Raw genomic sequence first — 139,047 nt, 5'->3', positions numbered from 1 at the left:
AATAATTGCAAAAGTTTTGGAAGAATGTTCCAATAAACAAATTGCAAGGCTAAAAGGGACCAGGGACGTCTTGTTTGACCAACCCCCGACTTAAATCAGATTGGGGAATAATTGATGCTCATTCTAACATTAAATAGGACCACGAAAGACATTAGACTCGGTATTTTGTTATCACAAGCGTCAACTCATGGTACTTCCGCCAACAAGGTTTTCCAAATGGCTTGTGATAACAAAATACCGAGTCTAATGCCTTGTAAATAACCATCAGACTCTTAAGGGCACAAATGGAATGTTAAAAACGTCCAAACAGTGCCAGATCACTATAATGGCTATTTACTTGAAATTTACAAAAGGTTGGCTATTTAGCAAATCTCCAAATTTTTATTGCTTAGTTACTCGGTTGATTGTATAAAATAGTCGAATCGATTTTCAAGAAAATATTTTCACAGCTGATAATGCAATGTGGACTGGTATAATGTTTTCAACCAGTAAAGAGAGTAGTGCTCCGTACCTTTATGGCTACCTTCAGCCCTTTCTTGGCCGTGTCAACGGGTTTATGGTTATTTTCGATTGAAGCAATACGACCAATATCAACGCATTCATTATTTGTGAGGATACATAATGGAGTTCCAACCTACATAGAAAGGGATTCAAGCTTTAGAACTATACAATAAGTTAATAATGAGACAATTTTCCAATCTCATATCAACAATCTTACGACATAATCACACTTTATTTTTCTAAAAGAAAAAAAAAAAGATATTCCGCCTGCTACTCTTTTATTACCCTTTGCTGATCTCTACGTAAAATCATAGATCTCTTCTATTGAGGCATATGAAACTTTATCCCATGAAACACCATATGCACCAACCAAACCAAGAATCACAACAAACCGTAAAGAATGGCATACCTTAGCAATGCCCTCTAGCACATCAACTCCAAGGACAATCGGATCCTTCTTATTGAACACGCAGTTCGGTAAGATCTCGAGTATACAAGGGAATATTGCTTCGTCAGCCGATTCCTTCTTCTTCTCCTCCTTGATGTTGTCGATGTAAGCCTTGAATTGGTCAAACAGATGGTAGATAATATCCGCCATAAAAATGGTGACCCCCAATTCCTCTGCAAGTTCGCGGGCGTCTGGGGTGACTTTGACATCAAATGCCAAAATTGTGGCGTACTCTTTTTTCTTTTCAAGCATAACGCTGGCCTTCATGACATCCTTCTTGTGAACGGGTCCGATACTAATACCGCTAACAGGAATGTTTACTTCTGGGGTCTTCAAGAACTCAAGCAATGCCTCCAAGGAACCTAGAGTAGAGGATTGTACGCAAACTCCTTCACCGCTCCTGTCAATCCTGCTCATAACCGACTTCATATCTTCCATCGTTGTTTCCTTGATCTCTTCCACGTCATCGTTGGGCCCCACCACGTACAGCCCAGTGCCAGCAATAGCATGTTCAAGGCCCTACATGATACAAGATTATTTACCACACATTCCTTTTTCTGAAGAAACTATATTTCTTGTAGTAAAGTGTTTAGCCATAGATAACCCACCTGTGCTGTGATCTTAATACCCTGTGCAGCCTTGATTTGCTTGTGATGGAGATATGTTCCCTGAGCATTAACAAAAAGTATTTCATGAAACTTGGTCGGTGTCATGAAAATGCTTGGAATAATTGATCGAAATTCGATACAGCATGAAAACGTGTACATCATTATAGCAGATAACTTATATATTGAAGAAAAAAAATTATTACCTTGACCCGGAGCTCTTTCATTGGATGGGGAGTTAATAAGGCTCGAATGGTTGTAACAATTGGTCCCTTCACAGTACGACAAATCAGTCATGCTTACTTGAATTTTCTTGATTTTTCAAATAACGATTATAGCTTGAAATAAAGGAAATCAATGACTAATGAAACGCCAACATCAAGATTATGATATGGAGAATGGTTTAAAGAGGATTACCTGCATACCGCAGACAACTATCTGCTCCCCTTCATGAAGCACACCATTCACCAACACGACATCAATGGTGGTCCCGTGCCCTTCCACAACCTTGACTTCCAAGACAGTGCACTGGACAAGGGAAAAACCACTGTGTGTGTTAGATACTTTTATACTTAAGTAACTCGAGGTCTGAGTAAACTACATAATATAGAAAAAGAAAGCAAACCTGCACTTCGTTACTAAAAGTTAGTTTCTCCACCATAGTTCTTTGTGTCCAATTAACTAACAGAAGTAACAAATCTGGAAGACCTTCACCGCTGTATAAGCCGTTATCACAAAATATTAGAGACTGAACCAGTGCAGGAAAGAAGGAAAACAACTAGTGACGAGATTCGTACGTAATGGCACTTGTGGGTACAATGTTGTATGTCCCTCCGAGATCATTATTTTTATAGTACAGCTCGGTGTTTATTCCTTGCTCCATGAACTGGGTGATGATCTAACACAACGAACGGAGTTTAGAGTTGAAAGAAGCCAATGAAATAGGTATATACAAAATAAAATAAGGTGGAGAGCGTGTTACTTGTTTTAGCCTCATATTGAATTCATTTATCACGTCCTTAGTCTGTTGCTTCAACGTATTCCTAATTGGAGCGTTGCGTTGGGTTTTCCATCCATAAAGTCTGTCTACCTAATAGTTGAAATCAAGAGAGCATAATCAGAATGAGACACCGAAAAATGAGAAGAAAAGAGCTATATGTACCTACCTTATTCAATGCTACAATGAATTCTGTATTCCTCATCTTAAGAAGATTGAGAGACTCTATTGTCTGGGGCTCCAAGCCATGCATGATGTCAACAACCAAAACTGCAATATCACATAAGCCTGAACCTCGAGATCTCAAGTTGGTGAAGGACTCGTGGCCTGGGGTATCAATGATCAACAATCCAGGGACCTTCAAGATAGCATTAGCCTTGAGCTCCTTTGTTCTCTCGCGTATATTATCAGCAGGGAAATATGTAGCCCCGATCTGCTGAGTAATACCTCCTGCCTCACCCTCCTGAACATTAGTCCCACGGATACAATCCAATAGCTTGGTTTTACCAGTGTCGACATGGCCCATAATACAGCAAATGGGTGAACGCAGGTTTGCTTCACCCTTGGGTGTATCGTCTACGTCTTTTTCCTTGTTTTTACCAGTTACTTCGACCGCAACTTGCTTCTTCTCCTGCGTTTTATTTGGTTTCTTAGAATCTTCAGGCGGGGCGGTGGAAGCTGCGAAATTGAATAAACGGCAAGCATCGTGAAACGATTTTTCAGATAAACATCCAAACGTCTAAATTGAATTGTATTAAGTGCAGAGGTCAATAGTGTCAGTACATCAGTATTTTGATTAACAGATTTGGCTAGGTATGTCTCACTAACTCTATGAAAGATAAATCAAGTAAAGGTTCTTTGTTGACTATTATACAGTAAACAGCTGTGTAAAAACAGGTTAGGTTGAATTGAAAATATTATTGCGATTCTCAATCATTAACACTGATTAGACATACCAATTTTTTTGTCTGCATTTCCAGTAGATGATACAGACTTCTTCAATTCTTTTTTGGCCACATGCTCAGTTTCCGACTCAACCTCTTCATCCGCAAAGGCATTGACAGATATATTGACATCGTCCCAGCTCTTTGCATCCCATTCGTCCTCACTCTCGTCCTCAACTTCTTCTTGGACAGACTCGGCGACTTCAGATTTCTCCTCCACTTCCAATCCTTCCGCCTCTTCAACCTTCTCCGAATCCGCAGAATCAACCTCGTCTGGTTGGCTTTCCTTTTCCTCTAAGGTCTCAACAAGCTTAGATGAATGAGGAGTGAATTTGGACTTCTTTTTCTGGTACAAGGGTCTTTTGGTCGGTGCAGCCGTGTCCCCGGGCAAACCCCCGGCGCTAGAAAGAATTTGGTTCCTCATAGCCTCGAGCCTACGGGCTTCTTCTTTTTGCTTGGCAGTCAAAAGCTTCCCTTCCTGCCTCTTCTTCTGAAGCTTCTCTTTTTCCCTCTCCTTTTTCCTCCGCCGAGCCTCCTCCGCTAACCTATCAAGCTCCTCTTGCTTCCGCCGAGCCTCTTCTTCCCTCTTTTGTTTCTCCTCTTCTTCCCTCTTCGCCCTCTCTTCCGCCTCTTTACGCCTCGCGAGCGCTTCTTGCATCTCCCTCACATGCTTCGGAAGCTTCTTATTATTACCCTTTCCTTCCATTTTCGCTTCGCTTGGTTTCTCCTCTTTTACTTCGGCAGCGGCCGCCGCTTTCTTCTCCTTCTCCTTCTCTTTCTTCTTTTTCTTTTTCTTCGCGGCAGCTGATTCTTCTTCGCCTTCTTTTTCGACCGCCACGGTCGCTGTTTCCGGTTGAGCTTGAACTTTCTCTTCTTGCACAGGCTCGGCAATGGGCTTCGACGCTGCCGGAAGCTCGCCAAGCTCTGCGAGAATCATGTCCAAGTCATCCTCTTCTTGGGCCGTCCTTCCACTCTTCTTCTTCTTCTTTTTCTTCTCTTTAGAATCGCCAGCTCCGACAGTCGTTTGTTGAGGTTGAACGGAATCTGTAGCCTCAACCTCAACCTCCTCATTCAACTCGGCGAACGAAACATGGCCTTTCTTCTTGCTCGGTTTCTTTTTCCCAGAAAACGAGATGGCTTCATCGTCCACAACAGCATCATTGTCATCAATCCCCTCGCCAGCCAACGAGTTACCGCCATTCTTCTTGGAGCCCTTTGATGACTTCTTCTTCCCCGTGAAAGTAATCGCCGCGAAATCATCGCTCTCGTCTTTCTTTTCATCAACCTGCTCATCGTCATCGCCTAGGGCATCAAAACCGCCGACGGCTAATGAACTACCACCTTTCTTCCCACCCTTAGACGACTTCTTCTTCCCCATGAACTCGATAACCGGAGCTTCATCCTCGTCCTCATCAACGATTTCTCCGCCATCATCATCCTCATCGCCGAGCAATTCAAAAGCTGACGCGCTGAATGAGCTATTCCCACCACCCTTCTTTGCCTTACCCTTCTTCTTTCCGGCGAAAACAACTTCCGATGAGCCCTCGTCTTCGTTGTCCCCCACTTTTTCAACATCCTCTTCCTTTGACTGAGAGGCCTTGGTGCTTCCCTTCTTCCCCTTCTTCTTCCCAGTGATTACAACCTTCTCTTCCTGAGCCACAGACTCCTCCGAGGCCTCGGTCGCAATCGAATACTCGTCGTCGTCGATGACCAAACCCTTCTTCTTGGACTTGGTGGAAGCGGCAACCGGTGGGCCATCCTCGTCCCCTCCATGACCATTACTCGCCTTCTTTCGTCCCATTGTTAATTTCCACGAATTACTCTGTTCAGGCCTAATTCCAAATCGAAAACAGGGAGAAAAAAAAAATTTATTAGAGTTTTACACTTTACACGATACAACAATTAATACAGAGTACCCATTACAGTGTACAGCAAATACAATTATCGACCTATAAGTTCAGATAATAAAAAAGGAGTTTCCGTATCAACAATGTATCGAATCTCTCTTGCTGCTTGACATATGATTGATTATCATCCAAGGAAAGAAGGCTGTTGCTTCGAATCATAGAAAAAAAACGCAACGTACCATCGGTCATTCCAACAGAGACAATATCTTAGCCAATCAATCCTCAGCTTCGTATCAAGTCGGAGTTGAATTGGATTACTTGCAAAATGTTGGCGTTTGATTTGATTTGATTTGATATTCATGAAATATCTTGGTGTGTTTAACTAGTAGATTGATTATAGGTAAATTAATATGACTCACCCGAACTCGGATGATGATGATGATCCTACGCCGCTGAAACCGGAAAAGAATCGCAAATCGACACTGAAGAGATCGCCTCTGTCGAAAAAGAGGAGGAGATTCCAGAGGAGACGCGATTCCGAGGGAGAAGATGAGCGAAGCTGTCCGACTCTTTTTCACGTACGAGAGTTCGTGTTAGGGCTTTATGTATTTGCAAGCAATTTTTTGGTCCCTTTTGTTTTTCTTTGAAAGCAAATTTATTTTGGGTCTTTCACTAAGGCAATTATTTCATGGTTTTATTGGTTTTGCACTATTATAATAGATAAATTTTATTTATTTAAGACGGAAACAAAAACATAGTTTATCAACAAACAAATTCACTCAATTTTCTAAATCAAAATTAAGTAATTTCAGAAGAATGCAGCCAATTCAAGGATACTTTCTTTCTGCGATAAGCTTCAGCAAATTCCTTCTTTCCTGGTTCAGAAATAATTTGTAGAAAAAAAAAGTAAAAACCGTTAACAGACTTGATTTGAATACATAACAAAAAATAGTAAACGAAATTTACCCCCTAAATTACCACAATTTATCATATTTTTCCGAATAAATACCGCATAAAAATCGAAAATACCTCAAATATCGCAAATTTACCCCCTAAAATATAAGTTAAATTGTATATTTACAGCAAATTTCGCAAATATACCACAAATACTGTAAAATTTAGCTCATAGTTATGGTAAATGGTTTAGTTCATCACCAAAGTTATGGATTTTTTTTTTTAAGAATTTAAGTTCATATATCATCAATATATTAGTATAGCTACGACCGTCATGTTTAGAGGAGACTTTAATTACGACATATGCTCAGATAATGACTTGGTATAAGTATTGTCTACTGTGGAACAATTACATTTCAACCAACCTCATACATTTCGAGTAGTGATTTGAATGTAGACATTGTATTTGGATATGGTGTACTGTGAACTCTATTTGGTATGGCTTGACGTGAACTCCATTTAGTATGGCTTGTTGTTAACTATATTTGATATGTTTGTGATGTAAACTCTATTATGTATGTGTATGTGTATGTGAAGTTGTGAACTCTATATTGTCATTAAGTATAGATTGAACATTTTATAATATGTATGTTTGTGGAAATCTATTTGTTTTCAAAATTAATTTTTAAATTCTTCGAGGAAAATCTCATTTGTTAGCGGTTTACCTCAATGGTAACGGTTTATCAATCGGTAACGATAACTTGTAAATTTCGACACTTATCACGGTATACCTCGAAAGATAAGGGGTAAACCAATAAAGCTAAAGCCGCGGTACGGTAACGGTAAGCAGTAAATTAATCCTAGGTTGTAATGCCAATTTTTTGGTCTTTTTTTTTCAACTTTCCTATTTCTCTTTTTTTTGTCTTTCATCATATATTACTCTCAGTTTAAGGCAACTATTTCCTAATTTTTCCATTATTATACTACCTAGCTAATCTTTTGGTCTCTCTTTTTCCTATAAAAATCAAGAATTAAAATGTTGTCTATGTTTTCGCGTTGCAACTCTAATTTAATTGTAAATTACAGTATTTCGCACACATTTAGGAATTTTACAAGTATATAAATATATATATATATATATATTACTAAAAATATATATATATATATATATATATATATATATTAATCAAATTCAATTTTCTCCAGTTTTACATTTTTTGTATTATTTTTACGATCGTTGTGTTATTTATGCAGCACAATATCAATTTTGTGTGAGCCGATACTGCAAACATTTAATTTATTTATATTTTTTTAAAGCTCAATCATATTATAGATTAAAACTATTTTAAATGTTGATGAAAAAAAATAATGATCAATTATCGAATTAGAAAAGACTAAGCATAAAATATACAATACTTTTTAAGGGAAAAATTAAATAAATAAATAAAACTTACATCAGCAACAATTTTTTTTTTGTTTATTATTTATTTATTTTAATTTGATTCCCACCGTTTTTTTCATTTATAAAGAATCACATATATCTGATATGACAAGAAAAGAGAAATTACAAATATAAATATATATGAGAGGAGTTGATCAATAAAATTGTTGCTTTAAAAGTCTTCAGAAAGTCATATCTTCATATACTTATTTATTAAATACATATATAGCTAACATTAAAAATAAAAATTAAAATAAAAAAAAAAAAAAAAAAAAACTAATTAATAACAATGTCTTAAAATTCAAGGGGCTATAGCCCCACCCTCACTACTAACTGGCTTTGTAACCTTCTAGGACGGATCCATGAAGGACTTGAGCTTTCCCTCGTATATAAAAATCAGAAAAAGAAATATATATATATATATATATATATATATATATTATTTTACCCAATATTTTCGTATTTGCTCCATCTAAAAAAAGACAAACTCATATTAGCCCTCCCCTAACTAAGGTCTACAATCAAATCTTTGATACATCTAGTGACGAGAAAAAAACAAAAGGATAAAATGATGAGAACCAGCAAGATTTGTATCCAATTCCAGCGAAAGCCTAATTATTTGATACACTAACAAAACCCTTCTCTGTCACACCAAATTAATAAAAAAAAACAAATAAAAGAAATTAGAAAAGAACTACTTCAACAAGTATACCAGTTCCAATTCTAGGCTTTCAAAATTAATAAAACATAGATGCAATTCCAATTCCAACCCAAAAAAAAAAAAGAACGACTGACGAGAATAAGACAGAAAAACACACCATAAGCTTCTTGAACCTAGTTTTCGGGACGGGGAGGATCGTCTTTGCTGGCGGGGAGGGGCTGGATTCTGACGTAGGGGTGGCGGGTGAGAGTGTGGCCTTTGAGGGCGGCCACGTATCGGTCGTTGGTGTCCTCTTTGCGCTGGAGCTCACCCAAGTACTCGGCGAGGCGCTCGCGGTTGACTTGGCCCATCCTGAGGGAATCGGGCCGGGCCTTGCGGCGCAGTTGGGCCTCGAGCTCCTCCGTTCGCGAGCTCGTGGCCTGCATCACGCAGTAGCCCACCACCCCCGGGACGACTCCGCAGATCGTCGCGAAAGCCACGAAGAATCTCTTCGACTCTCTGCTTCTTCTCACTATGTACCTCCACGTTTGGCTCTTCTCCCACAATATCGACATTCCCTGATTTCTTCTTCTTCTTCTTCTTCTTCTTTTCCAAAGCACACGCAAACGGGTCTTTTAGTTTAATAGCCAGCCAATTGAAATTGCTGGATTTGCAAAATAGCTAATGTTTGTCTTAAAGTTAGTGAAATCGCATGTTTGATTTCAATAATTTTTTGAAAGTGATAAATTGCTTATATAAATCGTCAAAAAAATCTAATCATAGTGTTTTTTTTTTTTGGCTGAAAACTTGAAATTTTGACTATTTTGCTAAAGAGTTAGTTTCGAATGGTTATTTTGTATAATTTTTCATATTATATTAACAAAAGAGAAAAAAAAGGCTCACTTGGAAATCAGCAAGATCAGGGGCTTCTTCGCCTTGCTCGGAGTGCACTACAAAACCTGAAAAAATAAAACAAGACAATAATATATCATTTCAAATGGTCTCAGCTGAATTTCAACAAACATCTAGTATGCAGCTTTACATTTCTAATCAAAAGCCTAATTTAAGTACTACTCGTCACCGTGACATGCATTTGCATCAAAATGGCCTGAAATTCACGGTAATTCAAGGCATGCTTTAATCTGTTTCAGAAGATGAGGATCAATGGCAAGCATTCCCTCGACTGTGAGGTTTAGATGAAGGTTTGTGAGTCTATGAACACACAAAAAAAAAATACTAAACTTCGGGGGTCTGTGGCCGCAGAGAGAGAGAGAGAAGCTGAATTGAAACATATACTCAGAAGCAATGAGAGCATTAAAAAAATTATCGACCTATGATTTAAACGAGTGTTCGAATCAACAATGTATCGAATCGGTGGCACGCGAATTTCTGTTACTATTCTTTGTATCGTAGAAAATTAGCAACATATAATCGGTCATTCCAACAGAGAGAATATCCCATAGTCAATCAAAACTCAGCTTCATATAAACTCCGAGTTGAAAGATCATAACCCAAATTGTTTTATAGATTCGATTACGTAAACCAGAAAGCAAAATCACGAAATTAAAAAGTCGAAAATCTGAAATATAAATGATCGGAAGAAGATGGGCGACAGGGAATCGGACCTCGGGGCAGAGGAGAGCTCCGAAGTAGACGAATGAAACGCTCGAAATCAATCTGATGAAGCTCTCGGACTCTGTTCACGAACGAGAGCTGTGTTAGGGCTTTATTTTTTTTAATTTTTTTTTGTAAGTGGACGGTAAAATTTGCAAGCAATTTTTTGGTCTCGTTTGTTTTTCTTCGAAAGCAAATTTATTTTGGGTCTTTCATTATATATTACTCTCATTTTAAGGTAATTATTTCATGGTTTTATTTGTTTTGCACTATTATAGTGCGTATATAGAATGTCCTTTCAAAAATACTAAGATAGAATGTGTATTATAAATGACAAAGTACCGTTAAAAATACATACTATTTGATAGTGAAAAATCCACTAATCAATTTATTTAAATCTCTAAAGAAAAAGAAATTAGCATGTCCATAATTATATAATAACTATAGACAATTTTTTTTAGTATATGAGACAAATTATACCCAAATTCGATAAAAGAGAAGAGTTATTTTCTAAAATAAAGAGTGTCGTCTTTCCATTTGACTCCACAATATAAATAGATAATTTTTCCTCTCAAGTTCATATGATAAAATGAGAGGTACAGCAATAAATAATCTATGTCCCTTTTCTTTTTTTCCTGTAACAGAAGTCCCACTTAAAAGACAAACACATGAACAGAGTGGATGTAATAGAGGTGTAGATCACACTATATGATTCTTATTTTTAGAAGAATACAAATTTATTCAATAAATTAACTTTTATATTAGCTATCTCCGAGCTTTTGTTTTCATATTAACACCCTAACTATGCTCTCTAGCTCCGTCCCTGCAATCATATGAAATTTGATCAAATGAAAACCAGCAAGATTTGTATCCTATCCCAATGAAAACCTTATTATTTGCCACACTCAAAGAAATTAAAAAACTATAAAATTGATTATTAAGACTTACTTTATTGAAGATTGACCAAAAAAGACTACCGAATAAGATTATTGAAAGGAAAATAAGAGCTTCTCACAATAAATATATATATATCAATATATGTGTTCATTAGTTACGTTAGCCTCTAATTTAATTCCTTTTACAGCTTTTCAAATACAAACTCAAACTCAACACATTTTAACATTACAACATAAAGATTGATATTACAGTTTGAGATAGAGAATGTGACATATCATCACCATCATGGTTCTCTTCTCATTTTGATGTTAAGAGGAACTTCTTTGTAAGACTGAATCTTCCCAGCAGCTCTGCGCAACGGTCTCCCAATAGAAGAACGTCCTCGAACTCCCATTTCTTCTTCTTCTTCTTCCTCTTTAAAATTACTAGTCTCTTTATAATTGTTTCTGTTTTTGTCATCCGGTGCAAACTTAGTATCTTCAATCTCAAAATAGTTGTCCGATTGTTCCCTCTTAAACCGCGCCGATTGCCTCTTCAAACACCGCCTGAATAGAAAAGCACGAAATCAATTATCTATGTATGTTCTAAGTAACTATAAGATGGTTCTGTTTGACTGACAAACCTTTTGTTCTCAACTCGCTCTTTGTCTTCGGCCTTTTGGCTTCTTGTCGTGGAAGCTCCCATGGCTGTGAAATGCACAAGAAGCTCTCAAGGATCAAATGCCGACAAACACAACAATGGAGTTTTTACGTTAAAAAAAAAATGAGAGTGGTGTTGTTGAAGTTACATCGACTTCTAATGATGCGCCTTTTGTTTTGACTCTGTGGTCTCTCGGCCTCTCTGGTCTCGTCTCCTTCCTTAAAATCACCAACCAAAAACATGTTGATCGGCTCAGCGACTACATCTAAAATCTAGTGCCTTAATCGGGAAACATTAGTGACACAAAAAGAAGAGATTATTAGTTTTTTCTGAACCTGAGGGACAGTCTTTTCGCAATTTCTGGTTGTTTTTCCCTGCAAAATGGGAATCAAGCCAAGTGAGAACAAATGTGTTTGATTGTTTAATTTTTTGTTTTTGTTCTTGAAATCAAGGTGCTACAAGGTCAGCATGACTCTATGCATTTGATGAAACCTTTTTTTTTTTTTTGGAAGAGAAAGAGAGTAAAGAAAAGACTAAAAACCTTGTTCCCAAAACTATTGGCTTTGAGTAATGCCTCTTTGCACACAAGCTCATGCTGAAGTGCTTTCACCTGGAAAATAATAAATATATATATATATATATATATATATATATATATATAAATATCAAATAGGCATATTATTAAACTTTAGTGCTAAAAGAGATTGTTTATATACATATATAATTCTTGTTTACCCTTTCTCTTCCGTAGTTAACTTCTGCTATCATTTGGCTGTTTGATTGAGCGAGATTCCAATTCTGAAGTTGGAGTTTCTGAAGATTGACTCGGAGTTTCTGCAACTCGGCTCCCGTGAGTTCAATTATATGACTGCCGATTCGAATTAAGACGGAAACAAAAGCATAGTTTATCAACAAACAAATTCACTCAATTTTCTAAATCAAATTAAGTAATTTCTAAAGAATGCAGCCAATTCAAGGATACTTTCTTTCCGCGATAAGCTTCAGCAAATTCCTTCTTTCCTGGTTCAGAAATAATTTGTAGAAAAAAAAAGACTTGATCTGAATTCTGAATACATAATAAAAAATAGTAAACAAAATTTTTTATTGTACCTTGATGAGTTGGTCAACATAGTCCTTATCTATATCGGACATCTCCGGCGGCTTTTCTTCAGCGGCGGTTTTCACGTTCTGTAAGTTGGTGATATCCGAAAGCTTCTTCAGAACCATGTTGCCAAACGACGCTCTTCTAGCCATTCTTTCACTTTTGATGGTCGATTAGGTTTTGGAGAAGAATCAGGAATTGGATTTCCGAGTACTAATTGTGCTATTGTGTGAGGCTAAAAGTGAAACTCCCAAGTTTCGAGTTTTGAAGAACGAAAACGAAAAAGGGGTTTCTGAGTTTTCGTTGTTGTAGAAAAAGATTCTGAAGAAAGAATCTGACAAATTCAAACGTAAAACGAAAGATTGAGTCTTTTTTTTTCCCGGGTAGATGGTTTGTATCTCAGAATCAAGATAAGAGGAATCTCTAATAAATTGGAAACCGGAAATGCGAGGAATAAAGCTTTATTTTTTTTGTTTCTCGTTACTTTGATTGCTGAGAAAGTGAAGCGATTTGGGCAAAAGAAAGCGAGCGAAAGAGAACGCAGGTTCGGAAAGACTCCGGACTTGAAAACGGCTCTCCGAAGCGGAGTACGAACCTAATTTTGAACTTCTGTGCGACTCCGAACCTCTTTCCTCGCTTTCGACACAAATATTAAAATTATACTAAATAATAGAAGAAGAAAAATGAAAAATAACGCTGTGATCCCAAACAGACATGTTTTGTAACTTACTTTAACTATTAGTCATTTATCTCTGTATTTTTAATCAATTAAAATCATATATTGATTTATTAAGGAAGAAAATTTCTTCCCTTTGAGATCCATTATAAATAAAAGATCGACTATTTTGTAAATCTTATATTTTGATTTCGGTATATAAATCTTTCCATAAACATGCATAAGAATTTAAATATTATATAAACGTTTTTTCTTACTACCATTACTAATAAATCTTACTATTACTAATAATAATAATAATATGTTGCAACTAATCAATTTTCTACCTCTTTTTAAGAATTTAGCCTAAGTATTAGGTGAATAGCTAGTCCCATATTTTCGCATGTACAATTAATTTGATTTAATATGTGTCATTTAATTTAATTTACAACTATTAACCTTCAATTATTATACGAATTTACAAGAAATAATTTCGAATATCTTTTTAAAAATAACGTTGTATCATTTTTACTATGTTTCCCTCTTTTTGGAGAATTTTGAATTCAAAATAATGGCTTGTTTTGAGTGGTTAGTTATTTAATAATCGGCAATGAATTGTTTAAAATTTAAAATTTTGTAACTAGTTAGGTCACCTACAATTCATGGTTTGAGATTTACCCTACGTTTGGAGAGTTTTAGAAAAATAGTCAATTATATTTAAAATTTCATATTTGTCCTTAAATAAATATAACGTTTTTTTCTAGATTAATCACTTTCTCTCTCTTGTTTTTTAATTCGTCACTTTCTCTCTCCTACTTTTTTTCAAGCATTTTTTTTTGCATCAAAACTTAAAAAATGCATATCTATCTCACACGAACTCGAAAATTGAGTAATTCCAAATCCTACAGATTCGTGGCGCCGAGATCTTCAAAAACTCATTGTGTTTGATGAAAAATATGTTTAATGCATCATGTTTACGTTTCCATTTATTTCCAGATGATTTTCGAAAATTTTCAGTTATTTTCTAACGTGATTTTTCTACATATATGACATTAAACATGATTTTCATCAAACCCAATGGATTTATTTTTGAAGATCTCGGCATCACGAATCCGTAGGATTTGGAATCACTCAATTTCGAGTTCATATGAGATAGATATGATTTTTTGAAGTTTTTATGAAGAAAAAAAGTGTAGGAAAAAAAAAATAGGAGAGATGGAGTAACGAGTTTGTTAATAGATAAAGGCAAATCAGATTTTTTTTTTTTTTTTTTGCTTATCAGTCCGTTTGACTATATTCCTATTTGACGAAAATAAACAAAAACAAAAAAATGAGGTTTGTTTTTTGACATATTTCTAGAACGCCCTAAAATTTAAGAGTTTAGTTTTGTTTCATGTGTTATTTGTGTGTTGAATGACTTTGATATTTTGACTTCCTTTCAAATTTTGAATCAGTTGTAGTCTTAATTTTTGCCTCGTTAACCGCATTTTTTATTGCCATTTATTATTATTTTTTCAAAATGTCGTGTGGGTAATAAATAATAATCATACAAACGGTGGCTAGTCTGCAATTTCAAGTTTGGGAATGCCCATATATCTACACTGTCACACGTCATTATTTCCAAAAATATTACAGCAGTCTCTTAACTTATTATAAACTCTTTATTTCAGGTAAAAAAAACATAATATATAAACAGAAACCGTATATATTTAAATAAAGTTAAAATGGAAATTTCAACTTACCTGAATCAAAGCCATGTCAGCGTAATAGTTAGATATCTAAAAAAATTGAAATGTATGTCACATTGAAATTCTTAGGTATAAACAAGCTTAGTTAGTTACAAATTTCTAACTTTTTTTCCACATTTGGAAAAACTTTATAATTACTATTAATCATTTTACATATATTATATTGTAAATTTGATAATTAAAAAATTAGAAAGGGAATGGAAATTAGCAGTTTGGACCAATTTCCATCAAAATGAAAGTTAATGGAAAAATGCCAAAAACGAAAGGTTAGAGACCAAATTATGACAAAACCGAAAAGTTCAAAGACCATTACACTCGATCACCCAAATTTTAGATTAATTTTAACTTATCTCTCTCATATTATCAACCCTTTTAGCTTAGAGAAATAAATTGAAGCCAAAACAAAATGTGTGTTTAATAAACTGATTTTTTGTAAAAAAAGAGTTGGACATCTACCAAAATCACAACAATATCCAAGTTAAAGAGTAAGTTCTTTTAAATTATACATCATTTAATAAATAGATATATTTACCATCTATCAGTTATAGTAATACCCATCCTATATGCACTATCCTCTTCTACTAAGGAATTGTATAAGACTATAAATTCATAAATAAAGGAAAAATACGCTCCTGTTATTATGGTAAAGAATGGAAAACAATAAGCCAATTTTTTTCATTTTTAAATAAATAAATAATATTGTATTTACTTTGATAATCAAGGAAAAACAAAATCTCAAAGAAAGATTAAGTAATTGTAAGTTGTAACAAAGAGCAGGCAGATTAACAAAGCAACCTTAGCTACTGCAACACTAATATATACCGGGATTATAATTATGTCTCGTTTTTCCCATGTTTATACTTACCAAGTCTGCCAATTTAATTTTCAACTGATGGTAAATAAATTATGCCAATAACTGACTGAGACGTAGTAACATCTCCGAGGTTCCATTCCAAATCAGAATGACTAACCACAGAGGTGAACCTCACATAAATTTATACGCACTCGAAACGTAAGCATCATCGAAATAAGACCTTGTTATATTCTTTTAGCCCCTTGTTGAAGAAAGGAAGCCCTGTCACGGATCTGAAACAAAACATACAAGAAAAATGCTTTCGAATGAAAAAGACATTCGCGCTGATATTTGTTAAATAGAATTATTCATACCTTTGGTGCAAAAGACCTCAAGTCCGTGCTACTGATCATACAATTACACTGCCGTAGATATAGACCCCACATCTCTTTCAGTACCGGCTTCTCTTCTATGAGTTCATCAGACAAAAGCCAATTCTCAGTCAAAACCAAGTAGATGTACGCCTTGAAAAGATCGCAACTCCTTTCTTTCAAATTAATTGCCAAAAGCAATCTTAAGATCTCGTCGTTGACAGCCTGCGTATAATGGCTCTGTTCGTTAATAATTTTGTTAGATACTCGTCGTTTTATTTTTCAAACGATTCTCCTAAATGGCTCGTAAGCACTATTCTCGATATGATAACACTATCGTACGCACGGACCTCTCAAATGTCTGATATCAACATTGTATTTCGTTTCGTTTATATATCAATTGATCCAAAAATATCCTTTCGCATCAGACAAGTAAAGTTCAGGGTTCAGTAGCCTTCTCTGTCTAGCTAGAGAAAAGTCACAGGTTAAGAGGGATAACAAATATTTGAGAAAACCCAAAGACCTACCGATGCTATATAAAATAGACCGAAAGAAAAAGCAATAATAAAGCTACAGTGAAACAAAAGAGCGAATCTTCATGCATCAGAAAGAAAATACCTTGCAATCAAAGAGAGCAAAAAGAATTTCATAGGCAACTAGACTTCTAAGGTGCTTGCTCCGATCGTCTACTCCGGCAATGCACTCCACTATCCTTATGCAGTTCAAGTCTTTAGGCACGCTGCACAAAAATAATCAGCAACCAAATATAAGACATCTCGACACTAAAACACAGGCAATACAACCCAAACCTTGACATATACAATAGCGCCCCGTGTTTTCTGTTTGCCCCGAATTCCACCAACTATTAATACCGCAAGCAATTAAAAAAAGAAAAAAGCGGACTTTCAAAAATTACGAAAGAAAAGACTTTTGTATACGAATGTGGAATATTATTTGGAATATATAAACCATGGTTTCGCATCGCCTGTCCATAAAGTAACTAGCAGCAAATTCAATGCTGAGAAAGTGTAAGTATTAACCTGCGTGCAAGATATTTAGCGATTTTCTTACAGCTGGATAGCCATTCCTCGTCCGTCAAGTAGTCAATAAGTGTTTGCAGACATTCATACAAAAGTGCAGACAGGCCTTGAAGCTGTCGGTCTAAGAAGAGAGAAATAATGACTTCAATTATTTCTTCAGCGTCCGAGGTTGAAAACATAGGCCACCTATCCCTGTAGAGAATTCCTTCAAGAATATTAACCATAATCCAATTTTCTTTTCATTAGCATCTACACGAGGCAAGCGTGGAATTCTGATACTAAGACGTCCAATATAGATACAGAAACTGAACAGTTAAGAGTATAGCCCGCAGATATATGTTTTGGATAAGCTTTACCTCACTTGACCACAAATTGTTGCAAATCTGACCCAAGATCTAATGTTTTGAGCCGGTCCCCTGCAGCTGGAGTCTACAATAAAATCAAAAGAAATAGTGGAATGATATGAAGAGGAATTAAAATGACCAAACCAATCCAGTTCTGAATTATAGAACTAAAGACTGAAAATATGAAGTAGGCTATGTGCAAATGCAACACCCACTAACAAACCACAGTTTACGGAACACAGTCACCTACGGGGAGTTAAAACTCAGTGCAGCTACTAAATAATCAGATAGACTAAAAACTACCTCGATGATGATAAATGTTGTTTCTCCTCTTAGATTTTATGATAAGACTCTAGGTCTAGGATCAAGTCTTCTCATGGGTTATTTTAGGCATTCAATTGTTCTTAGCTTACTTTGGGGGTTTATTTTCCTTAGTCTGTAGCTATAAAAGGAAAGAAGGAGGGATTAGAAAGGCATTCAGTCAATTAGTCTTGTTTGGGATAACACCTTTTTTTCCGATTTTTATCAATACAATCCATTTTCCTTCTATTTCTTCTCTGTTGTTCCTTTGGATAGAACTAGGATCTATCATTTTACCTCATAGATGTTGGCATTTTCAATCATGCAACCTAAAAGTTTTTCATGAACAAGGACTAGAATAAATCATGGTAAGACTAGTTTCATGTCACCCAGATACACTGTTTAATATTTTTTTTCTTAAAAATTACCCACACATGTAACAAATTAAACAGGCCTGCTAAGTTTTTTTTTTTTTTTTTTTAATCGATAAATGACAGAAGGAAAAAAAAACGTCAAGGGAACTTACTGGCACTAGAAACTCCTGTATCAGACAAGGAGACGAATCCATAGACTTCGAGAGCTTTTCTTATATCGGAATAGCTAGGAAGCCAATCTATTTTCAGTGACTGTCAAATGCCGAGCAATGCCATTATGATTAACTTAGGCAGACAGATAGACTAAATTCATATTTCCCTCAAAAGCATGTAAAACAAAGAGATGAATTTACCTCTTTTGCAGTTGACAGAATCGCACACCAGAATTTACATGCAGATGCTCTTAGCTCCTCTTTTGGTGAATAAAACACTACAAAAGAAAAAATGAGAAGTACGCGTATTTAGAAACATAATGGGAAATTAAGAACACCACATAACATTAACACAACTCACTCAAATGAGACGCCCTTTTGGTTATCGACTCTTCAACGTAACCTCGTGCGAGAACCAATTTTGTAAGCCATCCACTAACCAGTAGTCCTTCAGTGAAAGTCTCTCCTGGAAACAACGGATTTAGAAACAGAAAGTTACTCGCAAATGAATGGGTTCGATGAATAATCAATAGAATCGATAATTAATAAAAAGACAGCGCACCATTCTCTATAGAAAGCTTGATAAGAGAGCTGGCCTCATTATTCATAAAGGACTTCAAAAGATCGCAACTCTCTAGCGGAGGAGTGGCTATAGAAGGTGAAGATTGCTGCGAAATCGTAAATCACACACCAATTAGAGAACTAGAATTGTACCCAATTATATATATCATTGTTAGGTGTGAGTGTAACATAGCAATGTATATCTATAAAGCTAGCGTATTTTCATTTTAAACCTGGTCTCCGAAAAGCTGTACGCCCCAAAAGGAATTCTCTTCGTCGCCACCCATTTCTGTCATCTGCGCAGAACAGTTAATATTACGAATCATAAAACAACGAGACAAGACAGCTGAAGAAAGCCAAATTGGATAATTTCTACACCTGGATTTGGCACTGGTCAACAAGCATGGACAAAGAAGCTTCTTTGGTATCAAGTTCATCGGAACTGAGCTTTTTTGGTGCTTTCTTCGCGCGTCTGGACTCGCTCTCTATACACTTGCTTCGCTCTTGGTAAAAATCGGCCAAAAGATCATCCAAACCAATAACCTTCTTCCTAATCCTCAACAAATCCAAGAAAAAAAAAAGTGAATGAAATCTATTTTCAAACACAAGATGATAACCAAAAATCAGGAACAACGAAATACTACTTAAAAAAAGCCCCTGATAGCGTAAATAGTAAATTGAAGGAGAAACCCTAGAAATGGTGAAAAAGACGAATTGAAAGATAAACCTTTTTTTGGGGACGATAGGCACGCTGGTGATGGGATCGTCGAACTCGAAATCAAGAGAATCGTCGACGCCCGCCATCTTTCACTCTCTTCTTCTCGTTCTCGTGAGCGCCAAACTTTGAAAAGACTAAGAGCATTGGTGTCAAAAGACTTGCTAATAAATAATATAAAGGGTCCCTGAATATTCAATTTAAATTTATAAATTTGTAAAATAGAAAAGGTTTATCTTTTTTAATTTAATGAGGGGAATTAGCGGCATAAATCATCAAACTCTTTTTTCGCACTCAGTTTGTTACTCAAACTTTTTTTTTACGGGAATAATCACTAAACTGCATTTCTAGTACCGACGTTAGTCATTTTAACAATTCAACGGCTCAAATTACACACGGCGTAATACAAACGTTAAAAACAATTAAAGTAAAATATAAACATAATAGAAAAAAAAACTAATTAAATTTCACGACCTAAATCCCAAATAATCTGAAAGCCCCAAAATCAAAATCTTTGAAATCGAAGAGAATTTGTTACTTGAGATGGACGAAGAAGATCAACACGAGATTCGCGATGAACGCGAGATACACAATGAACACGAGATACACGATCAAGAGCCTGATCGCGAAGGAGATTTCGAACTCGTGGAAGAGGAATACCGCGGCGAAGATGAGCAAGAAGAGGCGGTTCATCCACAAAATACGACCCATAATCAGACATGGTGGGCAGGTGTGAACGAGGTCTGCAACGAAGTCAATCGTGGAACCTCCTTCCAGGATTCAAAATTGTCCACGAAGCGCACTCGCGAACAGGAATGCCACAGTAGCAAAGCTCTGCCATGACTGCAAGATCGCGACTTGAAGTTAAGCAGACGAGAGAAAGAATAAGCAGTTTGGATTTATAAATGAATTCAATAAATAGAATAAATAAGTTGGTACTCGAATTTATGTTAGATTGAGACACATGGATTTCCGTCCAAATGTATCGTTAAAATGAGTAACGTCGGTACTAGAAATGCAGTTTAGTGATTATTCACGTAAAAAAAAAGTTTGAGTACCAAACTGAGTCCAGAGAAAGAGTTTGATGATTTATGCCGCCAATTCCCCATTTAATGAAATAGTCAAAATGTGCACTAATTTAGTTTTAAATTTTTTTTAACCCAAAAGTAATTTTTTTTAAAGTAATAAATTATTTATAATAATCGTAAAAAAAATTGATCTCGGCTTTCAAAAAAAATTTGATTATTTTGCTGAAAAGTATAAACTTTAATTATTTTACTAATCAATAAGTTTTAAATACATATTTTGTAGAATTTTTCCTAAGATAAAATTGAAACAACTAACTTCATCATTTTTTTTGGGCCACGCCGCCCAATTTCCAAAAAAGAAAAACAATTCAATTAAATAATCCGATTAATTAATCCTCACCAAAATAACCGATTAAAGAAAATTATTTGGGCCTGACCCAAATGGTATTGCGAGTTTGATCCACGTCTGCGGTGTACATTGACAAAGTCGAAGTCAGGAAGATATCGCCTGAAGATTCGAGAGGTTGACGAGTTCCAAAGACATTTCAAATAAGGAAGCGACGTGGCGATCGACGAGATGAAAAAGAAGGAAGCCAACTGCACGTGTCCCCGAGGATCTCGTATTTTGCCCGAGTATAAATCTCTTCGACCTAAGGAGATTTCGGCACTTTTTTCCCTTTTTGAATCTCGAAGTACATTGCTCTTTGTTCTCATGAGTTCGTTGATTTACTTCGCTATTTGTCGAACTATTTCTCGTTTGTTTTTGCTTCCAATCAATAAATAACAGTTCGTTCGTTGTGCCTTCCCCTTCTAACGTGTTTATTTAATATTTGGCTTGTTTCTAGTACGACGTTTTTCCGGGATCCCTTTTTATAAATCAAAACAAACTTTTATTTTATTTTTTGTTTTATTCATAATTGTTGAGGCGCGGAAATGACATCAACATTAATTATAATTTTACACATGTAAAAAAAACATAAACTATAGATAACAAAAATTCAAAAAACACAAACAATTTATTATTTATGCTTACTCCTTAATATACTTTCTTAACACACGATCTATCAATATGTTTGCACTTAACTGTGTAATATTTTATGTCTATCATATTATTTACACTTGACTTTGTAATGTATAATGTTTAGCAATTTATTTTTTAGGGTTTTAATTTGTACATATATCAAGTAATTTAATGACTATTTTTTTTATAGATGTTCATACCAAATAAGAATAACATAAAATAATTTTGTGATGAATTAATATAATTACATAATAAATATTAAAATATAATAAGTGTTGGAATTGTTTTGTAATTAATTAAATTATTTAAATATTATTAAAATCTACCTCTAAAATAGAGTGAAAATGTGGAATGAATAGTAAAATTTCTTATTTGAAGTTTTTTTTATTCATGCATTATTTCATAATAAAAAATGAGAAATAGAGTTGTATGCATATCGAACTTCATTTTATAACATCGGGTGAGTGGTAGATGGAGAACTTGTATAAAACATGACATAGTGCATCGCTGAATAAGAATAGGATATTATTAAAAAATATTGTGAAAATATTGTGTTGTAACGTATATGTCAAGGAAGGTGGTGAGTGTTTCCGTTGACTCTATATTCTTCATTATGACGAGACAGAGACTGATAAGGAAGACAAGTTCAGTTGGAGCGTCACGCGTGCGTGCGTATTGGAATGTACACTCACTCATATCATATATATATTTTTTTATTAATACTAAATAATACTACGAGTATATCAAAATCAAATTTAAGTTTTTATTGTATTTTTCAAAATTATCTATATAGTTGACAGAAATCTATCTTTTTATATTCCCAAGCGTAAAAATCAATAATCATAATAAAAGTTTTTACACTAACTTATTTACAGATACATTACAAAAATCCGTGACAATCTATTTTGCTATTATACACCCTGACCTGATGAATCATGATTTTCAGAATCCGTGACGATTTATTTTATTACGTTCACATTCATAAAACACAAAAACCTTCTCTATCCAGCACATCAATGGAGTTCGTAGATCGCAAAAAAAACATAAGAATAAGATGTACACTTGTCACTAAAACAACAAACACAAAGTACCCCCTATCATCACATTATTATTAAACGAGGAAGTAATAAAATAAAAAACCTAAAAAAAGTATATCAGCAATTAATAAATTATTAATCACTATCATGATCTTAATTCATCGTCAGCGTCATCGTCATTTCGGCGCGGCGGAGACAGCAGAGCCGTTTTGTTCTTCAACGCACTCTCTCTCCTCCCTGAACTTCTGGTAAATATCTCCTTTGTAAAACTCCCAGGTCCTCGCCACCAGAACCAGCGAAACCACCGCGCCGAAGAAAGTCGCGGCGGCGAGGACCGTGAACGAGAGCCGGTAACACTGTTTCCCGAGGCAAACGAGCTCCTTCACGGCGCTTCTCTCCAGTCCCCTCGCCGCCAGCTGCTTCAGAGCCTCCCTGTCGTACAACATTCCGGCGACCTTCACGTTCAGGATGTACGACCCCAGCGGACTCGCCAGCTGTCCGCAGTTGAAGAGCGTGGAGTAGTATTTGAGCCCGAAGAGCTCCGAGATTATGGCGAAGAGGAGAGGAAGCTGGGCTCCGAACGAGAATCCGACGATCACCGACGCCACGTAGACCGATCCGGCGAACGGGAAGGCGATCAAGAGGTGTCCGACGCAGGCGAGAAGGAGGACCAGAGTCATCATCAGCGGCCGAGGGACTTTGTATCCCATCAGGAGGCTCTCGGAGACGAAGCCGGAGAACACTCTGCCGAAGTAGTTCCATATGCTCACCAGAGAGACGAAGGACTTCACGGTCTTCGTCGGATAGCCGAGCGACTCTCCGATCTGGCCGAGATTGTCCACGGCGGCGAGGCTGGATCCGAGTCCGCAGAGCGTCGCGAGGAAGAGGATGAGCATGTCCACGCTGAGAAGAGCCTGGAGGATCGTGTAGTCCTCTCCTCTCGCCGGCGGACTAAACGCCGTCAGAAAACACGATCTCTCCTTCGCCTTTTTCTCGTCTAGGGTTAGGGTTAGGGCCGGGGATTCAATTTGGGGCTTTTGGATCGCCGGCGCGGCGGGGACGGGGAACGGAACTTTCCAGAGGAGGAGCTCTTCGCGGATGGAGATCAAGAGAGGGACGAAGATCAGGACGCAGACGGCGGTGGCGGTGGCGGCGTAAGCGGAGTGAGAGAACGAGATCTTCTTCTGAAGAATAGTGACGACCATCAAGAACACGGCCAAGGCGATCGAGACGTACAAGAAATGGTAGAAGACTCGAAGCTCGTCGCGAGCTCTCCGGCGAGAATCCGGCTTCATTTCCCGAATGGTGTAGACGAAGACGACGGAGAGCGCGGCCGGAAGCCAGGCGATGAGGAGGATCAGAGATTTGGAATCGTCGCCGTAGATGGCGAGGTACATCTGAGTCATCACAGCGCCGCTGAGTCCGACGAAGCCTTTCAAGAGTCCAAGAACCACGCCGCGGATCTCCGGGAAGTTCTTGACGCAGGTCACCAGAGCGCCGGTGTTGGCGAAGTTCTGAGAGTTCGCTCCGATGCAGATGTAGGCGCACATGTGCCACACGGCGGGGCGGGCGATTCTTCCGGTGACGGCGAGCCAGATCATGAAGTAGCCGGCGAAGTTCATTCCGGCGCCGACGAGGAGGACGAACCAGGTCGGTGTGACCTCCGCGATCAGGCCGGAGAAGACTCCGACGTTGGCGCCGAGGTCCTTGAAGAAGCCGATCAGGTTTAGGGTTTTCTGGTCGTATCCTAGCGTCGACTTTATGTCTTTTGAGTAGACGCTGAAGAGGTACGTCGCTCCGGCGCCGAACATTATCAGGAACGACGCGAAGACGCTGAACCACCGTCCCTTCACCACGTACTCCGTCTTCCCCAAACACTCCGAAGCCATTGCCGGAGTTACAGAGAGAGAAAGAGAGAGAGTGAGAGGATAAGAAGAAGAAGAAGAAGAATTTGAGAATTCGAATTCTGAAACGCTCCTCTGTAAATATGTGTATTATTATAATTCTTGTAAGTTGATCTTTGTCTCTTAATAGACTGTGAACGTAATCATTATATAACTAATAATCAAAGGTTTTTGCTGTGAGCGCTAAATTTGAATATTTCTGGTTGATTAATTTATGGGTTTTTTTTTTTTTTTAAGGATAAAATATTATTCCGGGATAGCGAAGAAAGTTGTTTTGTCTTGTTGCCTTTTTTATGGTCGGTTTTGTTGTTGTCATTATCCGTTCGACGAAAAGGTCAACATACAATATTATAGATATAGTAAGCTCATTACTGCTATAATTTGATCACTTTTTGTTTTTATTAGCATTTATATATTCCGGTGGGACCTTGGGAGCGACGATAACGTATTATTATTATTATTATTTATTTAGTTAAGTATTTCTTGGCTTTAATTTAGGAGTCTTCGTTTGTTTCTCCTAAATTTTTCTTAAAAATATCCACTTGTATTTATTTACTTCAAATTTTTTTTTCCTGTTGCATCAGAAATATATGTACTTCTTTTCTGGCGCTCACCTTTTTCAAATAAATAAATAATCAAAATCAAGCTGTTATAGACGACTATATCCTTTTTCAGGGATGATATGTACTATATTTGTGTGAGGATAAATTGTGAGTTGTATAACTTTTGATTTGAGAGTCGCTTTCCAAAAATAAAATAAAAAACTTTTGGTTTGAGAGTAACGCTGTTTAGTTAAAGATTCCCCGTTACAATGAGGCTGTTTTTCTTTCCGTTAAAGAAGGGTTAAAAGACACGTGTGAATTTCGATTACCTTCTTTTTTTTTTCCTTTTTTTTTTATGGAGTGTGAATTTCGATTATCCAAATGAACTTGTTGTCTAGTATTAAAATGCTGTTATATTGGAGCAAAAAAAAAAAAAAAAAAAAAAAACCTCTTCTATCTTCAAGCGATAAAAACCTCTCCTATCATCAAAATTCTATGTGGAAATTAGCAATGCTATGCCATTTCAATTCTGAAAATATCTCATTTAACAGATTTTTTCTTATTGTTAAAGTTTTAACAAAAAATTGGCTACGTAAGCCACCTAAACTATAGGAATTGTAAATTAGCCAACCTTTGGTAAATACTTTGTAAATAGCCGACTTGCATACGTGACAGCCTATTAACTACATTTTTTTATATGTTTGGCTGGATTAAATAAGTATTTTATTAATCTATTAATAAGTTAACTTGACTATTTACAAGAAATTAACGAAAGGTGGGCTATATCTCAATTCATTATAACCGTGTGACTATATAAATTAATAACCCAAGTTTTAATTGACTCAGTGTGTAGTTTAAAGTGTCATTAAACTTTTCCATACTTGCTTACAGCTTCATTAAAAATTACAAAAAATATATTTACAATTTTGAAAATTATTTATTTATATGATCATTAAAAATTTGAGACCGTCTCCCAAAAAAAATATTGAATTTTCCCCGAGTAAATTGAAAAGAAAAATGCATTTCATATTGCTTGGAAGTGGCAATTAGGCGCCTCATCAATTTCCGACATCAAATCGGCTGAGACGTCATTTCAAGCGCCGCCGAGATCGGTTTGGCCTTCCGTCGTCTCATAGGTGTCTTCAAATAACTTTTTTCTCTGCTTAATTCCTAATTTAATTGAATTTGAAGGATTCGTATTCTCCCTAACTTTTTCCATGGCATAGAGTTTGAGCAAGACCAACATATTGTTGAACTAATTACCATGTACGACCTTGATCACACGTATGCTCATTTTTGTATTCAATCATAATTTTTTCTACGAGAAGGAGGTCTAGATTCACACAATTTTTCTCCTTGCTTTGTTTTTAAGGTTAATTTGTTCGAATGTTGGGAAAAAAACAAAAAAAAAAGAGGCTTGTATAGCAAGTCTAGCACTTTCCATGTGCATATTAAAATAGAGTTTTGAATTGCTGGAGAAAAACAAAATTATGAACAGTTAATCTGCCTTTTGCATGCTAGAAATAAGTATCCTTAAATCTTACCATAACTTGCGTTTTTGCATATTCAAATTCTATTTTAACTTTGTATAGGAAATAAGTTTATTATTAGACTGGACGTTTTAGTTGTTGAAAATAAAAATCCATGAATTATGAGTTTGTGAATTTAACATAGCTATTTAGTGCTTGGTGTTTTTTTTTTTTTTTTTTAGTTCTATTTTTTCATTGCTGAGTTCATATTGGAATATATTATTTCGTGCTATGTAATGCGAAACTTGATTATTTTTTCTTGTATTCTGCTTTTGAGTTTGTCAACATATTGAATCTTAAAAACCACAAATCTATTGACGGCGTGATTTAGTTCTGCAGCTGAAATGCAAAATGTTGCAGAGACTGGTTAAAGCGTTTGTGGACGATAATAATTACGGAGCTTAAACCAACATCCGATCGGCTGCGACGTCAATCTGCTGACATCCGATCGGTTGCGACGTCATCTCCGGTGGCCTCGAGATTGCTTTCGCATTCCGTCTTCTCCTAAATCATATTCATTCTAAATTAAGTAATTTAGTTCTTTGCCTAATTCATAATTTGATTGAGATGAAGGTTTTGGATTCTCCCTAATTTTTTATGTAGCGTAGGGTTTGAGCAAGACCATCATATTAACACTCGCAAAGCTATGTTATTATGTATATACAAATTTTCGTTATGCTATACAAATTTTAATTTAATCAACCAAATGAATATATAAAATTAATAAATTATGTTGTTACAAGAAGAAGAATCTTTGATAAACCTTTTTATCCACTTTAGCAGGGATAGAATTACAAACATATAGGATGAGGTATCTAGTCACTGGGGTGAGCTTCAATGAGTTAAAAACATACGAGCTCAATTATCATGGGTCTATATGAGTTTTCTTAGGAAGCAAACCTTCCATGTTGATACATCAAGTACCTTTTAAGGTTTTGTATACCTTCCATTTACGTAGCATCATTATTATGTGCTTTAATTCCTAATTTTTCTAATTTTTCTAATAGAGTATTTGTTATCATTATGCAACCGGTACAAATAACCGATTTACATTTGGTTTCACTGTTTTTTGATGATTACAAGAGGGTGTATTTATATACCTCAACTGAGTTTGTAAATAGAAGTTCATGGGTAGCTGAGTGCTCTTTGAACATCCAAGTGATGACAAGGATCAACGGTGAAATGTGATTGGTAGGCATCTACATACCCAGCATGTTTCAATCTTTTCTCACTCAAAGATATAATATACATTTTCAAAGGTTAGGTACTGATTGATTGATGGCGGGAAGCAAATTTTTTTTTTTATTTGGGATATATATTCAAATAGAATGTGAAATATGTCTGATTAAGAGTATTTAGGAATCCCATATTGAAAGTGAATGAGAACTAACAAGTGCTTATAAAGGTCATGAGTTACTCCTCTTATTACCAATTGGCTTTAAAATTGAATCTCATGATACTTTCACAAGAGTCTGAGCATCTCCACGAACAATTATTTGAATCTGGTTACATGTGATTGTCTTTAGTTCTGATTTTTGTTTTATAACAATATATTTAATTAGCAGCTCGTTTTCTACAAGCGTAAATATGGTTAAACTATATATTTGGACTCTCACTATACTCTCTATATCTCGTTATTTGGTATGCTACTACTTCTTTTTTTTTTTCCTTTTTTTTTGTACCTTGTAAATCAATAAACTATTACGTTTTCACTCGATGTTTAGTCACTATATTCCACAAAATTATTTAAAGAAAAGAAAATAAATATACAACTTATTCAATATTTTCATAATATGCAACCATAAAATTAGATGTCAAAACAATCCAATATTTTTATTATTTTTTATATATATATATATATATATATATATATATATATATATATAAATACACAAAAATAAAAACCATATTTTACAACATACAAAGTAAAAACAATTTTAAATAAACCAACATGCGGAAAGAAACATAAAAAATAAATGAAATACATGCATTATGCGTGCCCGTGGCACGGCTCCAAAACTAGTAAGAATTAAGAAGACAAACAAAGCTCTTAGATAATAAATTTTTGTGTAAAATAAAACAGCACCTAAAAATATGTGATGGTCCGATAAATGACTTCCTTTTTGAGCTCGCACGATAGCGAAACAAGCTGACATGGTGACAAAATAATATACATTCGAACAAAATTTTCTGTTGTCGTCGATTGGCAGTCGGTGTGTATATATGTAATCTTCATTAAGGCGCTTTAATATTTTCCTTTCCTTTTCCGGGCAACTTTCCACATGTCCAAAGTGGCCAAGTAAGCCCAAACCAGTCCATGCAAGGCATGATTAAATAGCCCATGGTAATATTTTGGCCCCCATCTTTAAATGATGGCCCATGAAGAAGCCCATCATGAACCCATGCACTAAAAAGAAAAAGAAATAGCTATTTTTTCATTAATATACATGAGAATAACTCTAAATTAATTCTATTACAAAATAGTGTTTTTTCAATAATATTTTAAAAAATTATGTAAACATCAATAAAAAAAATTTACATTATTTTTTATTAAGAAAATTTAGACGAGTGCTTTCTGCGATAAGTTTTAAAAAAAGAGTTATAAGAGGTAATTTCCACCACTTCAAATTTCCATTAGCCATCTCAAAATTTCTTGTCAAAATTGATTTTTTTTTTTTTTTTTAACTTATCACATAATATATAGCTAAATGGCCACATTAATTATAACCAATTTGGATTTGGCCACCATTTGGTTAATTTTGTGTAAATGGTCAATCTAATTTATTTACACGCTTAAAAATACCATATAACCCCTTATCTGTTCCCGCCCAAAACGTAAATGAAAAAAAAACAATTAATTCGGGATATTGATAATAACTGTCCCCTGTAATCGAGGAACATAATAAACTCGGTCATTAATATGACATTCGCACAATCTTTCTCTGCGAATGTTTCTGTCTCTGCGAATGAACATCATAAACCACTTACGATGTCGTCTTCTTGGTCGGGGACGAAGCCACCGCCATGATCGAGCGGGTCGGTCATGGCCTTCGGGTCTGGGCGGTCCATTTTGGCGGCGAAGCTGCGTTGCCAGGCGAGCGTCGAGCAGAGCAGGGAAGCTCTGAAGCTGGCTCAGATCCGGAACCTGGACGAGCGTGGGATCGAGCGCGGCGGGGAAGATCATGGTGGCCGCCGAGCGCGGCGGGGACCGCCCCGACGCGCCGTTCCCGCTCCAGGTGGCGCACGGGCTGGCCTCCTACTCCGCGCTGCTGGAGTCGCTGGACGCCGTCAACGCCGGCCCCGACGCCGCCCAGAAGATCGAGCGCTGCCTCGTCCAGCCGGCCATCGAGCGCCTCGTCCTCGGCGCCGCCTCCCGCCGCCCCCTCGCGCCCTGGCGCAGCCTCGTCTCCGCAGCCGGCTTCGCTCCGGCAAGCTTCAGCAACTTCGCCGAGTCGCAGGCAGAGTGTTTGGTGCAGCGCAGCCCGGCCAGGGGGTTCCACGTGGAAAAGAGGCACTCCTCGCTCATTTTACAAAAACCGCTCTACAAAACGCTTGAAATCTGGAAGCAATAACTGCTTTCAAAAAGTGTTTAACCTAACAGTTCTTTCCATTTGCGTACAATTCAAATTTCGAATTAAACTGTCTCATTTTACAATTGACAGCGCAATTAATGAGGGCATTTCAGTACAAATATTCGGTATAATTTATGCCACGTCGGCTGATTGGCCATTAACCAAAAATTAACTAAATGTTTGCTAAAACACAATAAGCAGCGTTTAAGAGGCTTATATGGCCAATTTTTTTAAAGTTTCTATCACGAAAATAATTAATTTTTTTTTAATTATAAAAAATTATATTTCTTGATGTTTTACATAATTCTTTTTCTCAATTTTTTTTTGCAACATATAACTTTATTTACTCCATTTTCTCTCCAAGATATAAAAAAAATCTAGACAATTTCTCTCTCTTGATTCTTCTCCCACAAGAACACTTGAGATCAAAAGACAAAGAGAAAAGAACTTTACAAGAAAAAGAGAAATAATTTTTTCTCAACTCATCTCATACCTCTCACACAGTATCACACAAAAAATATAAAACCTTCAACATCTCTCACCTAAAAACACAAAAAAATAAATAATATACTTTCATTCTCTCTAAAATGAGAGAATAAATATTCACTCTCTCAAGCACCTTCTCTCACAAATATAGGCTACTAACCAAATTATATTCTCTCTACAAATGTCCAAGAGCTTGAGAAATTGATTATCATGTTATTCACTTAATAAAAAAAATATCCCACCACACGCTTCACATTTTCTTATTTTCTTAGGAAACCACGACGACGAACTCACTCCCAATATGGAGTCGAGAGAAGAGCGAATTCATTTCCGGTGTGAAGCTGAGCATGATTTTAATATTTATTGAAAATAACAGCCAAGAGTTATTCTTGATTTAAAAGCACACGGGACAAGTCGATCTTTTAATTATTTATAGTTTCCACTTGCATGGCCAACTTGACTTATATTACCAACTAAAATTTATGATTTACGTTAAGCCTTCTAAATTCACTGTACATCCAATTAATATATTTCCTCCAATCGATCAGCAAGTGTAGTGTGTTACATATGTTTGTGTTAGTATAATATTTTCTTTTATCGGTTTGTTTGTTCGAGGCTTCTGTATGATCTTCTGCTATACTTATCGTCTTCTTCTTCTTTGAATTCTTGGTTGTCTTGTCTTTGTTTATTTAGGGTATTATACCCTTTTGTTTGGTTACATATTTAAGTGTTTTATTGATAATATTTTTTTCAAATTGGCAAATTTAGGATGCTGAAATCCCACCATACGAAGCAATTTAATTACAGTACAATATTAATTTGATAAACGTAAATTAAACATCTCAATCTCTGTATCTACAGTTTTTTAATAAATAGTTTTTTAATTTTTAAGGATAGCTGTTCCTTCCACTTGGACACATAGGCATGTGCAGTCTCTATATACGCATTTATGTAAATGTCTACTTGTTTCATTGAATTTTGAATTTGGCACACATGCATGAAAAAATTGGTCAACATTTTGATCCAAACTTATTTATTAAAAGATATGACCATTACAGAAGGAAAAAAAAGGCTATTTAGCAAATTTTATTTAATTATTACTCAATTAATTGAAATAATAATTACAATAATTACTATAATGCATGTTTCTGTGTGCAAGGAATTGATGACTAAGAAATGTTATGTGAAGAAATGAAATGAAATAATCATATGGTGTTTTGGGGAAATTTCAACTCACACTGTTCCATGCCTTGACCTGCACCTGAAAATATAGCAAGAAGAAGAAGGCTTGCACAAATTTTCAACTAAAATTATAACAGGGAATTCGGTTTAATAAAAAAATAATAAAAAAAAAACAGGGAATTTAGTCCTGCCTCCCAAGAACTGTATCCATTTTTTTTTTTTTTGGGCATCTAAATCCAACAGTTTAGTATATGCTTTGCAATGCAATCAATGTGATAATTCAGCTCACAATTATTATTTTTTTCTCAGGACCAGTGGCCCCAATAATGTCTCAAAGAAATATTAATATCAGTGATGTTAATAAACTATCTGTATGTCAAAAATCAATGGAAAATTTGTAAAAATAGCCCCTTGAAACTATTATATTAGTAAAACAGTCAAACTTTAAAAAATTTCAGAATAATAGTCACATTTATGTATTTATTTTTTTACACAATAAATAAATTTTTTGACGATTTATGTAATCAATTATTCACTTTCAAAACATTTAATCACATGGTCAACAAAATTATTGAAACTTGGTATTTGCATATCTTGACCACTTCGCAAATTTTAAATAAATTTTTACTATTTTGATAATCCATTATCTCAATCGATTATGCTAAATAACTCAAAATAAAATGACTTTGATGTTATTTATGTTCTTCTTAAAATGCATATGTAGTCTTTGTCACACAAGGCAAGAATACATATATAAATATGGACGCACTAAGAGTTTGAATGGAATAAATGCTTTGATGGCAAATGAATCTTAATAGAGATTGTTTAACATGAAAATTGTTTATCTCTTTTGGCAATAAGATATGTTTTGATTCAAACCTGAGTATAAGTGTTAGTTTGGTATGTGTAGTTATAGCGTAGGTGTTTTAATAGTTGAAAGGGACATTACTAAATTAGGGCCATAACTAGGTGGTCCAACCTTAATTTATTTCGTTGGAAAAGTAAACCAATGGGGCAACATGCTTTTCTAGATATTTCATTTCTTTCAATTGTTGTTGGGTAAAATTTGAAAGTCTTAGGGGCCGTTTGGTTATGTTTTCTGTTCCTGTTTTCTGTTTTCTGATTCTAAATTCTAGAAAACAGTTTTAGAAAAACTGTTTGGTTATGAATTTAGAAAACAGATTTAGAATCATGTTTCTGTTTTCTTTGAAATTTGTTTAGAAAACAGAAAACAATGAAAAGTTGTTTTCTATTTTATCTCTATACAATTGAATGGAAAACATAACCAAACAATATTTAAAATATTCTGAAACGTAATTCTAAATCTGTTTTTTAAATTTAAAAATTAGAATAAAAAAACAGAATTTAAAAACAGAAAACGAGTTTAGAAAACTAAACCAAACGGCCCCTTAACACGTCACCAAAATAAACAATTAATCGATATTTGGTAGCGTAAACAACTTTGATCCAGGGTCTAATCACACTTTGTGAAATGCCTCTAATTCGTCTCGGGGTCGATCAAGCTCTAGACCATCCGGCCTCGATAGTATCACATTAATTTCGTGTTAGGTTGAGCCATTTTAAGCCGTTCGGATATTCTCATCTCATTCATCACATGTATATATAAGATTTTAATGAGGTAAATTGAGATCAAGTTGATTCTCCGCACGAAAACGCTTAATCTCGCATCCTATTGTGATTCATTTAAACTTGTTTTATTTACACCTTGATTGAATGAGAGCACTTGTTTGAACTTAGGACAACATATTGTATTATCATCACTTCATGGTGTATATTCAAAGATTATATTCTTATACTTCGTCTCATATATAATATAACATTGAAATTTTCCTCAAAAAGGTAAACTCAATGAAAAATCGGGTAACCATCAAACGGTAAATACTTCAAACGGTAAATAAATGTCTCTTACACTAACTTGAATTATATTAGTCTAATTTGTGTGAAGTAAATACTCTAAATTACTCATCCCTTTTTTATTACTTTTTTTTTTAATTCGCTATCTATATAAATATTATATTTGATTGGTAGTGTACGTTTCTTTTCTTTGAAGGCAAGCTACGGAATAATGAACAACCCAATAACTAAATTTCAACCATGCAATGTAGCTCGCAATAACTATATGCAACCACCTTCACTCCTACTTTAATTGCTACTACATTTAAACAATTAAATTAACGAAAACAAGAATGACATTTTCATCTGAATTATGGTATACATCAATATCACGGTCAAACTTTCATATCATTTTTATATTTGGTAATAAACTCACAATTATACTATAAAATAAAATAAAAAATACAATAAAATATCATAAAGGCAATCCAATTAAAGCTAGCTAGAGTTACAGACTAAACAAAACTATAATTAGACAATTCTTTGTGATACAATAGTCTATATCTAATTAATTCATGGACTGAGGCGTATTAGAGCGAGTATACTTTATTACTTGTATTTCAAAATTTTGCATTCCCAATATAACATAATAATTTTCTGCAGATATTATAATTCAACTGGCATACGAAAATGCAGTTAATAGAAATCCTACAAATTTTTGAAAGGTGACTAAGCAAAAACTTGGTAGCAATCATTTGTGGCGCTTTTTGTCTTGAAATATAACAAGTCGTAGGGTTTGCTAAAAACCAAAACATTACCACAAGATCGACCCATAATGCCCAATCGAGTCGTATATATCAGCGCAGACAAATGATGGGTCACATTCACATTCGAAAAAGAATAATAATAATAAAAAAATCCTCTTTCACGATCTTATGTCCTTTGGGAATTGGGAAATTGGCCATAGCGTGGGACACTACTAACATGGGTTTCATATTTAACAACCTTTTGGTCGTCAACATTTTTCTGTATATAGTTATGGGAATGATTATTGTTCTCAATACACAGCAAGGACCGAAGAAGCCCACCTAATTCTACAGGTTTTCCTTTCTCTCTCTACAGAACCTTTCTCTCTAAAAAAAAAAACCCTAGTTTTTTCTCCGCCGCCCCCCTCGGGATTCGGACGCTGGTCTCTCGACTCCGACCCGGGGGGGAAGGCGAGGTCGCGATTCTTCGCGAGTTTGGTTTCTCCGGTGACGTGCCTCTTCGGATCTGTGCGACTTCCAAGCCGAGCTTGGTTTGCTCTTCTCCTCCGGATCTGTGCGACTTCCAAGCCGAGTCTGGTTTCTCCGCTTCGTCGGCCGGCTGCTCCCGTCTCCATTCCTTGCCCAGGTCCGAGATGACTTGGATCTTGGAAGGGTTCGTGTCCGGCGGGAAGGTAAGCTCTGGTTTGCCTTCCGGAGATGCCGTCCTGTCCGGCGCCGGCCCCGTCGTCCCGGTGTTTCAGATCCTTCTTGGCGAGGATGCCTCCGTTGCGGATCTTGAGAGGTGGCCTCGGTGGCTTCGGTGGGTCTGTGGTTCGCAGGTGGCCTCGGTGGCTTCGGTGGGTCTGGTCTCGGATCCTTCGGTGGGTCTGTGGTTCGCAGGTGGCTTCGGTGGCTTCGGTGGGTCAGGTCTCGGTGGCTTCGGTGGGTCAGGTGGCTCCGGTGGGTCTGGTCTCGGATCTGAGAACAGTTTGGCGGCTTCGGTGGCTTCCTCTGTTTTTCTCTCCGACGGGAGTGACACGGAAGAGTATGCGGTGCGACTCCGAGCTAAGGATGGGAGGGTCGTGGCTGAAGAGTTTTTCGGGCGCAGAAGTGGTCGGATCTGCCGCTTTGGTTGTGTTGTGGTTTTTGTTTTGTGTTTTTACTTAGTTATGCTTTATGTTTTTATGCTAGTTAGCTCAGGTTGCGCTGTGTTTGACTTGGTTTATCTTGGACACGGATTAGCCGTTGTCCACTATCCCGTTGTGGATTTCCTGTTAGGTTTTGTTCTATACAGGTTGAAGATGCATCTTCTTCGTGGTCATCAAACCGAGGTTGAGTGGATCTTTCCATCTACCAATTTTGGTTTTGTTGAAAGAGCCCTTTGTGTGCTCAATTACTGTGCTCGTCGCTCTTCCACTTGTCGGAAGCATGCACAAAACGTGCGATTACCGGAACTTAGTGTTAGTTTCACTTCGACTTAGGTTTGAGGTGTTCCATGTACTAAGGTGTTTTTCTCCTGTATTGTTGGGTTTTTTACCCATTTTTAATGGAAAATCCGTCACTTTCAAAAAAAAAAAAAAAAAAAAAAGAGGGTAATTTGAAAAAAAAAAAAAGTTTCAAAGAGACTAATTTGTAAATTTCATGATAAATATAATTTTTTTTAAATGAGCTAAAAATACAAAAAAATAAAATAAATAAATAAATTCAGGGAGGTTTACTGTAGCTTCTGTTGGAATAAAGTTAATAAATTTTATTTATTAAGTGGTTGGCTGATTTGTGGCAACAATTCCACTCATCGGAATTGGATATTTGTTTGCCAAATTCGGACCTAAGGTGAATGAGAAGTGACGAGCTGCGAGGTCGAGCTGGATGAAGTGTCTAAGTCATTTCAGCTCGACTGGACGAACTCCACTGGCGAGCTCGACTGGGTAGCTCGACTGGCGAGCTCATCTGAGTAGCTCGACTGGGTAGGTCGACTGGACGAAGTCATTCCAGTTCGACCAGACTAGGCGAGGTCGAGGTGGACGAACTGACGAAGTCATTCAGCTCGACTAGGCGAGGTCGAGCTGAACGAACTGACGAAGGCATTCCAGCTCGACAGGCGAGGCCAACGTACTAGAAGTGACGAAGTCATTCCAGCTCGACTGGACGAGCTCGACCAGACGAAGTGGTGACGAAGTCATTCCAGCTCGATTGGACGAGCTCGACAAGTCGAGGTGATGAGCTCGACTGGACGAACTCGACCAGACGAGGTGAAAAACTGTACGTTTGAGAAGTAAAGCCAACGGTTTGTGGGCTTTAACTCAAGGGTTTCTGAGCTTTAAATGCGCATTATGGCTGTGTAATAATGCCATTAAGGCTGGGAAAAACGTTGGACTGTTCGCATGATTGAATTCACAACATTGTGTTAAATGGTTGTTATAACCTGTTTTAAATGCATTTATGGCTGAACGTTGTGAACTTCAAACCGACATTGCCTAGCATTGGCCTATAAAAAGAGACTTCATCTCTCATTCACAAAGACACAAAGATTTCGCATTCCTTTTTCCCCACTGTTCCCGAGCTCCCTCTCTCCCAGAAAATTTTTCCTTTTTTCTGTTTGTCGTGGTGGTAGTTCGCACAGGTTCTAGTTCGCCGAGAGAGTCAAGTGGATTGGTGCTAAACTTGTCTCTGCAAGTCGTTGTATCTTGGGAGGCTTTCGCTCACGTGTTCCAGCATCCGTGGGAGGGCAATAAAAAGCTTCAAGGAGACCGTCAAACGGGCCTCCGACTTTTTTTTTTTCCAGTTTTTGTGTTTTCCCGGTTCAAAGGTTTAGCCGGTTTTACTGTAATTATTTTACGTGTTTTTCCTTGCATGCAACTTGTTTTTATTTTACGTCAATATTATTTGTAATATTGCTAACAGCTTCGTCTATGTATATAGCTATGTATTAATTTTCATCCATGCTACTTATTTTATGGACATGAATATATTTGTAGGTCGATATAAGCTTCGAGAACAATAGAGTTATACTTTTAATTTTTCATTACAATATTTTTTCACCAAGAGCTACATATAAATACTTTTCTGTCACCTAGATAATTCATCATCTAATCTAAGACCCAGTAAGTGTCCATTATAATTTAGAAGTAAAGTATTTTCTTGATTTCATTGGTTAGATAGTTGACTTATAAACATGTAACTTGCCAAGTCTAATGTAATAATATTGTCTTTATTTTTCTCGTAACTGGACTAATATAATCAATGTTTTTGAGGTAATCGTTGAGTACGCAGATTTATTTTATTTTTCTAATATTTCATTATAATCGATTGGCTACGTGTCCTAGGTTAACTCTTAAATTTATGATTGTCCACAATTTTGGCGATTATCCAATAGTGTTTCACGTGAGCTCAAACTGTTTCTTTGAGGTAACCGTCGAGCATGTAGGTTTATTTTCCTGATATTGTATATGATAATTGATGGACTACATTTTGATATTTTATGTGCTCAACATATTGCGTCTTTATCGTACAGCTTGATATCGTTCCTTTCTTTATTTCGAGTTCTCGAGTCTTAACCATTTTGAACCTTTTGTGGCTATCTTATCGAAATAACATGCACATTAATATTCCCTAAAAAAAAAAAAAACATGCACATTAATATTAGAATTTAATATTTCTTTTTTAATAAAAAAAAACTTATTGAAAGGCCAAAAAAGCCGATTAACAGTGCTTACATTAATATACGTTGACCTATTTATTCTCAATATTACTGTTAGCACCAAGTTTTTCCTCCTTTTGTAATAATGTTAGCAGTACAAGTTAGGTTTTTTGCAACTATACAAAGACAATAAATGAGCAAGAATTAATTCGGGGTTAAATGAATAGGCTTTGACGCCACCAGGAGGAGGAAAAGTTTAAATAGGTATTATTTCTCTTATTAATATAGCTCCGTCAATGCAATATTTTTTTTTATCCATGCAAAGAATCTTGCAAAAAAAAAAGAAGAAGAAGAAGTGAATATAATAATACAGGAATAATAATGACACGTAGATATGTGACCCACCAAAAAATGATGTCTAAAATGCAAGTCTCATTATACCCATGATCTTGATCAAGCTACAATAAATGACTAATAGGCGAAAGGAAATCTCAATAGGCAACCTGATTGGCATTGGAGATCATTAGCGTAATATAATATGATGTTTGAATACATTTACAGAATATTTAACGTTAATTAAAAAAAATTATTAGATTTACTTTCTAGGGAGCTGAGCTTCACATTCAATTAAAAGTTATCCACTTTGCAGTTATAAGTTTATAACTTAAAAAATACAGCAAGTTTAAATGCTTGGGTTGCTCTTGAAAGCTGCGAAAATCCTTTTTTAAAGAATAATAAATAACGTGAGTATTGAGTAGTGTAGGGCTGTTTATAGGGAGGCCATGTTGTACTTGTACCGGACATAAATTAACGGCCATAGATATTAGAATTTAGATCCAAGGCAAAAATTTTAACACTAGATTATTACCACTTAATAAATAATAAAAAAAAACCAAAAAAACTTTCTAATATAATAACTCCAATGTTATCCTTCTCCACGGTCATGCAATGTTCACGTGGTTCATCAATGATTTCGAAGATTTTTCAGACAACAAAGGCTATGCACCACAAACTTTATATAAATCTCCTCATAAAGACTGCCTGGTACTACTCTTTCCGTTTTCTCTAGACACTAAAAACCAAATTCTAGATAAATGAACCAACTTTATGTTGGATTTTTGTTCCCTAAATGCCAAGATTTGCACGTTTTGAGAAATATGTGTATAGAGAAGCGTTGAATGCTCTTTAATCTTTTTTTTTTTTCATTCCATTACATTGGAATTAAATAGTGAAAATATAAATATAGAATTTCACTATTAACGCTTTTCTCTCTCTCTCTCTCGAAAGCCCATAAGCAGGGAAGACAAAAACCCTAGCCGCCGCTGCTCTTCTCCCTCCTGGGATCTGGGCGCCCGGTGTGGCTCCGGCCCGGGGGGGAGGCATCGCTGGAGGAGACGACGCTGGTGGTCTTTCTCCTTCCCGTTTTCATTTTTTAGCCCTATTTTTTCCAAAAAAAACCATCCGAAATTCTTTCCACTCGTCGGCTTCTCTTCTCGGTACCGGTCCCGGCTACGGCGGAGAGCGACCTCGGTAGAAATTTTATCCCGGCGCCGTCCTCCTCCCACGGAGTTGGTGGGAGCTCAGTTCTCTCTCCTCGGTTTCGGCGGCTTTGCCTCGGCGTGGTTCGTCATCCTCGGAGTCGGGATTTATTCGGCGAAGATCGGGCCCTCGTGGGTGAGTTTTTTACCCGGCATCTTCCCCCCAAAGTCGGCGGCAGTGAGGCTGGTTTCTTGGGCGTGGTTGGAGCGCTGGGTGAGGATGAGTTCTCAGTTTTTGGGTGTTTGTTTTATGTTTATTTCAGTTATTTTTTCTGTTGTTTTTTCGGGTATTGTAGTGAACCTGTCTTTTAATTGTTGTGGTTTGGTTTTTTTGACTTGTTTTGGAGCCGGATTAGCCGTAGTCTCCGTTCCCGCAGTGGATTTCCTGTTAGGTTTTGATCTATGCAGGTTGAAGAGCCATCTTTTTCGTGGTCATCGGACCGAGGTTGGTTGGATTTTTCCACCGCCAATCTTTGGATTTTTGAACGAGCCTCTTGTGTGCTCTATTAGTGCTTGTAATTCTTCCCGTTGTCGGAAGTATGCACGTATCGTACTTTTACCGGATCTTAGTGTTAGATTCACTTCGACTTAGGTCTTGGTGTTCCATGTACTAAAGTGTTATTCTCCTGTATTGATGAGTTTTTTACCCAATATTAATGGAAAATCCGTTTATTCAAAAACAAAAAAGAATTTCACTATTAACAAACTGTATAATAATACGAGTATATTATAATATTAAAATAATTTCATTAATACTAGAACATATCCCAAAACTATTATAATTTCCATTATTTTATTACAAATATAATTATCACATTCTTAAAAATATTTTATATGATTCTAATTAGAATTTGTGGTATAAAAATTAATTTCAATATGATAAACAATAATAACACAAAATAAATAAATATGATCAATCTCCATTGAAAATAAGATTTAAGATAAATTATACGACGTAACAATATATAAATAAAACCCTAAAAGATTATATTGTCCATTATAATACAATACAAATATATTTAAACGAAAATACTATGATATGAATAATATTCAAGTATGTCGGATCCCGGTTTTATAATTTATACACATAATGTTTAAATGTTTTTGTATATATAATGTGAATGATACGGTTTACTTAAGCAAATCGAGTTCTATGCGATAAACGTATAATATTTGCGATTCGTCCACAAGTGATTGTATCTTTGCATAAATGATATGTCAGTATTAGTATAATGCTTATACAAAACGTACGATATGGTTCTCATGTCATCTTTTTATTGAGTATAACATTATACTTTTTTTAGTATTATTAAATATAAAATAATTCCATTACATATAAAGCAGTGCTGACTAGGTTAGCCCCAATATTAGAAAGCAAACACAGGAATATGAGATTCCTCTTTTCCATAATGTTTTCTAATAATTCATAAACTCCACCAAGCATTCTCAATACTGAAACCACACGTAAAAGCTTATAACATGTAATTGAATGCAAAATTATATTTGCGTATGAATAACGCAACCAACCTTATTTATATATATACAAAGTTGTATATGCAATGTATATCGATAAAGAGATAACTAATAAGTAAAATCAATCAATACCATGCTGATAATGCTTTTGTGGCTGTCGACGCAAATTGCCAAATCAAATCGCAATCAATGCATTTCGGATTAGAAGCTTGAATAATCATCTAATGACATATTGTTATGATTTAGAAGGCGCTTGAAATATTCCAATATTATATAATTAGTCAGTGCCTACTATTTCTAGGCCTTGTATTTTTAGATAATTTTAAAAGAGGTCCTTGAACTTTTTATATTATTTCTTCATAAAACAAAAACATATTCAAATTTCTTTTTCCAGCACTTGCCTGCTGCGAAACATAACCTAATTTTCTTTAAAAATTGGCAAAAGAAAAGAAAAAAAAAATTCTTTTATATATGTTCTTGAATCCTAAAACAATATTAGTGAGGCAAGCTGAAACCTTGTTAATGTATAAAGATTACAGATAAATTGGTTAATAGTGGCAACCTATAATGGTTAATACTTAAACCGTATGTAATTTCCATTTGACCAAAAAAATGATATATTGGAAACCGCCTTAGCCAAACTTCTACATGTAGATATCGATGTTTCTCTCCCACGTTTTTTGAATTGCATCGGCATTGAAACTGTCATTTGAATTTTCACATGGTTTGTCACGACGGGTTTGATAATTTCAATAAAAATTTTATTTAAAAAAAGCAAATGTGGTTCTACGTATTCGCTTTTCACGGGCTTTGGAGAAGATTTTCTATCCACTTTGTGTAATTAGATGCACAAGATGGAAGTCCATACTTCAGTGAGACGAAATTTTTTTGTATCGAGTTTGTGTCTAATTTATCATATGTATCTAAGCTTTTTTTTCCCCCCTATCTTTAGTAAGATGGTTATATAATTATGGGTAGACCACTTTGAATCTTCCATAATTTTTTTACTTATTTTTATTTTTTTCATATGCAATTAATTTATTTGATTGATGGATATTTTACTATTGATAGAGTCGATCTGTATTCTTCACCGATACATTATTATATATATGCAGATTTTATTTCTAAAAAAAAATTAGTGGAAGAATGTCGCGAGTCTTTCGATATCATTAAGTTACGTGTTTCTCTCTTGTATCTTCCATAATAAAATATCTATGAGAGTTGTTTCATTTATTAAAAGATTACGCAATTGGAAACAATGGAAGAAAAGACATCTGGATTTGTATATGAATATAAAAACAATCAAAAGTATATAGGAAAAACATATAACTATGATTCAAACTTGCAATGAAAGTGTAAAATAAGGAAAATAAATAGTTAAATTTTAAATATAATGATAAAATCAGTACAATCAAAATAAAAAAATTGCTAAACATATTAATAAATGTTATTTAATAATGGTTTATAAGCGTTGATTTCTCTTGAGTGAATTGGATAGTTTTTATTAAATAACAAGTTGCAAATAATCAAGTTTAATAGGTCGAAGTCTTAACAAAATAAGACCCTAAACTTCAATATAATGACAAATAGGCTTCACCAATTGATATGACTCTTTCGTTAATCATTTGAATTCTTGTGAAGTAAATATGTGGAAACTAGTCTTTGCTGCTCGTAATTAAGATATTTAAAATCATATATATTTTTTATTTTTTTTTTATTTTTTTTTATCTTACTATATATAACTCCTTAAGCCTTTAAATACTTTACACGCAGTCTTAACGTGGACCAACTCAAACTCATGAGTCATGACTTCAATAATTGTTTTTCAGAGGAGTATTTGATTAGTGCAATAACCATCGATCCCCCCTTTTTTTTAAAGGGTTTTAAATTTTAGATTGTCAAAGTAATATAATGTAAAAAAAATTGAAATACATGAATTAAACTCCGATCATTCAGAAAAGGGCAAAAAAAAAAAAAAAAAAAAATTCCCCACAGTTTTTTCTACTTCAATTCACCCATACGACTTTATTCAACATTATTGACTTGCTTTAAAGGACCTTTATGAAACGTCCAATTCTTACACTGATTTTTTTTTTTCCTTTTATAAAATCGTCATGTGTTATGGGTTCTGCCCTTCCACTTTTCAGTGCATAATAGCTTTATCATAACTTTCTATGATAAAATCTTTTGAAATAGCCCATGAATTCTGATATTTTTCAAATTAGTCACGTACCTTTAAGTGTCTCGAATTATATGCTCAATAAGATATGATTAGTTTTTTTTTTTTTTTTTTTCGCTCGGAAATAAAATATGATTATTTACAATCCCCTGTATGATATAACAAACAAAAAGACGTAGATATATAAACCTGGAAAATTGAGTTAACTAGTATCGGTATTTTTCGGGTTAACTATAATTAATATTGTAGACTATTTGATAATTTTGTCTCCTTGTATGATTATACATTTATAATATGGTTTATATATATAAACATATTCTAATAGGATAAATAAATATTACTTAACTAAAAACAAGTAATATACGAGATAAAAAAATCAAGAAACAGTCTTTATACAACTTTCGTCTAAAATCTCAATATACCTTGGCCCAGCCCTGAGATATACAGGACTGATTTTCAAAATAATCAAATTTGAGAAGCCAAATGCAAAACTTTAAACTAACTTTTATCCCACACTTTGTTTCCCTTCATAACCAAGGAAAAATAAAATGTACACCAATCTTTAATTATTCAATCCTCAATAAATACTAGCACTGAAAAAGTAAAAAAGATGTCAACCGTTGATTTTAAGAGATCTACGATCAATATCATCTTACATCTATATATTATATCCTGCTGTCTTTCACAGTTCCACTATTACAACTTACAAGTACAAACGAAGATAAAGACGTTTGCCCTTAAAATAGATTTTTAAACTACCAACTTATCAGATAAAATAATCTTAAAGCACACAGCTTTACTTTAATTCACTACACTCATTTACACCCAAATCTCCTAAAGGGTAATTATGTTAGTTTAATATTTTCGGAATTATTCCTCTAAATAAAAGTAGAAACACTTCCCGAAGTATTTCATCTCTCACTAAAACCCTTCGTTTTTCCCTTCCCTTTTTAACCAAGAAACTCTGAATGAACCGAAATCATGTGACCACAAAAACTAATCATTCGTTGAACCCAAAAAACAATAAATAAAAAATTGAAATAAAAAATGTTTGGGCCAACCTGCCAATCTTTGATGTTTATCAATATATCATCAACCCCTCTTACCATTTCTGGTTTTATGTTATTGTTCCATTCTATTCTATCTATTCACATTCACACAACGCTACACAAATATTTGGTGCAAAAAAACGAAACCCCAACAAACCCTTTTCACAATCCCATTTCTCACATATTTCTCTGTGTTCCTTGGTTCCCACTTCTCTTCCCTCACCAAAAACCGAAAGCCCTTCTCTAACCACTCTCTCTCTCTCTCCGAGCCTCTCTCTTCTTGTATCATTGTCGGATAAGATTCAAATGAGAGATACAGAAATAGCTAATAATAATAATAATAATGGAGGCGATAAAGAGAGCACAGCCCTCAAAGAGCAGAAGAGGTTTCTATATCAAAATGAAGTTCCTTCACAGCAAAAGCCATGGAAGTAATAAGAGCTTTTTCTTCAAGTACTACAAATGGCTTCTCTGGCTCTCTCTCACCCTCTATTTCTTCAGCCCCTATTTCATCACAACCCACTCCAAAACAGACAAGAATAGTAATAATGATAATATTAATAATTATAAGCCATTTACCTCTCACCCAAAACCCTCCATTGTTATACCCTCGAGAGCACTCATCGACGTCTCTTCTCAACCCCATCACCACCACCAACAAGGTTAGACAGAGTCGACTCTTTTTTTGTTTGACTTTGACCGGTTCAAATTCGATCAACAATCTTTTTTTTTTCTTCTGGGTTTTAGTTTCAGACTCGCTGAAGAACTTGAAGATATACATCTACGACTTACCGCCAAAGTTCAACGCCGATTGGCTCGCCAACGAACGGTGTTCGAATCACCTCTTCGCTTCCGAGGTCGCGATCCACAGAGCTCTGTTGACCAGCGATGTACGGACGTTTGACCCGTACGAAGCGGACTTCTTCTTCGTCCCCGTCTACGTCTCGTGCAACTTCAGCAAGGTCAACGGCTTTCCGGCGATCGGACACGCTCGGTCGCTGCTCTCCTCCGCCGTGGAAATCGTCTCCGACAAATTCCCGTTCTGGAATCGATCCCTCGGCGCCGACCACGTCTTCGTCGCATCCCACGATTTCGGGGCTTGCTTTCACACCATGGTAACGATTAACGAACAACGAGAAAAAGCATAAAGTTTGAAACTTTATCATTATTTATTTGATTGTGGCTCGGTTTCTGTTGCGTAGGAAAACGTGGCGGTCAAAGACGGAATAGTTGGGTTATTGAGGAGGTCAATAGTTTTGCAGACTTTTGGGGTTAAAGGGAAACACCCGTGCCAAGACGTTGAGCATGTAGTGATACCGCCGTATATTTCGCCGGAGAGCGTAGAGAAGACGCTTCAGGCGGCTCCGGCGAACGGCCGGCGAGATATTTTCGCTTTCTTTCGGGGTAAAATGGAAGTCCACCCCAAGAACGTCAGTGGCCAATTCTACAGCAAGTATGTTAATATTATTATTAGTTTTTTAATCAAAATTTTTACAATCGTGACATTTTGGTCCTTCATCGTGTGGAGCACTTTGGTCTAAAATATTGAATTTGTAGTTATAAGATAATTTTTTTATTTTTTTTTTAATGGAGAGAGGATAATTTTTCGGAAGGAAAAAAACATATTATAAATTCAATGTATTATAAACAACTTAAAATATATACTTACGAATTAATACCTCTTGCTCATGTAGTAATTTTGACTTTAAGAGTAATAAAATTTAAATCATTTATAATTTTAGATGATTAGTTTTGTTTCACTGAAATTTTAATTGATATTCTTTCCGGAAAAATAAAAATGCCACAAAAAAATAAGTTAGGACCAAAATTGAAAATATCGTAAACGTTCAGCACTATCTATGCTAAAACGTCTTATAAAATTTATTCTCTAGATTTCTGCTGAAAACAGCACTAAAGTATTTATTATTTTCGTTTTTGGTCCTCAGGAAAGTACGGACGGCGATTTTAAAAAGGTTCGGAAACGACAACAGGTTCTATCTCCGGCGTCACAGGTTCGCCGGTTATCAATCGGAGATCGTACGGTCGGTATTCTGTCTATGTCCTCTCGGGTGGGCCCCATGGAGCCCCAGGTTGGTTGAGTCCGTCGCACTCGGCTGCGTTCCGGTGATCATCGCCGACGACATTAAGCTTCCATTCTCGGCGGCGATACGATGGCCGGAGATTTCCATCACGGTCGCGGAGAGGGACGTTTCACGGCTAGGATCTGTACTAGAACACGTGGCAGCGACGAATCTGACGAGGATACAACGAAACCTCGCTGACCCGGCGGTCAGGCGGGCCCTACTATTCCATTCCCGGGTCCACCGAGGTGACGCCACGTGGCAGGTCTTGTCATCGCTGGCTGAAAAGCTGGACCGGTCTTTTCTGCGATCAAGGGATGAGATCCAATGACTCGTCGCCACGTGGACTTTCAGTGCTGCGGTGGATGACAGCTGGGGTTCTTGAAAGAATTTAATTGTGGGACCATCTGAGCAGTCATTTAGTGAGGGGGTTTGTGTGTGGACACGCGAGCCCAGTGCTGAGCTGGCAGTCTGCGGTTGGCTGGATATGCGGTGGTCCTATGCAACGTAATCATCATCATTTTTTTTAATATAAAATATATATAGACAAATGTATACAGAAGTATGTCTCTCAGTGTGTGCATGTACATGTGGTAGAACAGTTTTGGCCTTTTTGGTTGTGGTGGTATTTGCACAGCTGGCTCGAATAAAAAAAATAGGAATTTATAGCCTGGAATTTGCGTTAAATGTACTGTACGTGTACATATTCATATTCTTCTTATTATTGTATCGAGATTCAATCTCTGTAAAAAAAAAAGAAAAGAAAAAGGAACAACTTGGAGTAAATTTCATATATGAGAATAATTAAAGTTCAAGTATTATGGTAATGTTATATAGTGTGTGAGCGTAGAAGACGAGGGAAAAAAAAAAGCCAAGTTGGAAAGTTTTTAGAAGTGGGGTATTAAATTGAGTTGTTTAGGAGTCTGGGAAAGAGTGAATAAAAGAAAAATAGGAAAGCTACAGAGAGAGAGAGAGAGAGAGCGTGAGGGGACAAGAGAGGCATTAATACACGTTGGATTGCCAGCAGCGCTGTGTCTGTGTCAGTCACTCGGAGACTTTTTTTTTTTTTTTTTTTTTTTTTTATTCTTTTATTACTCGGAGTCGGAGACTAGTTTTATTTTTTATTTTGACCGAGGGCAATGTAAAAATAAGTAATAACATAAAACACTTGCATTTGCGTACAAAGAAATGAATAAGTTGGGCCCCACAAAGGAAAAAACGAGAGGCGAAGAAGAAGAGAAGAGAGGAAGAAGAGATAGATAGGTGATAATGTAATCCAAATTCCAAATCCAATCCTCTTATTTGATGATTTCATTTTCCTTTGGGCGATGACGACAATGACGATGTTGCCCCTCTGCTCCGTCACTCCCACTCCCGCCGCTTCTTCTTCTTCTCCGATGATCACCGCCGTGCGTCCCGTCTCACTCTCGGCGTCGCCGCCGTTGACCAACAAAATCCAGTTCAACCCTCCCTCACTCCCCGACTTCAAGTCAAGCGTTGACCACTTCCTTTCCTCCCTCACCGCTTCTTTCGATCAATCACTAATTCAAGCCCAAAACGCTGTCAAGACCTCCGCGGATACGATCAGCTCGCTCGTCGATCGGACCGGCGAATCGGCCGGAAACGCAGTCAAGGACACGGCCGGCGAAGCGGCTCTGTTCGGCGTCGGAGTCTTGAAGCGTACGATCGTGGGAGCCGAGGAATTAATCGTAAACGGAGCTTCTTTGGCTCTCCATTCTCTGGAAACCGCCAAGCAGTCTCTTCCGCCGGAGATCAGAGACGCTCTGGATTCGGCTCTAGGCCCCACCGGAATCGCCCTCCGCAAGGTATGCTTTTTTTTTGGCCGTGTCTCCGCGTCCTTTAAATGCAATAGTCAAACTTAGGGTTTTACAAAATAAACCGAAATTCGGATCAAATAGATAACTGCACCGATCAAAAGGACCAAATACCTGAAAATCGGTGCCGCGTACTTTGGATTTCGATAAACAATCCAATCCAGTTTAAAAGATTAGACCGGATATCGATATTTTATTTTGGTAAAATCGGATATCTGATATTTAACCACGATTGTATCACACATTTTTACTCGGATTTTGATCATGATATAATTTTAGAACTAGGTATGGATTTAAAAACTAGATTCAAAGATTGGTTTCTTTAAACCCGATTTAAACCAAATTTTGAAAAGCATGTATGAAAACTACATATTGGATTAGTGGATAGCTGAATTTCGGTTTTGGATTAAGTTGGACCGCTTATTGAACCAAATATTTAAAACCGAAAATTCAGGTTCGGATATGAAAAATGCCCAAAACCGTGTCGAACCGATCTAATTTCAGCCCTAATCAAAACCAAACGTGGTCAATGGAAGCAGGTTTATGGCGGAATTCAGGGGCTAGAGGCCACTCTGGGCTTAGACCCCAATGACCCAATCATTTCTTTCCTTCTTCTTCTTGCCACCTCTGCTTCTTTATGGTACGACTCTCCTTTTTTTTCCCCTCTATAAACAATTTCTTTACTTGTACTCACATTTGTTCTCAGATTTTGTACAGGGTCTTCTACTGGGTTTCGACGTACAGCGGCTACGCCGGGGATCTATCTCCCGAATTGACTCTCGACATCTTGTCTGGGAAGGACAATACTCTGCTCGTTGATATCCGCCCCGAGGTAACCTCGTGAAACTTATCATCAATTACTTGCACTACACGCAATGCACAGAATTTGCAATACTCGAATGAACACGCACGCACACACAAAACAAGACCTACGTTTAGTGGCTTCACTTATCGGCAGCGACTCAAGATCAACGGTCATTCAAAGTATAAAGCAGCTTTCGATCATTCTCACACTCTCTCAAAGTTCTTGATCTTATAACCCAATTCAAGAAATTTCCTCAATCTTTTCACTCGTGTTTTACCCTTGATCGCTCTCTAACCCTCTTAATCTCACACACTCGAGCTACACGACACGACTTTATAAACTAGTCATATTGTCGTTTACATTTTTCATAAAAACAGTTTAAACATAAAAGCTGTTATACCCGTTAGACTAACTTCCTGTGCAAGTAACTATGTGGAAATGAGTTTAATGTCAATGTGTACACAACCTTATTCAAGCGTCTTAATACAAAATGGTCTCCCATTTTTAATCGCAAATGATTTCTTTTGTGTGGAGGTTTTGAGAGAGAAAGACGGCGTACCCGATCTTCGAAGAGCGGCTCGGTATCGCTATACAAGCGTGACCGTGCCGGAAGTTAACAATGGATCTCAGTTCAAGAATGTACGAGAGCTTGAGGATGCTATGACCGCTGCTCTTATTCGTAACTTGAAGATCGCCCAGGTTGACCTTATCAATCATTGACGCCTTTTTTACTTCTTGTTTCTTTTCTTTTGCATTCATTCATTATGATTATGATAGTCATGCCACTATGATGTTGGAATTGTAGGACAGATCCAAGGTCATAGTCCTTGATGCCGATGGGAGTCGCTCCAAACGAATCGCACGCTCCTTAAAGAAACTTGGAGTCAAGGCAAGTTTTTTGCTTTTCCTAACATGAGTTGAGTTATTGCTCAAACAACAAAATGATTTTGTCCTATAAGAACTAAGTTTGCTTAGAATGCAAGAATTATTTTCTATCACAAACGGACATTTCCGAGCCAGTTTCTAGCTCATAGGCGATTCCCAAATTCTGATTTCGGGAGTATGTATAATAATAATAATAATAATAGCAGGAGCCGTACTTGGTTCAAGGTGGATTTCGGTCTTGGGCCAAAGAAGGTCTTCGTATAAAGGAACTTAAAGCAGAGACAGCCTTTTCAATCCTCAACGAGGTTAAGCTTATGCTATAATTCTTTACTGTTTTTTTTTATTTATTTATTGGCAATTCACTTGATGATGTGCTCATTGAAGAAACTTGTATACTTCAGGAAGCTGAAGCTATCCTCGAGGATATTAAGCCTTCTCCGTTACAAATTGTTGGCCTTGGTGCGGTAAGTAAGATTCGTGTCGTCAAGTCAAGCCCTTGTGATATGTTCCAAGATTAATATCTTGCTAATAAAATCGACAATATCGTTTGCAGGGTTTGATTGCGGCATCCTATGCATTTCTGGGTATGTATACATATTCTCAATACTAGATTTTTTTTTTAACTCACTGATCATGGTATATATAAATATAACCGTATCAATCAGAATGGGAAACAACGCTCCAATACATTGGCGTCATCGGGTTGGGTCAGGTAAACTTGTTTTTCTTTTATTTCCCTTTTGCATCAACTCGTTTCCTTGGGCATCTTATTTGTTATATTTACTTGTAATTTGGAATGTGTCCAGACCGTTTTTCGGCGCGTGGCTTCGTACGAAGGTGCCGAGGATTTCAAGAGAGACGTTGGGTGAGTAAAATCTTAATTGTCGTTGGATTCCTTGTAGTCCAAGTAATGAAGGTGTGTGTGTGTGTGTGTGGGCAGTTTGTTGTTGACTCCGGCGAGAGTTGGAAGCTCGGCGTTGGGATGGGCGGCCGGGAAGTTGGAGACGAACCGCGTCGGACTCCCGACATCTCCGTCGTCCACCGATGTTCAGAACCGAGTTCTTCAAGCCGCCGCAAAGCACGAATCTCAGCCGTCCGATGCCGCCGCCCCAACCAATGCTGACCTTTCCGAGGCCTAGAAGGAACCAACAAACACCCCTCTCTCTCACCCCTCCTTTTGTACATTTGTCATTGTATCTCTCTCTATGGTTTTGTGCATAAAGATCCAGCTTGGTCATTCAAGTTTGATTTTTTTTGTGTTTTGTTTGAATAATGAGTAAAAAAAAAAGTGAAATATGATCAAATAAGATTAAAAAAAAAATGTATTTAGCGATTGTGCATCATAAAAATGTGTACATGAAATCCTTTGTGGAAAAACCTATATAACATCATTGAGAAGCCCTTTAGAGCAACTATGGAGAATGCTCATGTTTAGCTGGAGCCTAGGTGGATGGCATTTTGAGTTGTTTTTGCATTGTGAGGACTTTAGAGTGCTATAAAGATAACTTAAAAAAAAAATGCTTGCATTAGCTATGACATAAAAATAATATTTAATAAAATATATTATTTTTTGATGATGTGTTATAAATAAACATAGTATTGAAATCTATACATTTGCGGTTGTCCTAGACAACACAATCATCGTAATTTTTTGTATGAAATCTATACAGAAGATGTCTCTGCATGTACATTTGGTAGAACAGTTTTGGCCTTTTGGTTGCGGTGGTATTTGCACAGCTGGCTCGAATAAAAAAAAAATAGGAATGAATCGTCTGGAATTTGTGTTAAATGTACCGTTCATATTTATATTCTTATTCTTATTATTATTGTATACAGATTCAATTTGTGTAAAGGACCAAATTGGATTGAATTTCAAATATGAGTATAATTAAAGCTCAAGTATTATGGTAATGTTATAGAGTAGAGGAGAAAAAAAAAGGCCAAGTTGGAATGTGTTCAGAAATTAGAAGTGGTATTATTAAATTGAGTTGTTTAAGAAAGAGTTAATTAAAGGAAAAGGAAAGCTAGAGAGAGAGGGGACAAGGGAGGCATTAATACACGCTGGTTCGCCAGCTGTGTCAGTAGACTTTGTTCGAGAATATATTACAGAAATTATTGTTGTTTGGGTGGTGGTGGGGCTTTGACACGGCTATTATATTATATTCAGTTCAAATAAAATGCTTCACTATTAGTTTATTTGATTTGTCAAATAATGCTGTTTCATGGAAGCCATGAAGGAACATAATACTATGGGGTTTATGCATGCAGCCTAAACAAATGTTGAAGAATTTACGTACCATTGTGATTTCTCGAAACTTATTTAATAAATAGTAGTATTAATAATAATAAAATGGTTAATTATGACATTTCCAACGGTAAACAGCCGTTTATTTAAATTTTAATAATTTTTTACTTTGATAAACGATTTCAGTTAAATTTTTAACATGAATGTGTGCGTGTTAATAATAGGAAAACGTCATAAGAATTGGCGGAGATCCGTGTACATCAACTAGAGTAAGCCGAATGCAACGAAGATCTAGGCCGGATTATTTATATAGCATGATAATTTAGATACAAGAAGAGAAAACAAATAAAATATAGTGGGCATAAGGTGAAATTGGTGACATGATGTAGAGATTACGAGAATTATATATGCAAAGTGTGAGAGATTGTGGGAGCTTTCTGTCGCTCCCTAGTCTTTTTTATATGGATTAATTATATTTTTTCTCCAACTCGTATAATGACATGTCTTTCAATTTCGAAAATAGCATCTGTGTCCTTGTAATTCTGTATTGATTATATTGTGCCCCTTCTATTAACTTTTCTTAACGTCTGTCCAACGATAAAAACAAAATAAAAAATTATTAAACTAAAAAATAATAAAATAAAATAAAATCCATTTACTTCTTTTTTTTTTTTTTATAGACATGACATTTATTTTTTAAGTTGTAAACAATCATTTTTTATGTCTACACTTTTTTTAAATTTTATTTACTGTTTTGAACTTTATTTACCTTTTATTTACTGTTTACAATTTTATTTGTAATAAAAATAATTGTTTACCTTTTGAAAAAAGATGCTATTTTTGAACAGATATAAAAAATCTATTATTTTAGAAATATTGCACCCTAAAACGGTTATTTGCGTAATCTTCACTAAACAATCCTCTAAACGATTCCTAAGAGAGACGAGGCCCAAATGCGAAACTTTTTTTTTTTTTTTTTTAATATAAATGCGAAACTGTAGTCTGGGTAGTTGGTCCTTTTTTTTCCCCTCAAATATTGAGACTACAGAGAATCAGCTACAAAGCTTGCTCGCATAGCATTTGTATCACTTTTGCATTCTCAACTTTGATTACTTGTTGTTTAAGTAATTGTTAAGCGGGTTTGTTTTTAAGTGTTTCATTTGTCTTTATTGTTTTACGTTTTTACCCTCACTTACTTTGTTTAAGTGAGGATAGTTTGGTCTTTCGATAATGACCGGTACTTTATATTCTTATGTTGCTTACATTTCAAATTAATTCGATTAGTTCTTCAGTTTTTCAAAATCTTCATCTTCTTCTTTTCGTTCTCTCTGAAATTGAGAGGTGAAACAAAATGGAAAATCATACGCTTTTCCCATGATTGAAGGGATCAGTCACTAAATTCATTGTAATCGTACACAGAAGACTGGTGTGTGTGTGTGTGTTTCTTTTTTTCTTTTTTAAATATTCCATTGTAATAATATAGTATATAGTCTATATAGTCGAGCTGTTGAAGTGAAAAGAATATATTCTGAGCAAAAAACAGAAGTGAAAGAATATATTTTTTCAAAAACAGTTTATGAGACGAAAAGTATAATGGATATTATTCTAACTCATGCAATAGATGTATGTGTGAATGTGCTCGCTTTCCCTGCAATAGAAAAGTATAAACAAAACAGTCGTTTAAAACTAGTTGATTAAGATAATGAATGTCGTTTCTCAAATGATTCATGATAATGCACTTTTGGTTCCATTTTCATCACGCTTCATCACCATTGTTTTTCTTTTTTTGGGACGGCGTTCGAATTTTGGAATCAAAAGAAGAATAGGACCGTAAGTTGGCCATCGGAGTCGGATTTCCTTATTTGTTATTGCTTTAATTATTCTCATGTCTCTCATTATGTGGCCTTTTCAAGCCTCGCTTCATTACCGATTCCTGATTTTTTTTTCAGTTTGATGGAGATTCACATTTTGGTCGGTTCGGAGGAGCTTGAAGTCGTGCAACAACTTCAGGTAATTCGAATTCCCATGCATTATGCTCAATCGCAATCGATGGAATCGAAATAAAATCGCTGCTAGAAGAAAACTTAAGAAGTTTGATTTTGGTTTGAATACCAGAATTTGATGATGCGGCTGTGGGATCCAAAAAAATATATTTGATGATGCGGCAATGAAATCGAAGTAAAATTGCTGCTGTATAGACTGAAGTTTTGATTTCAGCTAATTTGAATTGACTGTTGTTTGAGAGCGTTGAAGTTGCATTTACACAGTTTTATGACCAATCTGGTTCCGTAGGAAACATCGGTAAGTAGTTTTTTTGGCCGTGAGGCGTGTTCGTAAATACTTTTTTGAATTGGTTAAAGTGTGAACTTTTGCTGCTGTGAGGCTAGAGGTCATCGTGAAGAAGCTTATGTACTACCAGCAAGAAGTTTCTCTGTTAGTGCCGATTCCTGAGAGGGGAAAGATGATCCAGTTACGACATTGTTGAATCTCGATGGACTAATCTTTCTCTTGTTGCTTTGAGAGCGTCGATTGGGATAATAGCAAGGCTATCACATTTCTAATTGAATCATATGGAACAGATTTCAATTCTGACTTTTGATTAGTTTTTTTTTCTTTCTTTTTGTCAGGAATATATTATCTTAGTACTCATGTGATGAAGTGATTTTGATAGACATCGTAGCGAAGAAGATACATAGTATTCGCATATTGTTCTTATTGATTCGGCTTGAGGGTATAAAGTCTCGGAAGCGATGGTTTCCGAGGAAGACCTTATTTTCTGCGTTTACAAGAGCTATTGTTACACATTTATAATGCTAGATTGTTACAAGAGCTACATTATTTTAATTTTTTACTTGTTATTATTACCCGTGTGTTCATTGTTTCAGTTAGCAGATCTTCTCGCTATTGCTGTTTGATCCTTATCAGGTAGCGAGATTCCTTGTGTCAAATGTTATTTTAAGGCATGACTAACATGCTTGGCTTTTCCTGTATATTCAATTAACTTATCTTATGCTTGGCTTTGTTAGTACTTAGTAGAATAAAAACTTGCATAAAATTAAGCAAGCTCTTCTTTTTGCAAATCACTTTTTTAATGAGAACACAGCACCATCAGAAGCTGCTAGATTACAAGAAGAAACATATATAGAAACTATCATGCACGTAAATAAAGAAGAAAAAGAAGAAGAACACCTGCTTTTGTGTCTTATGATCTGCGAGCATTTCTTGATTTCTTGGGCTTTCTCGATCCGGTCCTGTATTGCAGCTCTTCAAGGATTGCTTCAGAGATCCAGTTCAGTTTCCCGTCGGAGTACAGCAACATGTATCCGATGGAGATCCCAATTACAAACCCGCTTCCGAAGCCCATCATCGCAATAATCTTCCAATTGATCGATCCATTTGTGATGCTTGAATCCTCATCATCATCATCTTTGTCAGCCTCCGGAGGAGATGGCTGATCAGTGTCTTCGCCGCAAGTTTTTGTCAGTGGAAATCCACATAAATCTTGATTGCCGGCGAAGGACTCATTCTCAAATGTATTGAACTGCTTTCCTTGAGGTATGGGTCCCCCGAGGCGGTTGTGTGAAAGCTTTAAGAATTCTAGAGATGTTATATCGGCCAACTCGAGAGGAATCTTCCCAACAAGATTATTAAAAGAGAGGTCTAACCATTCGAGGTTACTCAAATTTCCCAATGATGAAGGTAAATTTCCTGTAAACATGTTATGAGACAAGTTGAGACCCTTTAGTGCTTTAAGCTTCCCTAGCGGCTCCGGAATCTTTCCCGTGAAATTGTTCATCGATAAATCAATGACTGTGAAGATGGTTAGGATTTGTACCAACTCATAATCGTGGCCTTTCATAGTCAATGTTACAAAAGGGAAATAATGGTCGTCACCTGTGTCAGTCTCCATGGCCTTGAAGTTGTTGAAGTATTTTATCGGAAGAGCGCCAGTGAACTTATTACGTGACAAATCTATGATTCTCAACGAGAGGAATTGATATCCAGGCCTGGGATTCTCAATCGAGCCATAAAACGTGTTAGTCCTTAGGACCAAGACCAGTAACTTCGGAAGAGATGCTAGCCAGTGAGGGAATGTGCCATTCAATACGTTGTTTCCGAGATCTAAAACTTCAAGATTGGTGCAGTTCATCAACGATCTTGGTAACTCTCCTTCAAGATTATTCCCGTGTAGACTGAGATATTGAAGTCGATTTCCTGTTGCCGATATTGAAGGGATGGTACCGTGGAGTTCGTTCCATCGTAGATCTATACTAACGAGAGACTCGCTCAAGCCTGCCATGCAATGAGGAATATTTCCAGTCAGGTTGTTGTCAGAGATATCAAGGAGTGACAGGGATGTCATGCTGCAAATGGAATTCGGGATCACTCCTGAAAACTTGTTGTCTGTCAAAATCAACGCTTTTAAACTCCTGGCCTTTCCGATCTCCGCTGAAATTGGCCCCTCGAAACTGTTCCGTGAGAGATCGAGCAATGTGAGTTTAGGCAAACTCCAGATCTTCTCCGGAACAAACCCCGGCAGCAAGTTGTTGCTCAACCGCAGCCTCACCAGAGACTTGCACTCACCGGAGAGCTTATTCTGGAGCACGAGGAGGTCGGTCAGCTTGCCGCTTTCACATATTCTTGAAGGGATTTTCCCCGTGATATAATTCTCCGACAAGTCGATTAGTTCCAGTGCGTTCCACGAGAAGATACTCTGGGGAATCTCTCCAGTGAGCTTGTTCATATAAAGAGACAACGTTCTCAGGCTTCTTAGCTCGCCGATCTCTGCCGGAATCTCTCCGGTGAGCTCATTCTCAAACAACTGGAGGGACTCAAGCCTACTTAGTGTCCTCAGCTCAGAGAGATTCCCAGAGAGGAAGTTCATTGACGCGTCGAAGTTCACAAGCCTCGTTAAGTTTCCCAAACCCTTTGGTAACTTGCCTGTCAAGGAATTGTTGTAAAGCTCGAGCTCCCAGAGATTCCTTAACCTTGCTAGGCTCGTTGGGACTTCTCCGGTGAGATAGTTGTCTGTGAGTTCAAGGTTCACGAGCCGCGATAAGTTTCCGATTTCCTGTGGTAATCCTCCGGCAAGGCTACAGTTGCTCAGATAGAGAAAATAGAGCTTGTTGAGCTTGAGAATCTCCTGAGGAAACGGGCTTTGCTCGAAAGGGTTGTCTCCTAGGCTCAAGAACTCCAAGCCTGTGATATTTTCCAGAGATTTCCAAGGAAAATGACCTGAGAAACTACTGGCGTTTAAGCTCAATAGCTTTAGGTCGCTCAGAGGACTCAAGTCCGGAACTTTTCCAGAGAAAGAATTGAAGCCTAAATCCAAAGACTGCAACGCTGTACAGTTTCTGAGATCGTCGGTGATTATTCCATGCAAGAAATTATAGCCAAGAGAGAGCTTCTTCAATGACTTTAGAGAGCATATGGCATCGAACGGAAGAGAGCCGGAATTAAGCTGTCGACTTGAGAGGTCAATTTCGGAGACGAATCCCTCGGAGTCACAAAAAATCCCGGTGAAGTTGCAAACTGAAGAACCACCGTTCTCATCGATTTTCCATGAAGAGAAGACTGGGTTTTTGTGGTTTGAGTGTGTTAGAAAGGCCTTGAGCTTTATGAGAGCTTGGAGCTCGCTGTTGTAGTGTTGGGGTTCAGACTGTGAGCCTGAGATGTGACAGAGAAGAGACAAAACGACAAAGACGATCATTGTAGTTTTGGCAAGAGTTTGGAGGGGAGTTTTAACAACCGACACAGCCGGATGAGACGGCTTTAAAGGTTGTGTTTTGGGCTCACGAAAGGTGTGGAAAAGTGAGTGATCCAGTTTACCTTTGGTTTCATAAAATTAGTATTTGGAAGCTCTGCAATGGCGTACTATGTTTTCTTTCTTGCTTGCTTGGTGTCAGATTTCAAGTAGACTCATAAATATCGTTTTGACTGTGAAGTCTTCCAACAATTAATCACCAAGTCTTTTAATCGTTTATTTTTGTCTTGTAATATCTCTTCTTCTTTATTTATCAAATAATTTAGAAAATTCCAATTTTAATTCGCATCCATACCCCAATATATCTAAATTCCAATTTAGAAAATAGTATTTGGCCATTCTTTCTCAATTACGTCTTTCATGGTGTGAACTAATTCAAAATTTTCCACTAGAGATGTGGTCTGTATGAATTGTCACTTCGCTATATATTTGTCCCCATAAGCTTGCCGTGATCAAAACGGGTTTCAACTCATTTCTAAAGGATTAACGAACACGATTGCATCTAAGTTTATTACTTTTCAATGAGCTATGTCTAATTTTCTCATGTATTAATGCTAATCTCCTCTGTGACTTGTTTGATTATTTCTCATTTCTATAAACTCCAAGTAGCACTTACCGAAGAAGAAGTTTGGCGCTCAACACTTCACTAGCGTATGATGTCCTCTTTTTTTTTTTTTCCTTCTTTTTTTTTTTTTTTACCTTAAACCTTTCTGGCACTAAATTGCTTATAAAGTTACCTTATCTCTGACAAGAAATATATTTTCAAAGGTCATGATTTTGTTCATTCTTCCATAATAAATTACTACTATGTTGTGCCGAACACCTTTTAGTCATTATATTTGTCTTCGTCTGCACTATTCACGAGTTTTCACACTCTTTCAAGAGACAAATAGAAGATTTGAACTTTTGCAATAATGAGTTTCAATGATTAACTACAAAATGACATATTTTGATTGATATTAAAGTTAGATTCTTACAATTTCGGTTTTCAACGTGGTTGGATATGAAAAAATAAAAACCTCTTGTTTTTGGAAACTACGTCGTTTTTGTTTGAACTGTTGTTTATTGTAGATGTCGTTTTTCTAATAAACTATGTCGTTTATTTTAGTCTTGTAATATTTCTTCTTCCTTTTTTATCAAGTAATTTAGAAAAAAGTTCAATATTAATTTCGGAACCACATATTTTAAGGATGTAATTTTCCCGCAAGTTTATTTTATTTAAGCATACCTTTAATCATGAATTTTTCTAATACGTGCTTGGCCATTCTTTGTCAAATACGTCTCTCATGGTGTATAGAGTGTTGTTTTAAAATTTTCCATTAGAGATGTAGTCTCTTTATGAACAATAGCTAGTCAATTTTGTCACTTTGCTATGCATGTTTCCCTATAAGCTTGCCGTGATAAAAACCGGTTTCAGGTATATTTCTAAACGATCAACGAACATGATTGTCTGATTTTCTCATGTAGTCTCTTGCCAAACTCCTTTGCGACTTCTCTAATTATTTGACACTTTTAGAAACTCCAAGGAGAACTTGCCCAAGAATCTTACTAACGGTTTCTTATAAATCTCTTAAAATTTTTACCTTATCTCTAACAACCAATTATAAGGATTACAATGTTCTGATTCTCAGTGGCCATAACGTGTAGGACTAGGATCATATCGTGAAATATATTTTCAAAGTTCATGATTTTGTTCATTCTTCCATACTAATACTACTATGTTTCCTAAAAAAAATAAATTGAAATAAATGAATATTATGTTTTTTCTCAGTCATTATACTTGTCTTCGTCTGCAATATTAGCGAGTTTCCACACTCTTTAAAAAGACGAATAAAGGATTTGAGTGACTACAAGAGTTTTGATTACAACTACTAATTATAAATACAAGACAGATATATTTTTATTAATTTATATTTATATCGATTTTACCAAACATTAAATCAGCTTTTGCGTCATTCTAAAAGTAGTTCATCAAATACCTATTTGCTTTTGTTAAAGTGACAACTTTTTCATACATCCAAATTTAAAAGCACATCTAACCTTTGCCGGTTTTCTAATATACAGTAGTGTTTTTCAACATACGCGATTTCAGCCCGAGTGAGAAATAGAAAAAAAAAAACTCTCTTTTGGGAATGGCTCGTGACTTGTTTCGTCTTTTTTTCTTCCTTTTCTTGGCTCACACCATTACACATAGGGTTTACGCAGGCCCGGCGTAACCTATTTAGAGGCCTAAAGCAAAATTTTGAAGTTAGGCCTATATATACATATATATATATATATATATATATATATATATGTGTGTGTGTGTGTGTGTGTGTGTGTGTGTGTGTGTGTGTGTATAGATGATGTGAATGTGGAGGCGGTGATGATATAGTGCATCTTAAGAAAACGGAAGAAAAAAAGCTAATAAAATAAGACAAAAAAGCACTATTCTTTTTAGTTCAAATAGAAAAGGGCTGTTATATCCATGGTTTATCTTTTTTATGTCTTCCTAGATATAGAAAAATCTACTCTGATTTTGGGCCGTTTATTGAGATATATGTATTGATGTATTTCATGCATCTTAATGGGCCTTTTAAACGACTTATTTTCTTTGATAGATTTTTAACAATTTTAGTTAGATTCAACAAAAATATTAATAAATTTTAATTGGGTTAAGTAAACGTATCAGAATTGTGGGCCTTCTCTGCTCATGGGTCTAAAGTAGTTGCTTTAGAACCCTCATGGTTTAGCCAGACCTGAGTTTACGAGGAAAAAGGATTTAGGACGAGGAGCGAGATCTTTGATGGGCTCTCCACGACAAACCGGGATTGCCAGGTAACAAAAATGCAATCTGTTTATGGACTTCTAAACTGTACTTACTGCAAATCCTGGGTCTTAACTAACTGCAAATATTTATGGATTATCACTTGTGACATGCTTAGATAGGTAAGTACTTGAAAGACCTTGAAGTCCACACAATTATACAAAGCTTACAGTCTGACACATTTTCAGCTTCTTCGGAGAAATTTCCAAATTTTATGTATAAATGTATCCGCGAATGAGATATGTCATCAATCTCTTAAGACTTGATTTTCTTTATTCTTTTAAAATAAAATCAGAATACCCTCATTTTCACAATCCAATGAAGATATAAGCTTTGCTGTGTATTAATAATCAATTAAAAATACAACTTATACAAAGAAAAATTTATTACTATGATACGTTGAGTTTCTTCTATGAGAAGAAACACTCAAAAAATTGGAGTATGCCACTAAATGTGACGAACACACGGTATTCTTTAGTAAAAGGCGAAAGAATAGTTCGCTTTGTGCTCATCACGTGGCTGCTTGAGTAGTAAAGTGGATAAGTTGTGTATTTATATATATTTAGTGCTCTATCACGCCTTGTGCCATTTCTATGTGGGATTGTTTCTCTAAAGCATTGCCTTCCCAATTCCAAATAACCTTTTTTTTTTCGGTTAGCATTAAAGCTTTGCAAGTTGCAACTAAAGTATCACAACTTCTTGTTAGAAGTTCTGTCTTCTATGAGTTCTAGATTTAATGAGTACATGATCGAGGTGAGAGAGTTCGCTATCTGAGTATATATGTAACTTGACAAGAAAAAGAGCACAAATTATAGTCTCTGAGTTTGATCAGATTACTTATAGAGAAAAGTATATACATTTATAAAATATATTATATATTGATTAAATTATTCTCATGTATATTAGTATTCTAATGTGTATATACATTTATAAAATATATTATATATTGATTAAATTACTCTCATGAGTATTAGAATGTTCTAGTTCTCAGTGGCTATAACGCGTAGGAACTAGGATCATATCGTGCACGTTGATTCCAGAAGATATTCTCATGATTTTGTTACTTTACTAGTATATTTTCTCTAAGATATAATAAATAACTATTAACTACTCTGTTTTTTCCAACACCCTTTAGTCATTATATTTGTCTTCGTCTACAATATTAGCGACTTTCCACTCTTTCAAGAGACAAATAAAAGATTTGACTGACTGAAGTATTCGATTATATGTATTTTATATAAGGGTATTTTAGTTTCCATCGTTACCTCTTACCTGCATGATGACATATTATTATTGACACGTAAGTTTAAATTCTTACAGTTTCAGTTTACAAGGTGGTAGGACTCGGATGATGGATTTTTTTTTTTTGGGTGTCTTTGGAAAATATGTCGTTTTTCTAATTTACAGTAGTGTTTTACTGTATGAACTCAAATTAGTTGGGCAATACTTTATCATGTATGAATTTCAGTTGCGATGCATTTGAGATTCAAATCGACCGTGACGTTAACGTTTATCAAACAGAACTATTGTTCATTGAGATATATATCCAATTTATATTTTGCAATAGATGAACTTATCTATATAGAATCCCCAAAAGTATAACTTTGTACTCTTAAAAAGGTAGGGACTCGTCGGTCAATTGGCTGTCGTTTTCCAAGTTTAATTTATTTTCTCACGTAAGTGTACATTGGAGGTTGAATATTGTTGAACCGAGGGAGAGAGAGAGAGAGAGAGAGAGAGAGAGAGAGAGGATCTATATGTGAATTGTATTGACGATCTGAATGTGTGAATACATTCAAATTGAGCTTTATAGTCTTTGCCGTACAACATACGCAAATGCGCTCAGTATACTAAAACGACAGTGCATAGTAAATGACTGATAAACGACAGACATAAAGGAACGACAGTAATAAAGCTTCAAACGACTACAAGATGCTTAGTCGTAACAAATATAAATGTCACGTCTCCAATTATTCTTGAATATATAGTAACAAATTTTTGTAATAAAATCTAACCTGTGAAAGTGAAACTAGATGTTATAATCTCCTCACTATTTTAAGTTTGACTTCAATAACAACATAAGTGATTCTCTATAATTTTTAATTTTTTTTATTTTATTTATGTTGTTATTGGTGTTGGGTTGTGGTTTTTGTTCGCGATAATAGGGAAAAAATTATCTATCTTCAAATGCAATTAAATGAATACCACGAATATAAGGAATTTGTATTTGATTGTGTTTTAAAGTCTTACATATTAAAAAATTTCGTGTCAAAAGTAAAATTAGCAAAATCCGACCTGCCGGATTCGAACCAGCGACCTAAGGATTTCTGTTGCAACAATTACAGTCCTCCGCTCTACCAACTGATCTAAGGTCGGTCATTGATTACGTGTCATTTAACAGGATTGATACTCAGATTAAATTAATAAAACAAATAGGTTTAGCCTAAGATTTACTCTTAAACCAAAACCGCTTACCTGAATGGTATATCATAGTAAGACTAAGAGTTTTATTAACCTCAGAATATACATCTTTGTTTTATGAAAACGCTCTTGTTTACTATTTTTTATTTATTTATAACTGTATTGTATAATTGAACCTTAGGAATATTTAGGAATATATATTTAAAGTCCAACATTTTTAAAAGTTGATATTTATTTGAATAATATTTTATAAATGAAACGGTAAATGATATTTTTTTTTCTAAAGTGTATATATTTATTTGAATTTTTTTTATAAATGAAACGGTAAATAAATAAAATTAAATAGAACTCAAAACACCAATCAATTTTCTTTTTTAGAAATCTATAAGCATAAATTGATTGTTTTTAACTTGAAAAAAAAATATTTTCACAATAAAAATAGTTTTAAAAAAAGCACTGTGATGATATGTCATTTTCACTATTTTTAATATTGACTGGTTTTTTTTAAGGGACTAATAACTTGACTGATTCAGTGATTCTTATGCTCTATATATGGTCGTTCTTCACATAGTTACGGTTTGCACCAATAATATTTTAGCTTTCTCTAAATACATTATTATAAAATCTTAACAAATTAAATTCAAGATCAGAGAAATCAAAAGCTGCGTTGAACTATAATACGTTTAATTGCTTTTCTGCCGTTCTGTTTTCTTCATTTGCTTGTGCAATTATTTATTTTTTTATTATATATATATAATTCATAAAAATGGCATATATATAAATATATAACCCATATATATATATATATATATATATATGTACGTGACAAATGGTACCCAGAATATGTTCTCTAGCAGCAAAGTCTTGTGAACTAGTATAGGAGCTACACAAGATGATGAATTCTCATGTTCTACATAAACACTGCTGTCCAAAATTAATACTTCACCTTCACGTCTGTAAGTAAGCAATACATATCCAAAAAAACACTTTCTTGATTGATAGCCCAAAGAACAATCCAAACTCATTGCGCAAATATTCTACTATATTCTACAATGATCCGTCTTCTTTTTTTTATAACTTTTTTTGCACCAAGCCCAAAAGCACTAACTGAACATCAGAGAGAGTAAACATAAAATTATTTATTTTATTCCAGTTCTTTCTTTCTTTTGGTATACATATTACATGCATGTCACACATCATAAGATAAACACTATTTTTTTCCTTTTTATAAAAAAACAAACAACAAATACATAAACATAACAATCTAATAAAGCCAAAGTCTATCACTTTAGCGAATCATATAAAAAAAGGTCTCGGACGCTCAACTAACATTAAGTGGAACCCATCTCAAGACCCACATCAATCATCAAATCCAATTGTTCCACACTCGGAACATTAATAAAATATAACATTTTTTTTTCTTTTAAGTAAATTAAAATTTTAAATAAAACTTTAGACAAACATAATTTAGCAATTATTTGTTTTGTTTTCTACTTTTCTTCCCTTTTTTTGAAAAAATCTTTTTAACACTCGGGTGTTTGTGTGTGGTCTCTCCTTGGGTCATGGCAATAGTCATAGACCAAGTAGTTCCTTTGAACCCAATCCATCGCCGAAGTCTGCTGCCGAGTCAACCCCGTGGGGCCCACAGGCGACGCGGAGGGTGGACGGCATGAGGCGGGCCCGCCAACTATGCACCCTTTTAATTTGAAATTGTTGTATTTTCCGATAAAAGGTTGGTATTTGTAATCCGCTTTGTATTTTCCGTTTTCCGTGGCCCACGAAGACGCGTCCCATATGGACCCATAGACCCACATCGGCCTCACCGGAAACGTTGCCTCGGTCTTCCGCGCATACCTTCTAATCGGAATGTCGTCCACAAAAAATCTGCACAAAAAAATATATATTAAAATAACATGACACTTTAAAATAAAATTATACTATTAGGTGGGACGTGACAGCCTTGGAAATTAACTGAAAAAAAATCTATTCAAAAAATTTATGTGCTATTTTTTCTTACACGTATTATTTTTAGTTGATTATATATAAGTTTATCGCACATGAAAAATAATACAATAAATTATTATTCCCCCTGAAGATATTCAACCATATAAGTGTACGATATACGAGGTGAATATTTAAAAAAATATTAATTAGAAAACAGTCATAATCTAGGTCGTTATTAATTAATGGCTGTAAAAATAGGTATAATGTGGGGACCGATAAAGATTGACAATACGACATGTATGTATTAGAAAGAGTGAAGATAGGTAATAATACTGTCTTAGGATTCCGTATTATAATTATTAACCTAACCCTTTGACCGTATGTGCACGTAGACGCAACAAAGCAAAGCATGCAAGTTATGTACATCTATATTTTATGAATAAATTATAGGATTAATTAGGAAGAGTGTGAGTGTGTATGAGTACATGATTTCTGTGGGGTTCCAGAGAATGGCATAGTCATGGAAGGCCTTTGTGGGATCGAACCACAAGTGAATCTTCTTCTCTCTTCCGATGATGTTTCCGTCTCCGCTTCCTCTCATGTAAACGTTCGTCTGCAACGTGTACGGCTTGTCCGGCGTAGTCCCCAAGAACTCTATGTCGATCTCGTCGTGGTCCCCGGGAAAGTCTTGGTTGTTCGAAAGCTGTACATACATATATATGTCGTTTCATCTATAAATATATACACATATATACATGTCGTTTACTATGTAATATGGTGTGTATGTATGTATACTTACGTAGAAGGAAGTGATGACACCGGCGGTGTAGCCCGGGTGGAGTTTCACTGACGTGGCAAAGTAGCCTGACTTGTACGGACGTAGTGACTTGAATCCGCTTCCTGTGTAGTAGTTCACACATATAGAGATTTTTAAATGAGTTTAGTATATATTATATGTATAGAAGAAGAAGAAAATAGACCTGAGTTTTTATCTAGCCAAATGGTCAATTGGCCTTGGTTGAGGCTTTGGTGCTTAGGACCCCAGAGGTTCTTGTAGCCCTGGTCAAACCCGATTGAGTTGACCTGAGAGCTCGGCTTGAACCCGGGCGAGGGAGGGTTTTGAGCCATCATGGTTGTTGGAAGAAGGAATAGGAAGAAGAGTGGGACTAAATGAGCCATTAAGAGAAGAGAGGTTTTTGAGTGCATTGTTTGAGGTAAAAAAAAAAACAAAAAAAAAACTCTGTTTTTAATTTAATGCAGGGGAAGAGAAGAAGAAGAAGAAGAAGAAGAAGAAGAAGAGGGGATTGAATTGAAGAGAAATGGGTGATATGGGTTGGGTATAAATAGGGAAACACACTTGGTCCCACTTTCACAATGGGAGGTGATAAGTTGGTTGATAGAGAAAGCCATATACATTTAGAAAGAGGGGAGTTATACAAGGAGACAAAATATTTATTCATCACGGATAAATGTGGAGCTACATACATTTTTTTTTTCTCTTTGGGATATCATATTCATATGCTTGTGTCTCCATGAGGATTAAAAAAAAGGGTTGTTAGTTGTTACTTGTTAGTTATGAGTATTGTGCATAGCATAGCATAGTGTGATGATGATGCCAAAAGCCAAGATCAATGTGGGACGTCCATGACATAAAAAAAAAGGGACCCATCTATTTATTGGTTATATAAAAAAAGTAATATGGATGAATTGATTTTGATGAGTTTGTTTATCGTCAATTTATTTACTCAAATAACGGCGAAGTATGTGTGTAGTGTCAAATTAATATTTTTGGTGTTCATATGTGCATTTTGAGGTATGAAAATCGGTTATCTGATTGCCTTTTGTGGAAGATGAGTGCAATGAATAAGTGCTAACGTGAGGGAATCGTTAATTAACATTCTTGGAACAATGAAGTGGAAAGACCACCATGTGCTATTTGTTAAACTTCTTTTATTTGCGCATATGATTGTGAGGGGAAAAAAAAAACCCTCTAAAAAATTGTGCGTTCTAAGTTAATATGGGAAAAAGTCCAGCCTTACCGAAATTCCGGTTTGAATTCGATCGGAAGGTTTCGATACGAGCAGTACCAAAACTTTGGTTAAATTGGAATGAAATATTTTGTTCAAATTATTTTTTTATATTGTTCATGAGTAGAAAAATTAAAGTTAAAATATGCTCTAATCTTAAAGAAAAAAAATATCAAAATTATCTGTTTTGCGAAAATATTGGAACATAATAGAATTGGTTCTGCAGTATTCCGGTTGCCTGTCTAAAATTATGTTTCTTTCACTACCATATGCATATTCCAGTTAAAGTGCTTATCTCTTTAATTACATAACACTACGGAAATATTGATGCCGATATGTATGCATGTGGTTGAAATTACGGAAACATTATATTCATAGATACATTTATGGATGTTTTTATAGATATTTGAAATATCAGTACCAACGAGTAAACTTGCTAAATTAGTAAATGCTTCTATTTTCTTTTTAAAATACTAATAAAAGTAAAAGGAATATTATCAAATTTATTGCAATAACATTAATGGTAAATGATATTAATGTCAACATAGAGTGGCATGATGGACAAACTTTATGAGGTTTTTTGTTTTAGAATTCTCAACAATCATATCACGGTATCATTAGAGAATATGTTTTAGGTTAGCAATTACAATTGTAATTACCGAAATCGAAATGCCCGTCCTAATAGGTGATATAGGCTATAGTTATTGAGAAAAAGGAAAAACACAATAGGGATAAAATTAAAAGCACTGGAGTTTAATATTTATAGTCTTTGTTCCTAATTCACACCTCTTAAAATGGAAACAAATAAATGAAGAAAAAGTATTTGTACTTGCTCGTAGAACGGTTTCCACTCGATATTCACAACGACAAACATCGATTTTGGACATGACGGTATCAAAATTCCATAAATCATACTTTTTTTTGTAGGTAATACTAACAAGCACATTAGTTTAGTCGTATGATTTCATTTCTGTAACCGTGACGAGTATTTCAATCTATGATTTATAAGCTAATGATATTACCGAGTAACATTAATATTTTAGACATTCCTTAAATTTTATTATTGACTAATTAATATATATGTACGTCGAACTTGTTCAATTAAAGTTATTTCAGCCAAACAAAGTACAAACACATTTAGCCAAATATATTTAGTCACCGTCTAAATCAATCTTTATCTGGATGGATTGGTTTTGATTCTCAAGCTTAATTTAATTAATTATAAGCAATATAGTCTTGAACCGAAGCCGACCTTTTTCTTCTAATATTAATTAATGTTTGAATATTTTAAGTCCTTTGGACTGTCGTCAAATGGCAAGTTGTCTTAAATACCTTACTTCCTGGTCAAATAGTTAGCCTGGTTTTGCTATGGACACGTGGCTTATAAAATGAGTACACATTTACTTATCGACACTAGATAATCGACACAATCGTTTCTGTTTCATTTATAGTTGGTCATATATTGGGGCAGAAAGTTTGAAAAACCGGATCATATATAAACGTTGAATATGAATATTAATTTCATTTAAAAAAAAAAAAAAAAAAACTGTGAAACAATTCATTGGTACATACTTGTCTTAAATTCACACAAAAAGAGGAGGGTAAGTGAAATGAATACGATTAGCTCAACAACAAATATATTCTATTCGTAATTTATATATTAAAAATAGCTCCACGTGGAGGTCACAAAAATATTAACTCTCGATTAAACTCGCGTAGTCGTGTATGTTATTAATTACCGTACCCGATCTCGTGGTGTATGAGTTTTGGACTTGGAATATCATTGAAATTTGAAATCAATGATGAAAATTGATATTTATTTATTATGTGATTATTACATTGATTTTTCCTCATCCAAAAAACATTGCAGTTGAACCCAAAACTGAAAAAACACGGCAAGTCCGGCCTAAGAAACAATGCGAAACGTTCGGAGACTTGATCAAAGGGCATGAAGTGACCCGTTTCCATCTCAAAAATGGGGTTTCGCCCGAACCCTTCGTTCTCATCTCAAAAAGCTAGTTTGCTCGAACCCTTCGTTTCAATCCCAAAAAGGGGATCTCGCCCAAACTCTTCGTTTCCTTCCCAAAAAAGGGGCCTCGCCCGAACCCTTCATTTCCATCTCAAAAAGGGGGCCTCGCCCGAACCCCTCGTTTCCATTTCAAAAAGGGGCCTCGCCCGAACCCTTCGTTTTCATCTAAAAAAGGGGGCTTCGTCCGAATCCTTCGTTTCCATCTAAAAAAGGAGACCTCGCCCGAACCCTTTGTTTCCATCTCAAAAAAGGGGCCTCACCCGAACCCTTCGTTTCTACCTCGAATAGTGGAGCTCGCATGAACCCTTTCTCCTACAAAAAAAAAGTGGGGCTCGTCCGAAGCCCTTTACTCCTATCTCAACAAGCGACTCGCTTGAAGCAACCCCGTCTCCAAGCAAGGCAAGACCGACCTTAACCCTCGACCCGGAAGGGAAACCCGGGAAAATGACCAAACCTACCCCAACTCTCCCCACCTCACTATAAATACCTGAGACAAACACTTGTCAATGGTTGGCTTTTTCTCTCTCTAACTAGATTATACCAAATTCTCTGCTCATCTATTTCTCTATCTAAAAACACATGTGAGATCGAAATCAAGAACAAAGAAAAATCAAAGTCAGTTCACACACACAATTTCACACAAAAAATAGGAACAATCTACTTCCATTCTCTCTAGAGTGGGAGAAGAAAAACTCACTCTCTCTCAAAACCCAATGCTCCAAACCAAATTATATTCTCTCTATAAGAGTGTCCAAGAACTTAAGAAATCGATTATCATGTTCTTCACTTGATAAGAGGAATATTCCATCATTAATCTCATAGATTCGAATACACGTGACCAAATCCGTTCAAGTCACGTGTCCGTAAGTGTTAATCCAAAAAATGGCTTAAGAGTAATATAATTTTGTGTTGTCTTTATACGAAAAATTATAAAAATGTGTAAGCAGTTAGTGTGTGCAACTAACTTAGCCTACTATTATTACCAGTTATAGAAGCTACAGGTCTAAGTTTGACAAAACTCGACGAGTGACAATATTAATACTAATAACAGGAAAATAATTAACAATGCCTGTTTGTTACGTTGTCAATTTTACATATAATTAAATTAAGAACTCTAACATCTGCATGAATTACCGGCGCTATTTTCTCTATCCTTTAATTTGTATTATTTAACTATTTATTTTCATACTCCACAAACTACCCAAAAACCGGGTAGATAGCTTTCCCAAGATTTTATACTGAGTGATGAATTATAAGACTCAAAATCTTAGTTAAATAATTAAATAAGCAAAATAAAAATATAATAATCATGTGGGCGTAAATTTATAATAAAATCATAATCGTGATGGTGTATGGCTAACTTTAATTATTGGGAAATTCTATATATATCAACACGACTATTTATTGATATATATTTTTTTAGATTCGCTCTCCGGCCAGAGATGACAAATTTCAGAAGAAACCACATATCATACGCTTCGAACCCCAGTTGTGTTAATTAAATAAAACGTCGTTTTGCAAGATCTACCTGACATTTTATTTTATGTGACTTTTAAAAAAGATTAACTGAAGATTTTTTACACAAAAGATTAATTTTTCTTATTTAAAAATAAGCTTTTACAGTCTCTTGGATAAATTGTTTAAAATTTTGAAAAAAGTTAATCGAAATTATCTTTTTTACGAGAATATATATACATATCCATAATATCCATAATATGAACTTCCATGAGCCAGAATATGACGGTGCATTATTTAAATTCAATGGTCATTCATATAATTATATCTTTCTAAAAAAATGTATATAAGTAAATTATCATTAAAAAATTAATCAGTTGATCTCTCATTCGATTCCACCGCTGATTTTCACAATTTTTATAGCTAAAAATACTCGCTCCAATAGTTGTTGCAACCGGTTAGATTAAGGCCAACATAAAAGGGTTAAGGATATATACAATTTACGGCCTTCTTGGCAACCTCATAAATTACTCGTTGGTTTGCATATATTTCAAGTATATATGATTTTTAAGTCGATCATCAATTATCATAACTCAATTTTTTTAAATGGTATGAGTAGTACCTTCGAATCAACATTTACAACTGAGACACAAAGTAAGATACACATAGAAGCAAACCGCTCATTTAGCTCTTAAAGTTGCATGTCAATAATTCCGAGAGTTTTATAATGTGATCTTTTTGGATGTATAAAAGCACCATCCATCACCGGGACAACTATAGTACTATACCATGCTCTCCACAAAAAGGTGGAGACTTGAAGAAAAATAAGTGCCACCCATCATCTATATCAACTCCTTACAAAGTCACAACATCAAATTAGCCACAACAAAAATTACGGCTTAATCGTCGTTACTATTTCATATAACCGTGACTATAGTTTCAAAAAATCACGATTGTATTATAACTCGCCGTTAAAGTGTGATTGCATAATCGTGGAAAGTATCGGCAACATTATGTCCTGCATTATGGCGGACAAATTTATTCGCGACTAACTTGATTAAAATTTTTAAAAAAGTTAATCGAAATTTTGACAAAAGTCGCATCCAAATGCCCTATTTGTGTTAGTTTTCACAAGTATTTTTTATGATGGGTACGAGTAGGGACGAAGCCATGAATTCAAGCTAAGGGGGGCTAATATGCGGAAAAAAAAAAAGTTGAGGAAAGGCTAATTTGTAAATATTTGAGGTAAATTAAAAAAAATAAATAAAAAACTGTGAAAAAATGCAATTTTTTTAGGGGGACTATAATATCCCTTGAGCATTATGTGACTTCGTGCCTGGGTACGAGTACCGGTAATTACACTCATTCAAATCCGTACCTGTTTGACATTCCTAAACAAGCTTTGATCGTTGCTTGTGGAAGGACAATGGAGGAGTTTGGGCTTAATGCCAATCTTATTATCCACTTGTTTTGGACAAAGAGTGGGTTAATAATGTGTGCCAGAACGTGGACGAGTTGGAGAGGTGCGCTTCTTCTCATAGGGTTTTAGGCGGTTAAGGATATGAGTTTTTTTTTTTTTTTTTTTAAAGAAAAGGATATGAGTTTTAATTTCAGTGTTTTCTTTTTGTTTGATGTTATTTATGTTGTGGAGTTTGATATTTGGTTTTATCGCCACTGGAAGTCTACAAGATATGTTATCGTTCGATTCGATTATACTCTTACGCGCCTTATTAGTTGAGGTATTACGTTGCTGTATTGGAAGAGATTTTGTGTCTGCATTATTCGTAGATATTATACCTGTGGTATAATTATAACAAATGAGATGTTATTCATCTCGTGACTACAAACGGCTAATGCTAAAAAAAGATCCTTAGTTTCGTTCGCTTAGATTATTATAAATATAATATAAAAAATTAGCAAAATGCCTGTTATGTTCTCCCAAAATGTCAATTCCAACGCCCATATGTCTTCTCAAGACATCAGCTCTCTACATTTATTTCTAAAGGACACATTATAATTTTCAAAGACATACTATCCACAAAATTATTAAATTAGGCCGATTTTTAAGACTACCTAGCTAATGAATATACTAAATAAATAATAATCGTTCTTACTAGGATGCATGGAAATTTCTTATATATATAAATATACACCCGCCCTAGTAACCAAGCGCTTTAAAGTCAATTTTCAGTAATAGCTGATTAAGTGCAAGTAAGAATATATAACATACAATTATATATATATATATATATATATATATATATATATATATATATATATATATATATATATATATACATGGACGAAACCAAGAATCTGGATTAGGGGAGGTAATTTGCAAGAAAAAATTCAGGGGAGCTGGTTTGTAAATTTTGAGGATAAAAATAAATAAAAAAGTGGCAAAAATTGAAAAAAAAATTGAAGGGGGTTACAACCCACTCTAGAGTGAGTGTACCTGGCTTTCGTGCCTATATATATATATATATATATATATATATATATATTACACATACTATGAATAAGACTCCAGACGTTAATTACTAAGTATTTCATTTTCATATCACCGCGCGAATTAACATATTTTTACAAACTATAAATTCTAATTGGCCCGTCATGATGTATACATGCATTAGTCTTCTTTTTTTTCTATAGGAGTTGAGTAGATATATATATATATATATATATATATATATATATATATATATATATATAAAATAGTAGTCTCCAAAACGCCATACTTTTCAATATATTATATGCAGGCCGATAATTCAGACTTATTATAAATATTCAAAATCTAGAGCATAATAATAATAATAACTATTATTATATATAATGTGTGTGCTTAGACAAAAAGGAACGAATATAAGCCACTAAGCCACCCAGTGTGAGTGTGTGACTAAAAACAAAAGTGATCACTAAAAATAAAAGCCAACCCAGTTTTATGGCCTACGTGGTTAAATGCATGGGTCATCATCTAACTCCTGACTGCCGACAAAATTAATATAACTATATAATCTTGACGCTGTACGTATATATGTACGTACCAAATGAATTTACTACTTGTTGTTCCACGAACATTTAATTACTAACCATTGATGTTTAAAAGTCCAGCGCTTTTACTTTGATTTGACACATATATCACGAATCTTAGTATTAGGTGCTTTTAGGTTAGGTCTTAATAATCTTATTACGGACCCCCAAAAAAGCTAGCTTTTTCATCATTTGATGTCTCACTGATTTACTTCTTACTACCTTAAGTGTATTTTTATATATAAATCGTGTTAATTAACTTTTTCAAAGGGGAAATTAGTACGAAATATGAATACTACTTGATCTGTGAATCATGTCTATTTACGTAATTGAAATATAATGATATATATTGGTATGTGTATTATAAGTATTTACCATATTTTTTAAGTCACGCTAGCTAAGATAGAATAAAAATGTAGAGCAGTCATGATACTCATGACATGGCCGCAATCGTCATCCAAAATTTCCATACGTAATAAATTCATTTAATGGTAAATTACGTGTTAAATTTTAATTGTGGGGACAGGAATGAAGACATAAAATAGAGATAGACGATCCAGATTATTTACGTATATGTATAATTCTCAATTATTGTTAGATCTGCTGTCACGTGTTTTTCCATCCAACTTAACGGATTAAGTATTTATGGTACAACTAAAACGTAACATTAGATATTTTTACCGTAAAAAAAAATTAAATATATAATTATGATTTTTGAAATATTAAGTACTTATATACAACTAAAACGTAACATTAGATATTTTTACCGTAAAAAAAATTAAATATATAATTATGATTTTTAAAAATACTAAGTATTTTTACCGCTATTAAATCAACTATATAATATATCTATACTTAATATATATGATTCTCATCAACTTTATTAGTTATGATATATATATATATATATATATATATATATATATATATATATATATCAATAAAATATTAGTGCAACGACAAGGGAGATAAAGACTAACCGGACAAAACTATTTTATGTAACATTAATTAATATGGATAAGAAGAAAAGAGAGCTAGCAAACTAACCTAATTGATAAATGATTACGCTAAACACTAAAATAACCTAGATATATATTGATGGATATATATAATATTTAACTTTGTTTTAAAATACCTACTAATTGACATTGTGAATATTATAAAATATTGGAAATCAGGTACTCTATTATTTGTAGTAATATTAGAAAAAAGACAAATGCTATTAATACTATCAGAAAAGGCCAAATTGTTGAAATATCAAAATCACATAAAATATTATATATACAAAGTGCACAAGACCTGGAACAAGTTTTGAAGGTCCTAGATTAATCATGAACCTATAGAACCCATTAGATGTGTAATATTCAATTCCGTATTACTATTTAGTACTGTTGTTATTCTATATGAAAAGAAAAACCATTTATTACTGTTGAACCCCTTTTGAATATATTCAGTGATCGATAATATATATCACATGATATTAACGTAGTCTTATCAATTTAAAAAAAAAAAAAAAAAAAAAAAAAAAAAAAAAACTGTGGTTATTATTGCCTCTTGATTTTCGAGTACTTTTCTTAATGCAATTCCAATCCTTATCATCAGATATAAATATATAATATAGCTTAAGTGAATATTGTACAGGAATCTATCAGTTGTTGATTTTACATCTAAAAAATTGCTGATCACAGTAGTATTTTTGGATCTATGTATGTATGTGTATATATATATATATATATATATATATATATATATATATATATATATATGCCGTTTTGACATACTAATCACAGCAGTCGTTTTCATCATGTTCATAAACACACTTGTTTATATTAAAAAGAGATCTTAATTGTTAAACGATCATCTTTCAAAAATGATCTACTAACGTACGCTGTTGTCACTTTTTTTGTTTCTTCTCTACTAGTCAATTAGATAATAAAACTTATGTGGGTATTATACATGATACATATATAGAATATATGACCGCCATGTTCAAATGTCTATTTTATACGTGAAAATAATCAAAGACAAATTTTCAACAAGTTGAAAAACTATCGCTCCAAATAATCTAAATATAAACTATAGATGGGTAGTGTGGTGACACTAAATTTGAAGTCAAAAGAGAGAGGGAAAAAAAATCTACCGACAGTTGATACGCTTAATATACCGTCTTTGCAATATCCACATAATTTATAAGTAGTTCGTAGCATAAGTGACAAATAAACGATACACGTCTATTTAGGTATGCGTATATAAGATATGGTTTCTCGATTAGTTTATTTGAATGTTCATTTAAGGCGATATTGGTTTGAACTTTGAGGCAAAATCATTAAGGACTTAGTTGCTGATGAATATGCTTATATATAATTTTAATAAATATATGAAATCGGCATTATCTATATCTATATATATATATTAATAAATATCCCTATTCATGATTAGTTTGATGATTTTGTTGGTTTACAAAATGATACAAAATTTTCAATTTGGAGAATGATTATTTTTTGACAACCCCATTGATTGACAAACTGGACTAAAGTTTTATTAAAATAAATCAAAGTCTATTTTGTATTTCATAAAACCCCACCCCGATTTTCAAAATAAGAACTTTAGCCTCAATTTTCTCCCCTTATCTCTTCGGGCTCCATTAATTGGGAGTCATTTCTTTCGTTGTTGCTTTTGTACACCACGTTCGCAAGGCCGGCTTATGACATTATCAGACCAAAAATAAAATTTTTGAGATTAGATCTTTATTTTATCTATTTGTGAAATCGGATAAAAATAATTTCATTCTAGACCTCTTAATTCAAAGTGTCGTTTTAATTTTAACCCGACACTAATAATTTTTTTTTAAAAAACACTATCTCAAACATATATTGAGTCAATACTTCCTTGTCACTCTTGTTTTGAATTATTAATTTTGAATTTATACAAACAAAGTATTATACTTCCAACTTTCTGTCCACCACACTTTAGGAAAAAATATCCAATTAATAATAAACATTTTTAGACTATAAAAAATTGGCTTAAGTGGATCACCTTTGGAATATCTATAGAGAAATTTCATAAAGTGGAAAAATTGTGAAATATCAAAGTTAGACTTTTTAGTTGCAAAATATTCATAATTGGGCTTTTGATCCAAAATCGGACAATAATGCCCATCAAATCAATTAAACCTAATTTTTCCCTCTTTCACTCTCCTCCCCATTTCCACTCTCTTACCTCTCCCTCTCACTTTGTCTCCATCACTCCCTCTCAAGATTCCGACAAGATATGACGGAATATGAGCCTTCTCCTTCGAGTTTCGAGAATTACGACAAGTTTCGCATGGATTTGACCTCGACCACTAGAAATACCCCAAAAAATATGAATTTTATCGTAAAATATCATATATTATTGTTAATTATCGTAAATTATCATAAGTCATCGAAAATTATCTTAATTCAATATGAATTTCATCGTAAAAAATGGTTAAATTTTATCTTAATCTAACATATTTTATCGCAAACTACGTAAAATTTTAGATTTTAGAGAAATATGTCACTAAATCGATTTAAGATGATTAAATAAGTGAAATTACCCATTATTCAGTGAACTTCACTAATGGAGAGAGGTTTTGAGGGCTCTTTGAGAGTTAGAGAGAGAGAGAGTAGAGGAAACGAGAAAAATTAGAGACATGATGAGAGAAAGAAAGTTAAATGGGTTGAAAGGGTATTTTTGTCCATTTTTTTTTGTCAAAAGTCAAGTTTTAAATATTTTGCAACTAAGAGGTCTAGCTTTGATATTTCACCACTTATGAAGTCCACTTTATAAAATTTCTTCAAGAGCCCAACTTCGAAAGGTTTTTTTTTTTTTTTTTTTAAAGGATGTAAAATGTTGTTTTTCTTCGTTTTCTTTTATTCATCTTATAAATGAATATATATATATATATATATATATATATATATATATATATATGTGTTTCTCCTTCCATTCCTTTCCATGATTGAAGAAAAAAATCTAAAAAATGTGGGTCCATTACAGATTTCACATATCCAATATGGTACTACAAATACAACGAATCGCCATATATAGTTTACATTTTCTACTCTAAAAGAATTGTATCACTTTTTTTAATATCAATCTTTCGAAAGCTTTTTATAAGTGTGTGAGTAGTCATAAAAGGGAAAGAGTTACACATATAACTTAAACATTATACGGATTAGGACATTGAAATGTTAGATTAACGATCTAACTAATGTTTTAAATATATTTATAATTTGATCACATTTGATGATGTGACTTCATTAATCAGATAGTATTTTACATAATTATTCTTAATTATTTTCATACTTTAATTTTGGTAAATAGTTAATTTACTAAAATAAACGAAAATATTAATTAGTTCCTTAAAATTAAATTTCAAATTGACTAAATAAATATGGCGTCCTTTAATATATTAACTTAAAACTATAGCCTAATAAATAAGAAAATAACATGAATTAAGACACGATGCATGTAATATACTTTGAGAAAGCTCGGATTTGAATATTTTGAGAGAGGTAGATATGAATTTAGTTATATTTAAATATTTAGATTCCAATTTTAATTGATGGTATCTATTAAGCTATTTAAAAAAAAAATTAAATAAAATAAAATACAAAATCACCCAAATACAAATCTCAGATAAATTAAAAAGGCAACATCAATGTGACAAAGTTGATTGTTCTGCAATCATTCAAGAATTAAAGAAGTTTTAAGAGCAAAAGAAGTGATGAAATTCAAAATAAAAAATTGAAACTTAAAGAAGAATAAAAAAAAATTCAAATTGGGTTAAGAAAATGAAAAATGATATAGAAAGTTTTAGAAGCAATAACATAATGTTGGGTTCAAACATGTGAAAAATTGAAGTTAAGTAAATCAAAGTAGAATTTGGTCTAATAGTACTCTTTTAATGGTTAATTTATTTATAAGTTACAAACATTGTATATTTTAATTTTTAAGGACTAATTAATTTGAAATGGATAACTCATTCAAATTTTCTTTAAAACTCAAATTTTAAATGGTTAGATTGCTACAATATCTTCTTTTTTTTTTTAAACGTGGAGTTTTTAAATGTAAGGATTAGACTTCCCTGATCACACTGGTCTATAATGTTTGTTTTAGGAAATTGGACACATATATTATTTTATACATAATTGATTTTTGGCACGATTAACGACTCAAAACGATCCACTCACGTGTTGACACGTGGCAACGAATTGCCACGTGTCAACACGTGAGTGGATCGTTTTGAGTCGTTAATCGTGCCGAATAGCTTTACTCTATTTTATATCATCACAAAAAAATATTTGTTTACACTTTTATAGGTTGGGTGGTTGTGAAATAGCCAAAATAGTCTAAATTTGTATTTCCCCTCTCTTATCTCAATATTACCCTCTCTCTCGTTTTGATTTAGACAAAAACCTATTCACCGAAAATCACATTCGCAGCTCCTTCTTTCACCTTTATCATTTTTCATTCTCTTCTTCTCTCCTATTCTGCAATGAACCACATTCCCCCAACTTGGAAAGATGTGAAATGCTTTTTTTTTTTTTTTTTTTTTTTTTTTTGTGATAAGGATGTAAAATGTTGTTTTTATTCATATTTCTTTTATTCATTTTATACATGAAAAAATATGTTTCTCTTTCCATTATTGAAGAAAAAAATCTAAAAAATGTGGGTCCATTACAGATTTCACATATCCAATATAGTACTACAAACAAATACAACGAATCACAATATACAGTTTAAATTTTCTACACTAAAAGAATTGTATCACTTTTTTTAATATCAATCTTGCAAAAACGAGCTTCTTCTTTTTTTTTTCTTTTTTCTTTTTCTTTTTTTAACTGTGAGTAGTCATAGAAACGGGAAGAGTTAGACATATGACTTAAAAGATTTTACAGATTAAGTCACTTGAAATGTTAGTGTTACAATCTAATCAATATTTTAAAATATTTAAAATTTAGTCTCATTTGATGATGTGGCTTTATTAATCAGATAATATTTTACATAATTATTTTTAATTATTTTTATACGTTAATTTTGATAAATAGCTAATTTACTAAAATAAACGAAACATTGACTAGTTTATTAAAATTAAGTTTGAAATTGATTAAATAGCTACGGTGCCCTTTAATGTATTAACTTAAAACTCTAGCCTAATAATTAAAAAATAACATAAACTAAGACTTGATGCATATAATATACTTTGAGAGATCTCGGATGTGAACACGTTGAGAGAGCTAGATATAAATTCAGTTATATTTAAATATTTGGATCCTAATTTTAATTGATGATATCTATTAAGCTGTTTCAAACAATCTTAAAAAAAAAAAAAAAAAAAAACCGCCCAAATACAAATCTCAGATAAATTAAAAAGAGAACGTCAATGTGAAAAGGTTGATTAAATTACAAACAGTCAAGCATTAAAGAAGTTTTAAGAGCAAAAAATCAAATTGGTTTAAGAAAATGAAAAGTGATATCGAAAGTTTTGGAAGCAATAACATAAAGTTGGGTTCAAACATGTGAAAGATTTAAGTTAAGGAAAACAAATTAGAATTTGGTCTAATACTTCTCTTTTAATGGTTTATTTATTTATAAGCTACAAACATTGTATATTTTAAGGACTAATTAATTTGAATGGATAATTCATTCCAATTTTCTTAAAAACTCAAATTTTAAATGATTAGATTGCTATGATGACTCTCTTTTTTTTTCTTTTTCTTTTTTTCAATGTAAGGATTAGACTTCCCTGAGTGATCACACTGGTATATAATGTTTGTTTTAGGAAATTGGACACGGATATTATTATCTTAAAAATTTATATCATCACAAAAAAATATTTGTTTACACTTTTATAAGTTGGGTGATTGTGAAATAGCCAAAATAGTCTAAATTTGTATTTCCCCTCTCGTATCTCAACATTACCCTCTCTCCTTTTTCATTCTCATTCGAAATTCAACTATATATATATATATATATATATATATATATATATATATATATATCTCTCTTTTCATTATTGATTCTTACTCTCCTTTTCTCTCTCTCATTTTGATTCAGAAAAAACCCTTTATCGTTTTCGTTATCTTCATTTATCCAACCTTGGTTTTGTTAGAAAAATATTCAACATACTAATGCTGGTGTCTAATCATCTGGGGTTTATAGATTGGACCACATATAAGCTTAATGATAATAAATTTCACAAATACTTTTTTCCCCTCACATATTAAGCATAATGACTTCTAATAATTTCCACAACTACAAGTTTTTTAAATTGACTCTATGAATAACCCTAATATAAAAACACAAATGTAAACAGGAAAAAAAATTCGTATTCCATGTGATATAAAACTTATGTCTATATGTGATATAAAACGTATGTCTATATGTGGAATAAGTTTTGAAAACTAAGTATGCCTGGTAGTTGGTGCACTTAGGGACTAGAGTCACCTGATCAGTGGACTAAACCGTGGGCTACAATGTGGGCTTTTGATTCTTATATTGGCTAGTAGATTGGGCCTTAAAGATCAAACCAATGATTTTATTTTTTATTTTTTTTCCCAAGTTGACTAGTGCGTTATTTCCTACGAATTTACGAAGTATTGTTCTTCCTAAAACGTTTGATTCCACAATTTGCAGAGCCGATCTCCGCTTTCCCGAACGAAGAAATCGAAGCGAAAACAATGGAGAAAGTGATGGGAATCCTGAAGCCGAAGGCAAATCCGCAGCAACAACTTCGAGATTGGCAGCGAAAGCTTCGCCAAGAATGTCGCAACATCGAACGCCAAATTCGAGGCAATTCATACCCGAATTGTTTCAGTTCTTTCTTTTGGTTCAAATTTGGGTCGATTTTTAATTTTTTCGAATTTTATCGATGCTGTATTGAAATGGGTTTTGTTTGCAGACATAGAAAGAGAAGAGAAGAATGTGCAAAAGGCTATCAAAGAAGCTGCCAAAAGAAACGACATGGTCTCTGCCAAGGTACTCGCTTTTTTTTTTTTTTTCCATTTAATTATTTTCTAATAAAAATCTATTTTTGGACCAATTATCTGCTAGAAATCTAGTCAAAACGAATTGTTGGGTTATATTGATTCTGCTGTTTACAAGGAAAATGTACATTGGAATAGGTTTATATAAAGGTGTAAATAAATATAGCTCGCACATAACAGTTAATCTAAAAAAATTTTCGATTCAGGCGCTTGCTAGAGAGCTCGTGAGCTCGAAGAAAACGGTGAACCGTCTTCACGAGAACCGGGCTCAGATGAACTCTATATCTATGCATCTCGGGGAAAGTGTCGGTACGGATATTTTTTTTTTCTTTCTTGACACACTCGAGCGAGCTTTCCTCGTGTAAGTATTTCTAGTGACGGAATTTTTTTTGGGCACAGCTATATCGCGGACGGTGGGGCATTTGTCGAAGAGCGCAGAGGTAATGAAGCTCGTCAATAATCTCATGAGAGCCCCCGAAGTGGCTGCCACAATGCAGGCCTTTAGCAAGGAAATGACCAAGGTATGCTCTGAACTCGATACAGATAGACACGTCAAAGCGAATTATGAATTGTGTTGATGTGTCGTTCTCTGATAGGCCGGGGTGATTGAGGAGATGGTGAGCGATGCGGTGGATTCGGCCCTCGACTCGGAGGAAATGGAGGACGAGATTGACGAAGAAGTTGACAAGGTTTTGACCGCCATCGCCGGCGAGACTTCGGCTCAGCTACCCGATGCCGTCAGGAGAGAGAAGCTCAAACAGCCCGCCGTTTCATCCTCGGCTGCTCGTCAGGTACGATCCCCGTTTTTTTTTTTTAGTGTAAGAACTATTTTGCGATTTGCATTTAAGTCCCTGAGCTGATTTCTCGAGCAAAATGATTGTCAAAACTATTGAATTTTCATTTTTATAACATCTTTATAATCTTAAAAAAAAAAAAGTATCATTAAAACAAAATAGTACTCTAAAATCTAAAATCGTATAATTTTTATTTAGTGTCGGAGTATGGTTTAGTTAGTTAGTTTGTTTTTTTTTTTTTTTTTTATAAAATTAACTAGTTACTCAAGTTTGTAAATATGTATTAAGTTGTTGAAGTGTTGAATTTCGTTATTTTTTTTTCAGCGACTAAAATGCTACAAAGTCAATAGTTTGAGGATCATTTTGCTCTTAAAATATTAGTTTATGAACAAAAGTTGCGGTTTATTTGTTAATCTTTTATTTTTTTGTACTTTTTAAAATGGTAATTTCCACAGGAAGAAGAGCCGATCGCTGAAGGCGCGGACGATGAAGATGAGATGGAGGAGATCAGAGCTCGGCTTGCTAAGGTTAGATCGTAAACCGGGTTTAGTCAAAGAGGTCAGCTTTTCGTCAAGCCACTGCGTTACGTCAATGTTTTACTAGCATATATACATATAATCTCTCTTGACCATTTTGAGATTGTGCCAAATGAGAGAATCGGGAGAAGAAGATTTGGCTATGTCTGTATATTAAAAGTTGTGTGATTTCAGCAGCTTTTACATTGTCAAAAGTGCTAAATATGACTCGCTGGCTATTTGTATCATATAATTTTAACTATTTTAAACGCTGTAACTTGTTATGCCTGTCATTTAGTTTGAATGAAAATAAGCATCCTGATTTGAATCAAGAAATTTGAAAAAATATTATCAATAATACCCCTGAAGACTTACGTGAATGAGAAAATTATGACTCGAATTGGATGTGTGATTGCTGATATTTTATCAAAATTTTCTATTACAAACGTTACGTTAGACGTCAGAAGATGATATTTTTGCCTTTTAAGACCTCAGAAAGTCGAGTTATTTTCTGCTAAAGGGCTATGAAAAGTAAAATTTCCTTTTGAGTCACAAGTGACAAAATATTATGCTCGACTCACTCGGCTGAGTTTCTTAAAATTCTTTCTTCAGCATTATGATAAAACAGTTGAAGTGATTGTGCAGTATTTGCGTTGCCAAGAACAGAATAAATGTACACACATTTTTCTCGTACGCCAAAGTGCCTTTTATACGTACACACATTATGAAGCTGTTTCGAGTTCAACTAACCCAAGTGAAACAAGAAACGTAAGCTCTTTTTTCTGTGTCGACTTTGAGCCAAAAGTGGATTAATCTAAATCTGATATTGGCATCGTAACTGACTGTGAAGTGTAATATTAGTATTACTACATTTACATGTCGATTCTGCTTATTATAGGAATCAGAAACACTCTTGTAACCGATGCTGAAACAGAGAGTCATTAATTTAAGGATAAACTTTTGTTATTGCTTTTTTGTTATTGTTTCCGATGACGTGGCGTCTACCGAAATGATGCAGTAAAATTACAAAATAATAATAATACAAAATAATCAAATTGAAACTGAGTGATTAACAATATAGTCAATAGTTTAAGTTATAAGCAAAATAACAAAGGTTTACATATTTCATTTTACAAAATAATCAAAGCTTGATACTTTATAAAAAAAAATTGACACTATAAATTTTTAACACTATAGACTAAAATTTATTAGGGGGAGTTAAAACTTCATTCAATTTATTGGATATTTTGCGGACACAATTTTTTTTCTCAAGTCAATAATAAAATATAAAGCTATTTCTTATTTACGTTTGATTCTAATTGGTTCTGGGTTGATCTCGTTTGTTTTAAGGTTACATAAGAATAAAAATAATATTTATGGGTTTAAGGTTTTAAAGGAATTGTTGTCCTACAAGCAAGAAAGCAATCAAATTATTTTTGTGAATTAAAATACGCATTAATACGTCTGCATTCTTTTACTCGACTCAATCTTATTATTTACAATATTAGAGAAATTGCTGAAACCCAAAACAAGAAAAAAGTTTCCTTATTTTTCATAAAGACAAAAAATAGCAACAAGCAAGAAAATGTGATTAGGCAAATGAACCACTATTGGTATGGTATCAAATAAAATACTTGATATTGGAATTGAAAGCTAAAGTGAAACAAGAAACGTAAGCTCTCTCTTTTTTTTTTTTTTTTTTTTTTTTTTTTTAATTTATTATCCTATGCACTCGCTTTATATGTCGACTTTAGGGCAAATGTGGATTAATCTAAATGGGGTATTGGAATCGTAACAGTGTGATATTACTACTTTTACCTTCTTGTAAATAAGAATCAGAAACACTCGTGTGACCAATGCTGAAGCTGACGCAGAGTTATTAATTAATGCCAACTTATGGAGAAATTTTTCTATATAGTCTTTATAGTGTCAACAATATAGTCAAATTATTAGTAAAATAACAAAGGTTTACATTTTCTTTTACAAGATATCTGAAGTTTGCAACGTTTTATAATAAAAAAAATTACAGTCGAAATTTTAAGTACTATATACCAGAGTATCATCTAGTTAAAATTTGATATTGGCTATTTTGCTGACACAATTTTTTTTCCCAGTCAATCATAAAATATAAAACTGTTTTTTACGTTTTATTCTATTTGGTTCCGGGTTGATCTCGTTTGTTTCATAAGAATATAAATAAAATTGGTGGGTTTAAGGTTTTAAAGGAACTGTTGTCCTACACGCAAGAAAGCAATGAAATTGTTTATTTGTGACTTAATATCAACATTAGTACGTATGCATTCTTTTACTGGACTCAATCTTCTCCTATTTTTCAAACCCAAACCCCAAAAGAATATATTCCCCTATTTTTCAAACCCAAAAATGAAAAGATTCCCCTATATTTTATTAAAAGACAAAAATAATAACAAGCAAGAAAATGTGATTAGGCAAGAATGAACCATTATTGGTATGATATCATCCTCGCTGATTCAAAGTCTGTTGAATTCTCTTCTAAAGAAAAGAAAAAAAACGAAAAAGGCCTAACCTTTAAGGATCATCACAATTATTTTTAAACACAAGGATTCATTACTTGCAAGCAAAGCTATCCGAGTTTGCTCAACTATGTAGTTGTAAACTTAAGTTAATTTGCAAGGAAAGACAAAACCAAAGCTGACCCACAAACCTACATCCACGAGAATCATTCAGATTAATTTAACAAAATGGAATACAAATCATACCAGACAGCGATTTCTACAGTTACAAAGAATATTTTTTTATAACAGTCTTAAAAAAAAAGGTATTTCGCCTACTTTAATAATATGAGTGGCGTTACATATTTACCCTCCTAAACTTTTACAATAAATTTCGTAAAGAAAAAAAAAACAACGTGTTGCAAACTTCAAATTAAAACTGTCGATTTAATCCCACATTCCGTTATATTAAAGCTTAATTATTGCCTGCTTAATTATTGACTGAGCTGATAAACAGGGAAAGTTAATTAATTCCATTTTGTTGCTTCAAAGAAAGACACCAAACATTGACTCAACTTCCTTCCACGTCTTGACTTTGCTTTTCTCTTTCATATAAACCCCACGTCTACTGTAAACAAAGCCTTATTTAACACCGACAAAAAAACTATATTAATAAAAATAAAAAACGACCGTTAACCGTAATCCCATATTCACAATACTCGCACTCTAAAAACCTTTCTAATTTTAACCAAATAAAAATAAAAATATCTCTTATTTAAAGTCCTTCAAAGCAAACCTAAAGAAACCCCACACTCATTTTCTCTCTTAAAAAAAAAAAAATCAAAGAAACAATGGAATCTCCATTCTCTCATGTCTCACTCACCATTTTCGTCTCTCTTCTCTTCCTCTTACCCTTCTCTTCTCCGAAACCAGACGACCAAAGCCTGAGCTTTTCTGAAAGCGCTGCCTTGTTCCCGAAGCTTCAGGCCGAGAGGCTCATAAAGCAGCTCAATCTCTTTCCCGACAACGACATCAACATCGTTCCAAACGACCTCAAACTCTCCGAATTGGAATCAGAATCGGAGAAGAAGATCGTCGAGAAGCGATTCGAACTGTCTGCTCTCGGCGCCGGTCCTTCGGTCCAAGACCTCGGTCACCATGCTGGCTATTACAAGATTCAACATTCCAAGTCCGCCAGGTAAAATTACCATACAAGACCTCTAGTATACCCAGGGGAAAAAATGCGAAGAATACGTGATCATCGATTCCTAACGTATATGACATTTCTGGGGACAGGATGTTCTATTTGTTCTTCGAATCGAGGACCAATAAGAAGGACCCGGTTGTGATATGGCTGACAGGCGGGCCCGGGTGTAGCAGTGAACTCGCTGTGTTCTATGAGAACGGTCCTTTTCAGATTGCAAAGAACATGTCTCTTCTCTGGAATGACTTTGGTTGGGACAAGGTATGTGTGCATATACACACATACATATATTATACGTATGGTCTGATTGTTGTCATGCTTTTTGCAGGCTTCGAATCTTCTGTACGTGGACCAGCCGATCGGGACTGGTTTCAGCTACACAAAAGACAAAACCGACACTCGTCACGGCGAAGAAGGCGTGAGCGACGATCTCTACGACTTCTTGCAGGTATTTGATTTCTTCTTTTTCGAGCATCGAAGGCATTTTAAGAGCCGAGATAATTATTATTGGAAAAGGATATAATTTTTTTAAATTTTTTTTCAGGCCTTTTTTGCGGAGCATCCACAATATGCCGAGAATGATTTCTACATCACCGGTGAGTCTTACGCCGGGCACTACGTTCCGGCTCTTGCCTCTCGGGTTCACAGAGGAAACAAAAACAAAGAAGGAAGGCACATTAACCTAAAGGGATTTGCCATTGGAAATGGCTTGACCAACCCTGAAATCCAATACGAGGCATACACTGATTACGCGCTGGACATGAAGTTGATTGACAAAAAGGAGTACGATCGCATCAGCAAATTGATTCCCCCGTGTCAGAAGGCTGCCAAATCTTGCGGTCAGTCTTCCAAAATTCCAAAAAAAAAAACCTTCGACATCTTTCTGACCTATTTGAACCCTATTTACAGTCACCGGCGCCGAAGAAGGTTGCGCAGCTTCGTACATGGTCTGCAACAACATTTTCGGGCAAATCATGGATGTCGCCGGCGACACGAACGTAAGAGATGACCACTGTTTTTTTTTTAACATCGATATGTTTGGTTTGTTGTCTTAATCTCTTGATCTTCTCGTTGTTGTTGTTGCTGCGCAGTACTACGATGTTAGAAAGCAATGCGAAGGGTCTCTGTGCTACGACTTCTCGAACATGGAGACATTTCTGAACGATAAGAGCGTGAGAAAGGCCCTCGGAGTCGGGGACTTAGAATTCGTGTCGTGTAGCAGCGAGGTGTACGACGCGATGATGATGGACTGGATGAGGAATCTCGAGGTCGGAATCCCCGCTCTGCTCGAGGACGGGATCAAAGTGCTCATCTACGCCGGAGAGTATGACCTCATCTGCAATTGGCTCGGTCCGTAAAACAAAACACTCTTATTAGCTCGATGCTGGTTCGAATTTCACCACTCAACACTTCTCTCCGCTTTTTTTTTTTTTTTTTTTTTTGTTACAGGGAATTCGAGATGGGCTCACGCAATGGAATGGTCCGGAAAGAAAAACTTCGCTGCCGCGCCCACCGGTCCATTCAAGGTCGACGGTCAAGAAGCCGGGTTACTTAAACGCCACGGGCCTCTCACTTTCTTAAGGGTCTCTCTCTCTCTCTCTCTCTCTCTCTCTCTCTCTCTCTCTCATAGTCCTCGGTTTGTTGACTTTTGGGAGGAAATTGTACAGGTCCACGACGCAGGTCACATGGTTCCGATGGATCAACCGAAACCGGCGCTAGAGATGCTAAGGAGCTGGATGAACGGGAAACTAGCCGTAGACGAGTCAGAGGAGGAAAGAATATCTCCCGAATGAATGCTCTGCGCTTTTTTTTGTTACTACTTTAACTCTAAGTTCTATTGTCTATAAAAACAAGCAATACTATACGCTCGGTGGATAAATTACTCTAAAGAGTCTAGAGTCTATGTCCAGTGATTATCTTTCTCTAGCTTGTAAAGTTACTCTACGCAGCAATAATAATACATAAAGAAATTCTCATATACTCTATTACCTATGAACCGGTTGTGACTCCATACAGTTGTTTCAACGTTTCAATTGCTGGTTGAAACCCTGACCTCAAAGGAACGACATGTGATACACGAACGTGTTGTGCGTTTCCACTCTTTGGTCTGGACAATGTCACTCTCACCATCTCTCCCTCCAGAATTTTACTCGTATTGGCAGCTATAATGAAAAAAAAAAATAAAAAAAAAAATTTAAGAAAAGAAAATGTTCAAACGAAGAAGAAAACTGTACTAACCAGCAAAAGGATGAATCTTGGCAAAGTCGAAGAACTCGTCGGCGGAGCAACCAAACAGAACTCTCGCTGCCCTATCGAAGCATATTACGTTGAACACCTTCGTCTCCGACGCCACGGAGATCTACGCCCAAATTAAACAAAGATCAGTACTCAATGTTCATTCGCAGAGATCAATGCTTCGTTGGAAAATGCGATACGAGCCGAGAGGACTTACGAGGACGCGAAAGAGGCGTTTTGAGCGAGAATGGAGGGAACTGAAATTGCAAGAGTTGCAGAGAGAAGCGGGATTCTCCGGCAGAGCCTTTTCGCAGACGGAACAGACTCTGTAGCACAAGCTCGTCTGGTCTATCGCTAACACCGTGCAAATCATCGTCCCCGTTTTGTCATCGCACTCCATTTTCTCTCTCTCGCTCTCGTTGCAGAATAACGGCGATTTTCCCAAAAGGAATCAGAACGATGTCGTTTTTTTGTGAAAGTTGTCGTTTTTACGTTATAGGACTCAGGACGATGTCGTTTTCTTGTGAAATATGTCGTTTTCTTGTTAGGACTCTGAACGATGTCGTTTTTCTTGTAAAAGTTGTAAAACTTGTCGTTTTCATGTTAGTGCTCAGAACGATGTCGTTTTTCTTGTAAAAGTTGTAAAACTTGTCGTTTTCATGTTAGGACTCGGGACGATATCGTTTTCTTGTGAAATTTGTCGTTTTCTTTTTAGGACTCGGGAACGATGTCGTTTTTTGTGAAAGTTGTCGTTTTCGTGTTAGGACTCAGGAAGCTGTCGTTTTTGTTGTGAAAGTAGTCGTTTTCTAGTCAGGGCTCAGGACGATGTCGTTTTTATAAACGCCACCCCATTTTTTTGTTAAATGTTTGTTTGGCACTCGCGGACGAGACTCTGAGAAAGCCTCGAACTTTAGCACACGCTGATCGATCTCAGTACCGGGTTCGCTTCTCAACGGCGTTTTTAAAATTTTTTATTTTCATTTCATCCTATTTCTATTTCGCAACAGAACAGTTCTTCTCGTTAAGTTTAACCAGTGAACGAGTTTAAAACAAATTCTGAAGGCCGTACAGTAATTAGCTTCTTCGTCAACTCTGAATTCGTTTCTTCTCTCTTCAGTTCTTAACTTTATCTGAATGGAGTCTGAAAGGTAACTATTTCATCATCCATTACTTTCGTTTTGGCTATAAAGTATTGTACTTTCATTATCAAGGTAGAACATTGCTGTGAAATGTGGGTTACTCAAGGGATTGTTTAGCTGGGCATAGTAGTATTTATTTTTTGATGTACCAGGGTCAATTTGCCAAATACATTTTCTATGGGTTTAGAGATTATGGGCCATGAATTGCAATTCTCTCAGGTATTTTCTTTTCCTCTTACTTTTTGAGTTCACCAAATCTCGCTGTTCATGGATTCTAACCAAGAAAATTTGTTCATGGCTCAGGATCCAAATTCCAAGCATTTAGGGACGACGGTTTGGGATGCGTCACTCGTGTTTGCGAAATTCCTCGTAATAATCTATTTTCCCATTTTGAAACATAACACGGTTTTGCGATCTTCATATGAAGAAATACGCCATGTTTTATAGGAAAAGAATTGCCGGAGGGGAAAATTCAGTGCCTCCAAACTCAAAGGCAAACGCGTTATCGAACTCGGAGCAGGCTGTGGAGTGGCTGGTTTTGGTGAGTTTTATTTTGTTATTTCAAACAATTCTCTACTAAACTAGGCCTAATCACTTATGCTCTCTCTTTCTTTTCAGGCATGGCGTTACTTGGATGTGACGTGGTTATGACGGACCAAATCGAGGTCTTGCCATTGCTCAGGCGAAACGTGGAACGCAACACTTCGAGGATCACACAGTTTAACCCCGGTTTGTTTGTCCTTTTGAATATCTGTTCTAAATGGATCGAGAAATTCAATGAACAAGAAATTATTTATGTTTGGATGTAGATTCATTTGGCTCTATCTCGGTTGCGGAGCTGAGCTGGGGAAATGAGGATAACATAAGAGCGGTCGGTCCTCCCTTTGACTACATCATCGGCACCGATATTGTAAGTCAACTTCTTTTTATTACTAGTCTGCTTTGATAATATTTGTTTTTATTATTTACCTGAAGTTTTCCCGTATAAACGAATTTTCTTGGATCTTGCCTGTTTAAGGTTTATGTAGAAAATCTCTTAGAACCGCTGTTGAAGACGATATTTGCATTATCAGGGCCAAAAACTACAATAATGGTATGCCTTTCGAATTTTGATTCGTTTTTTTTTCTTTTGAGAAGTATATCGTCGTGTTTTCCTGATATATTTTTACATCGAAGGTTGGTTATGAAATACGGTCTACAAGCATTCATGAGCAAATGCTTAACATGTGGAAAACTTACTTTGATGTGAAGACTGTTCCAACCTCCAAGGTTTGGAATTATTGTAAACATTGCATTAGCGCTGCTATGAATTTTCTTCTCGATGCGATTTTTAGCATAATTGCAACATTTATTTTCAAATTTTCGTGATTCAGATGGACGAGACTTATAACCATCCAAGTATCCAACTTTACATCATGGGATTAAAGCCTCAAGTTGGACGTGGGAGCAAAGAAAATCCGTCGAACGAGATCGAGCAGAAAATCAATGAAAACGACCTTAAGTGTAACGAGTCCAAGAGTCCAGAAGCAGAAGCTTCTGAAATCATCGAGCCGAAGAACAAAGACGTGAATGATGATAAGTTTGTTGAAGAAAAGATTAAAGATGGCGAGTCGGAGATAAGAGTCCCGAAAGGGAAGCTCAGCGAATGGGAAGCTCGAAGGTACGGCTCCGAAGCTGCGAGGCTTTTGCAAGATATCAAAATAAATACTACACACAATTAAGTTGACAGTTCTCATGTAAAACTCTACAGAACAATTTTTTTCTTGTTAATTCATCAACAATGTCTCCATAAACAAATGAAATCGAATGGAAACATTTTTGAGTCTCTACATGGTGGCTGTTCGAGACTCGTTTACAACAACACTATGAATACATTGAGTGTCGTGGTCGGTCATAGTAGAGACTCGATCGATGTAAATGCCCAGAAAGGAGATGAGCGGTTCAGCCCTGGACTCGGTGATGACAAGCCTCAAAAACCGAGACTTTGCAGTCGGAAATCTCAGAAGCCTCTGATACCCAACCGTGGTCCCACTAGCCACCATCTTCCAATCCCCGTCTTCCACAACCTCGACCCGAAACTCGGCGATCCTCTGCCCCATTTGTATCGGCTCCTGAATCTTCACAACGTTGAAAGACTCCGATTCTCCGAGGTCCAACTCCAAAGCCCAATCGCACCGGCCGTTCCCGGGAGCCCAGTACGCGAAGAGCCCTTCTTCGAGAACGTTCCGGGGATCGAAATCGGACCCTCTTGTGCTGCTCGCCGTGACGAGAGCCTCCGAGGCTAGATTAAGAGAGAAAATGGAGCTTCGAAGCTTGGAAAACTCGCGGAGCGCTCGAATGTCTTGGGGCGATATGAGGCCCGAAGAGTTGGGAGGCACATTGAGCAAAAGAAGGCAGTTCTTTCCGACCGTGTTGTAGTACAACTCGAGGAGGGTCTTGGCGGGCTTCGGAGACTCCGAGGCGTGCCAAAACCAGCCGGGTCTGATCGACACGTCGCACTCCGCCGGAACCCAGTCGCGTCCCATCGGGTCTCCCGTCCCCGCATACCTATTTCACAAAAAAAAAAAAAAAAAAAAAAAAAAAAAAAAAAACGAGCAAATGTACGTCGTTCAAAGCTCCGAAAAAACAAAATTCTCGGGTGAGTCGCGGAAAAAAAAACTCACTGGGTATCGCAGTCACCGATCGCGTAATTGGTGCGGTTGAAGAGAGACCAACAAGTGGAGCTTCCGAGGCCGGCCTCATTTCCGATCCACCGCGACTCGGGGCCCACATCGGAGAAGATCGCCGCGCCGGGTTGAAGCTGATGAACCAAGTCAAACCACAAGTCGAAAAAGTAGTCCATGTCCTTCTCTCCCTCTCCTTTCGCACCGTCCAAAAACACGTCCGTTATCTTCCCATACCTGTAATACAACACAGCACAACATAGGAAAAAAAAAAAAAAGACGCTAACTTTATGGCCAAGTGAAGCGAGCGAGTCAACCATGCTGACCTGGTGAGCAACTCGGTCATCTGAGCCATGTAGAACTCGTTGTAGTCCAAAGTCCGACCGTACGAGCCCTCGTGGCGGTCCCACGGAGAGAGGTAGATACCCATCCCGATGCCCTCCCCCGCGGCGGCCTCCGCCACGTCGGCGACCACGTCGCCGGAGCCTCCGCGCCACGTGGAGGATCGGACGGAGTAGTCGGTGTAGTTGGAGGGCCAGAGGCAGAAGCCGTCGTGGTGCTTGGCGGTGAGGAGCACGCGCGAGAAGCCCGCGTCGCTGGCGACCCGGGCCCACTGGCGGGCGTCCATCCGGGTCGGGTTGAACGTGTTCGGGTCGGACGTCCCGGAGCCCCATTCGGAGTCGGTGAAGGTGTTTGGGCCGAAGTGGAGGAACATCGCCATTTCGGCCTCTTGCCATCGGAGCTGGGCGGCTGAGGGGAGGGGCAAAATGGGAAGTGGCGGTGGGTCGTTGACTTTCCGGATCGGATCGGCGGAAGAGGATAGTAGTGAGAGAAGAAGATATGGTAATACCGATAGTGAGACACGACGACGGTGGTTCTTCTCCTTCATGATCTCCTTGCTTGCTTTTTCTTTTCTTTTCTCTCTTCAGCTTTGGATTGGTTTCGTTTGGAGGAAGAGGTTGCCATGTCGTTTTTTATTTTTATTATTATTATGGGAGACACGCTGACGAGGACAATATGGTCATTCCGAAAAAACGACGTTAAAAATGATGAAGCTGAAGACATATATTATTTTACTATAAACATGCATATGTATTGCAAAAATTACATGAAATTTTTTTCTTTCTACCATACAATTGTTCCTCTCTATGCACTTATGTCATCTGATTCCTCAATCCTTATCAATAGACAATTGTTCTATCATTCAATTTCATATATTGTTCTTCGAATCTCATAATTTATTGATGTTTTGTATCTACTTCGTTTCGAATCTTATCGATGGAAATTTTTTAGACTAAAAAAAATATAAACTTAAATAGGGTTTTGTTAAAAAATTCGTGCTTATTAATACTTTCTCCTTAAAAAATAAAACAATATATATACTTTCACATAGGTACTCAAGACAAATGAAGAATTTAAATGGGCCTTTAGTTTTCTTTATCAAACACACTTTTCTAAAATTGATATCAAGCATAATATCCCTATTAAGCTAACTGAATGTATATTCAGTGCCTTATTCTACAAGATTATCTGATTATGTCAACCTATTAAATACACTGATGTAATCTTATCCAAAAGAAAACACTATAAATAAATAAAATACAAAAGTACGAAAGGAAAACGTGATGACTTCAAGCCGGGAAATGACCTTGTTGACGTTATGGTACTCTTCAATGTGGACCTAATAGTCCGTCACAACAACTCATTCTTAATTCTGGTTTTTGGAAGACGGGTGATAAATCTCGGCATATACATTTTTGCATCTTTGTTTCTATTTTTTTCAAGGATGAGTTTTATTTATCTTTTAGAGTACTTCTTTCTCTTTCTTCATAAAGTATCAACATTGTAATATTGGGATACAACTCCACTTTAAATTATATATTTATTCTTATTCAAATCATCAACAATACAGATTTCGCTCTAAAAAATATAAGCGATTGACGATGGGGATAAGAAAATAAGGATAAGTCTAGGTATTACACTTTAGAAGACTATTATTTACTATAATTTCGTGAGAGAAAGCCCAAAAATGGACAAATTACATCACAATATGTAATTATAGGATGAATTTCTTAAATGGTTCATTAGGAAAATAGCAAATTTAAACGTTTGATATTGCTAAATAGTCAACGTTTGATAAATCTTAGGTAAATAACTACTTTAATATATTTACAATTATAAATCTTAAGTAAGTAGTCACTGCCATATATTAAGCCACGTCATCTTTTATGGCTATTTATCTGAAATTTACAAAACGTTGACTAATTAAGAATATCAAACGTTTAAATTGTCTATTTTCCTAAGTTTTTGTTTCTTAAAAGCCTGACTTTCTATATTTTTATTTGGAATAACTCGCAAACTGAATATTTAGAAAAATGTTAGTCTTTGAAAACATTTTAAATTCCTACAAAAGTTAAACCTTCTTGTATTTGTGAATTTATTCGTTTGTAAAGGAACCATATAAAATCAACTAAGTGAATTGACAAGAGGTGGAGTTCTTCTCTCCCTGAATTTGGCGACAATGGAAAAGAAATTTGAGAGGAAGACGAAGATTGAAGAAGGGCTCGTCGAAAATTAACATGAAAAATGGAGTACTAAAAAAATCGAGATTCAATCATTCAATGTATTCAGACAAAACATTTTGCAATTGAGTTAGGTCGTATAATTTCCACATAAAATATATAGGGATTATATCAAAATAATGATCTTTAAAAAAAATGACCAAAATTCATTAACTGTTTCTAATTCCAAAATTATGATTTTTATATTTACAAACGTGTCAAGAAATAATTGTGTTTATGGAAAAATTTGGTCATAATTTTAGAATTAGAAGCAATTAATAAATTTTGAAGAAAAAAAATGACAAAATGGCCCGCATATATTTTATGGGCTTTCTGATTCATCCATCACAAGTAGCCCAAATATTACTCCTCAGCAAGCTCAAGAAATGCCGGCTAAAACGTAGGAGGAAACTGTGAAATCATAGTTTTATTTTTATATTTTTAATATCGTATTTATTCAGTAAGATTTCAAACGTTGTGATAAATATTAGTAGTTACATATAATAAGAATAATTTTTTTTTTTATTATTAGAACTAGACTCTTCATAAAGTTTGTAATAACCTATTTTTTTAACCCATCATTATTATTTCCTGCTATAATCGTTATCCTTTAAAAATGAAAAATTCATTGATTATTACGGCTTGTTATCGTGGTACCTAGGATAGCCTAGTGGTAATTCAACATCACCTCCTGTGTGGAGGTCGTGGGTTCAATCCCCACCGCAGCTAAGCTGCCTTCAAAAAAAAAAAAATTACGGCTTGTTATCGTGTTTTAATGCACACCACTGGACCTGTATTAGTACCCTGTCAATATCACATTTGTGGTTGATTATATAATTAACTAGTGACTGACTTTTAAAAAAATGTGAATGATAATTGTCTGTAGTATAATAGAATAGACTATTATTTACTTATTTTTTATTGAAAATAGAATAGAATAGAGTATAGAGTATAGACTACGAATATCACATTTTCCATTTTCTGTAATCGTCCAAAAAAGAAAATAATAATAAAATAAGCAACTATGCTTTTTCATAGTAGTTATTTTTATTAAATGTTACTAAAATAGTAGTTATTTTTATTAAATGTTACTAAAGTGATTAACGATTTTTTTAAGAAATCGAATTATTTACCAAATATAAACACTACATAGTTGTGCATTTGGTAAATTATGGTCCACAATATATCCTCCATTTTATATTCGCTCGTAACTCAAATAATATTCTAATGATAAGGAAAAAAAAAAAAGAAACGGAAAGTACAATGCAGAAATTATTCCACAGTCCAAACTGTAGAAGAAGTTTGACGTACCCTAAAAAAAAATATTTTAAATTTGAAGTTTTTCCACGGATCTAAAGAGACAGTACACCTTTTTTACCGTCACAACGTACTCTTAGTCATATTGTTTGAAATTTAAATTGGCACACCATAGACAACAAATGTCAAAGACAGCTTAATCTTTTCTAATTTAACTTCAGCAAATTGCATATCGTAAAAAAAGTACAAAATGTGCATTAAAGAAAAGACACTTTGATGCTGCAAAAGTCAAGTAATATGTATTTAATTTAGCAGCACAAAACTTAGAAAATAGTCATACTATTTATGTTTTCTCATAAGCAACAACTGTAACATGATCTTCATGCATACCACATTTATATACATCATCTGGTCTTGTAATTCAAGTGTAAGGTGTATGTATCATGTCAAGCATTTTTTTCACTACATTACGAAAATAATAAAAAGAAAAAAAGTTACAAGTATTAAGCTCTCTCAAATTTGTAACATTTCACGGCCAATTTTATTTTCAAAACAAGTGAATTAAAAATCATCGACAACAAGATCAAATTGTAAATTTGTGAGCAAAAAAAGAAAATGTAAATGAAATAAATACCACTCAAGGCATTAGCTACTTCAGTAGGTCCCACCTTCAATTTGCTTAGAGATTTTTTTATTTTTTATTATTTGCTTAGAGATATGACTGATTGATTGATTCTCTCTCAATCTCTCTGTTTAACCAAACACATACAATAATTTCCAACTTGACTTCCTTGCCACACCTTCAAACAGTCGCGTTTACAACACGCCACAGTAGTATTCCGACACGTGTGACAGACTCGCCATTCCGCGCGTGCAGGTTGAGCTGATCGTCCACGTATGGAGATCTCACAGAGCAGGACTGATTAAGCCAGAGGCTCGGCCCATGGAATGAAACGACGCGTCGCAAGAGAGAAGCTTTGAAATTGAAACTAAAGTAATACATATTTTCGTTTTTGACATTTCCTTGTCATTGATTTTGACGCAGCTTGTGACGTCATTGACCACGGTGATCGAGTTTGACTTTTTTACAATTTAGCATACGGCCATTTCAACGGGATGGTACTCCATTTCCTTAGCACTTAAACATATACGTGTCTTTGCTTTATTGGATACATTAATGTTTTTATTTTTTATTTTTTAAGAAAGAGCACATGTGATTGAAAGTCGAAACCCAATTGGGTATATTCTTGATACAACGCATGGTCGTGTTATTTATAAACAATCTTGATTTCTGTTTTTTTTTTTACTACTAGAGTGTGTATTAAATTTGGGATATCATAAAGTTTTTTCTTATTTTAGATTTGTAAAACGTAGGTAGTAGCTGTAAATATTTAGTACTAGACTTTCCTCATGCGTACACTTTCAGAAAATTGTTATATAAGAGGAAGAGAGACCAAAAAACAATATTGGCTATTTTGGGCCATTTTAATTAGTACATATGTAGAGATGAAAGACCAAGGTAAAAAGCACACTAATAGGCAAGATATTAATATTGTGTCAAAATATGATTGTTTATGAACTTTGACATTTAATTAAAATTAAACAAATAACACGAAGGCTTTTGTGAAAGTTGGCAACCGTAATGAAAAAGCTAAAGGAAGACTTAAAACTTCCACGTCTCAGAGTCAGTGGAGTTAAATCAATTGTATTAATTTATTTATATCAATATTTGAAATACGGTTACTGGAATAAATATAAAATTTGATTTTGCATTTGTACCTTCGAAAATTTGAAAGAAAAAAAAAAATACGCTAGCTAATTGTTTATCGATGATGACTTTAAAAGAGGTCACCGAGTATATCAACAAAATTTTAATATATTATCAGCCATTTTCTGCAAATATGTACTGATATTAAAATAAATAAAAAAAACTACTGCTGTCAATGAATGTCAAAAAGAAAATAATGACAAGAAAATCCCCGTAAATCACTGTGAATGAACTCTTCCATTTTTCTTCAGTCAGTCCTTACAATCTCTGGAGAAAAAAAAAACATTAAATTCTTTTGGAAACACAAACTAACACACATATGCTTGCTGTTCCATAATAGATATCCTCTGAGATGAAATTTTCGACAGAAATCTAGGTCATGCTCATGGGTATTATCAGTATTCATTATTCATAATAAAAAAATTGACTTCTCTCTCTATATTTTAAGACAAAAAGTTCTCCACTGAATCTGTGACATGTTTTTCATGTATGCTTATCTTTGCTATACGTACGACACACGTCTTTCATCTCTCATATATATGTTGTCAACTAGTTAATTAATTACAAACACATTAAATAGTATGGGATTTGAAAACACCATTGCTATACTAAGAAGCATCAACTTAGCGGTGGTTGAAAATCAACTTAGAATAGACACTTTACTTAATGATTATTGAACTGAAGTTACTGCGATTTTTTTTATTAATGTAAATTAAGAAATAAATATTGCATTGAAAACATTGTGACTGTTGACTTATTAGCACGATTGACAACTGGCTGATAGGCAATTAGGCATAACGATTTTATTATAATAATATTTATAATGCAAGAAGTCTACACAATTGTGTGCAACTAAAATATTGAAACAATTCGTCCAAAAAAAAATATTGGAAAATTATTTGAACTACTCCGACGTTAATATAGATACATATATTACACGCTATACTCTCAATCAAGCTATATCATAAATCACAATCACATGCATGATAATAATATGCACGTGCTTTGCATATCTAAGTGATTTATTTACAATGATCGATATTTAAGACCACGAATCAATATACTACTTTATTGGCCTTAATATTGGAATTTAAAATAATAAAGAAGGTATTTTCTCAGAACTTTTTATCTTCATTGGACAGAGTCGGACTCTATACATATATATATATATATGAAAATTTTCAGATCTATTTCTATATTTTTCCCCCTTCTTATATGAATATTTAATTGGGTTAAAAATTGAAACAAGATATGAGGACGTAACTGTGTGTTTCTGTGGAGCAATGTTGGTTCACGCATCTCTGGTCAGACCAAGACGCTATGTATAGTTCTATATGATGGGATGAAAAATAAAGCTATATTTTATATTATGAATTATATGATGTGTACAGAAAAACAGTGGCATGATCTGGAAGGAAAATGATTGCCTTAAACTTGCTGCTAGGTCAACGAATATGGTTGCACCAACATATCCATAAGGAAATTAACAATAATGTGTGTGTGCATATGAGAAATCTATTCATTATATGTAATTAATTTACTACTACGAGCTTACAAAACTACTACATCAACGATCTCTGCGAATCGTATGTTTTGTATGATAGTAGATTTCAAGGATAGGAGAACGCAAAAAATAAAAAATTTATAACAAAATAATATGTGGGTTGTCCCGTCTATACAGATGATCAGTCGTTATCAAATTACTACATGAATCTCGAGCGAAAACACCGGTCTTCGCTTATTGCAGATTGTTGGGTTAGGGATCTTGTCCAACTAACATCCACGTCCAAATTAGACCATATCTCGATCTGAGATACAAATCTGAATAAATATTTGAAATTATTCCACAAAAGTCAGATCTAATAAGTCTATATCATTTAAACATAATCAAAAGAAAAAACATATCAAAGAATAAAATATAGAGAAAATTATCTTAGGTTGACGGTCTCCAAGTGGTCGAGACCACTGGAATCTTCGTATCTCAAAGGAGGCAATAACACCGAAGATTAAAAGTCCAAATCGTAATTTTTTGAGAGAGAGAGAGAGCGCAGGGCTAAGATTTGGACGAAAAACGCTAATATTTTGGTGATCATCATCTCATTCGTCGTTTTTAGAGTAAATACATCATTGAATACCCGCTTGATATATATATATATATATATATATATATATATATATATTTATTTATGCATGATTGATATTTTGAAATATTTTTTTACATGATATTAATAACTTTAAAATAATTTATATGATGATAAAATCTGTGATACCTAGCTCATTATTATGTATGCATAAAAAATACTACAAGTTAAAAATGTGTGTGTCGATCAATTTTACAACAATTAGCTACATATATATTTAATGCATACGTCATGATGAATGGTGGGAAAGAATTAACTATTCATTTTCTGGCATCATTTTTTGAGTAAACAGCATTTGTCAAACAAGTAGGTAAAAATTGGATTATTAATTTGTTACATTTTGAGTCAAGATGAATGAAAAAATTTGATGTTCAAAGACTACTTAATATAACACTTGTTAATAAAAATAAGTAAAATCATGAGCTCCGTCACGATATGTATACTCATTAATGTGAGAGCGTGTTTAAATGAAATCCATCTTAAGTGTGGATATGAAACCCCTTTTATTTTTATTGGTGTCCATTAGTTATATTTATAATTCCATATTGTTATATAACCAACGTTTCCTAAATCTTAAGTAAATGATCACGTCTATTTATTTACAGATGTAAATTGACTTATATATCCAGAAATTTATTTCCCGCCCATTACACATTTTTTTCTAATTAAAAATGTATCCAAATAATATTCACTCGAGCAGTTAATACTCGCACAAATTGAGGAAAGAAATCTGAGTAAGTAAAAAACAACCACGATTTCATTTCCCATTTAAAAAAAAAAGACGAAAATAATTAGAAGAAGAGGAAGAAGTCGGTGACTGAAAAAATCAACTAGAAGAGAACGAAGCTTTATGGTCGACAATAGTAGATTCCGACATAGGTATTTTAACTCACTCATATTCCACTCACAATTTCGCAAAGGTATTTTGGTAAATCTTTGAAGTTTTAGATATAAGTATTATTGGATTTATTTTTTACGATGGATGTGAAAATCAGACTGATATTTCTTTTTAGATGCATGTGTAAATTGAGCCGAGAAATGAAGCTTTCATTGGGGTTTTGATAATATTAAGTTAAGTTTCCTTTAAAAACGTGAAATTTTATCTATTTTGACATCTAAGCATTTAAAAATGTTCTGCATTCACTGTCCGGATTTTTAATTATTTACATGAACTCAGTTGTTAGGTCATGTTATTTACAGCTACTTGATTCTAACAAGGTTATGAAAATGAGTTATTTGTATAATCTTTATTTTCTTGTGTATACAAACTGAATACGGCGGAAAACTCGGCAAGAAGAAATCGACCCTCAGAAATACAAAAACACCCCAATAGGTGTAGAGAGATGTTAATCACTAAATTAACTGTTAGAATAGTAGTTGAAGAAAGGTCTTGATGATTTAAATACGAATCAGTCAAATGTAACATAGAAAAATATTTTAGTCTAGTTATGATTTATCATTATCAGTATTAGTTTAATTATCTGTGACCACGCATATTAGGTTGTTATTCTCAATGGGAGAACAAATAATAAACACACTCAAGCCGCGTTAGAGTCTAATAATATTAAGTCAGAACAGAAGGCCAAATTGTCCTTTTATCTTTCCTTTTCTTTTCCTTCCGTTTTGTCGTTTCGTAATTTCAGATAGGAACAATGTGTTTTCTTTTCCAAGATATATCATATCGATGTAAAACGCCCGATCGACTAGTCAAATTTCAGTCTATGACTCCACTTTCATTAGCATTCTAGTATACCTGGCCTCTTTGAAACAGTCATAATTTGAAGAAAAAAAAAAACTTACATTTAATCACGCTGTCAGCTTAGAAAGTAGTCTTATTTCACCATATCACATATAATATATATCATCATAATAATTTTATCTATTAGTAATAAAAGAAGTATTTGATTTGCAGCAATATATATATATATATATATATATATATATATATATATATATATATATTTGTGTGTGTGTGTGAAAAAACAAAAAATGTATCTGCTAACTCCTAGGGTTTGAATGCAAGTTAGTTGTCAGCTAAAAACACTATAATACCATTTTAATACAAAAAATGTATCTGCAATACCAATACCTTTCAAAAAATAAATTATAATACAATTTTCTATCATAAAAAAAATTTAAATGCAAGTTAGTTGTCAGCTAAAAACACTATCAAGCCTAAGAGAATCCTTTTTCAAAAATAAAAACTTTACTCTGGATGGGATTTCACATACTGATAAAGAAAGCCACATTATAATAGGTGTTAGCTATATCTAAAAGAAGCGAAGTACAAATCTATAGGCTTATTCAAAAAAAAAAAAAGTACAAATCTATAGGTACATAGATATATAGAAATCCCTTTACTATTTTTGGCGTTACAAGACATACCGTATGTAAAATAAAAGATGTTTAACTTTAAATGCACGGATATAAATAAATGTGGCTTTTCTTCTCAAATATTTGAGCCCTAAATAGCTATGAACTAAAGGGATCTCTATGACTATTCTATTCCTACATATGGGAACCAAATTGAAGTGGGCATAGAGTAGCGCAATAAGTAATGAAACCCTATATATGTTTGCATTTGCATACACATGTAATGTATCTATCTATTATATAATATTTCCCTAGCTATATACTTACAAGCCGGGCAAAAAAATGTAGCTAAGAAGTTATGATGTGTCAAAAAATAGCATTGATAAGTCATATGCCAAAACACACCTGAAGATGATGATGGTGATGATGATGATGATGAAATGTGGAGGCAAAAGAATCTCTCTTTGTAGTTCTCTAGTCATTCTCATCAATTACTACCATATTGATACATCTCATGCACAGTACTTTGGGATTCTCAGAACTATTGCCGAGTATTTTTTTTTTCTTTCTTTCTTTTTGGCGTAGAGTCAATCCTGTATTCCATTCCTTGAAAATAAATTGAACACACTGCACACACACACACGCACACAAAATAAAATAAAAAGAAAAGGAACAGCTAGTAGATTTGATTTGATCTAACAATTATGAGCAGGTTATAGCATAGCATATCATAAATTTGATTCCATGTCTTAAATTATTTTGGTGGAGTTGTTCAGATAAGATTCACGAATTAATTATGTGTATTTGACATATCAATTATTCATTAAAAATTTGTCTTATATGTATGGACTTCTCTGAGGGGAGCTAACATCATGATATCATACTTAGTGATGTACTAATTTCACTTTTATTTTACATTTGAAAAGTAATAATTAGCCAATTTTATATCTATTAATTAATCTAAGACACGAGAAAATTATACTACCTAATTAATAAGTAGTCATGATCAGACATATTATATATATATATATATATATATATATATATATATATGTGTGTGTGTGTGTGTGTAATTTGGGTAATACATATTGAAATGTTTATTGGGAGAAAACGACAAAATAATTGAGAGACCAACTATAGGCATCAATTTCAAAGGCCCTGGTGGATTTCTAATTAGCCAAAGACTTTAGAAGCTGAAAAAAAAGACTGAGAGAGTGAAGGTTGATGTGGGCAACCAAACATCTATGAGTTGGAAAGTTCTATATATTTATACATATACTTGTACATATAACCCAATAATTAAGTACGAGTGTTAGACAAATTTGTTAGTACAATATTCCCTATATCCTTTTGACTTGTGTGTATCTCTTAAAAAAAGAGAGACCAAGAAAAAGAAAAAAGAAAAAACAAATATTATATAGTTTTCGGCATAGTCTTTCAAAACCTTGTCCTATTTATATATTTATCTTCCTCACCAAAAAGTTTCATCTGGAAAGCGAAGACCTTTTGGTTCTTTATAAGGGTTTTGAGGGATATCCGAAAGATCTTAAGCCTTTCTCAGAAAAAAAAGAGGGAGAGAGAGAGAGAGAGAGAGAGAGAGAGAGAGAGAGAGAGAGAGAGAGAGAGAGAGAGAGAGAGAGTATGGGAAGAGCTCCTTGTTGTGACAAGGCAAATGTGAAGAAAGGACCATGGTCACCAGAAGAAGATGGAAAGCTCAAGGAATACATTGAAAAATATGGAACCGGTGGAAATTGGATCGCTCTTCCTCAGAAAGTTGGTATGAATAAATTCATCATGATTCGCATATATACACTTATCTGGGACTGACTCACTCTGATCATCATGCGTTATATTACTATTATCGGTCTTTTTTTATTTTAATTTGTCGTTGAATATTTATGACCAGGCCTGAAGAGGTGTGGAAAAAGCTGTAGGCTGAGATGGCTCAACTATTTAAGGCCTAACATAAAACATGGAGAATTCTCTGATGAGGAAGACAGAATCATTTGCACCTTATTTTCCAACATTGGAAGCAGGTACGTAAATATATAATTACTCATTTTATTCATTAATCTGTACATTTTCTTACCATCTCCATGTATATATGAATATTCCTTATGATTGGTCGAGTTTCGCTTTATTTGGTATGTATATATAATATATTATAACTATACCATAATTATATACATAACGCCTTGTGTGGGTTTTTCTTTCAAACATCATCAGTGGAAAATATCCAGATAGAAAGTAGACTTTTTTTTTCTTCCAGTTTTTGATCCCTGAAAAAAAAGCTCATTTTTTTCCTTGTCACATATATTATTCTTTTGTTGATATTTTGTGGCTTAATAAAAAAAAAAACTAATGACGTTAATTGGATTTGGACATAGGTGGTCAATTATAGCTGCTCAGTTGCCAGGAAGGACTGATAATGATATAAAAAATTATTGGAACACAAAGCTGAAGAAGAAGCTCATGAGTTTTGTTCACAACAACAATATTCCATCATATCCTAATAACATCACACCTCAAAGGAACAAGTTCTTGTTCAGTAACAACAATATTCCACCATTTCAAACCTCCTCTGATCATCATAACCATTATCAACCACTTTTCCAAAACAGTACTCTCAGCTCTTTGTCCACAACTTACTCGCCAAGCTACACCATGATGAACAGTGGTTCAAGAAGCTCTTCTGAACAATATAACAATCTCATCAACTTCCAACCCAACAACAACAATGGTCTCAGTGATCATTGGGGTCATAGTAGTGGAAACCCTAATGTCGCCATGTTCGGTTCGAGTAGTACTGCCAATGAAGGAAGCTTTTGCAGTACTTCCTCTGAAGGAAGTTGCAACTACCAGATCAAGCAAGAGGAAATTATTCATGGGTTTCATCAACATCGTCAAGCTCCTCAGACCAGCTTTGTGGGATTGCTAAGCAACAGCAACAACTATGGAGGAGGGTATAATGGTAATAATAATGTTGCTGGAGATGAATGTTCAAAGGTCAATTTGATGTGGGGTCAGAAGTCAACGAGTGGGTGTTTTGGATTGGACGATGGTCAAGATGATCATGACTATCAGTATTATTACCCATCATCATCATCGTCGTGTGTTTCTGAGGATCATGTTAATAAGCAGGTGAATAACAATTATTTCATGAGCTTCTTCAATGTTTGATGAAAACAAGACGCAAGAGAATTATAATTAGGTTACATGTACTTTTTTTAGTTTTAGTTTTAATTATATAGCCTTTTGTTCACTTTATTATGTTTGTGTGTGTGTGACTGACTTGTAAGTAAAAATCAGAGGGGATTTGATGGGGTAAGTAAGGGGTGAAATCAAATGTATTCGTGTGGTTGAAAAAAAATGGTTCAGAGAAAGAAAAATGATCAGACGGTGAAGAGATGAGATTCAGTTCATATGGGGTTTTATGTTTTTTTTTTTTTTTTTTATGAAATGAAACATTTATTTTCTTGACAGTACATCAGTAAAAGCTTCTTTCTATTTCTTTTGGTGACCAGGTCATACCATATTATTGATGATTGTCGTATGTAGTGACGACGAGTTAATATTTTATGTATAATATATGTATTTGTCGTACGGTCATCAACTGTAGCAGCAATCAGAGACGGGGAGACAAATAAAACGATTTCTAATAATTAATTATATTAGTTAATTAATAAGGTATCATCTTCGACCAACAACAAGAATCTTAACAAAGCCACACATTGCACTACGTAGCTTAATATATTAAGTTGGTTTTCCATTTTTTTAATTAAATTCATATAATTTTTAATTATTTGAAGTGATTTTATGCTCACATAGACATAGTCACACCAAAGCGAATAGTGCCGACACTAGTGGATAGCATATGAGCAAATATCCTATCTTAGTTTATAAACTTTTATATATTTGTTTTATGCACATATTTGTTTTATGTACATATTTATTGCTTGGGATTTTTATTTAATAGTCAGAATCTTTTTCAGAAACCGAGTCAGACTTTTAAGTTGGAAAAGAAAAATAAGGGTCACGAAAATAATGATAGAGAATTTAAAAAATAAAGGATATGATGCTGGACATTTTTGGAATTTTCTGATTAAAATATTTGAGTTCATTGCATAATCAAAGCTGAGTTTATAGATGAATGTATATTATATTTAATAAACCCTAGAAGCCCATGAATTGTGTTTGAGCATATATTGTTGTCTGACGCAATGATCTACATAAACATTAATTTATTTTATTTCTTCCTAAAATATTACCCATATATATGTGATCAAATTATTAAGTCTGTTTGACGTTGCAGCTGCTATGTTATATAATAAGCTATAATGTGACACACGAAAAATAATAAGCTATAATATATAGATTGAAAAAACTAGATTATCTAAAGCTCATTTGTGCGTGTTAGATGCTAAAAAATTAATCACTAGGAAACACCGAAATCGTCGGTTCAGCTTTTGCACAAACCAAAAAATGGTCAAGAGCCTTGCTTAAGCTAAGGATCGTTTGTCACTTAATATAAGAGACTTAACTATAGAAAAAAGTTAAGAGTATAGGTGCTAAGGATTTAATTAACATAGATTTCACAAAGTTTGTCAAAAATTTAATAAATGTTGGCTATTTAATAATATCAAACGTTTAAATTACCTGTTTTCCTAATATTTTGTAATTATTAACCCCCCTATTGGTGTCCTTAATTATATATCGTTGTGGAGTCGAGATCACAACGATGTATGGGTAAATGATCCTAATAATCCAAATAACGTTGATTGTTTTCAAAAGAAATAACGTTGATTGATTTTATATATTTGGTATTCAAGATCGTCGAGACTGAGAGTAATGTATCTCAATACTTGCCGGTCGAGGTTCCAAATACACGTGTAACCATTGTCCGGTCAAATGTCTCATTGATGTAAAAGGAGGTTGACTTTATCGCCTCATAGCTTGCCTCAGTGGCAATTAGTTACTCCAGAGGAATTTCAGTGAGAAATTGCAATTCAAGTCTTGGTTATGTTATGTGCAGAGTCGGTTCGATAATTTCCGGGGCTTTGGCAGAAATTCATTAGAAGACCCCCAATTTTTTCTTCAATAAATTTATTAATTATCATATAAATTAATAATAAGTAGAAAACATTTAAAGTATTTAATTGTACTTGGAATTATAACGGTAAATTAATATTAATGTAGTAAAATTATAAGTACAACTTCATACTAATTTAATAAAATTTTAACTTCAAATTAAGTAAAATTATAACTACAAACTAAACTATTACTTTTTTTTTGCATTTTGTGTTAGGCATATGGTGTTTGCAAGTGATGCATATTATTAGTGAACCGTTTTTTCAAGTGTTTTTACTTATTTATTTATCATTATCTATCTTACTTCAACCTATTAAGAACATCAAAACTCGTCTGAATTACAGTTGATAAAAGTACTCATTTTACCATATGAACATGGTTCTTCACTACGACCTAAAAAAAGTACAAAGTTCGCTCTATTTTTCATGTAAAAAATGTTATCGACATATTTGGACATTACCGTCTAAATCGTGGTACAATCATTACAACCAAAAAAATTTAATTTTTTGCTATTCAAGTGGATAAAAAGAAATCACAATAACAACAACAACAATAACAAAATAATTAAAAATAAATAAATTGAAAGTACAAGATTGTTGAAGATATTGATGGAACTAGAGAGTGGTTAAATATATAAGCTGATGTGAACATACAAATGAACTTGGGAGTAGAATAATATTACGAAGGTTGTGGTCACTCGTCAGTGTAAGCTGAAAAAGAGGGAAAAGGAAAAGGAGTGACAAAAATTATTATCCAAAAATACAAAAATATTTAAATGAAGTGACAGGGAATCCCCCGTTGGGAATGACTCCCAGTTGCCTCCAAATTTTCATGATTCTCAACATCTCTGTCACACACCATATCTTTCTGTCTCATCTTCACAAAACTCTTCCAAGTTCCATCTCTTTTTTCTTTTCTAGGAAATAAATAAACTTTGCTGAAACACATTAGCCAAATTTATAAGTTTATAACCTCTCTTATCTTCAACTTCATGAGAAAAACTGTAGATTTGTTGTAGCAGCTGTACTCTCTCCTCAATTAACACTATAATAGATTGTTATTGTATAGGAAGACATTTATACCGTTCACACTAGAAAGCTCTAAGAGCAATTTCCAAGTGAGGTCAAAAGCGGCGTGTAACATATTGTGAGTGTGCGTGACTAAACAAGTATTTTAAAGTTTGATTTCGTGGTTTTTTTTTTTTTTTTTTTTTGAGGTAGTATTTTTATGATTATCTGTTATGTTCTCTACACCTAAGAAAGAGAGATTAATTTACTCTGCCATATTTTATCCTCTTCTTTTGGCATGAATAGGAAAACATTTCTCAGTCTCATCTCATGTCATGTTCACTCTTAAACATAGGTTTAGAAGAGCTTATTATATAAGTAGACGTCTTTGTATTCAACATATTGACCGTTGGTCATGACCCAAATAGTCAGCTCTTTATACCTAATTAATTGACCTGTGTATATATTCTAGACTACCATATAACATTGTTGAATATCAACGGATTATTTTCAGACGTGTGGCTATCTCAAACGAATTAGGTTGTTTCTTAATCCACATCACTTCTTCCATGGTGGAAACATATACTATATCTCTACTTTTGAGAAAGCGACTTTTATTTTTACTATAACGTCAACAGAGCTATATTGAAAGAAAAAAAACCCTGAAATGATGGTCACAGCTTCTAGACTAATGCCTAAAAGCCAAAGGGCAAATTTAGGTTATGCTTGCCTTGCTAGTACCTCATAGGAAGCTAGGCAGGCTAGGACCTAGTTTTTTTTGCTTCTTTTTTAAACCGTTTATTTAACTCAAAAATGGAAAATTGTGGACATATGTATATATTAAAAAATGTCAGTAGAAAACAAATATATATATATATATATATATATATATATATATATATTTGTTTTTGTCACATTTAGAGCCATTGGACAAGGAGAGTCTAGTTTTAAATTTATTAAATGACAATGCAGAGCCTAAGAGTGAACCAAAGTAGAGAAAAGATATTGTGAATTTTAAAAAGCGCTGAGGTTACTTGCTCAAATTGTGACAACAGTCATCTCAATAGGCCTAGCTTTAGAGGTAACACACCATCTTCACTTCATCTCAGAGAACCTGCGGCGAATCAAGAGCAGAGATGAGGCACAATATTGTTTGATCATGTTTTCTCATCTCACCATTTCCTTTTCTTTCTTTATTATTTCCTTGACATTAAATACATAAAAAGTAATCTATCAGTACTATGCTACATCTTAATAGTCTAGTGAGTGAGTGTGTGTGTCGATATATTTGTTGTTGGGTAGAAAGAACTTTACAGGATAAAGTACATTTAAAGCTCAAACAAGAAAATGGACAAAACTCAGAGAAACTCAGAGAGGCCAAGTGGTAACACCACTACTCATGTGTGGTTTTAAAAATATATATTTATATTTGTCCAGTCCCTCGTATTTATAAATATCTTATCTTGTATCATTATTTACTTATAAAGCCCTCCCTCAAAAAAAAAAAAAAAACTTAAGGAGACCTAAAGAACCTTGGGTGGTAAAGAAATTCGTAAAATGATATGGCATTTCTGAGCTAGAAAATGGTTTTGGTACGTTACCGTCGCAAGTAAACCGGTCATTTTTCGACCCACTAAGCATATATGATAATGATGGAAATTAACAGAAGTTTGAACTTAACCAATTGAAAACAACAGTTGATATTCCACTGGATGTAGTTTGGGATATGCAATATGAAGAAAACAATTATACTAAAAATAAAATCTTCATTATAATCCTAGGGATTTTAAGGAATCAAAATATGGGCCTTACTATCAAACTCATGCTTCACATGGGGCCTGACCACTCAACCTGGATATTTTTATTCCCTATCTTTATTTACTATTCACTTTACAGCTGATCTATAACTAACACTGTTTCCTCAAGTCTTGGCTTTCTATCACCATTTATTACCCCACAAAGGAACCTACTTTCATCTGATACTAGACTTCGAAATATGTTTTATTAATTAAAAAATAGACGACGAGTAGTTTAGTACATCTAAAATGATCTATTGAAAAAACCAAAAAGATGAAGAAGGAAAACTTACTTAGATATGGGATGTTGTAACCTCAACCAGAGAATTGTCCAATGGTTTTAAGATCAAATATCTCAATCCAATAGCCATCGGGATCTTTGATAAATGCAATCCCTTTCATTTTCCCTGCAATAAGAATCATTTCCCACGTTTAATTTAGGATCGCGCAGAAGTTTCCAATCTCATCAAGTTGGAAAAAAGAAGATCGGAATTTATTGCATATATGTAGGTACCAAAGAAAGAACCATATAGTCATCCTTCGAATTGGAATTGTTTCATTATCAAAACCATGGTCATGTTGCTAACTCATGCATAATGTCAAGAGAACTTATGACAGTGTTGTCATCTTCCAATTTCTAGTGGATAAAAAGTAATTTAGCAAGGCGAATAAAAGTCTCATCTCTTACCAGTTTAGACACAACCAATTCGTAATTACGGACCAGTCTCTTTAACCATTCAACCAAATCTGATAGATAAATTTTATTTATATAACTGCATATTCCGTACCCTTTCTAAGCATTCTATCGTAGAAAGAATATAAAAGAAAAAATCATGTCCAAGACTATACTTAGCGGTTAGCAGAACGCCCCGTGATTCAAGAGATAAAAAATAGGTAAAGAGTGTGGGAAGATGTCTCCTAAATTTAAATCAATAACATATCAGCAAACCAACATTAATAACTGAATATTCAAAGCCACTGCTAGTAGAAGTGCAGAAGCAATTTTCATCGCACACAAAGAAGACAACTGACCAATGAAGAACCACACATTCAGGCAAAATGTATTGAGTTCTCTCGCTCAGCAACTATATTTCTACGTTCTGTTTATCCTCTAAAATTTGCAGTTGTGGTTGCTTCAAAAACTGTAAATTCATGTTTCTACATTGTGGTTTGACAAATTCAAAAACTTGATTCATTTATTTATTTATTTATTTTTAACGCAGCAGCGAGTGGAGATTGAACCCACGACCTCCACTTTGGAGGTGGTGTAGAATTACCAACTAGGCTATGCTAGGAACCACCTTGCATTGTTTTTTTTCTTCTTTTACCTTTCTAGTCAATAGAGCAGATTTGTCCATCACATAAGTTTTAAGATGGACATAAAATTCATAATTCAAACCTTCCTTACAATTGAAAGATAAGTATCCAGTAAAATCCATCCCACGGACCATACGAAGTATATATAAAATTTCATACGCTTGGAATTAGAAACACACTACTAACCACCAATGATGTTCAGTCCAAACAGCACACAATACTGAATATGCATAGTAGCATTTTTGCAAGATATCTTACCATCATCCGGCTTTTTGACAAACTCCACCCCCAAACTTTCAAATCTCTCACAGGCCTTGTATGTATCATCAACAGTGATGCCAATGTGTCCTGTATAATGGATTGGTGAATAGAGTCATTCTAAGTCTTGAAAGCACGTACAATATATAAATTAGAGACACTAGGCTGACTCCAGGTTCTGCGAAATCATACACGTGACTACAACTCCAGTAAAAATCACATCAACTAATTGTCACACCTCGGATCGGCATCCCATGAAAACATTTCATCATAATAATGACTTATAAACACGTGTAAGACTGAATGAGACTGCTTTACCAAGTTAGTAACATATTTTTCTCACCCATATAGAATACTTATTCAAAATATCTAGATGGAAATACTAGTATTTATTCAGTCAGATTCATGTATTAGGATAAGCTCAATGGTTCAGTTATTATATAAAAACAAAGAAATTTTTAAAACAAAATACATTACTCATTGTGAAAAGACTAACCGAAACCACGAGGATCTGAATTCCCGTTATGATATCCTTTGAATTCTGGATCACTTTCAGTACCCCAATTGCTGCATAATAATAACAAACAACATATAGCAGACCATAATCATGGTAAGGTTCCCAAGTTTACAGGATTAAAAAGGAAAGGAAAGAGAAAAATCCAAAACTTCAACACTTACTGTGTTAACTCAATGGTAGCTTTCCGACCAAAAGTCCATACTGTTCTATCAACGGCGTCAGTAGGAGCTGATGCAGAATCCTATTCGGAAAAGAATAAAATACGCACGATTCGAAATTCAAACCAAATTGAAAAGGCTCCCAATACCAAAAAAAAAAAAGTATCAAAGACAATAAACATACAATCTGAGCCAAGTAGAAAACTAGCACTATACAAGAATTAAGCAAGAACAAATTCATTATAATTCTAACCCGGCAATGAATTTACATGGTTTAATAACAGATTGCAAATACGAAGTCCAATCAAATGTTGTATTGCATATAAGTAAGCATATTGAGAAACACTATAAATCATTGCAGTATCCCTGTAAAAAAATATATTATTTTATAACAAACAAATTAGCTTAAATCGATAATGTCATGAATGATTCTTCACCTCATAGCCCATAAAGTACAAGCTAAACTTCATTTCTGGAAAATCCAGCCTCTTCAGCAACCTACAATCCTCCCAAAAAAAGAAAAGAAAATACAGCAGTTTATTTTAAACTTTGTGTTTCCTTTTGGATCACTTCAAAATCTGAACTACTAAAATCACTTCGGTGTAGCTACAATACATTACAGACGAAACGCTAAATCGATATAGATTCCATTAATTAAAGACTATTGACTTACGACATGCCAAGCACGCGAGAGTAAAATTCGAGACTGATTTTTGGATCCTTAATCCGAAACATCTGCAGAGAAACACACATCGATGACTAATGTATCGCAGGCAATTTATCTAAAGATTATAACGAACGTCGTTTAGCTTACAGTTTGTTGCATTATATAAGTCTTCGTTGCCTCATCCGGAGAAGAATGAAGGCCTGGATTGTTAGCCGGAGATTCTTTCGGTTCCGAAGCCATTGAGAACAGCCTGAATCGATTCCAATCCTGAAAAACAAACCACATAAGAATATGAGACAACAAAAGAAAAGCATAAACGCAGTGCATGGATTCATAGCTGTAAGGTTCGAGGAGAGAAGAAAACGGGAGACCTTTGGCTTTTTGTCTGGAGAGAGGTGTTTCGGAAATGAACGAAATGGAAAAGAAGAAGAAGAAGAAGACGGTAATTTTGCAGTGAATCGGAGAAGGGAAAAGCGCAAGAAAATGGTGTTGATCGAAGAAGCCATGGAAATGAGAATGAAATAGTGACTGGAATTGAGAGATAATTTACCTTTGATTTCAGTGATGCTCGGATTACTGGGCGGTGCGTCGACGGAAAGAGTGCTCTTGTTTGTTCTGTTTTTTTGTCGTTACGTACTTCGATGGACTCTTACGGGCCTGATGTACTGATTTCGAGTTGGCCCATTTAAATATTAGGCCCAAACATGTCATTCGTTTCAACATTTGTCCATGAGTGGTGTTATATTGGGCTAGGCCGTGTAGAAACTAAACAAAAATGATTGAGATTATTCTCGAAAGGTGACATTGTCGATACTTTTGGACTAAAATTCAATATGTTAAAATTAATTATAAAAGTATGAATTTTTTTATATTTATTGGTTTAAAAATACCCTCAATGAAAGATTTAACATTTGCCCAAGATTTGAAAAACCCACGAAAGATCTAGTTTGGCTAAGATCTAGAAAACCCACGAACAAGCTTCGCAATCCCGCTGACGACCTTTGGAGAGGACTTCTCTCGCATCGCCGACCATGATTCCCTTTAGATTTGCGACAAACCCAAGAAGAAAGACGGAGAATATAAATCAATCGAAGAAGAAGGGAAATCGTCACAAAGAAGAACTGAAAAAGGGAGCGAGAGAGAGAATTTTAAAAATATATGAGTTTTGATTTAACGAGAGAATGTTAATGAAAAAAAAAAGGAGTAAAAAGGTAAAAATGTAATGGCTGAAAATGAGTAGTCATAGTTTTAGATAAAAGATAAGTTATTAGATTTAGGTCCAAAAATATTTAGAAAGTCATATTTTAGGAGTAATCTCAACCCCGATGCAACATTTTTTTTAATTTTTGAAACACTCTTTTTTTTTCTTTCTTTTTTTTGGTCCCACTATTTTAGTTTTAGACATTTATTGAAAAATGTAAACTATCTAAATAAAATATACAACATTTTTTAAAATAAGTAAATTTTTTTGTCGGTATTTCTATTGGAAATCTCAATAAAATAAAACAATCACCTACACCTATTGTAGTTTGCAGATGTTAATGCTCACAGGTGTGTGTAATTTTATTTATTTTTTGTTTAAAATTGTTACGATCATCAATGTTTTGAATAGATAAAACTGAATATTGTTGCATAATACAGTTAGTGATTCCTCAAAGTTCTCGTCACACAATTGTTGAATAAATATTCTCTAACCAAGTTTGATATGCCATATGCGTCTCTTTTATCAAATTGTGCGTAATAGTTACTAACAACAAAAATAGTCAAAATAGAAATATTTTTCTGAACAAATTGGATCGGAATATTTTTTTCGGATTAAATCCGACACTATTCACTTAAATTTAAAAAAAAATGAAACTTGAAATATAGTTCATTTAAATAAAATAAAAAAACAATGAATTGTACCAGATGATATCGAAATTTCAATTTCGTGATTAATACTATAGCAAAATGTTCTACCGGGAACAATATCAGAATATAACAAGAAAAAATATTTTGAACCAATTTATTCTTAAGCTAGGTTAGCTCTCTTTTGAGCTCTACCTCAGACTCCAATACCATGATACAACCTTTTTTTTTATCCACATTTTTGTAAAAATATAATAAAAAAATAATTTTAAAAAAAAAGAGAAAAAAGTAGAAGTTCTTTTGGCCTACTGGCAGACGAAAATTGAATACAAGGCTTAACATTCGAAGTCCAAGTTCCAACACCAACAAATGATAAATAATAAATTAATAAAAAGTATTAATTAATTAATATGAATTACTAGATAAATAATGCTAACCCCCCAACAAGATTCATTTTGAGCCGCAAAATTCCAAGTCAAAGCTAAATAGATTTTATGTTTATACTCTATCCATATTTTAAACTTTTGCTCTCTCTCACACACGCACACAAATCATTGCAATAACGCCTTAAACAAACAAACAAACAAATAAACCGTTCCATCATTAACGCTTTGGTTTGTGTGATTTGCTTATCTCGCGCTATATATGTATACAGTCGAAACACAGAGAAAGAAGAAGAAAATAGAAACAATGGAGAGATCTGGGTACGGACGAGACGGCATTTACAGGTCGCTGAGACCGAAGCTGATTCTCCCCGAAGATCCAACCCTCTCGCTCGTCTCTTTCCTCTTCAAAGACTCCCATTCATACCCTCACAAACCAGCCCTAATCGACGGCGATTCTTCCCAAACCCTAACCTTCGCTCACATGAAACTCCTCGTCGCCAAGCTCTCTCACTCCCTCGTCAACCTCGGAATCCGCAAGAACGACGTCGTCCTCATCTTCGCTCCCAACTCGGTCCACTTTCCGCTCTGCTTCCTCGCCGCCGTGGCCGCCGGAGCGATCGTCACCACGTCGAACCCGCTCTACACAGTCAATGAGCTCGCAAAGCAGGTCAAAGACTCGAACCCCAAGCTGATCATCACGGTCCCTCAGCTTTGGGAGAAAGTGAAGGGATTCGAAATCAAGACCGTCCTTCTAGGCCAGGACCGGAGTCAGAAAGACGTCCTCTCCTTCGACGAGCTGCTAAACCTATCCGGATCGGAATCGGATTTCCCTCCGGTGGAATTCAGGCGAAACGACACGGCCGTGCTTCTGTATTCTTCTGGAACGACGGGGATGAGCAAAGGCGTCGTTTTGAGCCACGGGAACTTCATCGCCGCGGCGACCATGGTGGCGATGGAGCAAGATCTCGCCGGAGAAATGCACAACGTGTTCCTCTGCGTGATTCCGATGTTCCACGTGTTCGGTCTGGTGGTGCTGACGTACTCGCAGCTCCGGCGAGGGAACGCCGTGGTTTCCATGGCCAGGTTTGACCTAGAGAAGATTCTGGCGGGAGTGGAGAGGCACAGGGTGACTCACCTGTGGGTTGTTCCTCCGGTGGTGCTCGCTCTGGCCAAGACCAACGCCGTCAAGAAGTTTGACCTCTCTTCGCTTAAGCACATTGGCTCCGGCGCTGCTCCGCTCGGCAAAGATTTAATGGAGGAATGTTCCAAGATGATCCCTCAAGCCATTGTTGCTCAGGTATCAGTGCTCTGATTTCTCCTTCATACCTGTAACTTGTGCCTGAAGCTTCAGGAAATAGTGCAATTCTTTCATTTCCATATTCAGATCTTTCTAGTTTGATTAACTGTGTTGATAGTGGAGATGAAAATCAGAGTTGAGTTTGTGTTCTGTTGTACATTACATCAGGGGTATGGAATGACAGAGACGTGTGGGATTGTCTCTATAGAAGATCTAAGAGGAGGCAAAAGAAACACTGGTTCAGCTGGGACGCTTGTCTCTGGGGTCGAAGCAAAGATCGCAAGCGTTGAAACCTCGAACCCTCTTCCTCCGAATCAGCTTGGGGAGATCTGGGTTAGAGGCCCAAATATGATGCAAGGTTAATTTTTTTTTTTTTTTTTTTTTTTTTTTTACATCATTAGTTTCTCATTGCAAATTGAGAAATCTAGCTCTCTTTCTTTCTTTCTCAGGTTACTTGAACAATCCCGAGGCAACCAAGTCGACGATCGACAATAAAGGATGGGTACATACAGGAGATCTCGGATACTTCGACGATGATGGATATCTGTTCATCGTCGACCGTCTAAAAGAGCTCATCAAGTACAAAGGCTTCCAGGTAAACATGTTCGCCTAAGTTTGTGTTGAGACTCTTTCTAATTAGATTTGTTAAACAATGGAATGAACGATAGATGAAGGAGTTGCTTGGATATCCTAGGAACTCTTTGATTGAACACTAATAACTCTCAATGCTCTTCCTTTTTAAAACCACCTTTATTGATAAGACTAATACAACTTTTACCAATTCCATATAAACCACCCATGAGATTTTATCAATTTGTCTCGCGAAATACGATGGACACAAACATATGATTGTTATAACGTGATGTTTTGTCGGCCCTTATCGCCAGGTGGCCCCGGCTGAGTTAGAAGGACTACTTGTTTCTCACCCCAAAATATTAGACGCTGTTGTCATCCCGTAAGTTCTAAATTTAAAAATAAAAATAAAAAAATAATCGGTGTAGCTGAGTGACAAGTGACTCATTTCCGATCAGATTTCCTGATGATGAAGCTGGGGAAGTTCCTGCTGCATATGTCGTTCGGTCCCCCAACAGTTCGTTGACTGAAGAGGATGTCAAGACATTCATCGCCGGTCAGGTAACAATTTATTTCAATTTTTTATCAGCGGTAAATATATTTATTTGTCTATGGAAAATATTCCCGTTGTAGGTTGCGCCTTTCAAAAAATTGCGGCGAGTGTCTTTCATACGCAGTGTCCCCAAATCTGCCTCTGGGAAAATTCTAAGGAGAGAGCTCATTGAGAAAGTTCGAGCCAAGATTTGATTTATTTTGATTTCTCTCTCGTTGCTGGAAAAATAAAATGTGGGTGACTTTTTCTCACATTATAATGACAAAAAACGAAAATTTATATCATATCATTATAATGTGGGTGAATTTTCCCAGTTTTGTCATGAATGGCATTTCTACTTCTGAATAAGAAGGAACTTCCTTTGTGACAAACTAAAATAGGATAAAAAGACTTCTACTATATGTGATTTTCTCTGCAACATTATAATGACAAAAAACGAAAATTTATATCATCATACAGTTATACTTTTATTCACATTTCAATAAAAAAAAAAAAAAAAAAAAAACAATGCTGCCCCTGAACTGCCCTTCTTCTTTGGCAAAAGTTGTCTTATTTCTGTTTTCAGTCCGCAGCATTTGTCTTTTCGTTAGTTTTTGACAGATTTTTTTGCTGCTGCATGATTTGATTTTCAAAGATTTCTATAATATTAGATTAATTCAAGCAATTATATAGCCTTTGGACAATTAAAACAGTAGTTCAATAGACACTCTCCTTTTAAAAAATAGTCAATGTTTCATTTTATTAAAAAAATAGTCTATTTAAAAAACCCAGTCCCAGTTGGAACTTTGAAATTGAAGTGATGTTTTGTCCCCAGTTGTTCAATATTGATTTTTAAAGAATTATGTGATGTTGGAGTGAAAATTTTTAATTTTTTTTTTATAGCATTTTGAAAAACTTCAATTGCTCAGGCTCTAGAGCACATAAGTAGGACGACATTATTACTAGAGTAATAGTAACCTATTTTAAATGACTTAACGGGTAAGACGTGCTATGTGTGAAATGAGTGCCAGTACGAACACACAAATGGTTACCCGGCTCAGTGGCGGAGCCAGGATTTCAATTAAGAGGGGGCAAATTTGAGAAATATTTTTGAGGAGGGGCATTATTGAAAAAAAACTTACAAATTTTGGTAAAAAACATAATTATTAGTAAAATTTAGGGATAAAATTATAAAAAAATATAAAAATTTGGGTCTAAAAAATAATTTTTAAAAATTGAGGGGGGGCATTGGCCCACCCTGGCCCCCACCTGGATCCGCCTTTGACCCGACTCGTTTAATTTTTTTTTTTTCCTTAAATACCTTTCGATTGTTTATATTGTTTGCATTGTAATTTGTAACTATTAATTCTATTTTGTTTTAAGAAAATCAAACTGGTTTACTCTAGTCTAACCTTATTTCAATTTTTGAGAGCTATTCTTATACAACATTTTTGAGCTCGTCTTGAATTCCCGTATTAATTTACTCCCCAATCCAACAAGGTCCTTCTCCTCCGTCATACTCATATTATATAGAGCTATTTGATTAAAAATAAAATGAAGTAAAAATCACTTGAGTTGTGTACTTGTGTTAAATACTTTATCATTAAAATAATATTAAGAAAAATCGCCTCCAATGTATTTGACATCCTGTGTGATTTAAATATCAAATTTCTGTGTGAATTATAAACCCATATGTCCCCTTCTTTTTAAAAAGTAAAAGAAAACAATCTCTCACTCTAGATTTTGTTGACTTTTATTCACAAATATTTATAAGATGACACGCAACAAAAAATCTTATAAGATATATGTCCTACAGTTTTGCTTGGCAAATGAATTACCCGAATTTGTCTAGTTAAAATAAAGGTTATAAGGGTTTTTTTTTCGTTTTGTTTGTCATTTGATACATTTTCAGAGAGGAAAATTGTCTTGCTGAGTCATAAAAGAGAGGATTTTTTTATATAGTGTAAATATACCTTTAAATATATAAATAATAATTGTAAATATAATTAATGGTCTCACACCTACGGCCTCAACCTCGTTAGGGTTAGGCTGGCCATGGTTATACGGTTTGGTTTCTTTACAGCTAGACTTTTGAATCAATAGCATTAATGAAGATTAAATATAGAGAAGTTGTTTAGGGGTAGAAATTGGCACACATATAAGTTTGGAAGAATAACTAGTAGTGGTTACTTGAAAATAAATCTAAAAGAATTGATAAACACATTAATAATAAGTTAAATACTAAATTATTTACAATTGGTGATTGAGATGTTAGAGTAATTATGAATCAAAATAAAATGATCAACAAACCTTAATTCCTTAATATGAATACTTGAAGTGAATCCTTATTTTATCATTGATAAAATAAAGTTGAATTATGATATGGGAATAAACAATTAACACTACAAAGACACACCTTCTCTCTGAAAATCATAATAAGCAAAGACTCCTCAGGCTTAAAATATCAAGAAACTGCTTGCGCATTCGAAGTCTCGACGTAGTCTACAACACAAACCTTCAAGATCAGCAATATGTTGAAGAATTATTCATCCTATACGTTGATGAAGCTTAAACTGTAGTCGATCGAGCTACAAAATGATCCATGGAAAATCATAACAAGATGTAATCCGATCTGCTATATTCGTCTATAGAAATTGCTTGACATGTTGGAATAAAAAAAATATGGATATGCAAAAATATATATCACTAAATATTAGGGATTGTCATATGATATATTTAGGATATTATTAAATTCCAAAATCCTTATACATAAATGAATTTAAGCAAATAGAAAATATCCATAATTTAAAAAAAAAATTAATTATAAAATCTTATCATAATATTTACAGGATATGGTATCTTATAATCTAAATACTAATTTGATCTAAACAATGAGAAACATACATAAACATTTATTTAAGCGTGCAGATCCCTTATAGCAACGAAAGAGTTGTTTGAAAAATACCGGAATAATATGGGTTATTTTATGCAATAGTCTAAAATATGGAATGTTTTTATATCCTTTTAAATATAGTTTTTCTGTAAAAAAAAAAAATTATTCGAGATTATTAACAAACTTAAATAGAACTCAAAATACTGAACAAATTTAAAAAAAAAAAAAAAAAAAAAAGTCTCTGTTTACAACTTGATATATGTTACTTACGCAGGAAATAAAAACTTAAATACGTGATTTTCACGATTAGTGTAAAAAAAAATTATCAGATATAATTTCCACTTTTTTCTTTCTATGTGGATCGATCCATTGTTTTCCGTATTGGACCAATAAAGCCTTCTTCTATAGTATTTTTAAGATCACAGTCTTTCAGAACTCTTTGGGCTTTTGTTAGTCAAGTATAACTTATATCCATTAAACGTAGTTTGTGGGGTTGAATATCCATTAAAAACTGAGATATATAAATATGCCTAATATGTTATTAAAGATGGTTATAAAAAAGTAAATTTATGATCTAAGAAGACAAATAATATCTTACATTGGATGTCCATTGGTAAATAAGCGGAATGATTTATGGTTAGGATTAAATTTCAGTAAAAAATAAAATATAAATCCTCTTTTACAATTAATTTTGAGTTGGATGAAAATGGTACTGGTTGAATATTCTTTCAAGGAGGAAAGCAAAACCCAATTGCATTCTGGCAGAAGAATTAAAAGCCATAACTTGCAAAACATAATTGGAATTGAATTAGAGTACAATTCTTTCCGGATGTCTTTTATTTATATATACACCAACTATATATGTAGTAATATATACACATACATATATTTACATTATGAAAGACCATCCTTCCCTTCCAAAAAAAAAAAAAAAAAGACCATCCATTGCTTGTTGTGTAATAATAATAAAATATACCCACATGCGTGCATATGAAACAGATCTTAAATTATACACTCGTGTTTGGAATGGTTAATTACAAACAATTTTCCTAACTTTCATTCCTTGCTATGCCAAATGATTGAAAGACCAATAAACCAAAATGCTTCTTCTTCAAGTACAAAATAATTAATACTAAACAATCTACTGTTATCAGGTTCTATGTAACAGACTGTTCTCTCCTTTTAGTTTCTAAAATAAATTAAATACCCTTTAATTTATTTTATTACACTTCAGTACTATTAACTGCTTCATAAAACAAGTGGGTGTTCCACCTAAAAGGCTAAAACACCATTATTCATCACAAACTGTTCAACAATTATCCCATTATACGTAACAACTTTTATTCTTTAATGTAATAATAATGCTATGTGTATATACATTAGTATCACAGTGAACTTCCTAAACTCACAAGAGAACAACAAGCATGGTTTATCAAGACTTAAAATATAATATGGTTCAGTATTGACCTGAAGTCCGTAAAAAAAAAAAAATCAGTAATAATAGACTATAAATAGTTTATAGCTGCTTTTTTTTTTCTTTCTATTTCGCAAGTCATTTAGCATTTTCCAATTTAATATCTATTTTTATTAAGACTAATATAGTTATTAATTAACTCCTCAGTGTTACTATTTGGATCTTATCCTTTCTTAAATTAAAATCACTAGCAATAAATAGGTAAAAATTTAGAATACTCTCGGATAACCATTTTGGTAAACTTTGACCGCTATAATTAGTATCGTTATTTCAAATGACTACATAATAACTGTAGATGTATAGGTCGGTAGTTGGTATCTTAGTAAAATCATAATATCAATATTTTTAATCCTTTTGCTTAATAAATGCAATTCTTTGTTTTCAGTTTTTAATGCAATAAGTTACTCTCATATGAAGTTGTTCCCTAGGTAAAATCTTTTTCCTTTCATGAAGACCATAATACAAGTAATAGCCTGTTAAATTGAATGACTGTGTAATATTTTCCACAGAATAATATCCACATTATATACCCGAGAGAAAATAAATTGAGAGCAATTTTTTTTTTTTATATATACATACAACGAATGAGAACAATTCAAAGCATCAAACCAATGTGCACTGCAATTTGCAATTAACCTTTAAACGTAAAATGATGTCTAAAATCACACACAAACACAAACACAAACAGACGAGAAGTTAAAAAAAAAAAGGAAAAAAAAAAAGTTTGGCAGAATGGAAAAATCCAGTGCACAAAACAAAGAGTTAAAACAAGTAATAGTCGCACATTATTCGATCAATTTAAAAGATTCCTCATATTGGAAATTAGTACGATCTGAACTTGTAATTTTGCTCTTTTTCCTGTTTTTAATTGGGTTTCGGACAGCCCACAAACTCACTTTGCCACACCATTTTGCACACGAAGTTTCTCTACGCCCACTATAAGCCGTACCTCTCATGCGCATTTATTTTAATAATTTATGTATTTCAAATATTGTATATCATATGCATGCCATTGTCACATCATACCATGATGACCATCAAACCAATTCACCGTCACAATAAGAACCCCTTAAACCCTCTCTTACTCTCACCTTTCAATTCATTCATTCATTCATTCTTATCTTTCTTTCCTCTTCGCCTTTCTAAACACGCCATTGTTTTCCTCATAACCTTGTTCTCTGCTCTCTCAGATTCCGAACTTGAAACTCACCATGGGCGAGGTCAGTCAGTCTATCTAATCTAATCTTCTCTCGTGATTTCTGGTTTGTGTGCTTGTTTGTTTGCTGAAATTGTTTCCAATGGCTTTGTCTTGATGAACTCAGAAGAAGAACAACGGAGGCGAGAAGAAGAAGGACGACGATCCGATCACCGTCGTTTTGAAGATCGACATGCACTGCGAAGGCTGTGCCTCCAAGATCGTCAAGACCGTTCGCGGTTTCAGTGGTTTGTTCTCTGTTCTTTTTCCTCTGCCTGTTTTTTCTTTCATTCCTGTTTGGATTTCAATGCTCGGATTCAGAGCGGTTTGTATTTTTCCTTTTTTGAGCAGTAAAATACAGCAAGGGAATACACACTGTTACTGGTCCCCCAATTTATCAATAATGATTTCACTCAATCTCTTCCTCTCTCTGTCTTTCCTCCATATATAGCCAAAACAAACACTCGAGAGCCTTTTAATTTTTCTTAGACTCAGATTCAGCTCTCATTTTAGCTTCGGCTATGAAATTCTCTACTAACTGTTGCGTTCTGTGGTGTCACTGCGGTGAAGGCGTGAGCGCGGCGAAGACTGATTTCGCTTCCAACAAGCTGTCAGTGATCGGAAAACTCGATCCGGCGAAGCTCAGGGAGAGCCTCGCCGAGAAGCTCAAGAAGAAGGTCGACCTAATCTCTCCTCAGCCGAAGAAGTCCGACGGAAACGACGGCGACGGCAAAAAAAACGACAGCAAGAAGATCGACGGAAACGACAACAAGAAGAAGCCCGACGAAAAGAAACCGAAACAGAAAGAGGTAATTATCTCTCTCAGCTCTCTCTCTCTCACATTATCTGACGGCACTACTAGCTAACGTGAACCGTCTCGTTCTTCGTGCGCACCACTTTTTAGTTAAAGCTGTTAATTATAATTAATATGTATTTAATTAATCTCATACAGTTACAAAACCGAGTATTTTAATCTCTAATCTAACGTGTTTCCCTAATTAAAAAAAATAAAATAAAATAATGGCAATCAATCAAGCCTCCGGTGACGACGGCGGTTTTCAAGCTGAGACTTCACTGCCAGGGTTGCATCGAGAAGATTCACAAGGCCGTAACCAAAACCAAAGGTAACAATAAATAAATAATGAATTTTAATTTAAGGTCTGGAGAAATGATTATTTAATTTACTGTTTATTGGACAGGGTACAACGACATATCGATCGACAAGCAGAAGGAATTGGTGACTGTGATTGGATCGATGGACATGAAAGCTCTGGCGGAGAGCTTGAGCGAGAAGCTGAAGAGGCCGGTGGAGATTGTTCCTCCGAAGAAGGAGAAGGAGAAGGAGAAGGAGAAGGAGAAAGAAAAGGACGGCGATAACGCCGCCGCCGGGAAGAAGAAGGGCGAGAATGGTGGCGGGAAAATGGAGGAGAATCGGATGACGATGGAGTACGTGGCACAGCCGATTTACGGGTTCGGAGCTGGGTATAATCCCGGGTTCGGGTTCGGGTACCCGCCGGGTTACGCCGGAGATCACCTTCACGCGCCGCAGATGTTCAGCGATGAGAATCCCAATGCTTGCACGGTCATGTGACCCGCACGTGACTGGAGAGAGATGGAGATTGTAAATAAGAGCGTTAGAGAAGAAGAAACAGAGAAGCGTTTTTTTAGTAGATATGAATTGAAATTTTGCTCAAGGGTGGATTAGGTGGTGTTTTTAGGAGCTCTGAATCCTTTTTATTTTTAACTTTTCGTTAAAATTAATTCTCAATATCTAGTTGGTTAGTTTTCGCTCTATTATCTTGATCATGTTTTACTCTTAATTAATTCACAATTCTGTCTCTTATTAAATTAGTTAAGCTCGCTTTGGTGTCATATTTAATAGATGGACTACAAATTGAGAATGTTAGAAATTTAGAATATGGCGGTTTATATATAAAGGTCAAAAGGGTAAATGGCTCAGCTTGGCGATACTTGATTCCTGTAGCCCAAATATTCCAAATCAAATAAGAGCTCGATGGCATTTAAGGTGATGGTAATATTGTCCCTGAATTAGTGGGATTTGTCAGAGTGACGTGTCCAGCCACATAGACAAAGACGTGTCACTGAAGTCTCATTCATCAACCCCACATACATCCTCAGCGTCACGTATTAATACTACGTGCATAAAAATCCAAGCTAAGCAGCAAAAAATAAAAATAAAAACTTTAGTTGTGCATATACGTCTGGAATATTCTTAATTAGCATTTTTTTTACCCTAAGATTTATCTACTAAGATCAAATCAGAGAGCTACACACCTCCCATCAAACGCCATGTTTATCGTTTCCCTTTCTTTTTCGTTCTTACGACCTACGTAATTTATACTAAATTAAGTTAGACACTTAAGTACAAATTAAAAATAATAATATCTAGGCAGTTGAGGTCTATGACCTTGACTTATAATAAGCTAAGCATTACCTCACAACTCACACGTCGTCAATATAAAGGCTAATTATGACTTTTTGACATCACTCAATAATGGCTAACGACTTTTCTTGCCGTGTTTTCGGATTTATACATTCTATCAAGTCGCATTCTATACATTTAAATTCAATACCAATATGGAATTTCAGATGTTGCATCAACATAAATAGACTGTAATGTCACTAAATAAATATCGTTCATCATCCAAAGCTTCCTTGTCTTTGTCAATTATAATAATTCATATATTAAACATGGCTGCTGAACATAAAATGAACAATATAATTTTTTTTCCTGTAATGCTGTACACGTGTAGCACTTCCAAACCCCACCTGTACCTGAAAATGAAAAACGGTTTTGTGCAATTTTATTCTTCAGTTATTATTCCGATTTTTGCAGCGCATATTGTAATTGCATAGCCGCATATAAAATGTTATTTTAAATTATGTATAGCGATTAATAAGTGCTACTAAGCCTGGTCATCGAACATCAAAGGAAACTTTAGAACGGTTGTTTTTTTCTTCAAAAAATATCAAAAATTAAGATTCTTAATTTATTTATTGTAAATTAAGATTATTTTACCCTAAAAATTATATAATTTAGAGCATATGCAAATGTAACAAAAAAGTTTACAAAATAAATAAAAATAAAAAGACATCAACTCCTTCGTGGAGAAGGGATGAAGGGTCCAATAAAGTCGGGACGACTTAATAACTCCATTTCTAGATTTCCTATTTCATCAATAATTGAAGAAGAAAATCATGAGAAGCAAATTCCTAGTTACGATCATGGGACAAGGTTAGGGAACAGAAGGACCTACATATAATTTGACATATTATCATTTACCATTTAAATTGTAGATACAATGTAAACAAAAACTATCAAAGTCGTCTTAGCATAGACTTATTGGTCTACTGATGTTACATGTACACCGCCATTTCTTTTTACATATTAGATTTTAGAATAGTTTCCTACTAATATTATTAGGACTAGTCTCACTTTTATTATTTTTATTTATTATAGGATGAAGGCGATATTCATAAATGTTATATTTTATTTCTTAGTCTGAAAATATCAATTTTTGATATCTTAAGCCCAAAATTTATGCAAAGGTGATATAGTTTTCGTATTGGCATATGTACTATTTTTTCTTCATATAACAATTTCCTATCTTCTCTCTCTACAGAACCTTTCTCTCTCGAGAAAACCCTAAGCCCTTTTCTCCGCCGCCCCCCTCGGGATTCGGACGCCGGTCTCTCGACTCCGACCCGGGGGGGAAGGCGAGATCGCGATTCTTCGCGAGTCTGGTTTCTCCGGTGACGTGCTTCTTCGGTTTTGTGCGACTTCGCTTCGTCGGCCGCTTCGTCAAGCTCCAGGTTGATCGCTTCCAAGATCCAAGGCGAGCTCTGTTTGCTCTTCTCCTCCGCTTCGTCGGCCGGCGCTGCTCCCGTCTCCATTCCTTGCCCAGGTCCGAGATGACTTGGATCTTGGAAGGGTTCGTGTCCGGCGGGAAGGTAGGCTCTGTTTTGCCTTCCGGAGATGCCGTCCTGTCCGTCGTCCCGGTGTTTCGGATCCTTCTCGGCGAGGATCCCTCCGTTGCGGATCTTGAGGGGTGGCCTCGGTGGCTTCGGTGGGCCTGTGGTTCGCAGGTGGCCTCGGTGGCTTCGGTGGGTCTGGTCTCGGATCCTTCGGTGGGTCTGTGGTTTGCAGGTGACTCCGGTGGCTTCGGTGGGTCAGGTCTCGGTGGCTTCGGTGGCTTCCTCTGTTTTTCTCTCCGACTGGAGTGACACGGAAGAGTATGCGGTGAGACTCCGAGCTAAGGATGGGAGGGACGTGGCTGAAGAGGTTTTCGGGTGCAGAAGTGGTCGGATCTGCCGTTTTGGTTGTGTTGTGGTTTTTGTTTTGTGTTTTTACTTAGTTATGCTTTATGTCTTTATGCTAGTTAGCCCAGGTTGCGTTGTGTTTGACTTGGTTTATCTTGGACACGGATTAGCCGTTGTCCACTATCCCGTTGTTGATTTCCTATTAGGTTTTGTTCTATACAGGTTGAAGATGCATCTTCTTCGTGGCCATCAAACCGAGGTTGAGTGGATCTTTCCATCTACCAATTTTGGTTTTGTTGAAAGAGCCCTATGTGTGCTCAATTACTGTGCTCGTTGTTCTTCCACTTGTCGGAAGCATGCACAAAACGTGCGATTACCGGAACTTAGTGTTAGTTTCACTTCAACTTAGGTTTGAGGTGTTCCATGTACTAAGGTGTTTTTCTCCTGTATTGATGAATTTTTACCCAATTTTAATGGAAAATCCGTGACTTTCAAAAAAAAAAAAAAAACTACTTCCACATATTATTTGTGGCAAGTTTTATATTTGCATTGGTAATGGTCATTTGATATACGACACAAACATATACTCACTGTCTCTCTGTTACCTTTTCCAGGGAATTTCCTCTCGTTGTTGTACACACACTACACAGTACTAAACTGCTCATCCACTATCTTTTCTTTTCTTTTTTCCTTTTTCCCTCTAAAATCAAAGGCATATATGATTACTCACTCCATGGCTGCTATGAATTTTTCAATATGACTTTTCAGTTTCTTAAAATATTGATTATTGTTTTTTTTTTCGTAAGTTCTATGAGTGAACAAAATTCATGTAATAACCATTTATTTTAGGGGTTTTTTTATTTTATTTTGTTTGTTTATAGCTTGGGTGGATTATGTTCCCAATTTTTACAAGACATTTTCAGAAAACTGAAAGAAATAACTTCCAAGCTCCAACTAATTAGGAATAGTTGCTAGTTTTTTTTTTTTTTTTTTTTTTAAATATATATAAAAAGACTAATATTTGTATATATTGTAATTTTGGCTAATAACAAATACATTGTAGGCCAGTGCTTGAGGAGATAAAATAATCGGGCTAATACAATTGATTAATATATCCTGTCAATGTAGTGACATAACATTCCTATAACATTACTTTTAGACTAATGATAATTTTCTTCTTATAAATGCATTAGGTGTTATGATTATTGTAGTTTTTATTTTTATTTTTTATTTTGGGGTATAAAACTGTGGGATAAGATGACACAGTTAAGATAACAACGTCGCGTAATAATGATTAAGGCCTAAACCTAATCTTTCTTTGACTAATTAGCTGCACTGCACTGCGTATTTCTTTTGTGATTTTGGGTGTGACTTGACTTCTAATGGTTGTTTAATAATAAAACTAAACTACTTTTTGTACCTTATACAAATATACAATTAAATAAAGAAGCCGACTTAAAAGCAAAAAAGCAAACCCACGCCATGATCAATATGGTAACTTTTTTTTTTTTTTTCGTTCTTTAATTTTTACTCTTTTTTTTTTACGTTTAATAAAGTAGCCATTGCTCGTTGACACTTGACAGTTAGCTTTTCTTTTTCTAAAGCTTCCCTAAATACCATAATGAATAGAGATTAATGCCTACTTTAACGTCAAATATGTTGTAATTTTATTCTCTATTTTTTTTATAACGACCAAAAATCTATTCTCTATATTAAAGCACATGTTTTGATGTAACGCAATTACAAACTAACCTTCTAAATGCTGAAACAGCATAGATTATCATTTATGGAACGCAAAAGGGAAGTAAAATGCATGCCAGTTGTGTACAATAAATTAGCCATTCGTGTGTTGATTAATTATAGAAATAATCTTGCAATTTAAAGAACGTGTAAAATCATCGTGGGAGTTTCATGCATTTTAGATATATTATTTATGTATTCTATTCGAACAAGAAAAAAAGATATATCATACATGTATTATGTATGCATGCATGCATGACACACTAAAATTATGCCATACATGAACATATATACAACATGCAATGTATATACATAACATCAACATGTTATTAAAAAAACACGCATACATTATACATACTCACATAGGTCATACATTTAATCTCCTTTATTTTTGTCCGCCTTATAAGAAAGAGAAAGTGAACCTTCCATAAAGGGTGGGAGAAAAAGGCCAACAACTAAAACAATTTTGTAGTTGTGGAAAAAGAAAAAGGAAAAAAAAACCTTTGCATTTTGTAATATCCAAGCAAAGGTTTTTATTTATTTATTTATTTATTTTTTATTTTTATTGAGCCAGCATCAACTCCTTTTAAGATGACAATATTTAAATTTGGTAACAACCATATCACTTCTTTACACTAAAATAAAATTCCTAATTCGAATTAATTAAAAAAATGGGTTAAAAAAAACGAAAATTATTCTCTTACAATTTGTGAATAAGAAAAGACGTGTCGGCAACTAAGAAGATTTTTCATTTTTAAAAAAGATTACTCATCATCAGATCAAATGCATTATTATACATACATTGTCAACATTGTTAAAAATATGAATTAATTCGTCTCCCTCTAAGGATTTATTTTCTCATCACAAAGAAGTGGTTGGCTTATTCATTTGTGCATCCTTATTCGAAGTATATTATGAGTACATGAGCTTCCAAATGCATGTGACCAAAAGGGTATTCTTTGGAATCTTCTTTTTTTTTTCTTTCTTTCTCTTCCCTTATAGACGTGATGATTGCATGAGCTCAACCCCATGTGAGCTTATTGTGGACGAATGAAAAAAAAAAAGAAAAAGGATTTAGACTTTGTTTTCGTGATATAGAAAAAAAAGAAGTTATTATTCATATTTTTGTTCCCTTTTCCTGTTTATCGACTTTACAAAACATACTTTTTCCTTTTTTCTAATTTTAGTTGACAAGCACTAACATTTGTCCATATAATTAATTCGCCCCAAATATCCCATTTCCCTAGTTGTCTAGAGATTTGTTTGTAGGATCGACATAAATTAAAATTTAAAATGCCTATTTAAGCTAATCAAACATTATAGAGACACGTGTTTTAGTATTATAATCATGTATATGCACGCAATTTAAACCATCATGGTAGTTTATGGGAAGACAATACTAGGCACGTATAAGAAAGCAAATAAATGATATGTGTATGTGAGAGAGTTTGATTCCTCGGAGAATGATTTACCACAACCAAAGGGTATATGAATGTGACCTAAATCATTTGGAATCTTCAAACTCCAAAGTGCTCTCTCTAACGCACTCATAAGTGAAAAAGCAAAAGTTTAAGGAAAAGAGAAAACTGGGCGTGTGAGAGTGATTTATCTTCATTCCTCAACCCTAGTTCAATACGTGTTACTGCAAAAAAAAAAAAAAAAAAAAAAAAAAAAAAGGTTGGTATAATATTGGGAATATTTGCTTTTTTGGTGCTTTTTTAAAAGTCGTTAAATTTAATTTGCGATGAAAATAAATAATACAAGAGTTCTTTATAAAACTAAGACACATATTGATTCTTACCAATAACAAAATGCAGCATGGTTTTTCTAAAAATAAGTAGATAAAAAGGCAAAGCCAAAAATGTTCTTAAAGCTCCTCCAATAGATCTGAGTTATGATTGATTTTATTAAATTGGTTCTGATAGAAGAGAAACGAGAGATTTGGATTTACAGAGAGAAAGCCTCAACTGTATTGAATTCTCATTAATTGTCTAGATTCATTTACATCGAGATATATATACTTGCATACACATTCTAACTGACTCTCTAACAGACTAACTCCTATTGGTCCACTTGCACACCTTCTTTTGCTGACGTGGACTCAGCTCTTTTGACCGCTTTCACTTGACCTCTAACACCCCCTCTCAAGTGAAACGGGGATTGTTCCACGTGAAGCTTGCTCTTCATTTTATTTGAAGTTCTCCGAGGAGTGACTTGATCCACAATATCTCAGCTGCAACATGAGCCAAAGCCCTGTATTCCGCTTCAGTACTTGACCTCGCGACCACGCCTTGCTTCCTCGAGCTCCAGGAAATTAAGCACCCAGCTAAGAACACACAGTAAGCACTTGTGGACCTTCTGTCATCTGGATTACTTGCCCAGTCAGCATCAGCAAAATTGACTAGCGTAATCTGCTTTGACGGCTTGAAGGTGATACCATGCGTTATCGTCCCTTTCAGATACCTGAGCACTCTCTTACAAGCTAACCAGTGAATATCAGTCGGACATTGAAGAAACTGACTCAGCTTGTTAACTATGTAAGCAATATCCGGTCTCGTGATGGTCATATACTGCAATGCTCCGATTACACTTCTGTACTAATAAGCATTTTCCATTGGTTCCCCCTCTTGCTTCGACAAAGTGTAACCCGGAGCAGCTGGGGATGAACATGGTTTCGCACCAGTCATGTTCAGTCGCTTAAGCAGATCACCAACGTACTTAGACTGTGACAGGTAGAGGCCGGACTAATCCCGAAAAACTTCCACACCGAGAAAATAGTGTAACGAGCCCAATCGTTTAAGTGCAAACTGAGAGTTCAAATCAGAGGTGAGCTTCTCCATGGCAGCTTCATCATTGCCCGTCAGAAGTATGTCGTCAACATAAACCAGTAAGACGAGATAAACTGAGCCACGAGCATAAATGAAGAGCGACGAGTCGGCCTTGGAGCCAGCAAACCCCCAGCTAAGCAAGGCAGTGGATAACCGTTCAAACCAAGCTCGCGGAGCCTGTTTCAGGCCATAAAGGGCTTTCTTGAGCTTGCACACGTGATGTGGGCGCTGAGGATCCCGAAATCCCGGTGGTTGAACCATAAACACATCCTCGGTTAACACACCATTGAGGAAGGCGTTGTTAACGTCGAGTTGCTTTATATCCCACCCCCGGTACACAGCAAGAGTGAGTACAACTCGAACTGTACATGGCTTCACAACCGGACTAAACGTCTCCGAGAAATCCACACCCGGGGTTTGGTAGAACCCTTGAGCAACCAAACGCGCTTTGTGTCGATGAAGTGACCCATCCGGGTTGTATTTAAGCTTAAACACCCATTTATTTCCAATAATATTTTGAGAACCATCATGAGGAACAAGTGACCACGTGTCATTCCTTTGCAAGGCACCAATCTCCTCGGACATAGCATGGGCCCACTTAGCATCAGCGAGGGCTTGAACAGCAGTCTCCGGCTCAGTTGGGCCAAGGTCAATGGTCAAGGGATGTTTGGTGACCGAGAATATTTTGGGTTTGTGGATGCCACACTTGGACCTAGTGTTCATGGGATGGTCATTGACAGTGAGGGGTATTTGTGGTACGCTGGGACTATGGGAAATGTTGGGCAGGTGAGACGTGGGAATGGATTGGCTCAAGGAGAGAGAGTTTGTATCTGAGGCAACACTTTGTGGGCTCGGGGCAGTGTTTTCCGGGACAAGGACAGCTTGTGAATGTGACTGATCCTGATCAGCGTGTGGTCCTGCAACAAGAGAATCAGCAGAAACAAGACATGGCAAGTCTGACCCATAAGGCTGCTGAGACACGACTAAAGGACTGAACTGACTAGAGGGTAGGACCACAGGAGTTGGCTCAATGTCAGGTAAGTTTGAACTAGGAAACAATTCTGAGTATGGAAATTGATTTTCGTTAAACACAGCATTTCGAGCAATGTAGACACGACCTGAGGAATGGAGACATTTGTAGCCCTTGTGACTAGGACTATACCCTATAAAGACACACTTAGCTGACCTGTATTGAAGTTTATTTGCATTATAAGGACGAAGATGTGGAAACACTGCACAACCAAACACTTTAAGGAAATTAAAATCAGGACATTTGTTGAAGAGTGTTTGGTAGGGACTCAAATCATTCAAGACAGGTGTAGGTAGAGTATTGATAACATAACAAGCCGAGGAAAAGGCATCAAACCAGAATGAGAGGGGTAATTGTGCCTGCGCAAGCATTGAAAGGCCTAACTCAACAATATGCCTATGTTTTCTTTCGACTCGACCATTTTGAGCATGAGTATGTGGACAGGGATGTCGAAAATTTATGCCTTGGTCTTCCAAGAAAGGTTTGAAGACACGGAACTCACCACCCCAATCACTTTGAACTTCACAAATGGGTGTGGCAAGTGATTTTTCTGCAAATTTTTTGAATTTTTTAAAAATAGCTAAGGCCTCGGATTTGAGTTTCATAGGGTAGATCCATGTAAACCTCGAGAAGTCATCAATAAAACTAATATAGTACCGAAAACCATTTGTAGATGTAAGAGGTGATGGTCCCCATAGATCTGTATGAATCAACTGAAGAGGTTTTGTGGCATTTGACTCAGACAACTTGAAAGGTAAAGTATGGCTTTTTCCAAGTTGACACGCATCACAGAAATTTTCATTGTTTTTCATTCCATCAGAGAAAATATTACAGGATTTCAAGACAGTTTGGACAATTTTATTGGACGCATGCACAACCGTCTATGCCACAATTGAAAAATTTCTTTTACAGACAACATACACACAGGATGACTTGTATTGACACTAACAGGACTTACACTTAGAGACACATGATTACACAGACTCGAACTAGACACACGACACCTATCAGCAGCCTCAGGCCTTGCCAAAGCATAAAGTCCATGTTTAAGCGTTCCTTGAAGCAGTACCACTCCTGTTTTCAGATCCTTCACCAAGCAAAAATGAGGGTGAAATTCTATGAAAACATCATTCTCAGAGGTAAATTGTGAAACACTAATGAGGTTTTTCTTTATATCAGGCACTCTAAGAATATTTTGTAGCTTGAGTTTCTTATTGGTTTTATTTTGCAGGTTTGTAGAACAGACATGAGTGATGTTAAGAAGCTTACCATCTCCAACCATCAGCTTCTCCTTGCCATTATAGGCTTGGTTGACTTGCAGGTTCTCAAACTCAGCTGTCACGTGATTTGTGGCTCCGGAGTCCATATACCACGAAGGATCCATGACCGTCTCGCTTCCAGCAAAGAATGCCTTGGATTGATTCGGTGCAGCTTCAGGTGCAGGGATGTTGACCTGATAGTTCTCGTCCAACCTGTGCCAGCATGCTGATGCAATGTGACCTTGTTTATTGCAGATTTGACAAATCGGCCGGGAATTTCCTCGAGCACCATTGCTGCGACCTCGTCCAGACCTTCCTCTTCCAGATCTTCCTCTGCCTCTAGCCGCCGAGTAGTTCGCCGTAGCGCCTTGGATGTTGAGATCAAGAACAGCATTTTGTTGCTCGATTCTTGTCTCTTGAGAGAGTGACATCGCCAGAACCTCCTGCACTGTGAGCGTTGAGACACTCTCAGTGTTGTTTTGAAGGCGATTGCTCACCATCGCTACTATCACATCGTATTCAGATGGAAGTCCCATGAGAATCGACATGACGAGATCCTCCTCAGAAATCTCAGATCCGGCTAGGAAGAGAGAATCGGCAATGCTCTCCATCTTCGCGAAATAATCGGAGATTGACAGGTTACCTTTCCTCATCGATTGGAGTTGAAGCCGAAGCGGCATAACTCTGGCTTTAGAATGAACCGCGAACCTGCTCTCGAGTGCTTGCCAGATTCCTCGCGAGGTAGAGATCCGAGTCACAGATCTGAGAATCGTCGTGGAGAGAGAAGATAGAAGCCAGCTGAGCAACAGCTGATCTTCCCTCATCCATTGATCGTACTCTGGATTGCGTCGCATTTCTTTCTTTCCATCTTCAATCGTCACATCGAGGTATTCCGGTGGACACGTCTTCGCTCCATTGATGAAGCCTTGAAGATTATGTCCATTAATCGCCGGTAACACCTGTGAACGCCACACAGAGTAATTGTCTCTGTCAAGCTTGACTGAGATCGCTGTGTTGAGCGTCGGTGTGAACTGAGAGTTCGCTGCTGGGCGAGATAGTAGATCTGGAACAAGAGATGGCGATGAAGCTGAATCTTCAGACGCCATTTTTGATGCTCTGATACCAAGAAGAGAAACGAGAGATTTGGATTTACAGAGAGAAAGCCTCAACTGTATTGAATTCTCATTAATTGTCTAGATTCATTTACATCGAGATATATATACTTGCATACACATTCTAACTGACTCTCTAACAGACTAACTCCTATTGGTCCACTTGCACACCTTCTTTTGCTGACGTGGACTCAGCTCTTTTGACCGCTTTCACTTGACCTCTAACACTGATAAGTGGTTGAGACTTGAGACATGATGGTTAAGAGATTAATTTGAAAGGCAGAATATATGGATATATTCAAGTTTCGAATTTTATGGACTATATTATAATCATGACTTTTATTTTTTGAGTACCCGTTAAGAAGGGTAATTTTGGTTAATCATGTAACCGTGATCATTTTTTTTCTTTGATTATTGTTGCCACTAAACCGATAGTTAGTCAGTTAATTAACTTTAATCCGAATTTTTCTTTAAAATTGATAGAGTTGAATTGCTATATGAAAAGAACCTTCAATATTGGCCGATGCCGCCCAAAGAGTAACATAGTTGTGCAAAACTAGGATTAGGGTATTTTGCTCGTATAACTCATCTGATTATAAGGTGATAGTCAGATATGGTATAAATAGCTATAGTCACGGTAACATCAAGCTGAGATTATGTAATTTCAGTCGGTGAAATATTGAGGAAAACTAGTTTTTCTGTTACTTTTGACAACTCCTATGCAATTTATTGCCCCATATTCGTCGATGAAATTCTCAAGATAACTTTGACCGTCTTAATAACGTGTTAGTGAAATATAAATCAGAAATGTATCGACCTATATGATCTATATTACGTATTTAAATAATTAATAGTAGTAACTAAACATTCTCATTGTCAAAATTCAAACAATTCATATCATAGTGCTTGCATGGTTACCGTTCTTGGTGCAATTTGTGTTTCTCGTCATGACCGCCATTTCATAAGAATAAATTGGTTGTTATCCATATTACTTTCTGTTTCTCTGTCTTTTCATTCCAAAAAAAAAAAAAAAAAAAACTTTGTAAGATTTGTTGGTGGTTTGTTTTCAGAAAAGCAATGGAAAATCATATTTAAAAAAAAAAAACCCTGAAAAGATTGTTTTGCAACCAAAGTTCAAAGCTTTTTCTTCTCTCTTTTCCTTTAGCTGAAAACAAAAGTGTCAAAGCTTGTTTGGTTTAGATTTCATTTTTATATTTTCCTCACGTTGAGATAGATGCTCAATTCGGATATGAAAAAGCAATACTAATTGTGGTATTAGGTCCCATTCATTAAGAACATTGCTTTTATTTATTTTATTCAATATATGATTAATATGCTAAAACAAAGTGAACGTCAATTATTTGTGTCAAACACTATCTTAGATCCATAAATAATGACCGTTGACTAGTCCAACAGTATATATAGATTGAACAATCATTTACAGTGAACCTCAAGAGTATAACTGTATTATTCACATTACTTTGCATAATCAGTAAAAAAAAAAAAATGGGTCACAGTTACTTATTGATCATAGACTTAAGTCACACATTTTTTTTTTCTCCTTCTAGTTATTATGACATAAATAAGTCTGTGACCATTCAAACCTGGCACAGAAAGCCCATAATATTTGTACATTCTCACACTCAAAGGCGTTATGGCATTTCAAATCCAGTCCATAAGATTTCTCTGACTCTGCTCTAGCTTGTATTTTTGGCAGATTAGTATTTAGTATTGGAGTAGGACCAATTGAGATGATTACCTAGATTGAGTGTGTGACTGACTAAATAAATAAATATTCACAACCAAATAAACTCACTACATTAATGGAGGCATTAACTTTAATTCATTTTATACGTTTTATATTGGTGGCCAAACTATAATTTCTGAGTCTCAGTTTCAAATTTGAAATTGAGTTCCGAAACAATACAACTTGGTGAGTGATATGATATGCGTGAAAGACATTTACTTCAATTACCTAACTCTTCCTAAATCTAATCACCCTTTTCTTTTTACAGTGCAATAATTAAAAAAAAAAACAATCCATATATTGAATTTGATCATCATGCATCACATGACACATGGAGAGCTATGACGACTTCTTCAACAACTTGTTTTTTTTTTAGTTTTTACCAATGTAACAACAGTGAAAATGATTTCTACGAGTCATTCTATCGAGACGATTCTTCCTAAGAAATCACAGTCTGGATTGGACTAGAGTCTCAGGGTAATTTCATTGATTACTGCGTGGTCATGTCAATGGCTTTCCAAATGAAACAGCAAATCACACGTGTCAACATTCAAAACAACTGTCACAATGTCACTAACTACTCAGTATACACACCGGCTGAATTTACTGAAAAGAAAATGGAAACTAAAAGAAGACATAAATTATTGGTTCTATTTATACATCTAATATTTATAATTACACTATGACCACTAACAAAAATTAGATAAAAAAATATTGATTTTTTTTTTATTTTTTTTTATCGTAACACTAATAAATTATTTCACTAAAATTTGATTCAATAAATGTAAACATAAATAAGTAAACTAATAATTTAAAGAAAAAAATAATAAATTAAAAATGAGATGTGATCTATATTGAATTGGTTCTTAAGATGATATTTCCACTTATTTGTGGCCCAAGCTAAACCAACGAGAATGACTAAATTTTCAAACTCCAATTCGGGAAGCCCATTATTGTACATGGGCCATATTAGCATGTGAATACTCTAATTTGTATTTATAATTTGACCTGTGCATTTTGAATATTTTATAATGTCATTTAACTTTCTCTTAATTTTTTTTATACTTTCATATAAAATAATTTTAAATTTATGTGAAAGTTTATAAAATAAGATATTTATGATATACTTGAAAATGTAGATATTTAGGGAATTAGGGTCTTAAATGAAGAGTATGTGCAATTTCCCCAAAAATCTTCTACCAACGTGTTGTTCATTAGTTTTTAAAGCCCATTGAAGCCCTG

General features: G+C 34.9%; 18 protein-coding genes and 2 non-coding genes across 30 annotated transcripts in view; 8 read left to right on the top strand and 12 right to left on the bottom strand.

The window, feature by feature from the left end:
* Positions 1-6,005, bottom strand: part of LOC149382175 (eukaryotic translation initiation factor 2 (eIF-2) family protein) — a 6,842-nt gene extending 837 nt beyond the window's left edge. The window contains exons 1-11 of one of the 2 annotated variants that reach the window (XM_089630854.1): positions 5,762-6,005; positions 3,508-5,327; positions 2,721-3,229; positions 2,537-2,644; positions 2,352-2,452; positions 2,180-2,270; positions 1,972-2,082; positions 1,761-1,826; positions 1,558-1,617; positions 911-1,468; positions 512-634 (exon numbers count right to left, since the gene is read on the bottom strand). In XM_089630854.1, coding sequence (XP_089486980.1) covers positions 512-634; positions 911-1,468; positions 1,558-1,617; positions 1,761-1,826; positions 1,972-2,082; positions 2,180-2,270; positions 2,352-2,452; positions 2,537-2,644; positions 2,721-3,229; positions 3,508-5,296 — 3,516 coding nt within the window. In that variant the 5' untranslated portion in view covers positions 5,297-5,327; positions 5,762-6,005. Of the gene's footprint in view, positions 1-511; positions 635-910; positions 1,469-1,557; positions 1,618-1,760; positions 1,827-1,971; positions 2,083-2,179; positions 2,271-2,351; positions 2,453-2,536; positions 2,645-2,720; positions 3,230-3,507; positions 5,328-5,581; positions 5,660-5,761 lie in introns of those variants that run through there. The other variant, XM_089630855.1, reaches the window with a different exon arrangement.
* A 2,420-nt stretch (positions 6,006-8,425) lies between these two features.
* LOC149382174 (centrosomal protein) lies at positions 8,426-10,093 on the bottom strand. Of its 5 annotated transcripts, none has more exons than XM_089630858.1 (3): positions 9,943-10,093; positions 9,221-9,276; positions 8,426-8,923 (listed from the first exon to the last, which is right to left on the bottom strand). In XM_089630858.1, exon 3 carries the CDS (start codon positions 8,890-8,892, stop codon positions 8,512-8,514), a length of 381 nt encoding a protein of 126 aa, XP_089486984.1. In that variant the 5' UTR covers positions 8,893-8,923; positions 9,221-9,276; positions 9,943-10,093; the 3' UTR covers positions 8,426-8,511. The 5 variants fall into 5 exon arrangements, with proteins under 5 accessions (XP_089486984.1, XP_089486983.1, XP_089486982.1 ...); XM_089630857.1 differs by having other exon boundaries at positions 8,426-8,920; XM_089630856.1 differs by having other exon boundaries at positions 8,426-8,917.
* Positions 10,094-10,919: 826 nt separating this feature from the next.
* Positions 10,920-13,034, bottom strand: LOC149382173 (shugoshin). Its single transcript, XM_089600814.1, has 8 exons — positions 12,578-13,034; positions 12,450-12,487; positions 12,203-12,335; positions 12,009-12,077; positions 11,803-11,841; positions 11,616-11,685; positions 11,451-11,514; positions 10,920-11,373 (listed from the first exon to the last, which is right to left on the bottom strand). The coding sequence occupies exons 1-8, from the start codon at positions 12,719-12,721 to the stop codon at positions 11,112-11,114; spliced, it is 819 nt and encodes a 272-aa protein (XP_089456940.1). The 5' UTR covers positions 12,722-13,034; the 3' UTR covers positions 10,920-11,111.
* Positions 13,035-15,696: 2,662 nt separating this feature from the next.
* On the bottom strand, positions 15,697-19,785 carry LOC149382172 (actin protein 2/3 complex subunit-like protein). 2 transcript variants are annotated; one of them, XM_089629756.1, is made up of 12 exons: positions 19,635-19,785; positions 19,286-19,463; positions 19,141-19,203; positions 18,909-19,014; positions 18,708-18,812; positions 18,548-18,624; positions 18,347-18,446; positions 17,533-17,605; positions 17,177-17,368; positions 16,755-16,875; positions 16,140-16,361; positions 15,697-16,058 (listed from the first exon to the last, which is right to left on the bottom strand). In XM_089629756.1, exons 1-12 carry the CDS (start codon positions 19,709-19,711, stop codon positions 16,011-16,013), a joined length of 1,362 nt encoding a protein of 453 aa, XP_089485882.1. In that variant the 5' UTR covers positions 19,712-19,785; the 3' UTR covers positions 15,697-16,010. The 2 variants fall into 2 exon arrangements, with proteins under 2 accessions (XP_089485882.1, XP_089485883.1); XM_089629757.1 differs by having other exon boundaries at positions 19,286-19,457.
* A 2,723-nt stretch (positions 19,786-22,508) lies between these two features.
* On the bottom strand, positions 22,509-24,811 carry LOC149382171 (Major facilitator superfamily protein). The gene has a single exon (XM_089601122.1). It carries the CDS (start codon positions 24,595-24,597, stop codon positions 22,885-22,887), a length of 1,713 nt encoding a protein of 570 aa, XP_089457248.1. The 5' UTR covers positions 24,598-24,811; the 3' UTR covers positions 22,509-22,884.
* A 19,621-nt stretch (positions 24,812-44,432) lies between these two features.
* FRA8 (Exostosin family protein) lies at positions 44,433-47,159 on the top strand. The gene is made up of 4 exons (XM_089630459.1): positions 44,433-45,064; positions 45,150-45,517; positions 45,605-45,855; positions 46,349-47,159. Exons 1-4 carry the CDS (start codon positions 44,746-44,748, stop codon positions 46,812-46,814), a joined length of 1,404 nt encoding a protein of 467 aa, XP_089486585.1. The 5' UTR covers positions 44,433-44,745; the 3' UTR covers positions 46,815-47,159.
* Positions 47,160-47,628: 469 nt separating this feature from the next.
* LOC149382169 (Rhodanese/Cell cycle control phosphatase superfamily protein) lies at positions 47,629-51,420 on the top strand. The gene is made up of 11 exons (XM_089601685.1): positions 47,629-48,309; positions 48,858-48,958; positions 49,036-49,150; positions 49,658-49,822; positions 49,929-50,012; positions 50,215-50,313; positions 50,410-50,472; positions 50,562-50,592; positions 50,674-50,720; positions 50,815-50,873; positions 50,949-51,420. Exons 1-11 carry the CDS (start codon positions 47,812-47,814, stop codon positions 51,145-51,147), a joined length of 1,461 nt encoding a protein of 486 aa, XP_089457811.1. The 5' UTR covers positions 47,629-47,811; the 3' UTR covers positions 51,148-51,420.
* Positions 51,421-55,455: 4,035 nt separating this feature from the next.
* On the bottom strand, positions 55,456-57,963 carry LOC149382168 (receptor like protein 27-like). Its single transcript, XM_089601462.1, has one exon. It carries the CDS (start codon positions 57,961-57,963, stop codon positions 55,456-55,458), a length of 2,508 nt encoding a protein of 835 aa, XP_089457588.1.
* A 3,263-nt stretch (positions 57,964-61,226) lies between these two features.
* On the bottom strand, positions 61,227-61,344 carry LOC149382167 (U5 spliceosomal RNA). Its single transcript, XR_016293981.1, has one exon. It is a non-coding gene; the product is annotated as a U5 spliceosomal RNA (small nuclear RNA).
* A 1,768-nt stretch (positions 61,345-63,112) lies between these two features.
* TRNAY-GUA (transfer RNA tyrosine (anticodon GUA)) lies at positions 63,113-63,199 on the bottom strand. Its single transcript is given in 2 exon segments — positions 63,113-63,148; positions 63,163-63,199. It is a non-coding gene; the product is annotated as a tRNA-Tyr (tRNA).
* A 1,545-nt stretch (positions 63,200-64,744) lies between these two features.
* Positions 64,745-66,478, bottom strand: XTH31 (xyloglucan endo-transglycosylase-related 8). The gene is made up of 4 exons (XM_089602138.1): positions 66,169-66,478; positions 65,988-66,088; positions 65,674-65,891; positions 64,745-65,128 (listed from the first exon to the last, which is right to left on the bottom strand). The coding sequence occupies exons 1-4, from the start codon at positions 66,392-66,394 to the stop codon at positions 64,768-64,770; spliced, it is 906 nt and encodes a 301-aa protein (XP_089458264.1). The 5' UTR covers positions 66,395-66,478; the 3' UTR covers positions 64,745-64,767.
* Positions 66,479-81,312: 14,834 nt separating this feature from the next.
* Positions 81,313-83,411, top strand: LOC149382164 (vacuolar protein sorting-associated protein 24 homolog 1-like). Its single transcript, XM_089601871.1, has 6 exons — positions 81,313-81,547; positions 81,657-81,733; positions 81,948-82,050; positions 82,141-82,262; positions 82,338-82,532; positions 82,991-83,411. Exons 1-6 carry the CDS (start codon positions 81,436-81,438, stop codon positions 83,072-83,074), a joined length of 693 nt encoding a protein of 230 aa, XP_089457997.1. The 5' UTR covers positions 81,313-81,435; the 3' UTR covers positions 83,075-83,411.
* A 2,333-nt stretch (positions 83,412-85,744) lies between these two features.
* On the bottom strand, positions 85,745-89,395 carry LOC149382162 (replication factor-A carboxy-terminal domain protein). 4 transcript variants are annotated; one of them, XM_089630496.1, is made up of 4 exons: positions 89,178-89,395; positions 88,964-89,084; positions 88,715-88,887; positions 85,745-86,146 (listed from the first exon to the last, which is right to left on the bottom strand). In XM_089630496.1, the coding sequence occupies exons 1-3, from the start codon at positions 89,358-89,360 to the stop codon at positions 88,715-88,717; spliced, it is 477 nt and encodes a 158-aa protein (XP_089486622.1). In that variant the 5' UTR covers positions 89,361-89,395; the 3' UTR covers positions 85,745-86,146. The 4 variants fall into 4 exon arrangements, with proteins under 4 accessions (XP_089486622.1, XP_089486619.1, XP_089486621.1 ...); XM_089630493.1 differs by having other exon boundaries at positions 85,747-86,162; XM_089630495.1 differs by having other exon boundaries at positions 85,747-86,149.
* Positions 86,212-88,701, top strand: SCPL48 (serine carboxypeptidase-like 48). Its single transcript, XM_089630492.1, has 8 exons — positions 86,212-86,719; positions 86,818-86,986; positions 87,054-87,173; positions 87,270-87,564; positions 87,635-87,723; positions 87,817-88,075; positions 88,175-88,308; positions 88,393-88,701. Exons 1-8 carry the CDS (start codon positions 86,373-86,375, stop codon positions 88,516-88,518), a joined length of 1,539 nt encoding a protein of 512 aa, XP_089486618.1. The 5' UTR covers positions 86,212-86,372; the 3' UTR covers positions 88,519-88,701.
* A 445-nt stretch (positions 89,396-89,840) lies between the features above and the next one.
* LOC149382161 (S-adenosyl-L-methionine-dependent methyltransferases superfamily protein) lies at positions 89,841-91,924 on the top strand. Its single transcript, XM_089630703.1, has 10 exons — positions 89,841-89,900; positions 89,973-90,108; positions 90,252-90,318; positions 90,403-90,468; positions 90,547-90,640; positions 90,718-90,828; positions 90,909-91,009; positions 91,118-91,192; positions 91,276-91,368; positions 91,473-91,924. The coding sequence occupies exons 2-10, from the start codon at positions 90,095-90,097 to the stop codon at positions 91,818-91,820; spliced, it is 969 nt and encodes a 322-aa protein (XP_089486829.1). The 5' UTR covers positions 89,841-89,900; positions 89,973-90,094; the 3' UTR covers positions 91,821-91,924.
* Positions 91,837-93,887, bottom strand: FUC1 (alpha-L-fucosidase 1). The gene is made up of 3 exons (XM_089630702.1): positions 93,089-93,887; positions 92,763-92,999; positions 91,837-92,646 (listed from the first exon to the last, which is right to left on the bottom strand). The coding sequence occupies exons 1-3, from the start codon at positions 93,649-93,651 to the stop codon at positions 91,926-91,928; spliced, it is 1,521 nt and encodes a 506-aa protein (XP_089486828.1). The 5' UTR covers positions 93,652-93,887; the 3' UTR covers positions 91,837-91,925.
* A 10,407-nt stretch (positions 93,888-104,294) lies between these two features.
* LOC149382159 (uncharacterized) lies at positions 104,295-106,297 on the top strand. Its single transcript, XM_089630636.1, has 3 exons — positions 104,295-104,579; positions 104,709-104,838; positions 105,190-106,297. The coding sequence occupies exons 1-3, from the start codon at positions 104,444-104,446 to the stop codon at positions 105,980-105,982; spliced, it is 1,059 nt and encodes a 352-aa protein (XP_089486762.1). The 5' UTR covers positions 104,295-104,443; the 3' UTR covers positions 105,983-106,297.
* Positions 106,298-109,705: 3,408 nt separating this feature from the next.
* On the bottom strand, positions 109,706-114,239 carry LOC149382158 (lactoylglutathione lyase family protein / glyoxalase I family protein). 2 transcript variants are annotated; one of them, XM_089630638.1, is made up of 9 exons: positions 113,982-114,239; positions 113,758-113,877; positions 113,617-113,678; positions 113,381-113,441; positions 112,947-113,026; positions 112,765-112,835; positions 112,269-112,358; positions 110,987-111,100; positions 109,706-110,011 (listed from the first exon to the last, which is right to left on the bottom strand). In XM_089630638.1, exons 1-8 carry the CDS (start codon positions 114,114-114,116, stop codon positions 111,009-111,011), a joined length of 711 nt encoding a protein of 236 aa, XP_089486764.1. In that variant the 5' UTR covers positions 114,117-114,239; the 3' UTR covers positions 109,706-110,011; positions 110,987-111,008. The 2 variants fall into 2 exon arrangements, with proteins under 2 accessions (XP_089486764.1, XP_089486763.1); XM_089630637.1 differs by having other exon boundaries at positions 109,713-110,011; positions 114,161-114,229.
* Positions 114,240-116,026: 1,787 nt separating this feature from the next.
* On the top strand, positions 116,027-118,721 carry LOC149382157 (AMP-dependent synthetase and ligase family protein). Its single transcript, XM_089600725.1, has 6 exons — positions 116,027-117,141; positions 117,310-117,499; positions 117,591-117,736; positions 118,029-118,096; positions 118,173-118,275; positions 118,348-118,721. Exons 1-6 carry the CDS (start codon positions 116,104-116,106, stop codon positions 118,459-118,461), a joined length of 1,659 nt encoding a protein of 552 aa, XP_089456851.1. The 5' UTR covers positions 116,027-116,103; the 3' UTR covers positions 118,462-118,721.
* Positions 118,722-123,683: 4,962 nt separating this feature from the next.
* On the top strand, positions 123,684-125,664 carry LOC149382156 (Heavy metal transport/detoxification superfamily protein). Its single transcript, XM_089600895.1, has 5 exons — positions 123,684-123,833; positions 123,936-124,056; positions 124,379-124,617; positions 124,845-124,932; positions 125,008-125,664. The coding sequence occupies exons 1-5, from the start codon at positions 123,825-123,827 to the stop codon at positions 125,397-125,399; spliced, it is 849 nt and encodes a 282-aa protein (XP_089457021.1). The 5' UTR covers positions 123,684-123,824; the 3' UTR covers positions 125,400-125,664.
* Positions 125,665-139,047: the final 13,383 nt, after the last annotated feature.

The sequence above is a fragment of the Urtica dioica genome, chromosome 11 (genome assembly GCF_054948205.1).
Source record: "Urtica dioica subsp. dioica isolate 48M chromosome 11, U.dioica_male_clone48M_v1_H2, whole genome shotgun sequence".
Lineage (NCBI taxonomy): Eukaryota > Viridiplantae > Streptophyta > Magnoliopsida > Rosales > Urticaceae > Urtica > Urtica dioica.
This window is presented reverse-complemented; position numbering and strand designations above follow the sequence as displayed.

What these genes read in the sequence shown, in the direction of transcription:
- XTH31 (XM_089602138.1), bottom strand. Translation starts at nt 66,394, where the DNA reads ATGCACTCAAAAACCTCTCTTCTCTTAATGGCTCATTTAGTCCCACTC. An exon ending in TTGGCTAGATAAAAACTCAG is followed by an intron (nt 66,089 to 66,168) that starts GTCTATTTTCTT and finishes ACTACTACACAG; the next exon opens with GAAGCGGATTCAAGTCACTA. An exon ending in TGGAACCCCACAGAAATCAT is followed by an intron (nt 65,129 to 65,673) that starts GTACTCATACAC and finishes TTTTTTGTGCAG; the next exon opens with ATTTTTTGTGGACGACATTC.
- SCPL48 (XM_089630492.1), top strand. Translation starts at nt 86,373, where the DNA reads ATGGAATCTCCATTCTCTCATGTCTCACTCACCATTTTCGTCTCTCTT. An exon ending in CAACATTCCAAGTCCGCCAG is followed by an intron (nt 86,720 to 86,817) that starts GTAAAATTACCA and finishes TTCTGGGGACAG; the next exon opens with GATGTTCTATTTGTTCTTCG. An exon ending in GAAGGCTGCCAAATCTTGCG is followed by an intron (nt 87,565 to 87,634) that starts GTCAGTCTTCCA and finishes CCCTATTTACAG; the next exon opens with TCACCGGCGCCGAAGAAGGT.
- FUC1 (XM_089630702.1), bottom strand. Translation starts at nt 93,651, where the DNA reads ATGAAGGAGAAGAACCACCGTCGTCGTGTCTCACTATCGGTATTACCA. An exon ending in ATGACCGAGTTGCTCACCAG is followed by an intron (nt 93,000 to 93,088) that starts GTCAGCATGGTT and finishes GTTGTATTACAG; the next exon opens with GTATGGGAAGATAACGGACG. An exon ending in ATCGGTGACTGCGATACCCA is followed by an intron (nt 92,647 to 92,762) that starts GTGAGTTTTTTT and finishes TTTGTGAAATAG; the next exon opens with GTATGCGGGGACGGGAGACC.
- LOC149382162 (XM_089630496.1), bottom strand. Translation starts at nt 89,360, where the DNA reads ATGGAGTGCGATGACAAAACGGGGACGATGATTTGCACGGTGTTAGCG. An exon ending in AACGCCTCTTTCGCGTCCTC is followed by an intron (nt 89,085 to 89,177) that starts GTAAGTCCTCTC and finishes ATTTGGGCGTAG; the next exon opens with ATCTCCGTGGCGTCGGAGAC. An exon ending in CAAGATTCATCCTTTTGCTG is followed by an intron (nt 88,888 to 88,963) that starts GTTAGTACAGTT and finishes TTTTCATTATAG; the next exon opens with CTGCCAATACGAGTAAAATT.
- LOC149382159 (XM_089630636.1), top strand. Translation starts at nt 104,444, where the DNA reads ATGGGAAGAGCTCCTTGTTGTGACAAGGCAAATGTGAAGAAAGGACCA. An exon ending in CGCTCTTCCTCAGAAAGTTG is followed by an intron (nt 104,580 to 104,708) that starts GTATGAATAAAT and finishes ATTTATGACCAG; the next exon opens with GCCTGAAGAGGTGTGGAAAA. An exon ending in TTTTCCAACATTGGAAGCAG is followed by an intron (nt 104,839 to 105,189) that starts GTACGTAAATAT and finishes ATTTGGACATAG; the next exon opens with GTGGTCAATTATAGCTGCTC.
- FRA8 (XM_089630459.1), top strand. Translation starts at nt 44,746, where the DNA reads ATGGAGGCGATAAAGAGAGCACAGCCCTCAAAGAGCAGAAGAGGTTTC. An exon ending in CCATCACCACCACCAACAAG is followed by an intron (nt 45,065 to 45,149) that starts GTTAGACAGAGT and finishes TCTGGGTTTTAG; the next exon opens with TTTCAGACTCGCTGAAGAAC. An exon ending in GGGCTTGCTTTCACACCATG is followed by an intron (nt 45,518 to 45,604) that starts GTAACGATTAAC and finishes TCTGTTGCGTAG; the next exon opens with GAAAACGTGGCGGTCAAAGA.
- LOC149382168 (XM_089601462.1), bottom strand. Translation starts at nt 57,963, where the DNA reads ATGATCGTCTTTGTCGTTTTGTCTCTTCTCTGTCACATCTCAGGCTCA.
- LOC149382174 (XM_089630858.1), bottom strand. Translation starts at nt 8,892, where the DNA reads ATGTCGATATTGTGGGAGAAGAGCCAAACGTGGAGGTACATAGTGAGA.
- LOC149382173 (XM_089600814.1), bottom strand. Translation starts at nt 12,721, where the DNA reads ATGGCTAGAAGAGCGTCGTTTGGCAACATGGTTCTGAAGAAGCTTTCG. An exon ending in CCAATAGTTTTGGGAACAAG is followed by an intron (nt 11,842 to 12,008) that starts GTTTTTAGTCTT and finishes CCCATTTTGCAG; the next exon opens with GGAAAAACAACCAGAAATTG. An exon ending in GCGCATCATTAGAAGTCGAT is followed by an intron (nt 11,515 to 11,615) that starts GTAACTTCAACA and finishes TGCATTTCACAG; the next exon opens with CCATGGGAGCTTCCACGACA.
- LOC149382157 (XM_089600725.1), top strand. Translation starts at nt 116,104, where the DNA reads ATGTATACAGTCGAAACACAGAGAAAGAAGAAGAAAATAGAAACAATG. An exon ending in AGGCCCAAATATGATGCAAG is followed by an intron (nt 117,500 to 117,590) that starts GTTAATTTTTTT and finishes TTTCTTTCTCAG; the next exon opens with GTTACTTGAACAATCCCGAG. An exon ending in AGACATTCATCGCCGGTCAG is followed by an intron (nt 118,276 to 118,347) that starts GTAACAATTTAT and finishes TTCCCGTTGTAG; the next exon opens with GTTGCGCCTTTCAAAAAATT.
- LOC149382171 (XM_089601122.1), bottom strand. Translation starts at nt 24,597, where the DNA reads ATGGCTTCGGAGTGTTTGGGGAAGACGGAGTACGTGGTGAAGGGACGG.
- LOC149382158 (XM_089630638.1), bottom strand. Translation starts at nt 114,116, where the DNA reads ATGGCTTCTTCGATCAACACCATTTTCTTGCGCTTTTCCCTTCTCCGA. An exon ending in CTTATATAATGCAACAAACT is followed by an intron (nt 113,679 to 113,757) that starts GTAAGCTAAACG and finishes GTTTCTCTGCAG; the next exon opens with ATGTTTCGGATTAAGGATCC. An exon ending in TTCAGATCCTCGTGGTTTCG is followed by an intron (nt 112,359 to 112,764) that starts GTTAGTCTTTTC and finishes TCCATTATACAG; the next exon opens with GACACATTGGCATCACTGTT.
- LOC149382172 (XM_089629756.1), bottom strand. Translation starts at nt 19,711, where the DNA reads ATGGCGGGCGTCGACGATTCTCTTGATTTCGAGTTCGACGATCCCATC. An exon ending in CAAAAGGGCGTCTCATTTGA is followed by an intron (nt 18,625 to 18,707) that starts GTGAGTTGTGTT and finishes TTTCTTTTGTAG; the next exon opens with TGTTTTATTCACCAAAAGAG. An exon ending in TTCTGTCAACTGCAAAAGAG is followed by an intron (nt 18,447 to 18,547) that starts GTAAATTCATCT and finishes GGCATTTGACAG; the next exon opens with TCACTGAAAATAGATTGGCT.
- LOC149382164 (XM_089601871.1), top strand. Translation starts at nt 81,436, where the DNA reads ATGGAGAAAGTGATGGGAATCCTGAAGCCGAAGGCAAATCCGCAGCAA. An exon ending in ACGACATGGTCTCTGCCAAG is followed by an intron (nt 81,734 to 81,947) that starts GTACTCGCTTTT and finishes TTTTCGATTCAG; the next exon opens with GCGCTTGCTAGAGAGCTCGT. An exon ending in CATCCTCGGCTGCTCGTCAG is followed by an intron (nt 82,533 to 82,990) that starts GTACGATCCCCG and finishes TAATTTCCACAG; the next exon opens with GAAGAAGAGCCGATCGCTGA.
- LOC149382169 (XM_089601685.1), top strand. Translation starts at nt 47,812, where the DNA reads ATGACGACAATGACGATGTTGCCCCTCTGCTCCGTCACTCCCACTCCC. An exon ending in TAAAGAAACTTGGAGTCAAG is followed by an intron (nt 50,013 to 50,214) that starts GCAAGTTTTTTG and finishes TAATAATAGCAG; the next exon opens with GAGCCGTACTTGGTTCAAGG. An exon ending in AAATTGTTGGCCTTGGTGCG is followed by an intron (nt 50,473 to 50,561) that starts GTAAGTAAGATT and finishes TATCGTTTGCAG; the next exon opens with GGTTTGATTGCGGCATCCTA.
- LOC149382156 (XM_089600895.1), top strand. An exon ending in GACCGTTCGCGGTTTCAGTG is followed by an intron (nt 124,057 to 124,378) that starts GTTTGTTCTCTG and finishes ACTGCGGTGAAG; the next exon opens with GCGTGAGCGCGGCGAAGACT. An exon ending in GGCCGTAACCAAAACCAAAG is followed by an intron (nt 124,933 to 125,007) that starts GTAACAATAAAT and finishes TTTATTGGACAG; the next exon opens with GGTACAACGACATATCGATC.
- LOC149382161 (XM_089630703.1), top strand. An exon ending in CTGTGGAGTGGCTGGTTTTG is followed by an intron (nt 90,641 to 90,717) that starts GTGAGTTTTATT and finishes CTTTCTTTTCAG; the next exon opens with GCATGGCGTTACTTGGATGT. An exon ending in ACATCATCGGCACCGATATT is followed by an intron (nt 91,010 to 91,117) that starts GTAAGTCAACTT and finishes TGCCTGTTTAAG; the next exon opens with GTTTATGTAGAAAATCTCTT.